Source organism: Podarcis bocagei, assembly GCF_964188305.1.
Source record: "Podarcis bocagei genome assembly, chromosome: 18".
Taxonomy (NCBI): domain Eukaryota; kingdom Metazoa; phylum Chordata; class Lepidosauria; order Squamata; family Lacertidae; genus Podarcis; species Podarcis bocagei.
This window is the reverse complement of record NC_138144.1, coordinates 3919341-4036328: the sequence shown is the minus strand read 5'-3', so window position 1 is coordinate 4036328 and position 116988 is coordinate 3919341. Positions and strand designations below refer to the sequence as shown.

The 116988-nt window shown below is 49.8% G+C and overlaps 3 protein-coding genes and 1 long non-coding RNA gene across 9 annotated transcripts in view; 2 read left to right on the top strand and 2 right to left on the bottom strand.

Moving 5' to 3' along the window:
• Positions 1 to 8261: 8261 nt before the first annotated feature.
• TLE2 (TLE family member 2, transcriptional corepressor) lies at positions 8262 to 53767 on the top strand. 5 transcript variants are annotated; one of them, XM_081177731.1, is made up of 20 exons: positions 8262 to 8897; positions 12225 to 12310; positions 14529 to 14592; positions 16217 to 16261; positions 20044 to 20106; positions 21310 to 21384; positions 23851 to 24046; positions 28356 to 28372; positions 29938 to 30039; positions 31832 to 31876; positions 33879 to 34019; positions 38308 to 38443; positions 39928 to 40088; positions 42594 to 42670; positions 43559 to 43808; positions 45095 to 45342; positions 46433 to 46580; positions 48675 to 48829; positions 51120 to 51196; positions 53098 to 53767. In XM_081177731.1, exons 1-19 carry the CDS (start codon positions 8874 to 8876, stop codon positions 51148 to 51150), a joined length of 2064 nt encoding a protein of 687 aa, XP_081033857.1. In that variant the 5' UTR covers positions 8262 to 8873; the 3' UTR covers positions 51151 to 51196; positions 53098 to 53767. The 5 variants fall into 5 exon arrangements, with proteins under 5 accessions (XP_081033857.1, XP_081033856.1, XP_081033854.1 ...); XM_081177730.1 differs by having other exon boundaries at positions 8264 to 8897; positions 29938 to 30027; positions 48675 to 48825; XM_081177728.1 differs by having other exon boundaries at positions 8264 to 8897; positions 48675 to 48825.
• Positions 53768 to 57076: 3309 nt separating this feature from the next.
• On the bottom strand, positions 57077 to 99066 carry LOC308577492 (transducin-like enhancer protein 1). Of its 2 annotated transcripts, none has more exons than XM_081177717.1 (21): positions 98977 to 99066; positions 97336 to 97442; positions 94828 to 94970; positions 94073 to 94136; positions 93506 to 93550; positions 86342 to 86404; positions 84877 to 84951; positions 78026 to 78221; positions 76379 to 76395; positions 74259 to 74363; positions 72869 to 72919; positions 71629 to 71775; positions 70313 to 70448; positions 69081 to 69262; positions 67093 to 67172; positions 65019 to 65268; positions 63738 to 63985; positions 61497 to 61644; positions 59970 to 60120; positions 59112 to 59188; positions 57077 to 57611 (listed from the first exon to the last, which is right to left on the bottom strand). In XM_081177717.1, the coding sequence occupies exons 2-21, from the start codon at positions 97357 to 97359 to the stop codon at positions 57504 to 57506; spliced, it is 2310 nt and encodes a 769-aa protein (XP_081033843.1). In that variant the 5' UTR covers positions 97360 to 97442; positions 98977 to 99066; the 3' UTR covers positions 57077 to 57503. The 2 variants fall into 2 exon arrangements, with proteins under 2 accessions (XP_081033843.1, XP_081033844.1); XM_081177718.1 differs by having other exon boundaries at positions 84910 to 84951.
• A 10932-nt stretch (positions 99067 to 109998) lies between these two features.
• On the top strand, positions 109999 to 110729 carry LOC308577769. The gene is made up of 2 exons (XR_014003669.1): positions 109999 to 110285; positions 110398 to 110729. It is a non-coding gene; the product is annotated as an uncharacterized lncRNA (long non-coding RNA).
• The window catches only part of PLPP2 (phospholipid phosphatase 2), a 23562-nt gene continuing 17211 nt past the window's right edge, over positions 110638 to 116988 (bottom strand). Inside the window, exons 3-6 of the mRNA XM_081178012.1 lie at positions 116138 to 116415; positions 114552 to 114609; positions 113419 to 113595; positions 110638 to 111011 (exon numbers count right to left, since the gene is read on the bottom strand). Of these exons, the coding sequence (XP_081034138.1) occupies positions 110883 to 111011; positions 113419 to 113595; positions 114552 to 114609; positions 116138 to 116415 (642 nt within the window). The 3' untranslated portion in view covers positions 110638 to 110882. The remainder of the gene's footprint in view (positions 111012 to 113418; positions 113596 to 114551; positions 114610 to 116137; positions 116416 to 116988) is intronic.

Below are 116988 nucleotides of genomic sequence, written 5' to 3'. Positions count from 1 at the left end.
GTTTTTTGCTTACTTGAGAAGGAGGGGGCAGCTTTTTCAGCCCAAGGGGCCGCATTTGGCCCTGGGCAGGCTCTTGGGGGCCGCATGAGGAATATGGCCCCCTCGGAAAGTAATGCAGCCCTGTAAAAAGCTTTTACACCCACCCCTGTTTTAACCGTACCTGGGTAATTTCAAACCTTTAGGCAACAGGTAAGACGCTATAAAGTACCACTAAAACCCCACAAAGCTTTTACAGGTTTAATACATTTTAAAGAAACCTAGCCCTAAGTCCATCTCTTCCCTCTCCTATCGATCTTTCCTCTCCCGTTTTCTGTCCGTCTGGCGAAAACTGAGCCCCATAAGATCTGCAAAATGTGGGGATCCGAATTTCCGGCTGCAAAAACGATGGTTATTACAACCGGTTTATTCATCACTCCTCTAAAGAAGTAAGCTTGCGTATAAGAGATTTAGAATCGATTGAAGTCAGTATTTTGGGCCATGTGTCTGTCTGTCAGGTCATAATATGCAAGATAACAGGCCGTTTTGTTTATAGTGAAATCAGATTTATTAGGGGAGGAAAAGTGAAGCAAAGCAAAAAAACAACAATAACCTGAAACAAATCTATATAAAACAAGACTCATTTATTCTGCAGGGAGCAAAAATATGTTTAACTGTTTCTGAAAGGTGCATTTATATTGGGTACCTGTCGCATTTTGATGGGGTGCTATTTCACGGAACAGGGGCAGCCGGACTGAAATCTCTGCTCCAATTGACTGCAAAACGGGCTTCTGAGATTTTTGGAACTTGCAGGCGATACAGGGATCTGCTGGCTTTGCAAAGGGTAAGGTGTTCTCTCGGGAAACCACATTTGGAGAGAATGCCACCAGGTCCCACATTCCGGTCCCGGGTACAACTAGAAATATTCGAAAGAATTAAACCCCTCGTTTGGGTTTTGCTACGACGGTTCTCGTGGAAATATAAAAGAGTGTCGCTCTGAAAGTTCAGGATTTCAGCAATGGAAAGTCTTTGTGGACTTAGGGAATTGGCTATTTTGTTTGCTTTGTATATGGTCTGATGCAATACCCTGTTGCCACACTTCTGGGCTAGTATTTTTTATTTTATTTTTAACGACCCAGGGTTTTAATTTTGCGCCGCTTTCGTTGCCCAAGAGAGCCCCTCCAGGTGGCAAGGGTGTGGTAACGTCCGGGAAGCAACAACCCAGAAATTGGAACGAGGTGTGGACAGTCCAGTTATAAATCCAGAAGAATTAGTTCGCTTGCTCTCCCTATTCCTGGAAGCCTTTAATGTTCGACGTTTTGTTTTTTAACCTCTTTACATTTTGTTGGGCGCCCCCGTAGCTGGAAAACCCAGCCAGATGGGCGCAGGTCTAAGAAGTAAATTCTTCTTGTTATTTATGGTACGAGGTTGTTCATAACGTTGACATAGGATTTTTATTTCTATTTAGAAGAAACCCGGTCCTCCATCTGTGTAGACCCAACTCCTTGAAAGGGTGAGAATTGAGACTGGCGGATCTTTTGATCTCTACTTGCCGAAGCAAATCCGGTTGAGTCCATCGGACAAGTCTCATCTTCCTCTGTTATTCCAGAGAACAGGACTTGGACAAACTGGGTGGAAATGGAAGGTGCAGTGGGACAGATTTTGGCTAAATTTCAGAAGCACCCTAAGGGGATGAACAGTCAGGGCAGGCCTAGTAGGTGAGGCAGCCCATCTGCCAGGGGTGTCTCAGTCACATCTCGAACTCGTCTCTTTGCCATTTCACGTCGCCCATGGGAGTGCCGTTGAATGGCAGCCAAGGGCCCGGGACTGAAAATGAATTGAAAGGATGAATTTGGTGGTACAGTGGTACCTCGGGTTACATACGCTTCAGGTTACAGTCTCCGCCAGCACAGAAATAGTGCTTCAGGTTAAGAACTTTGCGTCAGGATGAGAACAGAAATCGTGCTCCGGCGGCGTGGCAGCAGCTGAAGGCCCCATTAGCTAAAGTGGTGCTTCAGGTTAAGAACAGTTTCAGGTTAAGTACGGACCTCCGGAACGAATTAAGTACTTAACCTGAGGTACCACTGTGAATTCTGGTGCTGGAGGAGACTCTTGGGAGTCCCACGGACTGCAAGAAGATCAAACCTCTCCATTCGGAAGGAAATCAGCCCTGAGTGCTCATTGGAAGGACAGATCCTGAAGCTGAGGCTCCAAGACTTTGGCCACCTCAGGAGAAGAGAAGACACCCTGGAAAAGACCCTGATGTTGGGGAAGATGGAGGGCACAAGGAGAAGGGGACGGCAGAGGACGAGATGGTGGGACAGTGTTCTCGAAGCTACCAGCATGAGTTTGACCAAACTGCGGGAGGCAGTGGAAGACAGGAGGGCCTGGCGTGCTCTGGTCCAGGGGGTCACGAAGAGGCGGACACGACTAAACGACTAAACAACAAAAAAAGGGTGTCAACGGGGAGTGGGGCCTGTCTGACCTCACCTGGAAGGGATCTTCTACTGAACTCAGCGCGCAAGCAGAGATATGAGGAATCAGCTTAAAGCACTGCACACCAGCGCTTCTTCAACTAGCGTGTGCTTAGGCTGTGGAACTCCCTGCCACAAGGATGTGATGGCCACCAACCTTTAGGAGAAGGAACTGGCAAATTGATGGCCTCTGCCCTTCCTCCATGGCCAGGCAGAGGCCAGGATGCTTCTGAAAACCAGTTGGCAGAAACCGCACTCGGGAGGGCAGCTCTCGCACTCGGGTCCCGCTTGAGGGTTTCTTGCAGACCTCTGGTCGGCTGCCGCGAGAAAAAGAGGAGGCTGGGCTTTTGGGGGCGCTGCAGGTTCTTATCGTGTTCTTATCGGACGGAGCAGCAATTCCACATGGAATAAAACACAGAAGCGCAAGCTGGAACATAGCTGTCAACCGTCCCTTATTTGGCGGGAAAGTCCCTTATCCCAGCGCCGTGTCCCGCTGCTGTCCCTTACTGACAATGTCCCTTAAATTTCCCGGGTTTCAAAGGAAGCAGCTCCTCTCCCTCCCTCCCTGCCGGCCAGGGAGGAGGGAGGCTCCAACTGTGTTGCTTGGCTGCGTTGCTCACCCAATAAGGAGTCTGAGAACGACTGGGGGGTGGAGCTTGCATGCCTTGTGCCAATCAAATCGGCTGCGTTGCCTGGGGACTCGCCTTTGCTCAGCGCTTCCCAGCGGAGAGGTGACGGTGGTTTTCCTTGCTGCATCCCCTTTGCCGGGTTGCTGCGCTGTGGGAACCACCGCTTGAGGCTTCGTTTGGCTGCTGGCTGGGCTTTATGCCTTTGGCTCGGAGGGGCTCAGAAGTTGAACATACCTGTGTTCTGAAAATCCCTTATTTTGGCTGCTGATCCCTTATTTTCGAGGCTGCTGGTCACTTTTTTTCAAATCTATAAGTTGACAGCTATGAGCTGGAAGGGCATTGCAAGCAAATTGACAAGCTCTGTGACCTCTAAAAATGACAGGGCAGTTTGCTCAGACATACAGTAAAAGAAATGTAAGAAACAAGCTCCAAATAGCCTTTGCCCTGCCCTTATACTCCCAATATATTTCTATTTTTACTTAAAAATAATAATAAAAAACATAATTTTTACAGCCCACGTACTCCCAAGCAAACAGGCATAAGGTTGCAAATATAAAACTATATGATTACAACAGGACTGGGGCTTCCTTCAAACGCTGCCTCTACAAAGATAGGCTTGATTTCAAAGGCATTTTTTAAACAAGAAATATTTTGGCGAAACCAAATAAAGGGGAAATGGTGGTTTGTTACCCACCCTTTATGTTACCATCGTTTCCAACCATCCCTCTAATAATAGATAAAGTTATAACTTGTTCCCGTGAAAAAGGTCTGTATTTGCAAAAGAAAATTGAATTTTTTTTTGCAAGTTCTTGCACTGGGAGGCTGAAGAGACTACAACACCCAGAATGCACCGCGGGACAACCCTCCCCAACACACGCACCCCGCCCCTCTCCCAGTCGTTTAAGCATCCTGCCTCGCTCCCTCCTGATTAGTCTCCCCAAACTCTGACGTCAGAGACCCATGTGGGATCCGCCTTCGCTGATTGGCTACCTCGCCTGCCCCGCTGCAGCCAATCAGCGGAAGCCTACAGTAGCAGAAGCTCGGAAAGGCAATTTAAGGTGGAACGGAATTTCTCCTTTCCGCTTATCCGGTGCTATTTTAATAAAAAGTATCTCCTGTTATACTGTGTATATAAATATATATGCTTAAATAAACTCTTTGCAGACGTTGTGTGGGACAACACTGGGGTTTTATTTCTTTATTTTGTGAAATATATACCCCTCTTGATTGCAAAAATAAATAAGGCACTTTACCCGCCCCCCCAAAAAAAGAACAGAAAGATAAAGAAATAAAATCATCACTAAGGAAAATGGACAGCAATAATTTAAGACACCCGGAAAGTTAAAATAGCAATAGTCTGAGTTACTGTATCACGTGGGAATAATAAGAGTCTCTGCCCCTATCTGCTTACAAAGCCGGCTCTTTTTTTTCAACGCGTGAACTTAAAAATATCCCGAAAATATTATTTCCGCTACCAAAGAAGAGCACAAAGCCTTTCTCAGTCCAGTCCAGTGCCTTCGAGGTGCATAGATGCTGCCGTCCAATTGAATGTTCAGGGGAGACAGGAGAAAGTTAGTCTGTGGAACTCTCTCCCACTGGAGGGAGTGGTGATAGCCAACTTGGGGGCTTGGCTTCAGAAGAGGATTAGACAAAATCATGGCGGACTTGTCCTTCGGTGGCCACACACCACAATGGCTCCGTTCTGCTTCCATGGTCAGAGACAGCGATACTTCTGAATTCCTGTGGCTGGAAAATTGCTCTTGAGCTCAGATCCTAGGTTCCACATAAGGGGAATCTAGTCAGCTTCTGTGAGACAAGGCATGCTGAATTAAATAGGCCGTCAGCCCGATCCCAGCAAGTTCTTCCTTCGTTCTTCTGCTCTTAAGTGTTCAAATAAGTTAGCCACGGTGTAAAGGTAAAGGGACCCCTGACCATTAGGTCCAGTCGCGGGCGACTCTGGGGTTGCATCGCTCATCTCGCTTTACTGGCCGAGGGAGCCGGCGTGCAGCTTCCGGGTCATGTGGCCAGCAGAACTAAGCCACTTCTGGTGAACCAGAGCAGCGCACGGAAACGCCGTTTACCTTCCCGCTGGAGTGGTACCTACTTATCAACGTGCACTTTGACGTGCTTTCGAACTGCTAGGTTGGCAGGAGCAGGGACCGAGCAACGGGAGCTTATCCCGTCATTGCAGGGATTTGAACCGCCGACCTTCCGAACAGCAAGTCCTAGGCTCTGTGGTTTAACCCACAGCGCCACCCATCAAATCAATTACAATCTTTTTTTAAAACAACAACAACAGTTCCTAAGGATTTGTATTAACCACAGGGGTCTAAACTTTAGAATCTAAAGTACCGTATTTTTTGCTCTATAAGACTCACTTTTTCCCTCCTAAAAAGTAAGGGGAAATGTGTGTGCGTCTTATGGAGCGAATGCAGGCTGCGCAGCTATCCCAGAAGCCAGAACAGCAAGAGGGATTGCTCCTTTCACTGCGCAGCGATCCCTCTTGCTGTTCTGGCTTCTGAGATTCAGAATATTTTTTTTCTTGTTTTCCTCCTCCAAAAACTAGGTGCATCTTGTGGTCTGGTGTGTCTTATACATCGAAAAATACGGTAAGATGCTCTCGAGTTAGGCTGCCCTCCTCACACAATCTGCTTTCAAAGCGAGCGGCTTCCTCAAAATAACCCTGGGAACTATAGCTTGCCCCCTTCACAGGGCCTGCAAAGCTCAGCACCCCAAGCGAACTACAGTTCCCACAAGCCTTGGTTGTGTGCTTTGAATGAATGGTGTGTAAGGAATAGAACTGTAGATCTGGAAAAGACCACGGAGGCCGGATCTAGCCCAACCAACCCTTGGCAAGGCAGGTATCTTTTACCCATCGTGGAACTCGAACCCACAACCCCAGGACTGAGAGTTTCATGCTCTACCGACTGAGCTATCCCAGCAGTCATCGCTGCTTCTTGTTGTAAGCCAGTTCCTGCAATGAAAGACTGACTAAATCGGATCCCGAAACTGTTCAGAAGTTTCCAGCAGGTGTTTACTCCTGTATTGCAGTACAATTGAGATTTTTCAGGAGGACTCGCAGCTCCGATACAGCGAGCCTTTGTTTAGTCAGCTGGCCTTCAAGAAAGCGCTGTTCCTTTATAAGAAGAGCTTTCAGGATTAGACCAATGACCTGTCTACCTATTACAGGGGTCAGCAAACTTTTTCAGCAGGGGGCCGGTCCACTGTCCCTCAGACCTTGTGGGGGCTGGACTATATTTTGGAAAAAATAGATATGAACGAATTCCTATGCCCCACAAATAACCCAGAGATGCATTTTAAATCAAAGGACATATTCTACTCATGTAAAAACACGCTGATTCCCGGACCATCCGCAAGCCGGATTGAGAAGGCGATTGGGTCACATCCGACCCCCAGACCTTAGTTTGCCTACCATGGTCTATAAGATGCCCCCATGTATAAGACACCCCTGGTGGGAGGGCGTTCCACAGGGAGGGTGCCACCACCGAGAAGGCCCTCTGCCTGGTTCCCTGCAACCTCACTTCTCACAATGAGGGAACCGCCAGAAGGCCCTCGGAGCTGGACCTCTGTGTCCAAGGTGGACTATGGGGGTGGAGATGCTCCTTCAGGCACACAGGTTATATCCAAAGACAAGTGTGAGATGCTGAAGAAGAAGAAGAAATAATAGTGTGGGTACCGGACTTCCCTAAATTCCTGGTTCCAGTAGGTGTTAGAATTTAATCAAGGCTTGGGGAGTTAAACTGGATGCCATACTCCTAAACCCTGTTCAGGAGATCATCTGGGAGATGGGCCATTAGGAGAACAAAGGAAAGGTAATGGGTCATTAAGAAAACCAAGGAGAGGAGTCTGTGCGCTAGATGGAAAATGGGTGGGATGCATCCTCCATCTCTGAGTCAGCTGTTAGAGAACATGTACCATAGTTTAGCATTGAGAGTTGGCTGTGATGCGGCCCAGAGGTTGCAGGCTGTTAAAGGCGGCAAGCTGGAGAGAGAGGGCCGGAGCATGATGGCTGATTCCTGTTTGATCCCGAGGCTCCGGCTGTGAGGGGAAGAGGTTGCAGGCTGTTAAAGGCGGCAAGCTGGAAAGAGAGAGTGCCGCAGCATGACGGCTGAATTCTGTTTCAACCCGAGGCTCAGGCTGTAGGAGAAACTAGTTGCATATATGAGTCGATAAACCACGGATCCTTATGAAGGGCTGCTGTACGTCTGTTAATTTCCCCGATATTTTTTGAGATTTTGCAAAGAAAGCTCAATAACTTTTGTGTCCGGATTCTCCCTTTTTGACACACGGCAACCCTAACTTACTACACACAGTCGCGACCTATTCCCAAAAGGAAACAAAAGGTCTCCTGGAGTCCAGCACTGCTCAGAAATTGGGGAGGTGGGCAAAAATTGTTGTTGTTGTTTAGTCGTTTAGTCGTGTCCGACTCTTCGTGACCCCCTGTCTTCCACTGCCTCCCACAGTGGAAATTCCACTGAAGGCACTCCTGTTCTCCACTGACTCCCACAGTTTGGTCAAACTCATGCTGGTAGCTTCAAGAACACTGTCCCACCATCTCGTCCTCTGTTGTCCCCTTCTCCTTGCGCCCTCCATCTTTCCCAACATCAGGGTCTTTTCCAGGGAGTCTTCTCTTCTCATGAGGTGGCCAAAGTCTTGGAGCCTCAGCTTCAGGATCTGTCCTTCCAGTGAGCACTCAGGGCTGATTTCCTTCAGAATGGAGAGGTTGGATCTTCTTGCAGTCCATGGGACTCTCAAGAGTCTCCTCCAGCACCAGAATCCAAAAGCATCAATTCTTCGGCCATCAGCCTTCTTGATGTTCCAGCTCTCACTTCCATACATCACTACTGGGAAAACCATACGGACCTTTGTCGGCAAGGTGATGTCTCTGCTTTTTAAGATGCTGTCTAAGTTTGTCATTGCTTTTCTCCCAAGAAGAAATTTGCGGTCTTTGAATTTTGCGGGCAAAAATACACAAGAGCAATTCTGGATCGTGCCAGCGGCCTTTTGAGATCTGGCGTCCTGTGGTCACCTGGGAAGCCAACAAACAGCATCCGACCACGAGAACGACACCCTCTCTTCCTGCGGTCCTCAGCTCTAATCACTAGCCGCTACTGCCTCCCTCCCAGAAAGCGTGATAAGCCGCAGCGGTTTGGAAGCTCGCCGTTCTTCAGTTTGGAAGATCCACCTTAAACTTCCCGTTTGAAATATCATCTTCCCCTGGGCTCGCAAGAGGCAGCTCCTTTTGCAGACAGGGACTGCTGCTGAAATCCGGCCAGATTTTCGCCTGACCTTCTGTTTGCGTTCTCCCTCTCCAGCTCCCTTCCCTCCACGCATCCCACCCCGGCCAGCCGGCCCCCCCCCCGACAAAAAAACCCCCCCAAACATCTCCTCTCTTTTCTTTCCACAATTGCACAAAATCTCCTTTTGCTCCCACCCCAGTGAGTCTCCTGACCCCCACATTCCAATGGGGGCGAAATTTCCTCCTCTGCTACTTCCAGCCTTCGCAAAGGAAATGCTGTTTTTTGGCACGGTTTTCTTTTAAGGGATATAATTCTTTTTAATTGATTAAAAGGGAAAAAACAACAACAAGCCTCTACTTAGATCTGTAGCGCTTCGAAACGGGGGAGGGGGGAGTTCTCTCTCTCTCCCCCCCCCCTCTTTTTGCTTTTCGAGTTATTTTCCCCCTGGATAATCTGAAAGAAGAAAGAGGATTCTTTCCTTTCTCCTCGGGTGGGTTTTTGGGTTTTTTTGGAGGGGGGGTTTATCCCCCAGGATGTATCCACAAGGACGGCATGCTGTAAGTAATCAATATTTGGGGTGTTTTTTTTGGGGGGGGGGTGTTTGAAGGAACATGCCAAAATGTCGTGAGAAATCTGGGGAAATAATTCAAAGCAATAGCTTTGGTGAAAGAATCTGGGGTTGTTTTTGTGTGTGTGTGTGTGTGTGTTTTGGAGGGGGTGGAGGAGAAGGGGGTTTAAACTGTGCCAGGATTTTAAACCTTTGCAGGTTAAAAAACAAGTAGACCCTCCCCGTGCAACCCTAGGCATCTTTACTCAGAAGTAAGTCTGTGTTGAAGGGCACTCCTCACTCAGGAAACCTGTGCAGAAACCTTGGTTTAGGAAGGTGAATTATCCCTTGAAATCCTATTGCTTCTCTGATATACTGGATAGCAGAGGCAGTTCCCCACCCATAATTACGGATTAATATTGTGCTTAGAGTGTTGCTGTTGTGTTTTTTTGCACGGTATAATTTTCTCCAACGGGGTCTTCCCCAAAGGAATTAGGGGTGTTTCAATTTGCAGTTTAAAATGCAAAAATAGAGGGGGGAAACTTAGCATTGTTTGGGGGACAGGGTCTGGCGACAAACTGAATGCGAGCCGCTAGCTGCAAGGAGCGGCGACTCACTCAGGGGTGCAACAGGGAACCTCACTTCCAGGTAGACATTCTTGCTGCCTCATTTGCTTCAGCGGGGGATCCTTGATCCGGGCGCGCCTGGCGGATGGTTGTGGCCGAACTAGCTTCTCCCTGCCCGAGGCTGGTTGGCAGGAACGGGGACTCGCCAAGAGAAGCGGCAGGCAGCCTCTCCCGAGGGCAGCTCCTAAGGCCGGGTCTGTGTGTGGGCACAGTTCAGAACAACTCACAGGCGCAGAAATAAGTTGACCTGAAATGAACTTCCTGGGTTTTGTTCTTGTGATTTTTTTAATCTTGTATTTTTATGTTGCGAAAGGCTCCGAGATCTTAATAATAAATAGTGCAGAGTGGAACCCCAGATCTCTCATGTCCTAGCCGGACACTCTAACCACTGCACAACCGCTGCCTCTCTGTCCTAAAGAGAGATGTTTTGGAATCTATCTACATCTCTCTCACACACAAATTGTGAGGTCTTCCTGCCCTACATAACTTTTGGGCACCGTAACTTTTTCAGGCATGGTTTTCCAGCTGCCAAAGGGATAGCACTCTTACCATGCTCAGGGGCTGTTCTTCTCCGCAGGTGTCTCCCTGGGAATGGCTTGAGGGGAAGGCAGCGAAGCTGGTCAGGGTTTCAATACCCAAAGGAGTTTCTGCAGCTCCCCCCCAAAGCCCGCGAACAAGTTGCAGATTTCGGTTGAGCGTTAGGAAAAAGTTATTTGGCAAGGGGGTCCATACCCTAGAGAGGTGGGGTCCCTTCCTCGCTGGAGGAGTTGAAGGAGACTACAAGCTGTCAGGGAACTGCGAGATTTTGGCGTTTCCTCCCTTGACCCGGGCTTGGGGTTGGACTAGATGACCCCAAGTGCCCTCTTCCCACTTTTACGAGCCCGCTGATATTTCAGAAGGGTCTCCGAGGCTTCTTCCTCAAACGTGAGGAAGGAACCAGGGTGGGAGTCGTGGGTCCCCAGCAAATTAATGTGCCGAGGAGGGAGAGAGCAAGATCTGGAAACCAAGCCGGATGAGGAACGGTCGAAGGAGCTAGGGGTACGTTTAGCCTGGAGACTGAGAGGAGATAGAATAAAGGTAAAGGTAAAGGGACCCCTGACCATTAGGTCCAGTCACGGACGACTCTGGGGTTGCCGCGCTCATCTCACTTTACTGGCCGAGGGAGCCGGCGTACAGCTTCCGGGTCATGTGGCCAGCAGGACTAAGCCGCTTCTGGCGAACCAGAGCAGCGCATGGAAACGCCGTTTACCTTCCTGCCGGAGCGGTACCTATTTATCTACTTGCACTTTGAGGTGCTTTTGAACTGCTAGGTTGGCAGGAGCAGGGACTGAGCAACGGGAGCTCACCCCGTTGCGGGGATTCGAACCGCTGACCTTCTGATCGGCAAGTCCTAGGCTCTGTGGCTTAACCCACAGCGCCACCCATGTCCCTTCAAATATCTGAAGCGCTGTCGCCTGGAAGATGGAGCGAGCTTGGTTCCTCTCGCTCCAGAGGGTCAGACCTGAACCACTGGGTTCAAGTTGATAGAAAGGAGATTTCGACTGAACATCAGGAACAACTTTGGGTGGTAAGAGTTGTTCAACTGTGGAACGGACTCTCACAGAAGCTGGTTGATGGTTACTAAGCAGAGGTTCGGTTGCTGTCTGTCAGTGATTCTTTTGCTGAGATTCCTGGGGGTTCGACTTAGATTACGGTTTGCCAAACAGTGGTACTTTGGTTCTCAAACTTAATCCGTTCCGGAAGTCCGTTCCAAAACCAAAGCGTTCCAAAACCAAGGCGTGCTTTCCCATAGAAAGTAATGTGAAATGGATTAATCCGTTCTAGACTTTTGAAAACAACCCCCAAAACAGCAACGTAACATGAATTTTGCTATCGAACGAGACCGTCGATGCATAAAACGAAAGCGATAAACGTGTATTGCAGTCACACAATCAATCTGTCAGTAGCTGAACCGGGTTCCACACAGTCACAAAAACAAAAAGAGGCACAAAAACGCAAAATACCGTATTTTTCGCTCTATAAGATGCACCAGACCACAAGACGCACCTAGTTTTTGGAGGAGGAAAACAAGAAAAAAAATATTCTGAATCTCAGAAGCCAGAACAGCAAGAGGGATCGCTGCGCAGCGAAAGCAGCAATCCCTCTTGCTGTTCTGGCTTCTGGGATAGCTGCGCAGCCTGCATTCGCTCCATAAGACGCACACACATTTCCCCTTACTTTTTAGGAGGGAAAAAGTGAGTCTTCTAGAGCAAACAATACCGGTAAATAGCCAAAACAGACCAACCTCAGCGTAACACTCAAATCGGAAGCGTAATACTCAGAACGGAGCACATTCAGCTTACGGAAAAAGTTCGCAAACTGGAACGCTTACTTCCGGGTTTGCAGTGTTTGGGATCCAAGTTGTTTGAGTACCAAGTCGTTTGAGAACCAAGGTACTGCTGTATCCCCAAAAGTGACAACCCAGAAATCCAGGCCTTTTGCAGATTCAGAAAAAATGGTACTCAAAGGTCATTTTGCTGCCCAAATCCCAGACGTGTCCAGGATAAACCCGGACTTATGGCAGCCCAAGAATAGATGGTCCATGATTCTGTGATTCCAGAGGACATATCTTGTCTATATGCAAGGCGATGGGGATAGTTTCTAACACGGCGTTATTTGATCATTCTTTTCTCCCTGCCTCGTTCCTGCTCTGTTGTTCCTCTCCTGCAAAGTCCGGACAGCCTTTCAAGTTCTCGGTTTTGGAAATCTGCGACCGGATCAAGGAAGAGTTCCAGTTCCTGCAAGCTCAGTATCACAGGTATTTGCAGGGAAGGAAAGGAAAAAAGAGGGATGGCCGCAAACTGTGCCGGCTAAAGTAGAGCTTCAGAGTTCAGGGGCAGTCTACCTCTGAACACAACCTTGCATTTCCGCAGGGCGATTTCGGAGGATCCATTCCTTCCTTCCTTGGACGTTGGACGGCCATCTGTCAGGGATGCTTTGGCTGAGATCCCTGCATTGCAGTGGGGGTTGGACTAGATGATTTTTTTTGGGGGGGGGGTCCCCTTCCACCTCTACAATCCTACGATTCTACATGCTTTGCTTTATTATTTATTGGCCTCCTGTTGTGGGTGGGCTGCGTTAGACCGCCCTTTTACGGATCCAAACGCATCTAGCCTTTTATCATTCTAGTTTTAAATTATTATATTTTTCTTTGGAAATTTTGTTGCAAGTCGCTTTGAGGTTCTGTTCCGTTATAAACAACAACAGTTCACAAGTCCAATTAATCGTCGCTGCCAGTCTATATTGGACTTTTAAAAAATGGCATTATTATTATTATTATTATTATTATTATTATTATTATTATTATTATAAGTTATAACAAGACATATTATCCAAAAATATATCCTTATTCCCCCCCATTTTTCCTCCCTCCCCCCCCACAGAAACCCCCCCACCCCGCCCCCCACCCCTGATTTCCCTCAGTTCCAATCTTTGGTTTCTCCAGTAATGCTGTTTTCTGCATGTTACAAAGTTGTATAGATCCTCAAACTGTTTAGCTGATTATTATCAGTAAAAAAAAAAAGGTGAATGTTTATTCAAAACATGCCAAGGAGTCCAGTTCGCTTTGTTGCGTCTTCAGATACTTTGTAAAGGGTTCCCGTTCATCCTTTAAGTCACAGTTATCCTTGTCCCATAGCTTACATGTCAGTTTTGCCAGTTCGGCATAGTCGATCAATTTTTCTTGCCATGATTCTTTAGTTGGGATTTCTTCAGTCTTCCATCCTTTTTTCCAGGTTTTTTCCAGGTTTTCTTGCTGCCTTGAACTTTGAGGCAGAAAGGCAGCGTTCTGAATCTCCATTTATTTTCTAAACTTACGTCCCGGTTTTCCTCCAGGGATATGTGGTTATTCCACCCGGTTTTACCTCCCAAAGACCCTGTGAAGTAGGTTAGAACTGGTCATCCCAGGACTCACTTTTGACCCAGACATGCCTTTGGGGGGACCGGTTTCTCAATCGTCTAGCCCTGTGAGCTTTGTGGCTGAGTGGGAGGATTTGAACCCAAGTCCCAGCCCAACGCTCTAACCCAGTGGTCCCCAACGTGGGTGCTAGCACCCCCTGGAGGCAGATTACCTGGGGGGCGCTAAGAGGCAGGTTTGTGTGTGTAAATACACAACTTTGTAAATACACCAACTTTGTAAATCTGGTATCGCTGACTCCAGTTCATCCATTTTGCCCAATTAATTAAACCGAATAGTTTTAATTGAACTTTGAATAAATGTGCAATTAATTGCCAGGGCTTTGGATTTCATTGCGTTATTATCTGCCTTCGTGAAAACCGCTGTTCCGGATAACAGGGCACTGGGGGATACCAGGGAACTGGGGGTGAGTTTATGGAAACCAGGGCGATTGGTGGCCTCAAATAAAATTGGGGACCGCTGCTCCAACCACTTGGCTGCGGAGGCGAAGCAGGTGGGGTCTGCAGTAAAATGTTGCAGTCTCCTAGAGCGTGTGTGTCTTCGGAGTTCCGGCTAGCCGCAATCCTTTCCGGGAAACGGAGACATAAGTGTTTTGTTTTTCCTTTTCAAAAGGCACTCAGAATCCCATGACTATAGAGAAAAGCTTGTTGCCGCTGAGATCATGCATATATAATCTCCTGCTCTCGTTTTTTATTTTTCGTCGTTCCACAAGCTCCCTGCCCATGCTGGGGATTAGAGGGACCGCTCTAAATGCAAGAGGCATTTTCTCGTCTCCTCGTGTGTTCCTTTCATTTCTCTCGCCCCTCCGGTCCCCCCCCCCCTATATTTCCCTCCTCTTCTCAGCATCCCTCCACCCTGTCTAAATTTCCCATCTTGACGGAGGGAAATGTCAAAAACATCACTTGGGTCTCATACCCAGTACTGAGAGAGCCACGGTCATTTTGCGTGCGGTCTTTGGTTTTTTTGTGGGGGGGGGGAATTTGGGGGCTGGGGAGCGAAGGCCTCCCCCCCACAAAAAACACAGTGTGGAGGTTGCAAATAACGCTCTCTTTTTCTGCAGCTTGAAGTTGGAATGTGAAAAGCTGGCTAGCGAGAAGACAGAAATGCAGAGGCATTATGTGATGGTAATTGTGGCTGTTTGTTTGTTTATGTGGTTGGCATCTGTCTGTCTCGGAACATTGCAACCCAGAGTGGCTGGGGAAACCCCGCCAGATGGGCGGGTTATAAATAATTTATTATTATTATTATTATTATTATTATTATTATTATTATTATTATTACAGTCATACCTCGGGTTACAGGCGCTTCAAGTTGCATTTTTTTGGGTTACAGACTGCCGAAACCCAGAAGTACCAGAACGGGTTACTTCCAGGTTTCAGCGGTTGCGCATGCGCATAAGCACTAAATCGCGCTTTGCGCATGCGCAGAATCGCAGAATCGCAACTGCGCATGTGCAGGTGCACTGCTGCGAGTTGCGGACACTGCGGGTTGTGAACACGGATCACGTTCGCAACCCGAGCATCCACTGTAGTAGTAGTATTATTATTATTATTATTATTATTATTATTATTATTATTATTATTACAGTCATACCTCGGGTTACAGACGCTTCAGGTTGCATTTTTTCGGGTTATGGACTGCCGAAACCCGGAAGTACCGGAACGGGTTACTTCCAGGTTTCGGCGGTCGCGCATGCGCATAAGCGCTAAATCGCGTTTTGCGCATGCTCAGAAGCGCTGAATCGCAACTGCGCATGTGCAGATGCACTGCTGCAGGTTGCGGACACTGTGGGTTGCGAACGTGCATCCCGCACCGATCACGTTCGCACCCTGAGCATCCACTGTATTATTATTATTATTATTATTATTATTATTATTATTATTATTATTATTACTGTGGCTGCAAACCTGGTTTGGTTAGCTCATATGATTGTATGACAGCAGACCAGACCTAGAGATGCATATAAGGCTTGAATCTGCAGGGATGTGGTATTTACAAAAATTGCCTGTCCTGGGGTTGTTGTTTTTTTAACCCAAGTTTCTAGACTTTGTAAACCCAAATTTCTAGACGCCTCCCTCCCACTTTTGGCTGAACAAGGATAGGCTCTCATCTCTGAACATTGGAAGCTAGAATGAATTATCTATTACATCTCCCTCCTCCTCCCTCATCTTACTTTTCTTTCCTCCCTTCATCTTTCCCTTCCTTCCTTCCTTCCTTCCTTCCTTCCTTCCTTCCTTCCTTCCTCTTTCTTTCTTTCCTCCCTCCCTCCCTCCCTCATCTTTCTTTTCCTCCCTCCCTCCCTCTTTCTTTTCCTTCCTTCCTTCCTTCCTTCCTCCCTCCCTCCCTCCCTCCCTCCCTCCCTCCCTCCCTCCCTCATCTTTCTTTTCCTCCCTCCCTCTTTCTTTTCCTCCCTCCCTCTTTCTTTTCCTCCCTCCCTCCCTCCCTCCCTCATCTTTCTTTTCCTCCCTCCCTCTTTCTTTTCCTCCCTCCCTCTTTCTTTTCCTCCCTCCCTCCCTCCCTCCCTCATCTTTCTTTTCCTCCCTCCCTCTTTCTTTTCCTTCCTTCCTTCCTTCCTTCCTTCCTTCCTTCCTTCCTTCCTTCCTCCCTCCCTCCCTCCCTCCCTCCCTCCCTCCCTCCATCTTTCTTTTCCTTCCTTCCTTCCTTCCTTCCTTCCTTCCTTCCTTCCTTCCTTCCTTCCTTCCTTCCTTCCTCCCTCCCTTCCCGATATTTGTTCTTGATCTGTTTCAGTATTACGAGATGTCTTACGGCTTGAACATCGAGATGCATAAGCAGGTATGCGACTTTCGGGTTCCTCTGGAGGAGGAGATGGGAACTGTACACTCCTCGGGGCAGAGACCTCTGATTTATTTATTTAATGGCGTCACACACAGAGAGACAGATGTTTCAGGCTTCGTTTTCCGACTAGTGGCGAGGACTGAGGGCTTAAGAGGAAACAAGGGAGACGCTGGGTTTCAGAGACCTCCAAATGGGGCTGTCATCATTGATATTTGATATGCATCTTACGGAAAATGACGCGAGGCCACACATTTATTTTCTGGCCTAACAGATTTCTTGCTGGGGGTGTCCCATTGCTTTTCCTTCCACTGTCTGGGTGGTGGTGACCCCGCAAGTGAGGGATTTGTATGCTCAGGAGCACTCTTGCCTATAGCATGCCCTTGCTTATTCCGGAGACGTGGCCCCGGGCATTTTTAAAAAACGTGAATCCAGAGACTGAGCCCTGGATTTAAATTACATCCTTACATCACCTCCAGCTGCCTTGGAATAAAACTCCATTCAGCCCCAGCCAGCACATGGGGTAAATTAAAATCAAATTAAATCAAATTAAAGAGCCCCTCCAGACTGGTGTTGTTGCATTGCAATTTGCAATTATTTTATTTTATTTTATATATTACATTATGTTATGTTATGTTATGTTATGTTATGTTATGTTATGTTATGTTATGTTATGTTATGTTATGTTATGTTATGTTGTTATGTTATGTATTATTATATTATATTATATTATATTATATTATATTATATTATATTATATTATATTATATTATATTATATTATATTATATTACAGTGGTGCCTCGCAAGACGAAAAGAATCCGTTCTGTGATTCTCTTCGTCTAGCAGTTTTTTCGTCTTGCGAAGCAAGTCCATTGACGGATTAGCGGATTAGTGCTATTAGCGCTATTAGTGGCTTTTAGCGGCTTATCTGCTGATCGGATCAGCTGATAAGCGGCTTAGCGGCTTAGAAAAAGGGGGGAGGGGAAAAAACCGCAGGAACTCGCAAGACATTGTCGTCTTGCGAAGCAAGCCCATAGGAAATTCGTTTTGCGAAGCACCTCCAAAATGGAAAACTCTTTCGTCTAGCGAGTTTTCCGTCTTGCGAGACATTCGTCTTGCAGGGCACCACTGTATATTATTATATTATATTATATTGCATTGCATTGCAATTATCTCCCACTTTTTCCACCACATGCTTCAAAATGGTTCTCCCCCTCATTTGATCCTCACAACGACCCTGTAAGGAAGGTTAGGCTGAGGGAAAGCAGAGATCCTCCCAAACGCTTCTTCCAGCCGCGGAGGAAAGCAGGGTGGCGTTTAACCACCGGGAGACCATCGTGGGCGCAAACTATCGTTTACGAGCGATACAAAGAGATGTCTCGGGAGAGGCCAGACGCAGTCTGCCTGACCTAACCACTTTTAGCTTGGGCTCCATGATCACGGCAGATGGTGACAGCAGTCACGAAATTAAAAGATGCCTGCTTCTTGGGAGAAAAGCAATGACAAACCTAGACAGCGTTTTAAAAAACAGAGACATCACCTTGCCGAGAAAGGTCCGTATAGTTCAAGCTATGGTTTCCCCAGTAGTGATGTATGGAAGTGAGAGCTGGACCATCAAGAAGGCTGATTGCCGAAGAACAGATGCTTTTGAATTCTGGTGCTGGAGGAGACTCTTGAGAGTCCCATGGACTGCAAGAAGATCCAACCTCTCCATTCTGAAGGAAATCAGCCCTGAGTGCTCACTGGAAGGACAGATCGTGAAGCTGAGGCTCCAAGACTTTGGCCTCCTCATGAGAAGAGAAGACTCCCTGGAAAAGACCCTGATGTTGGGAAAGATGGAGGGCACAAGGAGAAGGGGACGACAGAGGACGAGATGGTGGGACAGTGTTCTCGAAGCTACCAGCGTGAGTTTGACCAAACTGCAGGAGGCAGTGGAAGACCGGAGTGTCTGGCGTGCTCTGGTCCAGGGGATCACGAAGAGGCAGACACGACTAAACGACACAACAACAACCGCTTTTAGCATGCAGAGATAGCTAACGTTCTTGGTTTCTTTCGAGCAAGGGAAGAGGCGGGGAAGGGAAATATTAAGGCACGGAAATCCTCCAGACCTCTGTTTTCTGCGTGTTGATCCATTCGAAGAAGCCAGAAATCTCTGTCTCTCTCTCTCTCTGGTTTCCCCAGATCTCCCCGCCCCACTTGTAATTTGCTTCCTGTCTCTGGGTTTATCAATCCAGGGCATCATGGGAGGGTTGGGAGCGGCTGCCCGGGAGAACAAGCTTGGCAAGGCGCCCGGGGAAAGTGCCAAGGTTGCCAGCCTTTCTGTGTGTTCGTTTGCTTGTGAGAAGACAGGGAGCCTCGGAGCGAGAGTCACTTGTTTGCTTGTTTCCTGGCCAATACAGTGGTACCTCAGGTTACATACGCTTCAGGTTACATACGCTTCAGGTTGCAGACTCCGTTAACCCAGAAATAGTACCTCGGGTTAAGAACTTTGCTTCAGGATGAGAACAGAAATCGTGCTCCGGCGGCACAGCAGCAGCAGCAGGCCCATTAGCTAAAGTGGTGCTTCAGGTTAAGAACAGTTTCAGGTTAAGAACAGACCTCCAGAACGAATTAAGAACTTAACCCGAGGTACCACAGTATATTTGTTCGCCCTTCTTGGAAATCTAGAGAGAGGTATGTTAGGAGGCAAGCTGTTTTTGCAGCAGCCGCGACTGGCATCCATCAGGGATGCTGGGGCTGGAGAAAACGAGAGGCGGGGCAACATGTTGTTGTTTTTTAATATTCTATTCTTCATTTTTAAACAATGTTCTATACATTTAAATAGGGACACGGGTAGTACTGTGGGTTAAACCACGGAGCCTAGGACTTGCTGATCAGAAGGTCGGCAGTTCGAATCCCCGCGACGGGGTGAGCTCCCGTTGCTCGGTCCCTGCTCCTGCCAACCTAGCAGTTCAAAAGCACGTCAAAGTGCAAGTAGATAAATAGGTATCACTCTGGCAGGAAGGTAAACGACTTTTCCGTGCGCTGCTCTGGTTCGCCAGAAGCGGCTTTGTCCTTCTGGCCACATGACCCAGAAGCTGTACGCCGGCTCCCTCGGCCAATAAAGCGAGATGAGCGCCGGAACCTTCTGATCGGCAAGTCCTAGGCTCTGTGGTTTAACCCACCCGCGCCCCTTATAATCCCCATGTTACACCCCCCCCCAAACTACATCACTCATACATCACGGTTACATCATGAAAGAGGAGGTCTGGTGGCAGTAATCTGAGCATCCTGGACCCTGCCCCATGGTTCCCCTTGCCCTCCACCCATCAAGTGTAACAAAAGAGATATTTACATTTCCCTGTTTCCCAGCCAAGTTCATCACACCCTTTTGTCTTCATCTGGGTTTGTTATTTCTGGAATGGCTACCTGTCTGGCACTCAGGTATCAGGAGGCCAGGGATTATCACTCAGGCAGAGGGGCTGCTGAGGAGCTGAGCTCACATGTCTATATGAATTTCTGAAGTTTTCCCAGTGAGCCGGTACATAGATACATTGATCAGTGAATTCTTACATTTGGTATCGTGCAGCAAAGGCCCTTTGAATAGATAGGAAGAAAGTGCGATGAAGTGTTTTGTGGGGACAAATCACAAAAGTCACAAAAGTGATTGTGCTGGTTTTGGTAGTGGGCTGCATGTGCATGATATCTGCTGGAGGGGCAAACCCCCCCAACCTATACGTAAATTCCTGCAACAGCTTCAACTCTGATGTGACTGAGACCGCCGTCTCTTTCATTTTCCAGGCGGAGATTGTTAAACGGCTCAGCGCTATTTGCGCCCAGATCATCCCCTTCCTGACGCAAGAGGTAAAATAAATTTGTTTGTGTTTCGTACGGAAAGCAGTTAGCATTTCACATGCAACACATTCTGGGCATCGGGGGTCCGCCATGACAAAACCTCAAACTGCCTTCGGCAGACTGAGGAATGGTTCGCCCCCAGGGCCGGATTTAGGTTCAATGCGGCCCTCAGCTACTGAAGGTAATGGGGCCTTTTATATATCCAGCTGTCCTTTGTCAACACAAATTTTCGCTGTTTTTTTTGTGTTCGGTATATGCCATATGGAGGGACACGGGTGGTGCTGTGGGTTAAACCACAGAACCTAGGGCTTGCCGATCAGAAGGTCGGCGGTTCGAATCCCCGCGACGGGGTGAGCTCCCATTGCTCAGTCCCAGCTCCTGCCAACCTAGCAGTTGGAAAGCATGTCAAAGTGCAAGTAGATAAATAGGTACCTCTCCGGCAGGAAGGTAAACGGCGTTTCCGTGCGCTGCTCTGGTTCGCCAGAAGCGGCTTAGTCATGCCGGCCACATGACCCGGAAGCTGTACGCCGGCTCCCTCGGCCAATAAAGCGAGATGAGCCCCAGAGTCGGCCACGACTGGACCTAATGGTCAGGGGTCCCTTTACCTTTACCTATATGCTATATGGTCATTTATGGACCTCATAGGTATCTCAAACCATTTGCCCATGTGGCCATGCAACCAGTCCATGCAGAATGTCGGCACCCTATGCAGTGGTACCTCGGGTTACATACGCTTCAGGTTACATACGCTTCAGGTTACAGACTCCGTTAACCCAGAAATAGTGCTTCAGGTTAAGAACTTTGCTTCAGGATGAGAACAGAAATCGTGCTCTGGCGGCATGGCAGCAGCAGGAGGCCCCATGAGCTAAAGTGGTGCTTCAGGTTAAGAACAGTTTCAGTTTAAGTACGGACCTCCGGAGTGAATTAAGTACTTAACTTGAGGTAACACTGTATATAGAAAGGAGCAAACCAGGGATATTTTAGGGAGCAGGCTAGCAGGCGGGGGCCATGACTTATATCGCAGGAGCCGACACAACACAAAACGTTGCTGTATGTCGGTTTTATTTTATTTGCTTTTTATCTTCTATTTTATATCTTTTATATTTTATATCATATATTTTTGAAATCCAGGTTTTCCCCCTTTAAAATATTATCGAGAGAGGGACAAAGACTTCCCTAAATTTCCTGATGTGTATTTTTTCCTCCTTCCAGCACCAACAGCAGGTGTTGCAAGCTATGGATCGGGCAAAACAGGTGACGATGGGTGAACTGAACAGCATTATTGGGGTGAGTGGCCGGTTCAGGCCAAATGCCGTCTCTTTCCTGTTTGCAATTCATTTGTCTTTGCAAGGAGTTCTCCTTGGAGCAGCTCCTCTCTTGCAAAGCTCTTCTTCCTGCCGGGGCATCTCATCTCTTGCAAAGCTTATCTTGCTGAGGCAGACGAGGCAGAGACTGGGCATTTAGGGATGCTTAGCTACCCGGAAGCTAGACAAAGATCCCAAGAGAGGGAACCGGCACATCCACAATGGGCTAGGAGGGGAGTAGCAGTTTTGTTTCCTTTACAGTGGTGCCTCACAAGACGAAAAGAATCTGTTCTGTGATTCTCTTCGTCTAGTGGTTTTTTCGTCTTGCGAAGCAAGCCCATTGACGGATTAGCGGATTAGCGCTATTAGCGGCTTATCGGATCAGCTGATAAGCGGCTTAGCGCCTTAGAAAAAGGGGGGAGGGGAAAAACCCGCAGGAACTCGCAAGACATTTTCGTCTTGCGAAGCAAGCCCATAGGAGATTCGTTTTGCGAAGCACCTCCAAAACGGAAAACTCTTTCGTCTAGCAAGTTTTTCGTCTTGCGAGGCATTCGTCTTGCGGGGCACCACTGTATTTATTTCATAAAATTCATATATACCACTTGATGGTAGGAGAAATGTTGACAGCAGGAATTTCAAACGTTCGGAAACCAGACTAAAAACAGATTATTATTATTATTATTATTATTATTATTATTATTATTATTAATATATAATTTTTATTAGTTTTTTTAACATATCATTTTCAACAGTAATTAAACATACTTTTACATCTTATTCAAATTTTGGACTTCCATCAATCCTGTCTGAAAATTTTCCAATCTAATCTCTCAGTATGCATTTCTTATCTTCCGTATTACATTTCAGACTCATAACCAATATCTCTTATCTTTTTCTACATTGTAACACTTATATTTCTCCTTACAAAACTTCTTGTAGTCCTACTAGCGTAATTTGTTGATTACAGTTGCTCTTCAAATAATTCATATACTTCTTCCAATCTTCTGTGAATCTCTGGTCCTGCAGGTTTCGAACCCTTTCTGTCATTTTGTCCAATTCTGAATAGTCCATTAATTTCGTCTGCCGTTCTTCTTTGGTTGGAATTTCTTCAGATTATAATAATTTATTATTTATATCCCTCCCGTCCCCAGCCACTCTGGGCAGCTCCCAACAGAACACTAAAAACACAACAAAAGAGCAAACATTACGGCTCTATCCAGTTGCTTGAAACGACAGGAGTGGAAATAATAATAATAGTTTATCATTTATACCCTGCCCATCTGGCTGGGTTTCCCCAGCCACTCTGGGCGGCTCCCAACAGAATATTAAAAACACAATAAAACATCAAGCATTAAAAACTTCCCTAAACAGGGCTGCCTTCAGATGTCTGCTAAAAGTCAGAGAGCTGTTTATCTCTTTGACATCTGATGGGAGGGCGTTCCACAGGGCGGGCGCCACCACCGAGAAGGCCCTCTGCCTGGTTCCCTGCAACCTCCCTTCTCGCAGGGAGGGAACTGCCAGAAGGCCCTCGGAGCTGGACCTCAGTGTCCGGGCAGAACGATGGGGGTGGAGACGCTCCTTCAGGTCTACTGGACCGAGGCCATTTAGGGCTTTCAAGGTCAGCACCAACACTTTGAATTGTGCTCAGAAACGTACTGGGAGCCGATGGAGGTCTTTCAGGGCCGGTGTTATGTGGTCTCGGCGGCCACTCCCAGTCACCAGTCTAGCTGCCACATTCTGGATTAATTTCAGTTTCCGGGTCACCTTCAAAGGCAGCCCCACGGAGAGTGCATTGCAGTAGTCCAAGCGGGAGATAACTAGAGCATGCACCACTCTGGCCAGACAGTCCGCGGGCAGGGAGGGTCTCATCCTGCGTACCAGATGGAGCTGGTAGACAGCCGCCCTGGACACAGAACTGACCTGCGCCTCCATGGACAGCTGTGAGTCCAGAATGACTCCCAGGCTGTGCACCTGGTCCTTCAGGGGCACGGTTACCCCATTCAGGACCAGCGAGTCCTCCACAAAAGGCCCTTCTCGTCGCTGCCGCCTCCAGTGAGAGCTGAATCCAGGAGCGACCCCAAGCTGCAATCCTGTTCCTTCAGAGACAGCGCAACCCAAGCCAGAGTACCATATTTTCCGCTGTATAGGACGCCCCAGACCACAAGACGCACCTAGTTTTTGGAGGAGGAAAAGAAGAAGAAAAATATTCTGAATCTCAGAAGCCAGAACAGCAAGAGGGATCGCTGCGCAGCGAAAGCAGCAATCCCTCTTGCTGTTCTGGCTTCTGGGATAGCTGCGCAGCCTGCATGCGCTCCATAAGACGCACACACATTTCCCCTTACTTTTTAGGAGGGGAAAAGTGAGTCTTCTAGAGCAAAAAATACGGTAGGCACCCGGCCGGTTTCCCAAACCCTTCCCCCTCTTCAGGAGTCTCTCCTTTTGTCTCCAGCAGCAGCAGCTCCAGAACCTCTCCCACCACGCTCCTCCCATCCCACTGACCCCACACCCTTCGGGCCCACAGACCTCCAACTTAGTGGCAGTCAGCACTTCCTCTGGGCTCCTGGCGCTGTCCGGAGTGCTGGCGGCTCAGACGGCGTTGGCGGCAAAGGAGGAGAGGTCGTCTCGCGACTCGGAGAACCACCAAGGTAAGCGGAGAGGGTGCGTGCGTTCGAAGCAAGCTTGGCAGCCACAGGTTGAGCGAAGGTCTTGGATTCGAATTCCCCACTGAAGCCCAGGGGGCGTGGGTTGTGCAGCTCAGGGGCTGTGCACACAGACGGCTGCAGATTTAATAAGAGGAGCCTTTTGCATCGGTCTAACGGGGGACAAATCGAGTCCCGTTCTCACAGGGGCACCTTAAAGGAGCATGGTAATAAAAAGAACTGTGTTTTCGGAAGCTCTGTAACATGAACGCAGCCGGGCAGTGGGAGCTATCGGCCACCGGTCCTGGCAGAATTCGAACCCAAGAGCACTCTCCCCTCCCACAATTGTGTTGTTGTTTAGTTGTTTAGTCGTGTCCGCCTCTTGGTGACCCCCTGGACCAGAGCACGCCAGGCCCTCCTGTCTTCCACTGCCTCCCGCAGTTTGGTCAGACTCATGCTGGTCGCTTCGAGAACACTGTCCCACCATCTCGTCCTCTGTCGTCCCCTTCTTGTTGTGCCCTCCATCTTTCCCAACATCAGGGTCTTTTCCAGGGAGTCTTCTCTTCTCATGAGGTGGCCAAAGTCTTGGAGCCTCAGCTTCAGGATCTGTCCTTCCAGTGAGCACTCAGGGCTGATTTCCTTCAGAATGGAGAGGTTGGATCTTCTTGCAGTCCATGGGACTCTCAAGAGTCTCCTCCAGCACCAGAATTCAAAAGCATCCATTCTTTGGCGATCAGCCTTCTTTATTATCCAGCTCTCACTTCCATACATCACTACTGGGAAAACCATAGCTTGAACTATACGGACCTTTGTTGGCAAGGTGATGTCTCTGCTTTTTAAGATGCTGTCTAGGTTTGTCATTGCTTTTCTCCCAAGAAGCAGGCGTCTTTTAATTTCGTGGCTGCTGTCACCATCTGCAGTGATCATGGAGCCCAAGAAAGTGAAATCTCTCACTGCCTCCATTTCTTCCCCTTCTATTTGCCAGGAGGTGATGGGACCACAATTGTACCCAGGCGCATAACTTGTCTCCAGCTGTGTTACAAGAGAGTGAGGAGAGATTTCCTCTTTTTCGCTCTCTGTACTACGACTGACTTTGCAATATGCCTATCGTTTCTCTTCTCGTTTGCCTTTTTCCTCGTAAGCTAAAAAAATCCCCGAGTGCTGCGACTGCTCCTAACAAGGAAGAAAACCTCCTTTCTCCTCACTGGCGTCTCACATTAAAAAGCATCAGGTCTCCAGATGGAAGAAGCCTCTGCCCCAAAGCGCTTACAATCAAAATGTGCTTTGTCTGATGGGGAAGAGGGATAGGAATATAGGTACTTCTTTCCAGTTGTGGGTGAGAGACCTTTGCAGCGGGGTCTCTTGCACCCAATCCCCCTCTTTCCATGCTGCAGCTGTTTCTTCAGGAGGAAACGACCCAACTAATAATAATAATAACTTTGCTAATTAAGTCTCTCCAACATGGCGGGGAGACTGGCACTATTTTTGACCCGGGGAACAGCTGCGTGGTCCGGTGTGGCTAAACTCTAGCGTGGGCTGTTGAGTTCTAAAATGAGAGGTGCAGCCTGGAAGATTAAGGCTGTGGTCTGGGAGCCTTGCCAAGTTCCCCACAGCTTGCAAATCCCCGATCCGTGCGCTGCTCTGGTTCACCAGAGGCAGCTTAGTCATGCTGGCCACATGACCCGGAAGCTTATACCTTTAAAGGTAAAGGGACCCCTGACCATTAGGTCCTGTTGTGGCCGACTCTGGGGTTGCGGCGCTCATCTCGCTTTACTGGCCGAGGGAGCCAGCGTACAGCTTCCGGGTCACGTGGCCAGCAGGACTAAGCCGCTTCTGGCGAACCAGAGCAGCGCACGGAAACGCCATTTACCTTCCCGCCGGAGTGGTACCTATTTATCTACTTGCACTCTGACGTGCTTTTGAACTGCTAGGTTGGCAGGAGCAGGGACCGAGCAACGGGAGTTGACCCCGTCATTGCGGGGATTCGAAGTCCTAGGCTCTGTAGTTTAACCCATAACGCCACCCACGTACCTCAATACATGCCTAATTTGCATGATTTATGTGGGGGGCGTAATCCTGCTTCTCTATAGCTGCCCCCCCCAAAACATAGATAGAATATAAAATCTCTGTGTTTACAGCTCAGGTAGAAACCAATTTTGGAGAATTGCAGAATTGAAGATGAACCTGTCTAGACTTGTGGAGCAATGGGGGCAAGCGTGTGGAATCTGGAGTCGCCCCAGCTGGCTCTTAGAAATGCGTGTGGTTTTTTTGGGGGGCTCTCTCGCCCCCCCTTTTGTTACAAATTGCTTTGCATGCAGGCTGTGATCAAAGCCAAATGTAGCTTAGGAAAGCTTTTTGGCAGGCTTGCATTGTGGGATTGCATCCAGCACCTCTTAGGACGCCCCCCCCCCCATTTTGGCAAATTTCCTCTCTGTTCTGGGTGGGTGGGAGGGAATAAAGGCCTTCTCTCTCTCTCTCTCTCTCTCTCTCTCTCTCTCTCTCTCTCTCTCTCTCTCCCTCCTCCCTCCATACCGCTGCCTAATACATCTGTGTTGATTTCAAAAGCCGTCTGGGCACCTACGGCGAGGAGTCTCTTCTGCAGGCGACCATGTTATCGATGCTTTTACAATAATAATAATATTTCCCCCCCAAAAAGCTCAATGCGGCTGTGTCTACATGTGCAGAAGGAGAACGGGCCGCCTCGCTTCAGAGTTACAGGTCGGGGAGACCTCTCCCCCCCTTCTGAAAAAGGAGAAAGGGGTGAACGACCTCTCCCTGCAAGTAGACACCTAGCATGTCAGGGATTATAAAGGTTCTAGCCAAGCCCGTTCTCTTTATTTCACCCATGCAAGGCAAAGTGCGGGACTCTCGGGTGTTCCAAAGGGGATTAGACAAATTTGGGGGTGTGGAGTGGGGGGGTGGGGTGGGGGGTCTGTTGATGGCTGCCATCTGGGATGGTTCTGCCTCCGCAATCGGAGGCATCGACGCTTCCAAAATTCATTTGCTGGAAACGGGCAAGAGGGGAGAGTGCAGACGGAAAAAGGCTCTCTGCACACACTGTTGTTGTTGTTTAGTCGTGTCTGACTCTTCGTGACCCCCTGGACCAGAGCATGCCAGGCCCTCCTGTCTTCCACTGCCTCCCGCAGTTTGGTCAGACTCATGCTGGTAGCTTCGAGAACACTGTCCCACCATCTCGTCCTCTGTCATCCCCTTCTCCTTGTGCCCTCCATCTTTCCCAACATCAGGGTCTTTTCCAGGGAGTCTTATATCAACAACCTCAGATATGCAGATGACACAACCTTGATGGCAGAAAGTGAGGAGGAATTAAAGAACCTTTTAATGAGGGTGAAAGAGGAGAGCGCAAAATATGGTCTGAAGCTCAGCATCAAAAAAACGAAGATCATGGCCACTGGTCCCATCACCTCCTGGCAGATAGAAAGGGAAGAAATGGAGGCAGTGAGAGATTTGACTTTCTTGGGCTCCATGATCACTGCAGATGGTGACAGCAGCCACGAAATTAAAAGACGCCTGCTCCTTGGGAGAAAGGCGATGGCAAACCTAGATAACATCTTAAAAAGCAGAGACATCACCTTGCCAGCAAAGGTCCGTATAGTAAAAGCTATGGTTTTCCCAGTAGTGAAGTATGGAAGTGAGAGCTGGACCATCAAGAAGGCTGATCGCCGAAGAATTGATGCTTTTGAATTCTGGTGCTGGAGGAGACTCTTGAGAGTCCCATGGACTGCAAGAAGACCAAACCTCTCCATTCTGAAGGAAATCAGACCTGAGTGCTCACTGGAAGGACAGATCCTGAAGCTGAGGCTCCAAGACTTTGGCCACCTCATGAGAAGAGAAGACTCCCTGGAAAAGACCCTGATGTTGGGAAAGATGGATGGCACAAGAAGAAGGGGACGGCAGAGGACGAGATGGTGGGACAGTGTTCTCTAAGCTACCTCCTTTATTTACATGCATGCTTTAGCTGAGGTTCGTGCATTGCCGGGGGTTGGACTAGATGACCCTAGCGGCGGGGAGGTCCCTTCCAACGTTACGATTCTGGGCCCTGGAGCAGCGCCTCTGTTTTCCCCTTTGGGGGACTGGCGTTGATTCACAACGAAACTCGCATCCGGACACTGTCTTGGATTAACGATAGCCCTTTCCCCCATTTCCCATGATCCTCCCTGGCCCGCAACTCAACGCTCTCGTTATCGCCGCATGGTGATATTTTTGCTTGGAGGGGTGTCTAACTAAATGTCTTTGTTTCTTTGTGTGTCTCCCTCGGTTATCTGAATACCTTCCTGGATGGGCTTGCCTGTTCCAGAACATGCGTCAAGTCGGGTAAGCCTTTCTGCGATAGATACGACTATCTGCTCCCATTTGTACTGATCCGGGTGACTCAAGTGTCATAAAATAATTATATTACTGGTAACCTCAAGGTTAGATTACTGCAATGCGTTCTGCATAGGGCTGCCTCTGAAGACGGTTCGGAAACTTCAGCCAGTGCAGAATTCAGCGGCCGGCTCACTCACTGGGTGGCAAGACAGTTTGAGCATATTGCACTGATCCTGCACTGGCTACCGATTAGTTTCCAGGCCCAGTTCAAAGTGCTGGTTCTGACCTATAAAGCCTTAAATGGCCCCCTCGGTGGTGGCTCCCTCCCTGTGGAATGCCCTCCCATCAGATGTCAAGGAAATAAACAGCTATCTGACTTGTAGAAGACATCTGAAGGCAGCCCTGTTTAGGGAAGTTTTTAATGTTTGATCGTGTTTTTAATATTCTGTTGGGAACCGCAAAGAGTGGCTGGGGAGGCCTGGCCAGATGGGCAGGGTATAAGTAATATTTTTATTATTATTATTATTATTATTATTATTATTATTATTATTATTATTGCACCAGCTGGAGCCTCCGGATCAGGCCCAAGAGCAGCGCCACGGAGTGCAATGCGAGGGAGAAAATACACTAAAATATCACACATTAAAAACTTCCCTGAACAGGGCTGCCTTAAGATGTCTTCTGAATGTCAGGTAGCTGTTTATCACTTTGACATCTGACGGGAGGGCGTTCCACAAGGCGGGTGCCACCACCAAGAAGGCCCTCTGCCTGGTTCCCTGTAGCTTTGCTTCTCGCAATGAGGAAATCGCCAGAAGGCCCTCAGGAGATGGACCTCAGTGTCCGGGCTGAATGATGGGGGTGGAGACGCTCCTTCAGGTATACTGGACCGAGGCCGTTTGAGGCTTTAAAGGTCAACACCAACACTTTGAATTGTGCTCAGAAATGTACTGGGAGCCAATGCAGATCTCTCAGGACCGGTGTTATGTGGTCCCAGCGGCCACTCCCAGTCACCAGTCTAGCTGCTGCATTCTGGATTAGTTGTAGTTTCCGGGTCACCTTCAAAGGTAGCCCCACAGAGAGTGCATTGCAGTAGTCCAAGCGGGAGATAACTAGAGCATGCACCACTCTGGCAAGACAGTCCGTGGGCAGGGAGGGTCTCATCCTGCGTACCAGAGGGAGCTGCCCTGGACACAGAATTGACCTGCGCCTCCATGGACAGCTGTGAGTCCAAAATGACTCCCAGGCTGCACACCTGGTCCTTCAGGGGCACAGTTACCCCATTCAGGACCAGGGAGTCCCCGCCCACCCCCTGTCCCCCAAAAACAGTACTTCTGTCTTGTCAGGATTCAACCTCAATCTGTTAGCCCCCATCCATCCTCCAACCGCCTCCAAGCCCTCACACAGGACCTTCACCGCCTTCACTGGTTCTGATTTAAAAGAGAGGTAGAACTGGGTATCATCCGTGTACTGATGAACACCCAGCCCCCTCCTTCCCCCTCTCGCACCCTACTCTCTCGGAGACCCCCCCCAATGATTTTTTTCATTTCTCTTTCTCTTCCTCCTCCCCAAAGAGCAATTCGGCCTCTCCCCCCGAGAGCCTGCAAGGCGAGGAGCCGCTGGACAGCGCGGGATCAAAGCGCAAGCAGGAGGGCAAGGAGGAGGTGAGGCTCTACGTAAGTGTCGCTTCCGGATCCGGCCCCGGCGACCCCGGGAAAGAGTCGGCATGGCGGCCAGAGCACTGAAGACCCCCGGTTCAGTTCCCCAACCAAGCACGAAACTCGCTGGGTGACCTTGAGCCTACTGACTCGCCTCGCAAGGTTGTTGTGAGGGCTAAAGCATAGCTGTCAACCGTCCCTTATTTGGCGGGACAGTCCCTTATCCCAGCGCCATGTCCCGCTGCTGTCCCTTATTGATGATGTCCCTTAAATTTCCCGGGTTTCAAAGGAAGCAGCTCCTCTCCCTCTCTCCCCGCCGGCCAGGGAGGAGGGAGGCTCCAACTGTGTTGCTTGGCTGCGTTGCTCACCCAATAAGGAGTCTAAGAACGACTGGGGGGTGGAGCTTGCATGCCTTGTGCCGATCAAATCGGCCGCATTGCCTGGGGACTCGCCTTTGCTCAGCGCTTCCCAGCTGAGAGGTGACGATGGTTTTCCTTGCTGCATCCCCTTTGCCGGGTTGCTGTGCTGTGGGAACCACCGCTTGAGGCTTCGTTTGGCTGCTGGCTGGGCTTTCTGCCTTTGGCTCGGAGGGGCTCAGAAGGTGAACATACCTGTGCTGGGGAAATCCCTTATTTTGGCTGCTGATCCTTTATTTTCGAGGCTGCTGGTCCCTTATTTACAAATCTGTAAGTTGACAGCCATGGGCTAAAGGAAACGGGGAGGACTCTGTGTCGATCGCCCCGGATTCGTTAGAGGGGGTGTGCTGGTCCAGGGGGGAGGTTACTGTGGGGTGAAGTCCAGGACCTGAGTTGAGGGTCGGCAGACAGTCCTCCTCAAGCGAAGCGGGGTCCACAGCGAGAAGCCGGGCAAGGACAGGAACTCTGGAGGAACAGGACTGGGTTCTGGCCGAAACAGCTCATCAACGACGTTGCTCCTGCACCCTGGGACCGGGCTGACTGGCCTTTATCTCCTCTGAGGCCAGGGGCGGTCCCGGCCCCCAGGAGACCCGCCTCCCCTGGCCTTAAGGCGAGCACTCCTCCTGGGAGAAACCAGTTCCCTTCGCCTCTCTGCCCTTCGCCTCTGCAGTTCAGGAGAGGCTGAAGGGTTACTGGACCCAGGGGGAGACTCACCTGTAGGCACTGAGTCCTCAACCACCTCCGGAACCAGAGTGGATTCACCTGGTGTCTGCTCCTGAGGACTTCAGAATCAAGGCCCTGCCCCAGTTCAGCCGGCCCTGGATGCGGGGACTCCTGTGCAGGCTGGGATTCCACCGTTTCCCCCTTCTGAATCGGATTCCCAGGCCATCACAGGGGGGCTGGTAGGAAAAGGTGGAACGCGAACTTGTCAGAACTCTCTGAGGCTCGAGGCATGTCTGAAACCGGCTTAGCAGTCGTTCCTTCCCCCTGTGGGGACCCTGGAAACTCTCATTCCTGCCTCCAATGGGGAACCTGGAAACTCTCATTGCTGCCCCCCAGGGACCCTGGAAACTCTCATTCCTGCCTCCAATGGGGACCCTGGAAACTCTCATTCCAGCCCCCTCAGGGACCCTGGGAGCTCTCCTTCCTGCCTCCAATGGGGAACCTGGAAACTCTCATTCCTGCCCCACAGGGAACCTGGAAACACTCATTCTTGCCTTCATGTAGACCAATCACAGTTAATGGCCCTGACTAACTCAGGTGTCTTTGTTTCGGCGGGTCGACTCTTGAATATAACTTACTCCAGGCTTTTTCGGAAGCTGGGTTCGAGAGCTGCACCCGACGAGGTATTGAGACGCATAAGGACCCTGCCCCTTCCCCCCCTTCTCTTGCAGGAAAGCGACGGGGAGAGGAGCGACTACAATTTGGTCGTGGACGAGGTACGTTGGCATCCTGGTTTGCAGAGACGGAGGCAGAATTCAATTATGCAAGACGGCAAACACCGGCAGAGAAAATCTGCATAATTCATGCGGGTCGCGGAGTTTATTTTTCCCTCTCTGTCTCTCCCCCCCCCTTTGCTTTTAGAAAACATATTTATAAAAAATTGAAGCGAGGCAAGACACGGGGCTTGCCCCCCACCTAACACCGAGGTGCGCTTTTTCTCAAAGGTTTTTTGAAATCACTGATGGCACGATCCGAGGGGCGCCTGGGGAAAAAGAAGCCCCCCTCTCCTTAGATTATAAATTTGTCCAATCCCCTTTTCAAGCCGTCCTGGTTGGCGATCTCATCCTTGTCTACTGAGGCAAGGAGTTCCATAGTTTAACTGTGTACAGGATGAAGAGGTCCATGAATTCTAGCGTTGGCAAGGGAATGAGGGAAGCTTTTCCTCCGTCCAAAGCTGAGCTTATTGCCCGTTTATAAGCTGCACTGTAGGGAAGCGGGTGGCGCTGTGAGTTAAATCACAGAGCCTAGGACTTTCAGGAACTCTGTAGCAATTATCCCTAAAAGAAAAGCTTAAACGTTTTCTTCTATTCATTACAAATCATTTCCCAGAAAGCTTTTACAAGGCCACCACATGTGATAAAAAGTACCTTCTTTCTCCTTATGTTTCCAGCGTATATTTGATTTTGATTTGCACATTTTTGCTAACTTGCTAGGTGTCAAATACCATCTGTGCATCATTTCCGAATAGTTTTCTTTCGGTGTATAGCATGCTGTGAATTTCATATCTGCATTCCACACAGCCATTTCCATATTATATCCTAGATCTTATTTGGCAATCCCTCGTAACCGAGTAAGATTGTCTTCCATAAACACGGTTTTAGCAATGAGTCCATAAGCGACTGTGGAGGCCAATTCTGGACCCACACGTCCTTCCACAGTGAGGACATTGGTTTCCGGGCGGGAGTCGATCACAGTGAGGGTTTGCCAAGCATGCCTTCCTCTTCGCACGTTTCTCCCTCTCGTCCTGATTTTGAGTGTCTTCAAAACCCACGACACCTTTGGCAAAGGCTGTTCTCCAACTGGAGCGCTCGCAGACCAGTGTTTCCCAGTTGTCGGTGTTTATACTACATTTTTAAATATTTGCCTTGAGAGAGTCTTTAAACCTCTTTTGTTCTGTATATAAATTTTCTATTAGTTTTTTAACACATCATTTTCAACAGTAATTAAACATATTTATTCCATTTTTTTGACTTCCCTCAATCCTGTCTGAAAAATTTCCAGTCTAATCTCTTAGTATGCATTTCTTATCTTCCCCATTACATTTCAAACTCATAACTCTATCTTTTCCTACTTTGTAACACTTTGTATACTGTATTTCTCCATACAAAACTTTAAAACCTCTTTTGTTGACCACCAGCATTACGCTTTCCATTTTTAAGTTCGGAATAGAGTAGTTGCTTTGGAAGACAATAATCAGGCGTCCGCACAACAAAGTTGATGTTGAAGAATCATCGCTTTGACACTGGTGATCTTTGCTTCTTCCAGTACACTGACATTTGTTCGCCTGTCTTCCCAAGTGATGTGTAAAATGTTCCATCACAGAAACCAACAAATTTAATGAACTACGGAACGAACGAACGAAATAATGGGGACTGGAATCGACCAGTTTTTTTTAAAGCACCGTATTTTTCGCTCCATAAGACGCACCAGACCATAAGACGCACCTAGTTTTTGGAGGAGGAAAACAAGGAAAAAAATATTCTGAATCTCAGAAGCCAGAACAGCAAGAGGGATCGCTGCGCAGTGAAAGCAGCGATCCCTCTTGCTGTTCTGGCTTCTGGGATAGCTGCGCAGCCTGCATTCGCTCCGTAAGACGCACACACATTTCCCCTTACTTTTTAGGAGGGGAAAAGTGTGTCTTATAGAGCGAAAAATACAGTAATTCATTTGAGGACTTTGCCCCTTCCTTCCTGGATTCCTTGCTCTCTTTTCGCGCAGGACCCTGCTTCTGAACATGGCAGCCCACCCTGCGCATCTGCCACGAAGGTCATACCGGGACGGAGAGATCTCCCAGGCAGCCCTGCTTCTCTGCCGTCCAGCAGGAGCGACACCCCCCTCAAAGCGAAAGAGCAGAGCCCGGTAAGCAAAGCGGGGTGCATATCGCCTGCCAAACCCATCTAGCTGGCTGTTGTCTACCCTGGCTGGCAGCCGCGATCCAGGGGTTCAGACATCCAAGGGGTTCTTTCACCTAGGAATGGGCAAAGGGGTCATGACTGTTTCTCATTTCCCACCTGCCAATCTTCTCCATGTTTGCAGAGTTGCAAGTTATCCCCGCACCCAAAGGGACATGGGTGGCGCTGTGGGTTAAACCATAGAGCCTAGGACTTGCCGATCAGAAGGTCGGCGGTTCAAATCCCCGAGACGGAGTGAGCTCCCGTTGCTCGGTCCCAGCTCCTGCCCACCTAGCAGTTTGAAAGCACGTCAAAGTGCAAGTAGATGAATAGGTACCGCTCCAGCGGGAAGGTAAACGGCATTTCCGTGCGCTGCTCTGGTTCGCCAGAAGCGGCTTAGTCATGCTGGCCACATGACCCGGAAGCTGTACGCCGGCTCCCTCGGCCAATAAAGCGAGATGAGCGCCGCAACCCCAGAGTCGGCCACGACTGGACCTAATGGTCAGGGGTCCCTTTACCTTTACCCCCCCCCCAAAAAAAATTCTGATGAAAACCTATCAGCATTTAAATGCGACTTGCTCTGAATACAGTGGTGCCCCGCAAGACGAATGCCTCGCAAGACGAAAAACTCGCTAGACGAAAGGGTTTTGCATTTTTTGAGCTGCTTCGCAAGACAAATTTTCTTATGGGCTTGCTTCGCAAGACGAAAACGTCTTGCAAGTTTGTTTCCTTTTTCTTAACACCGTTAATACAGTTGCGACTTGACTTCGAGGAGCAACTCATAGAACGCGGTGTGGTCGCCTTTTTTGAGGTTTTTGAAGACTTTGGTGATTTTTGAAGCTTTTCCAAAACTTTCCTGATTCCGTGCTTCGCAAGACGAAAAATTCGCTAGACGAAAAAACTCACGGAACGAATTAATTTCGTCTTGCGAGGCACCACTGTATAGGGATTTTCGTGAGTGGTTTTCCCTAATGCACGCATTTCTGCAAAGCAGCTTTGCACTATAATAATAATAATAATAATTTACTTATACAGTGGTACCTCGGGTTACATACGCTTCAGGTTACATACGCTTCAGGTTACAGACTCCGCTAACCCAGAAATAGTACCTTGGGTTAAGAACTTTGCTTCAGGATGAGAACAGAAATCGTGCTCCAGTGGCGCGGCAGCAGCAGGAGGCCCCATTAGCTAAAGCGGTGCTTCAGGTTAAGAACAGTTTCAGGTTAAGAACGGACCTCCGGAACGAATTAAGTACTTAACCCGAGGTACCACTGTACCCTGCCCCTCTGGATGGGTTTCCCAGATGGGCGGGGTATAAGTAATAAATTATTTCTGGGTGTTATCCAGAGATAGACTGCCCCTGATGGTGGGTGTTTCTACTTAAGAAGGAACTCGTTTCTGCAGGAACTTGCTCACTGTGCAATATTCTTTTCGCCATCTCTGACCCCGCAAGCTTTTATTCTGTTCTTCCTGATGCCCCCCGCCCCACAAAAAAAAAAAAACCATCCAAAAGTCGTACCCTTTTTGCAATTTTCAGCCCAGCAGATTCGCCTCCTCGCCGGAGCCGGATGCCTGGGTTCCATTTTGAGATGTGCCTCCTCCTGCTTCCGAGTCGCCCCCCTCCCCTTATTCTCCTCTGGGTGTGTGCGCATGCCTTCAGCCCCCCTCCCCCCAAGCAAGCCCCCTCCTCAAATGCACAGGGGGGGGCCACGTGGCTCGGTTAATTAGTGGCCCACAGGGGAGCTTTGAGATTCCTCAGAGGATTTTAATGTATAATTAATTGCTATTAGCGCCGCCTTGCAGGGAGCGAGGGGCTTGTGGGGGGGACAATTGCAGAGGGGGGGGGAGCTTGGCATACCATCTGGGTTAGACTGGGAGGAGAGCGTCCCAAACAGAGGTCATTGAAGTGGTGATAATTCTTTTCGTGGAGGGGTTTTTTGCCCTCCTATTCCTTCCTTCCTTCCTTCCTTCCTTCCTTCCTTCCTTCCTTCCTTTCTTATTTAGCTTTCTTTCCTTCCTTCCTTTCTTATTTATCTTTCTTTCCTTTCCCTTCCTTCCTTATTTTCTTCCTTCCTTCCTTCCTTCCTTCCTTCCTTCCTTCCTTCCTTCCTTCCTTCCTTTCTCTCCTTCCCTCCTTCCTTCCTCTCCTTCCTCCCGCTCCCTCCTTTCCTTCCCTTCCTTCCTTCCTTCCTTCCTTCCTTCCTTCCTTCCTTCCTTCCTTCCTTATTTTCTTTCTTTCCTTCCTTCCTTCCTTCCTTATTTTCTTTCTTTCCTTCCTTCCTTCCTTCCTTCCTTCCTTCCTTCCTTCCTTCCTTCCTTCCTTCCTTCCTTCCTTCCTTTCCCTCCTTCCTTCCTTCCTTCCTTCCTTTCCTTCCTTCCTTCCTTATTTTCTTTCTTTCCTTCCTTCCTTCCTTTCCCTCCTTCCTTCCTTATTTTCCTTCCTTCCTTCCTTCCTTCCTTCCTTCCTTCCTTCCTTCCTTCCTTCCTTATTTTCCTTCCTTCCTTCCTTCCTTCCTTCCTTCCTTCCTTCCTTTCTTCCTTTCCCTCCTTCCTTCCTTCCTTCCTTCCTTCCTTCCTTTCTGGCAGGCTGCATTTCTGCCTCTCTCCCTCCTTTTCTTACGGGGGTGTGTGTGTGTGTGTGTGTGTGTTTAAAACACACAGTGCGACCGAGGGAGAGAGAGAGAAAAGCAAATCCTATTGATCTCCCCGCAACCTGCCAAGATCTCTGGATTGAAACATCAGGGCAGGAGGAGGACAGCGGCTGGAAGGCAGGAAGACGGCATTGATCCGTCTGTCAAATCCTCAAGGCTTCATTTGGCAGCCCGCAACCCCTCCCTCCCTAACTCCCCAGACAGGCTGGAGGGCAGACTCTCCCCCCCAAATGCACACTGGGTGAGTGGCTGAGCTCAATCGGATTAGCACGGTCTCTGCTCCCTGAATAACGACAGCCCTGCTGTGCGGCGAAGAGGCTTTTCCTACCTCCCCACCACCACCAAAAAAGCAGAAGGCGAAACAGACAGAAAGACCAGTTGCGATTCTTCCACATACCTATCTTGGCTACCCACTCATCCCTGATTCCCTGAAAATTTTATTTTATTTTATTTTATTTTATTTTATTTTATTTTATTTTATTTTATTTTATTTTATTTTATTGTGGTACCTCGGGTTAAGTACTTAATTCGTTCTGGAGGTCTGTTCTTAACCTGAAACTGTTCTTAACCTGAAGCACCACTTTAGCTAATGCGGCCTCCCGCCGGAGCACAATTTCTGTTCTCATCCTGAGGCAAAGTTCTTAACCCGAGGTGCTATTTCTGGGTTAGCGGAGTCTGTAACCTGAAGCGTATGTAAGCCGAGGTACCACTGTATGTAAATTTTTATTAGTTTTTTTAACATATCATTTCCAACAATAATTAAACATACTTTTACATCAATCACCTATGAAAACTTTCCAGTCTGATCGTTTAATATACATTTCTTACTTTCACTCTTCCATTTAAATCTCATAACTAATATCTCTCATCTTCCTCTACTTTGCAATGTTTTGTATATTTCTCCCTACGAAAATATGAGCCGGTACTTTAGAACAAGTTTGTGACGTGTATTTTATTTTCATTTTTATGAAGATCACCCACTCTGAGACCCCACAGCTAATTCTCTCCTGACCTCGCTGGCCTAAGTAGGACAAATTCACCCAGCTAGCCCTGGGGGTTATCTAACTGATTTTTGAATTTTATTGTTATTCATGTTTTTATACTGTATTTTATGCTGCTTTTATAATTAAGTGTTTTAAAGTGTTTTAAATTTGTGGTTAGCCGCCAGGAGCCAGGTTTTTGAACTGGGAAGGGCAGGGTATAATAATAATAATAATAATAATAATAATAATAATAATAATAATAATAATAATAATAATAATTTATTTATACCCCGCCCATCTGGCTGGGTTTCCCCAGCTACTCTGGGCGGCTTCCAACAAAACACTAAAATACAATAACCTATTAAACATTAAAAGCTTCCCTAAACAAGCCTGCCTTCAGATGTCTTCTAAAAGTTTGCTAGTTATTTTTCTCTTTGACATCTGGTGGGAGGGCGTTCCACAGGGCGGGCGCCACCACCAAGAAGGCCCTCTGCCTGGTTCCCTGTAACTTGGCTTCTTGTAGCTTTATTATTATTATTATCATTATTATTATTATTATGTGTCTCGGGGGTTGGAGCCTTGTTCCTTAAAACGGACACCCCTTTTTCCTTCCCCCCCACAGAATGACGACAACCCTGCCCCATGCAAATCCGCCAGCCTGTCTCCGCCCCACGATTCCTTGACCCCCGGCCTTGGTCCCAGCTGCGCCCCTCAACTCCAACAGGTCTCCTCTAAGCCATCCACCACAGATGCCATCAGTAAGTCGTTTGTGCAAATCTTCTTTTTTTTTTAATTATACTTTATTGAAAATTTCCAATAGAGTGAAAAAAAGGTGTAGAGAAATCTCCCAGGTCCTGTTCTGACCATAGCTGTCAACCGTCCCTTATTTGGCGGGAAAGTCCCTTATCCCAGCGCCGTGTCCCGCTGCTGTCCCTTATTGATGATGTCCCTTAAATTTCCCGGGTTTCAAAGGAAGCAGCTCCTCTCCCTCTCTCCCCGCCGGCCAGGGAGGAGGGAGTCTCCAGCTGTGTTGCTTGGCTGCGTTGCTCACCCAATAAGGAGTCAAAGAATGACTGGGGGTGGAGCTTGCATGCCTTGTGCCAATCAAATCAGCCGCGTTGCCTGGGGACTCGCCTTTGCTCAGCGCTTCCCAGCGGAGAGGTGACAGTGGTTTTCCTTGCTGCATCCCCTTTGCCGGGTTGCTGTGCTGTGGGAACCGCCACTTGAGGCTTCGTTTGGCTGCTGGCTGGGCTTTCTGCCTTTGGCTCGGAGGGGCTCAGAAGTCGAACATACCTGTGCTCTGAAAATCCCTTATTTTGGCTGCTGATCCCTTATTTTCGAGGCTGCTGGTCCCTTATTTTCAAATCTGTAAGTTGACAGCTATGGGTCTGACACTCTAACCGGTGTGCTACTGTCGATGTTTTAAGCGATGCCCTTTCTGGCAGAAACGCAGAGAGTTGTTTGGTTTGGAATACAGTGGTACCTTGGTTGTCAAACGCTGAAAACCCGGAAGTAACTGTTCCAGTTTTCAAACGTTTTTCAGAAGCCGGACGTCTGATGTGGCCGTTGTTTCCAGGGTGCCAGCACCAATCAGAAGCTGCACCTTGGTTTTCGAACATTTCGGAAGTCAAACGGACTTCTGGAATATATTAAGTTTGGCACTTTTGTTTTTGCTATTTTGCGTTTTTGTTTCTGAGGCTTTTTCGGTTAATTTGTTTTTTGTGACTGCGTGGAGCCCAGTCTAGCTGATTGATTGTGCGACTGCGGAATTGGATAAAAGCCCCCCCTCCAAACAATCACAGCAAGTAAGAAAAAATAATATTCTAATTTCCATCATCTACAATACAATATTTATTTTATAGTACAGCACATTGATTATTGCTTTCATCTTATGGATCAATGGTCTCGTTAGAGAGTAAAATTCATGTATTAGGCGTTGTTTTTAAAAGTCTGGAACGGATTATTCCGTTGTGCATTCCTTTCTATGGGAAAGCGCGCCTTGGTTTTGGGACGCTTTGGTTTTGGAACAGACTTCCGGAACGGATTACGTTTGAGAACCAAGGTACCACTGTAGCTTGGAAACAGTTTGTGTTAATTTTGCAGCCGCATTTATATTTGTATTCACACGGATCGGCTTCTCCTTTGCGAGTTTGCCTGTTTTGCATATAAATAAAATAGCAGCATAATGTAATCTATTCGGCTTTATGGAGTCTCATCCCCCCCATTTTTCTTTTCTTCCTAGCCCTCCGGAGCCCCCTGAGTATGGCCAGTTCATATGCTTCGTCCTTCGGACTAATGCCCCAAGCCACACTCAACGGTGACCTCACCGCTCCGCGATCGTATGTCAGCATACACCTCTCTCCGCAAATTAGTGGGACGGTTCTGTACGGACGTTCCCCCATGGTAAGCTGAGAGGCTGTTTTTACCCCCCGCAAGTAAATATATGGGACGCGGGTGGCGCTGTGGGTTAAACCACAGAGCCTACGGCTTAGAATCATAGAGTGGGAAGTGACCCCAAGGGCCATCGAGTCCAACCCCCTGCCAAGCAGGAAACACCATCAGAGCACTCCTGACATATGGTTGTCAAGCCTCTGCTTAAAGACCTCCAAAAAAGGAGACTCCACCACACTCCTTGGCAGCAAATTCCACTGTCGAACAGCTCTTACTGTCAGGAAGTTCTTCCTAATGTTTAGGTGGAATCTTCCTTCTTGTAGCTTGGATCCATTGCTCCGTGTCCGCTTCTCTGGAGCAGCAGAAAACAACCTTTCTCCCTCCTCTATGTGACCTCCTTTTATATATTTGAACATGGCTATCATATCACCCCTTAACCTCCTCTTCTCCAGGCTAAACATGCCCAGCTCCCTTAGCCGTTCCTCATAAGGCATCGTTTCCAGGCCTTTGACCATTTTGGTTGCCCTCCTCTGGACACGTTCCAGTTTGTCAGTGTCCTTCTTGAACTGATCAGCTTGCCGATCAGAAGGTCGGCGGTTCGAATCCCCGCCACCCACATCCCTAATATACTTCTTCTTAATTGTATTTCAGTTCAACAATTACTTTGATGAAATACATATTTTGTTATGTGCAAATGGCTTTAGATACCTGTTAGGTCCATAAATGACCATGTAGCGTATATTCAACACAAAAAACAGTGACAAATTGTTGACAAAGGACAGCTGGACATAGAAAGGGCCCCATTACCTTCAATAGCTTAGGGCCTCATCAAATCTAAATCCGGCACTGGGTTGGACTAGATCAGGGCTCTTTTCAGCCAGAACTCAGTTCTGGCGCCTCTCAGGTGGGCGCCATTGTGCCATTGAGCCTCTTGGGCTTGCCGATTGGAAGGTCGGTGGTTCGAATCCCCGCGACGGGGTGAGCTCCCATTGCTCCATCCCTGCTCCTGCCAACCTAGCAGTTCGAAAGCACGTCAGAAGTGCAAGTAGAGAAATAGGTACCGCTCCGGCGGGAAGGTAAACGGCGTTTCTGTGCACTCTGGTTTCCGTCACTGTGTCCCGTTGCACCAGAAGCGGTTTAGTCCTGCTGGGCACATGACCCAGAAAGCCGTCTGCGGACAAATGCCGGCTCCCTCAGCCTGAAAGCGAGATGAGCGCCGCAACCCCAGAGTCGCCTTGGATTGGACTTAACCTTCACCTTTATTTTAAGAAAACGAGGGAGATACCACTGGTCACACAAGTTTACCACTGGTCTAGATCAGGGGTCAGCAAACTTTTTCAGCAGGGGGCCGGTCCACTATCCGTCAGATGTTGTGGGGGGCCAGACTATATTTTTTTTTTGGGGGGGGAAATAATGAACGAATTCCTATGCCCCACAAATAACCCAGAGATGCATTTTAAATAAAAGCACACATGTAAAAACATGCTGACCATCTGCAGGCTGGATTTAGAAGGTGATTGGGCTGGATCCGGCCCCCGGCCATTAGTTTGCCTACCCATGGGCTAGTCAGGGGTCAGTGGCCTTTTTCAGCTGGGGGCCGGTCCACTGTCCCTCAGACCTTGTGGGGGGCCGGACTATATTTTGAAAAAAGGAATGAGCGGATTCCTATGCCCCACAAATAACCCAGAGATGCATTTTAAATCAAAGGGCACGTTCTACTCATGTAAAAACACGCTGATTCCCGGACCGTCCGCGGGCTGGATTTAGAAGGCGATTGGGCCGGATCCCGCCCCCGAGCCTTAGTTTGCCTACCCATGGTCTAGATGAATGCTCAGGTGAGCATGTGTGACCATTCGTGTAAAAAATCCAGCAATGGAAAAATTTCTGTGGTGCTCCCTTCTTTTAATGTACATGCTTATTATCTGAGAACATGGAGTTGTTATGCACCCAATTTTTGAGCTGGAGACCCGCATTGTGAACTTCAGCAAAAGAGCAAATTCGAAAAGGGCATTTTGATCCACTGATTATTCTGGTAGGTTTACACTAAAATGCACACAGGACAATTCCCCCCCCCCTTATTTTTTTTGAAAAAGCAAGAGTCTGGTCCTCATGGTCCGAACAAAGTCTGATCAAAACAGGAATATCATCCCTCCACAAAATTTAATATTCTGATGGTTTGTTTGTTTCTAAACAAAAGCCTCAAAGCGGTTTACAAAAAAACGATAAGAAAAATCAACGGCGATAATTTAGGGTTAAAACGAGAGGTGAGAAGCGGATTGAAGCTTGTGCCGGCTCCCTAAACTTGTGTGACCAAGAATTCGAGCCAGCGTCAGAAAGAGTGCAGTGAGGAAAACCTCTCAAGTGGCAGGGAGTTCCATAGGGCAGACGCTGCTTTCTGCTGTTCTTTAGCTGCAGATGCCAAGGGCTGAGCCCGAGTTTGTGTGCCAAGCGGGTGCTCTAACCACTCAGCAACAGCCTCTCCCTGTTGACAGCGCCTCTTCTTGATTCCGCCCGCAGGTAGCCTTTGAATCTCACCCCCACTTACGAGCTTCGACCGCTTCGGCTTCCCTGTCTTCCGTTCCGGGTGGCAAACCGTAAGTAACTGGCCGCCTGTGGCCCTATGGGGAGAGGGCGCTTCATCGGGGCTGGAATTGAGCGATCTGAGCCTCGAAAGCAAAGGAACGATGACAGTAAACTGTGTCTAAAAGTCTCCCCCTTTTGCATTCCCGTGTCTGAGCCTCTGAAGCTAACAGACGCGACAATAATAGACTGAGAATTTCCACCTGCTTTTTCATCCTCCTGCTTTCCTTGAAAGATTATTGGGCAAACTGTTTAGCTGTAAATAAATAAAGATTATTCGAAAGGCAAACTGTTTAGCTGTAAATAAATAAATGGTGGTTCACAACAGCCCTGAGAAGTACCATATTTTTCGCTCTATGAGGCACACTTTTCCCCCTCCAAAAATTAAGGGGAACTGTGTGTGCGTCCTATGGAGCGAATACAGGTTCCTTGACTTCACCGATAGCAACGCGAAGCCTCCGCAACGCAGAGGGAGCACTCCCTCTGCGCTCCGGAGGCTTCGCGTTGCTTTCGCTGGAGCCTGGAGAGCGAGAGAGCGCATTGCAGTAGTCCAAGCGAGAGATAACCAGAGATAACCCCTTGTGTGGACAGTTCTGTGTTTGGGTTTTTCTGGGGGTGGCAGAGAGGCCTGGAACAGAGTTTACGGGAAAAGAGCTTGGCTGGCACGGCAGGAGAGGCCTACACCGCAACAGCGTTTTGCAAGGTCTCCCTTGTTTGGTGCAGAACTTTCCCTTAAGTCGTGCTGTTATTTAGTTCAGTGGCGGCAAAGATTTTAGGGGAATGGCATTTCACGGCACCTTCCTAGGCCCCTGGAGGGGGGCCTCACCCCACAGGGAATGGCGGTCCGGGGTCTTTTGGCCATTCCGTTCCCACCCAAAGCCTTCTCCTCGCTTCCCCCGCAGAGCGTACTCCTTCCATGTCAGCTCTGACGGGCAGATGCAGCCGGTGCCCTTCCCGCCCGACGCCCTCATCGGCTCGGGCATTCCTCGCCACGCCCGCCAGCTCCACACCCTGACGCACGGGGAGGTGGTCTGCGCTGTCACCATCAGCAATTCCACGCAGCACGTCTACACGGGGGGCAAAGGCTGCGTGAAGGTGTGGGACGTGGCCCAGCCGGGCGCAAAGACCCCCGTGGCGCAGCTGGACTGCCTGGTACGTACGAGGACAGGGGTGTGTGTGGGCGCGTTGGTTTTCGTGACTTGGTTTCCCCGGCGCACCCCTAGAGTCTCCCAGGACTTGGGTGCCCTCGTGGTCCTTGCAAGATGGTTTCCTGCTGCAGCTGCCGTTTTTATTGCTTCCTGTCTTTTAAAAGAAACTCCGCCTGCTAAAATAAGAAACAGTTTATAACATTTAAGGAATCATTAATATCCATGCCAAACTAAAAATAAAAAAAATCGCATCATATCTGGGTACAAAAAATGTTTTCAGCAGGAGGTTGCGAAGATGAGGCTTGGAAGTGCATGAGTGAAGCTTGCGGAGATGTTTTAATAATAATAATAATAATAATAATAATAATAATAATAATAATAATAATAATAATAATAAATTTCTTTTATACCCTGCCCATCTGGCCAGGCTTCCCAAGCCACTCTGGGCGGCTTCCGACAGAATATTAAAAATACAATAAAACATCAAGCATTAAAACTTCCCTAAACAGGGCTGAGGGCCTTCTACAAGTCAGATAGCTGTTTATTTCCTTGACATCTGGTGGGAGGGCGTTCCACAGGGCAGGCGCCACCACCAAGAAGGCCCTCTGCCTGGTTCCTGCAGTGAGGGAATCGCAGAAGGCCTTCGGAGCTGGACCTCAGTGTCCGGGTAAACCAATGGGAGTGGAGATGCTCCTTCAGGTTTACTGGGCCATTTAGGGCTTTCAAGGTCAGCACCAACACTTTGAATTGTGCTCGGAAATGTCCTGGGAGCCAATGTAGGTCTTTCAGGACTGGTGTTATGTGATCTTGGCAGCCGCTCCCAGTCCCCAGTCAAGCTGCCGCATTCTGGATTAGTTGCAGTTTCCGGGTCACCTTCAAAGGTAGCCCCATGTAGAGCGCATGACAGTAGTCCAAGCAGGAGATAACCAGAGCATGCAACACTCTGGCCAGACAGTCCGCGGGCAGGTAGGGTCTCATCCTGCGTACCAGATGGAGTTGGTAGACAGCTGCCCTGGACACAGAATTGACCTGCGCCTCCATGGACAGCTGTGAGTCCAAGATGACTCCCAGGCTGCGCACCTGGTCCTTTAGGGGCACAGTGACCCCATTCAGGACCAGGGAGTCCTCCACACCTGCCTGCCCCCTGTCCCCCCAAAACAGTACCTCTGTCTTATCAGGATTCAACCTCAATCTGTTAGCCGCCGTCCATCCTCCAATGAAAGATCTTCGTGGTTGGGACGTGGCGTCCTGCTTCCGTGTCATTCTCTTGCCTCTTGTCTTCCTGCCCAGAACCGGGACAACTACATCCGGTCGTGCAAGCTCCTCCCAGATGGGCGGAGTCTGATTGTGGGCGGGGAGGCCAGCACCCTGTCCATCTGGGACCTGGCGGCGCCGACTCCCCGGATCAAGGCGGAGCTGACGTCCTCTGCCCCGGCCTGCTACGCCCTCGCCATCAGTCCCGATGCCAAGGTCTGCTTTTCCTGCTGCAGCGATGGCAACATCGTGGTCTGGGACCTGCAGAACCAGACTATGGTCAGGTGAGATTTATTGGCGAACGACATTTGATGCACGGTCATCCACGGAACGCCCTTCCACCCTCATCACCCGGATAAACGGCGCACACTTGGAGAAACCCTGCAATCATTATTCTACAGTGGTACCTTGGTTCTCAGACTTAATCCGTTCCGAAAGTCCGTTCCAAAACCAAAGCGTTCCAAAACCAAGGCACGCTTTCCCATAGGAAGTAATGCAGAACGGATCAATCCGTTCCAGACTTTTAAAAACAGCAATTTAATGTGAATTTTACTATCGAACGAGACCACTGATCCATAGAATGAAAGCAATAAACAATGTACTGCAGTCACACAGTCAGTCGATCAGTAGCTGAACAGGGTTCCACACAGTCACAAAAACAAAAGAGCCGCAAAAACGCAAAATAAATGGCAAAAACAGGCAGACCTCAGCGTAACGCTCAAATCGGAAGTATAACATTCAAAACGGACCATGTTCGACTTCTGAAAAAAGTTTGCAAACTAGAACACTTCCTTCCGGGTTTGCAGTGTTTGGGATCCAAGATGTTTGAGTATCAAGGTGTTTGAGAACCAAGGTACCACTGTATCTGTTTATTTCACGAGATTTATATGTCGTTTCAGAGGAGTTGGCCCCTATGTGCCTCTTGGTTGTAGGGTGGGTGGGTGGGGAAATCCTCAAAGCAGTTTGCAATATATAAACGTTAGAATCATCAAGTCAAATCCGCAGGCAACCCCTGGAGATCTCTGAGAATGGCCTTCCTTCCTTCCTTCTCCCTTCCTTTCCTTTCCTTTCAGAAAATAGCACACTGTGCTTTGAAGGCCCAAAGTTCAGCTGTCTATTGGGGCTTCCAAGGGTGTGCAAGACCCAGCCCATTCTTCTGTGATGACCCATAAGTCAGAACTGCTTCATTTGCCAGTCTGGGGTTCTGAGTGCTTTCAGAAAATAGCACCTGGTGCTTTGAAGGCCCAGAGTTCAGCTATCTATTGGGCCTTCAAAGCCCCAGCGCTGTGCGAGACCCAGCGGACCGCTTATTCCAACGTGTCTAACCTGTCATTCCCGGGATATAGGGTGACTCCCTTCTCCCTTCCTTTCCAGGCAGTTCCAAGGCCACACGGATGGCGCAAGTTGCATCGACATCTCCAATTACGGCACCAAGCTTTGGACCGGGGGCCTGGACAACACCGTGCGGTGCTGGGACCTACGGGAAGGGCGCCAGCTACAGCAGCATGACTTCAGCTCTCAGGTCAGCCTTGGAAGGGAGGGCGGGGAGTCGGCTGGGTGTGCGACATGCACAACGCACTCGTTTAAAATCACCCCTTTGCTTGGCACATTCCGGAAGTGGTTCAATGGAAGATGTTTCTTTCCTGGCTCGCAGCGCTCAACGAGGCTGTCGAGAATGGTTTCCCTCGTCTGCAATAGAGCCTCCAGTCTAAGGAGCACTGTACCTGATTCTGTGTTGGAAGTTGGAAGGGACCCCCGGGGTCAATTTTGTCCAGCCCCCTGCAATGCAGGAATCTAAACTAGATCAGAAACACAACCTTCCGCTTTTGGGTGGCGGGGCGTGGGGAGCTCAGCCGACTGAAATCAGTGGCGTAGCGTGGGTTGTCAGCACCCGGGGCAAGGCAAGTAATTTGCGCCCCCTAACCCGTGGATTTGCACCCCCTAACCCTAACCCCCAGATGTTGCGCCCGGTGCGGCCAGCCCCCCCTGCACCCCCCACGCTACGCCACTGACTGAAATGACTGGGGCAGGTGATTCGGGGTGTGCAATATGGGATTCAGGGACTCAGCGCCGCAAAGATCCGCAGTGAACATTGCTTGAGGTGGCTGCTTTTTTAAAAACCTTTTATTATTTTTATATTTCATTTGTTATATATATATTTGTTCAATTATCAAGCCGGTATCCCATCCTTCTTCTTCTTAAAATCATTTTAATTTGATTTTGCAAATAAATAAATGTATAACAACCCAAATGCATATCCATATATAGAAATTTCTCTGAATCGTGAGGCTTCCCCCCATCCCCTCCACGGGTCCTATTGACAACATTTACAGCTGATGCAGGTGGCGCTGTGGGTTAAACCACAGAGCCTAGGACTTGCCGATCAGAAGGTCGGCGGTTCGAATCCCCGCAATGGGTGAGCTCCCGTTGCTCGGTCCCTGCTCCTGCCAACCTAGCAGTTCGAAAGCACACCAGTGCAAGTAGATAAATAGGTACCGCTCTGGCGGGAAGGTAAACGGTGTTTCCGTGCGCTGCTCTGATTCGCCAGAAGCGGCTCAGTCCTGCAGGCCACATGGCCCGGAAGTTGTACGCCGGCTCCCTCGGCCAATAAAGCGAGATGAGCGCCGCAACCCCAGAGTCGGTCACGACTGGACCTAGTGGTCAGGGGTCCCCTTTAACTTTACCTATCATTCCATAATCTACATTTTGCATCCATCCATATTATCCATAGTATTTCTTACATTACAAGTGAGATTAAAACGCTGGTAATGTTTTCATCTGCTTACAGTGGTCTCCTAAATAAGTTGTAAACCCCACCCCCACCCCATTATTTTAAAAAGTTTTTGTCCTCTTGGTTCTTGAGCTTTCCGGCCAGATTTTCCGGTCAGATTTTCCGGCCAGATTTTCCGGCCAGATTTTCCGGAGCGCCCCTGGGCAGTTGGCCGGGCGTTCTCGCTCCTGGCTCAATTTGAGTTGTGTGTGTGTGTGTCTCCACCGGTTCCCCCAATTGATGTACCGGGTGTCCCCAGTTTCCCCCCCCCCAGCAGTGGTGGAGCAGCCGCAGTTACAGCAGCCCGGAGCCAATCTGGTAGCGCAGTTGCTCGCTGCCCTGGTGCCCGCCATTTTGTGTCGCCGGAAGTCCCCATACAGTGGTACCTCAGGTTAAGAACTTAATTCGTTCCGGAGGTCCGCTCTTAACCTGAAACTGTTCTTAACCTGAAGCACCACTTTAGCTAATGGGGCCTCCCGCTGCCGCCGCACGATTTCTGTTCTCATCCTGAAGCAAAGTTCTTAACCCGAGGTACTATTTCTGGCTTAGCGGAGTCTGTAACCTGAAGCGTATGCAACCTGAAGTAGATGTAACCCGAGGTACCATGGTGTGATGTGTCTTGTGCCGTTGAACCAACCACACAACATTCATTCCCTACGAATAAATCTACAACACTTAAAATATAAGTCCGGGAACATTAAATGAAATCCAGGGACATTCCGGGGACGGATTTTGTCCAGGGACTTGTTTGTGAATCCGGGGACGTCTGGTAACCATAATCAAAACATCATTTTCACCACATTTTCTTTGCGTGCACTGACCTGACTCTGACACTTTCACCTGCAGATTTTCTCCCTGGGCTACTGCCCCACGGGCGAGTGGCTGGCGGTTGGGATGGAGAGCAGCCATGTCGAAATTCTTCACGTCACCAAGTCGGAGAAGTACCAGCTCCACTTGCATGAGAGCTGCGTCCTCTCTCTCAAGTTTGCGTCCTGTGGTAGGTGTGTGAGCTGTCTCCCTGCCCTAAGGCTTCCAGCTTAGCTTAAGCCCTCTGCTGTGGCGGTCTGGGGTTTCGGGGAGTCGGGAAACACCCCCTCCGATTTCTGCCATTTCCACCGGCCTGCACCTCCACCCAGCTAGCACGAAAAAGGGAGCTTTTCTGCCACCGCTGGGAATTGTAGCGCCGTGAGGAGTCAGCTACAATTCCCAGGGTTCTTTATATGCAAACTGCTAAAGATGAGGTAGGGATGTGCGTGGCGCTGTGGGTTAAACCACAGAGCCTAGGACTTGCCGATCAAAAGGTCGGCGGTTCGAATCCCCGCAGTGGGTGAGCTCCCGTTGCTCAGTCCCTGCTCCTGCCAACCCAGCAGTTCGAAAGCACGTCAAAGTGCAAGTAGATAAATAGGTACCGCTCCGGCGGGAAGGGAAACGGCGTTTCCGTGCGCTGCTCTGGTTCGCCAGAAGCGGCTTAGTCCTGCTGGCCACATGACCCGGAAGCTGTACACTGGCTCCCTCGGCCAATAAAGCGAGATGAGCGCCGCAACCCCAGAGTCGGCCACAACTGGACCTAATGGTCAGGGGTCCTTTTACCTTTACTAAAGATGAGTTAAAATGAAAATCAGATGGGGGGACTTGGGGAAGCCCACCTAACAAAGTTTAGAAAAAATAAGGATAAGACAAGAATTTGTGTTGTTTGTTTGTTTCTGTTTGGGTTGTTTGGTTGTGTTATAAAATAAATTTTAAAAAAATTGGGGAAAAATACAATTCCCAGGTTTCAGGGGGGGGGGCGCTTTAAATTTTCTTAAATCGCCCACAGGCAAGAGCCATTGCTGTGCCCATTTGAACCCCTGGAAGTGCCCACCGCCGCCATGTGCCCACCCCCACCCCCGAAGAAAATGTGGTGCCACAGACCATACATTCAAAGAATCTTAAGTGTCAGAAGGGGTCCAAGGGTCATCTAGTCCAACCCCCTGCAATGCATGACTCTCGTCCCCCATCCAGTTTTGAAACCATAGCAGACCCTGCTTAGCTTTGCAAGTGCGCCAGCAGTTTTATTGCTGTGAAAAGACCCTCTTGGGCAGGCTTCCTCCACCTCGGCCCTCCAGATGTTTTGAGACTACAATTCCCAGCATGCCTGACCACTAGTCCTGTTAGCTAGGGATCATGGGAGTTGTAGGGCAAAAACATCTGGCGGGCAGAGGAAGCCAGAAATTGACGGTACTCTCTGCACCAACGCCACCACCTTGGCCTGAATATCTTGCCCTTTTTCTTGAGGAGGGATAAACTCTATGGGCAAGGATAGCAAAGTAGAGCCTCCTAGCCCAGGAGCAGTCTACCTGCAAATCCCAACTGCTGGGGACTAGCAGCTGGCTTCCAGGGTTGGGTTGTTGTTTTTCCCCAATTTTTTAAATTGATTTTCAAAAATTGAAAACAAACAAACAAACATACATCCTGTTTAAATCTTGGTCACATTATTAAGTGACTTCCTCAAACCCCCTTGGTTGAATTTCATTATATATCATTTTAACCGTTTCCCAAAATCGATTTTCTCAAAAAATTAACCTGATCGCTTAACATCTTTCATTCTTTCTAATTTAAACCTCTTAAATCTTATCCTTACATATTTGAATCTTAAGCCCTATCTATTATTTGCAAGCTTTCCCAATTAAGTTATCTTAACATAGTTAGCTAAACAGTCTTTAAATTTCATCCATTCTATGAATGCTAGAATGATGTTGGCTTAGAAATTAAGTGGATTACAGTTGTAAGGGCTAAATTAAAAGAAAAGAAAGATTAAAAATTAGATAAAATTAAGAGTGAGGATTTGCTGAACAAAAATTTGAAATTGGAACGCAGAAAGGGGAAGTATGAGGAGGTCGAAGAAGTAAGTTATAAGAAAATAAGGGTTTGAAATTATACTTGTTTCTTTTTTCTGTTTGTGTTTGTATGTATTGTTGTGTCTGTTTGTATAATTTGTGAAACTTTAATAAATATTATAAAAAATAAAATTAAAAAAAATCATCCATTCTTCCTGATACTCCTCCTCCTCCACCTGGTCGCGGACTCTTCCGGTTAGGTCGGCCGAAAAATCCATCATCTTCATCTGCCATCCGGGGTCGTTTTGTTGACCAACCATTTCCTCTTCAAGAAAGTAGAGCTCGCCAGCCCAGGAGCAGTCTACCTGCAAATCCCAGCAGCAAAGTTTCAGGGTTAGCTTCCTTTTTAAGAGGAAGGAAGACCCCTTCTGCGCTGCGAACACGCCAATGTCTCCCCTTTTCTGTCTCCCTACAGGAAAATGGTTTATCAGCACAGGGAAAGATAATCTCCTCAATGCCTGGCGAACGCCTTACGGTGCAAGCATATTCCAGGTATAGTGGGGGCTTGAGCTATCCATGGGGTTCAGGGTGTGGGGTATAGCTGTCAACCGTCCCTTATTTGGCGGGAAACTCCCTTATCCCAGCGTCGTGTCCCGCTGCTGTCCCTTATTGACCCTTAAATTTCCCGGTTTTCAAAGGAAGCAGCTCCTCTCCCTCCCTCCCTGCCAACCAGGGAGGAGGGAGGCTCCAGCTGTGTTGCTTGGCTGCGTTGCTCACCCAATAAAGAGTCTAAGAACGACTGGGGGGTGGAGCTTGCATGCCTTGTGCCAATCAAATCGGCAGCGTTGCCTGGGGACTCGCCTTTGCTCAGCGCTTCCCAGCGGAGAGGTGACGGTGGTTTTCCTTGCTGCATCCCCTTTGCCGGGTTGCTGCGCTGGGGGAACCACCGCTTGAGGCTTCGTTTGGCTGCTGGCTGGGCTTTCTGCCTTTGGCTCGGAGGGGCTCAGAAGTTGAACATACCTGTGCTTGGAAAATCCCTTATTTTGGCTGCTGACCCCTTATTTTCCAGGCTGCTGGCCCCTTATTTTCAAATCTGTAAGTTGATAGCTATGGTGTGGGGAGATCCTGATTTCTATATTACATTTATACCCCAACTGCCTTCTCTTGTTTTATCCTCATAACAACCCTTTGGGGTAGGCTAGTCCGAGAGGCGGCCTCAAGTGAGCTTCGATGCTCAAGGTGGGATTCGAACCCAGGACCTCTCAGAGAGTCCCTTAACACGGCGGGGGTGGGGGGCGCTCCCTCTCAACCCCACCAACCACATCCTTGAGCGGTTTGCTCACACGCGGAAGGGAGTTTTCCATGCTTTTTTTAAAAAAAGTCTGAGTTTCTACAAGCTTGTTTGACCTATGTCCAGGGCCGGATATAGGTCTGATGAGGCCCTCAGCTACTGAAGGTAATGGGGCCCTTTCTATCTCCAGTTGTCTTTTGCCAACAACAAATTGTCGCTGTTTTTTTGTGTTGAATACAGTGGTACCTCAGGTTGAGCACTTAATTCGTTCCGGAGGTCCGTTCTTAACCTGAAACTGTTCTTAACCTGAAGCACCATTTTAGCTAATGGGGCCTCCCGCTGCCGCCGGAGCACGATTTCTGTTCTCATCCTGAAGCAAAGTTCTTAACCTGAAGCACTATTTCTGGGTTAGCAGAGTCTGTAACCTGAAGCATATGTAACCCGAGGTACCACTGTATATGGTCATTTATGGACCTCATAGGTATCTCAAGCCATTTGCCCATGTTGCCGTGCTACCAGTCCATGCAGAATGTAGGCACCCTATATATAGAAAGGAGCAAATCAGTGATAATTTAGGGAGCAGACGAGGCCCATAACTTACATCATAGGAGCCTACACAACACAAAACACTGTTGCTGTCTGTAGGTTTTATTTTATTTGTCTTTTATCTCATATTTTGGAAATGTACATCCAGTGGTTTTTTCCCCGTTTAATTTTTTTGGGGACCCCCAATAGAGTGAGGCTTTAAGCTATAGCTTGTTTAGCTTATACAGTGGTACCTCGGGTTACATACGCTTCAGGTTACAGACTCCGCTAACCTAGAAATATTACCTCGGGTTAAGAACTTTGCTTCAGGATGAGAACAGAAATCGTGCTCCGGCGGCGCAGCAGCAGCAGGAGGCCCCATTAGCTAAAGTGGTGCATCAGGTTAAGAACAGTTTCAGGTTAAGAATGGATCTCTGGAACGAATTAAGTACTTAACCCGAGGTACCACTGTGTAGCTTATACGTAAATCCGGCACTGGTAAGGTCTGTCTGTAGGAGGCACAAGGCTGCCCCCTGTTGGAAACGCAACGCCGGGTCAAAAACGGCCCAATCGAGGCAGGCCGCTCGCGTTTCCGAACCGCAAAATTAAGAATTCTCCCTTTCCTTTCCTTCGGCAGTCCAAAGAGTCGTCTTCGGTACTGAGCTGCGATATCTCGGCCAACGACAAATTCATCGTGACGGGATCGGGAGACAAGAAGGCCACCGTTTATGAACTGGTGTACTGAGAAGGAAGGAAGGAAGGAAGGAAGGAAGGAAGGAAGGAAGGAAGGAAGGAAGGAAGGAAGGAAGGAAGGAAGGAAGGGGCTTGGCTGTCCTTGTAATTTTCTTTTGGGGGGGGACTCCCTCCCCCAGCCGGAGCCTCTAGCTCCCACCTCCCTCTGACAGCCATGAACTTGATGGACGGAGACTTGGCCAGGAAATCCTATCCGGCGATTTTCCCTTTTGACGTCGCTTGCCGCCTCATGAGGGCTAGGAACCTCCCTTTTTTAAACTGAAAGCAGCGGCGAACGTTTTCAGGAAGCTGCGCTGGAATCAGGGGTCCCCAAGCAGTTTTGCTCACCTAGAGGGGTCTCCCTGCCACCCCCCCCCATGAACAAAGGAGATTCTCCCCTTCCCCACACTTTGATTGACAAGCAAGAGAGACCAACCGCTGCCCTTCTCTACGTCTCCTGCCAGCCCCTTCTGACCACACGGACGTTTGAAAGCACCGCCGACTTTCCCCTCTGCTGTGTGCTAAAGAAATCGGCCGTCTTAAATCGCCCCCTAATTAAACGTGTTGGAAAACGGCGGCTGGATCTGTGGGTCCACGTGGGGTGGGTAAGGGGGAGAAGCAATCACAGAATGGATTATCAGTGTCGGGGGGACCCCCAGAGCTCATCCAGCTCCACTCCTTGCACACCGCTAAATAAATCCCCGACACAATCGGCTGCGGAAGCAGAAGCCATCGTTCATTAACTGGAAGGGCTGGCTCAAAAGTCGCAGAAAGCATAGCTGTCAACTGTCCCTTATTTGGCGGGAAAGTCCCTTATCCCAGCGCCGTGTCCCGCTGCTGTCCCTTATTGATGATGTCCCTTAAATTTCCCGGGTTTCAAAGGAAGCAGCTCCTCTCCCTCCCTCCCTGCCGGCCAGGGAGGAGGGAGGCTCCAGCTGTGTTGCTTGGCTGTGTTGCTCACCCAATAAGGAGCCTAAGAATGACTGGGGGGTGGAGTTTGCATGCCTTGTGCCGATCAAATCGGCCCCGTCGCCTGGGGACTCGCCTTTGCTCAGCGCTTCCCAGCGGAGAGGTGACGGTGGTTTCCCTTGCTGCGTCCCCTTTGCCGGGTTGCTGCGCTGTGGGAACCACCGCTTGAGGCTTCGTTTGGCTGCTGGCTGGGCTTTCTGCCTTTGGCTCAGAGGGGCTCAGAAGTCGAACATACCTGTGCTGGGAAAATCCCTTATTTTGGCTGCTGATTCCTTATTTTCGAGGCTGCTGGTCCCTTATGTTCAAATCTAAGTTGACAGCTATGGCAGAGAGATGGAGAAGTTTTGGGGTCTAGGAAAGTGAGGGGTCCCGTTTGGCCTGCGGCGCCCTTTTCCCGAAACCCCACCCAGTTCCTTCAAACTTCACCAGAGTTTCTGCGCTACGGTTCCCAGAATCCCCTGTGAGAAAGGACTGACTAACCCCTTCGAGTATCGCAGCACCCTGAGCAAAGTACATGTCCCAGGGATCTTTTGGATGGGGGGAGGGCTGGCTGTTCAATATAAAATAGGAAAAAACACAAGTAAAGGGCCTTCTCCCCCCATAAAAACTTGCTGTAGGTAAGGAGGGGGGAACAGGCATTGAACAGCTCACCTGGGTCAGCCGACCAGTCCTTGCTCTGCTGTTGAATTGCAGTGTGACGACATCATTGCATTTCCATTTATATAGGCAGATAATGAGGTTTTTTGAGTTTGTCTCCACCATCCAATTTGTTTATTCAATGATGACAATTAAGTATCAGTGGAATTTTCTGGTTTTGTGCACACCTGAGGGATCTCCCCCTCCTTCTCAATCTCTATATAAAAGCTCCCCCCCTTACTAATAGGCTAGAAAAGAAACAGGAGCAATTGTAAAATCTCAGCACACAATTCCTACAAAATTGTACAGTTGGGACCCCAAGAGTCATCTAGACGAACCCCACTGCCATGCAGATTTTTTTTTAAAAAAATGTGGTTTGCTTTGTGCAGTTTTCTGGGTTTGGGAAAATCTGAGGGGTGAAAAGGAGGTGGGAGGGAGGGAAAATATATGCCTCCATTCTGCACTGGGCAGTTATGAGCCCAGGCAAAAAAAGAAACATTCAAGTGTTGGGGAAGTAGCAGGTCTACAAAGAGAAGTATCGCACTGAATAATCTGCAACCCTGTGTGGAGTGGTTTGGAGCCCCATTTTCCCCCAAATTTATTGGGTTGTCCCCGTAGTCATACCTCAGGTTACAGACACTTCAGATTGCGGTTTTTTTTGGGTTACGGACTGCCAAAACCCGGAAGTACTGGAACAGGTTACTTCCAGGTTTCGGCGTTCGTGCATGCGCAGAAGCACTAAATCGTGCTTTGCACATGCGCAGAAGCGCTGAATTGCAACCTGCATGTACGCAGATGTGCCGCTGCGGGTTGCGAATGTGCATCCCGCACGGATCACGTTCGCAACCCTAGCGTCCACTGTATCGTGTAAGCCTGAATTTACAAAGCGAAGCATCAAGATTGGTGGTGTTTGAGAGTAACGCTATGCGAATTTGTGGAAATTATACAGGGACAGAAATGGCTGCGGGCACAGTGAACTCTGGCGTGGGCAAGCCCTTTGTCGACTGTCCTTCGGGGTTTCGAGCGGACGCCTTTCCCTTCCCTACGTGGAATGTCGGAGATTTGAATCCGAGTCCTTCCACGTGCTCTCTGGCACAGACCACGAGAGCTGGGACCACAAGGGACGTGGGTGGCACTGTGGGTTAAACCACAGAATCTAGGACTTGCCGATCAGAAGGTCAGCAGTTCGAATCCCCGCAATGACGGGGTGAGCTCCCGTTGCTCGGTCCCTGCTCCTGCCAACCTAGCAGTTCGAAAGCACGTCAAAGTGCAAGTAGATAAATAGGTACCACTCCAGAGGGAAGGTAAACGGTGTTTCCGTGCGCTGCTCTGGTTCGCCAGAAGCGGCTTTGTCCTGCTGGCCACATGACCCGGAAGCTGTACGCCGGCTCCCTCGGCCAGTAAAGCGAGATGAGCGCCGCAACCCCAGAGTCGGCCACGACAGGACCTAATGGTCAGGGGTCCCTTTACCTTTACCTTACCTTCCACGTGCTCTCTGGCACAGACCACGAGAGCCGAGTCCACAAGGTGCCTCGACCGATTTGGGCAATCTCGCCTTGAAGGGGAATGCAGTAAAATCCATTCTCATGTCCACAGGGTGCTAGAAGCACTCATCCGTAGGGGTGGGGGGGAAGTAGAGGGCCGGAGGGCCGCAAATCTCTCTTGTCTGGCCCTTGGGGGCTGTTCCCCAGGCCAAACGCCCCAGCCATGTTCCTTGAATGTCTTTGCCCGTCTGGAAAAGAAGCTTGAACCACAATATACCGTATTTTTCGCTCTATAAGACGCACCAGACCACAAGATGCACCTAGTTTTTGGAGGAGGAAAAGAAGAAAAAAAAATTCTGAATCTCAGAAGCCAGAACAGCAAGAGGGATCGCTGCGCAGCGAAAGCAGCAATCCCTCTTGCTGTTCTGGCTTCTGGGATAGCTGCGCAGCCTGCATTCGCTCCATAAGACGCACACACATTGCCCCTTACTTTTTAGGAGGGGGAAAGTGAGTCTTCTAGAGCAAAAAATACGGTATGTTCTCTTGCTTGCGTGGGAAGATGGCATTTCTTGACAGCGCAGAGAATTCTGATATTAAAGGTAAGTCGCAACCCATCGTTTGGAAAACTACCTTCAGACCTGTCCTACTCTCCCTGGAAGCTCCCCAAGGAAGGAAGGAAGGAGACAGAAAAGACGAAAGAAAGACAGAGAGAGAGAGAGAGGAGGAGGACAAGTAAGAAAGAGACGACAGACAGGCAGAGAGAAAATCTCCCAAACAAAAGGAACAGAGGCCGAGTTGTGCCACAAAACAACCCATCCCGTTTTTATTTTAAAGATTCTAAAAAAAAAGAAGGATCAAAACACACAAGAAACAGTTCCGAGTTGTTTAAGATTTGAACACACAATTAAGGAGAGAGAGAGTTGCGGGGGAAAGAGGCAACCCTACTCCCTCTTGACCCCACCGGAAAAAAATAAAAATAAAAAAATCAGATTGGGGAGAATTAAAAGCAGCAGCAGTCCTATTTCTGAAATCCTCTTTCCCCTTTCCCAAACGCAGGCACAAACAGAAACCCTCATCCACGAAAGGAACGTGCTTAGCAGGAGAAAGGAGGTCCAACTTTGCTCTCCAGGCTAAGCTTAAGTGTATTCTTTGGCTGGGGGGTGGGGAAACACTGTGGGGGTCATCCGCCCCTTTCTCTTTCAGCGAGGAGGCCGGCTTGTCCTCAATATATCACTTCGTAGACGGACGCCTTCTTGTCTCCGGAACCGGTGACGATGAACTGGTCGTCGGTGGAAACGTCGCAGCTGAGGACCGACGAAGATTCCTTGGACTGAAAGTGTGGGGTTTTTTTTAAAAAAAAAAGGAGGGGAAGAGAAAGGGTTAATAATAATAATAATAATAATAATAATAATAATAATAATAATAATAATAATTTTATTATTTATACCCTGCCTATCTGGCTGGGCTTCCCCAGCCACTCTGGGCGGCTTCCAAAAAAATATTAAAATACTGTAATACATCAAACATTAAAAGCTTCCCTAAACAGGGCTGCCTTCAGACGTCTTCTACAAGTTTGGTAGTTGTTGTTCTCTTTGACATCTGACGGGAGGGCGTTCCACAGGGCGGGCGCCACCACCGAGAAGGCCCTCTGCCTGGTTCCCTGTAACTTGGCTTCTCACAGTGAGGGAACCGCCAGAAGGCCCTCGGAGCTGGACCTCAGTGTCCGGGCAGAACGATGGAGGTGGAGACGCTCCTTCAGGGATACTGGACCGAGGCCATTTAGGGCTTTCAAGGTCAGCACCAGCACTTTGAATTGTGCTCGGAAACGTCCTGGGAGCCAGTGTAGGTCTTTCAAGACCGGTGTTATATGGTCTCGGCGGCTGCTCCCAGTCACCAGTCTGGCTGCTGGTGTTGAAAGGAGGCCAGGTTTGGTTTTCACGAGAGCAGGAGGTCACCGTTCTCGCCCCGAACCTCAGGAAACAAAACTTTAAAACTAAAACCCTCCAATAAATGCTAGGGAAAAAATGGAAGCAAAAAAGTTGGAAGGAACCCAAAGGTCATCCATCCCAACCCCTCTGCAATGCAGGAATCTCAGCTAAAGCATCGACTGAACTTCTGCCTAATAGCCTCCAAGGAAGGAGAGAGTCCATCCCCCGATGGAGTCTGTTTCCCCCCCCGGTGAAAATTTATTCCTAATGTTTAGTTGGAACCATCACTGGAAGCCCTGGGTTCGAGTCCTGCCCTCTGAAGCAGAAGAAAACAAATTTTCTCCATCCGCCCCGCAACAGCCCTGGAGATGTTTGAAGGCGGCTCTCATTATCTCCTCTATCTCCCAGGCTAAACATACCTAGCTCCTTCAACCGTTCCTCATCAGGGTCAGTTTCTGGACCCTTGACCATCTAGAACAGGGGTCAGCAAACTTTTTTGGCAGGGGGCCGGTCCACTGTCCCTTAGACCTTGTGGGGGGCCGGGTTATATTTTGAAGGAAAAAATGAACGGATTCCTATGCCCCACAAATAACCCAGAGACGCATTTTAAATCAAAGGACACATTCTACTCATGCAAAAACACGCTGATTCCCGGACCGTCCGTGGGCCGGATTGAGAAGGCGATTGGGCCGGATCCGGCCCCCGGGCCTTAGTTTGCCTACCCCTGTCTAGAAAAATCAACAACTCTCCAGACAACTTATTTGATTGGAGAAAGGGATGTGCGTTCGGAAGCTAGACGAATTACCACCAATTCTTACGGATAAATGAATTGTTGGTCCACAGCCACTCTGCATAGGTCTCCTCTCTCACCCATCAGCGGCCTGACCCTGGCTCTCTCTTACCTGGAATATGCTGGCCCCGTAGGGTGTCCTCCAGGCATTCAATAAGTTGTCCTTCCCGGTGCTTACGAACCATTTCCCTGTAAAGGGGGGAGAAACAGGCTGTTTGCCGCCTCTCAATAAAGAGAATAATCTCATCCGACCATAGCTGTCAACTTACAGATTTGAAAATAAGGGACCAGCAGCCTCGAAAATAAGGGATCAGCAGCCAAAATAAGGGATTCTCCAAGCATGGGTATGTTCAACTTCTGAGCCCCTCCGAGCCAAAGGCAGAAAGCCCAGCCAGCAGCCAAACGGAGCCTCAAGCGGTGGTTCCCACAGTGCAGCAAACCGGCAAAGGGGACGCAGCAAGGAAAACCACCATCACCTCTCCGCTGGGAAGCGCTGAGCAAAGGCGATTTGATTGGCACAAGGCATGCAAGCTCCACCCCCCCCATCGTTCTTAGACTCCTTATTGGGTGAGCAACGCAGCCAAGCAACACAGCTGGAGCCTCCCTCCTCCCTGGCCGGCAGGGAGGGAGGGAGAGGAGCTGCTTCCTTTGAAACCCGGGAAATTGAAGGGACATCATCAATAAGGGACAGCAGCGGGACACGGCGCTGGGATAAGGGACTGTCCCGCCAAATAAGGGACGGTTGACAGCTATGGCTGGAAAGGGCTCTATCCTGCAGAAGCACCCGTTGGTCTGTCTACTCTTTACCTCCTCCCCCGATTTAAAAGCTGCAGTTGGCAATTTGAGCTGTTCATAGTACAAAATATGTCTCTTGTGTGGTTTTATTGCCTGAACTGCACCAAGACCCTGTGATGAAGGGCAGTACATAAATCAACAATAATAATAATTTTAGCAGAAACTCCAGGCTTACCGCAGGAGGCGAACTTGAGGGAGAGGACGCAGCTCTCGTGGAGGTGGAGTTGGTACTTTTCGGGCTTCGAGACGTGAAGGATTTCGACGTGGCTACTTTCCATCCCGACCGCCAACCACTCCCCTGTGGGGCAGTAACCCAGGGAAAATATCTGGAAGGGCAAGAGTGGGGGGGATAGACGGGAGACAGTGGCGGCTGAGCCATTAGGGAGAATGGAGCAGTGCAAAACCTACCGTATTTTTCGCTCTATTGGACGCACCGGACCATAGAAGGGGGAGAATAGGAAAAAAAATAAATCTTGTTCTCCCCCTCAAAAACAAGGTGCGTTCAAGAGCAGGCCGGGGAACAGTGGCTGCTTTCCCCCACCGCCAGCCTCAAAGATCCCTGAAGCCTTTGGAGCGCAGCTTTGCACAGCCATCCCGAAGCTGGAACAGCGAGACGGAGGGCTGCGCAGCGCCCCGTCTCGCTGTTCCAGCTTCGGGGACAGCAGGCTGATATCCGCAAGCCTGTGGAGCCTGGCGGGAACTCCAGGCTTCAGCGAAAGCCTGCCTTCGCTCCCTAGGACGCACACACTTCCCCCCCTTCATTTTTGGAGGGGGAAAAGTGCGTCCTATAGAGCGAAAAATACGGTACTTCCAGCCTGACTTCTCACTTCAACCTGTCAGGAAGTGGCTCTGCCTGCCATTGGCTTTAGCGCCACCTACTGGTCAGCTCCCTACCTCCCACCCAATTGGGCCTTCAGTGAGCACTGATGGGGTCAGCGGGAAGAGAACTGAGAGCAGGGCATGCGCCAGGGTTGTGGCCGAGCGGTGGCCACAGTCCCGTGGGTTTCGCAAGCCTCTCCCTTAATTTCAGCCCCCACCAAGTTTCTAGTACTCATTTCTAGTTGCAATGCGGATGGAGGCGATATGGTGTAATTATTTCGGTTGCCGAAAACAGTGATTTCTCTCACACATGCACCCAAGTTTCTAATCCTCATTATTATTGACCTGCTGAAATCTCCGAGAAACCAGAGGGCGAGTGGATGGAAAGAAGATTGCCAGGAATTTGGGGATGGATTTTTTTGGGGGGAGACTGTAGCGCCCCTCTCTGCGCCTCACATTTCTGAATTCTTGTTTTTAAGATAAAGAAAACACGGCAGAAAAATCCCCCGGGGATTTAGACCTTCCCATGCCAAAAAGTATTGGGTTATTTTTATTTTGAAAACAAGAAAAAGAGGCTTTTAAAAAAATAAATAAATGATGGGATATGTATAAAGTTATGCCAGTGCCAATAGAAGAAAGCTTTTTCTCGCTTGTTCATAAATTTAGAAATTCGTAAGAGATTCAGGGAAGTCCTTGTTCACACAAGGACTCGTTAACATATGGAACTCACCGCCACAAGAAAGCGATAGACACTAACACAGATGTCTTTTTCAAGAGGGTTCTGGGAGATTGCGTCTATCATTGGCTGCCCAGAGGTCACGCCCACTTCAACCAGGTGAGTCTCCTCCCCCTTCTGCCCCCTCCTTTGCCCCCCTCCCCATGCCTGTGAGGTGAAGTCGTGCTGTTGAAGCTGGCGCCCTTCTCGGAGGTCCCAGCACCGCACGGTGTTGTCCAGGCCTCCCGTCCAAAGCTTGGTGCCGTCATTCGAGATGTCAATGCAACTGGCGCCGTCCGTGTGACCCTGGAACTGCCTGGAAAGGAAGAGATAAAAGGAGAGTCACCCAATATTCCAGGAATGACAGATTAGACACGTTGGAATAAGCGATCCGCTGGGTCTCGCACAGTGCTGGTGCTTTGAAGCCCCAGTAGACAGCTGAACTTCGGGCCTTCAAAGCACCAGGTGCTATTTTCTGTTGGTTTTTTAAAAATAATATTTATTATTTTTCCAAAAACTTAAACACTAAAAAGACAATGCAATACAATACATTCAACTAACAAAACAAAACAAAAACAATAAAATAAATCAAACCATTTCATTATCCCATTTTCATTCACTTATTTCCACGACCTCCTCACACCTCCCTTTTTGTATTCCACTTCTATTAATTAATTCAGCAATTCCTTTCCATCTTCCTCTGTTTTCTATCCTATAATTATCTAAACTCATTCTAACCTTATATATTCCTTTAATGCTCTATTAATCTATCTGTACTTAATTCCTTATAACATTTCTACTAAAGCCATATAACTTCATTCCAACATTTTTCTAACATTCATTAATTTTACAGTATTTCTGTAGATAGTCTTTAATTTTTTTCCAATCTTCTTCCACCGACTCTTCTCCCTGGTCTCGGATTCTGCCAGTCATTTCCGCCAGTTCCATTTTCTGAAAGCACTCAGAACCATAGCTGTCTACTTTTCCCTTATCTTGCAAGGAATCCTATTTGGAATGAGGGAATTTCCCTTAGAAAAAGGGAAACGTTGACAGATATGCTCAGATCCCCTGACTGGCAAATGAGGGTGAAAGAGGAGAGCGCAAAATATGGTCTGAAGCTCAATATCAAAAAAACTAAATCGTGGCCACTGGTCCCATCACCTTCTGGCAAATAGAAGGGGAAGAAATGGAGGCAGTGAGAGATTTTAATTTCTTGGGCTCCATGATCACTGCAGATGGTGACAGCAGCCATGAAATTAAAAGACGCCTGCTTCTTGGGAGAAAAGCAATGACAAAGCTAGACAGCATCTTAAAAAGCAGAGACATCTCCTTGCCGACAAAGGTCCGTATAGTTAAAGCTATGGTTTTCCCAGTAGTGATGTATGGAAGTGAGAGCTGGACCATCAAGAAGGCTGATCGCCGAAGAATGGATGCTTTTGAATTCTGGTGCTGGAGGAGACTCTTGAGAGTCCCATGGACTGCAAGAAGATCAAACCTCTCCATTCGGAAGGAAATCAGCCCTGAGAGCTCACTGGAAGGACAGATCGTGAAGCTGAGGCTCCAAGACTTTGGCCACCTCATGAGAAGAGAAGACTCCCTGGAAAAGACCCTGATGCTGGGGAAGATGGAGGGCACAAGGAGAAGGGGACGACAGAGGACGAGGTGGTGGGACAGTGTTCTCAAAGCTGCTAACATGAGTTTGACCAAACTGCGGGAGGCGGTGGAAGACAGGAGTGCCTGGCGTGCTCTGGTCCAGGGGGTCACGAAGAGGCGGACACGACTAAACGACTAAACAACAATACTTAGGGGTCATCACAGAAGGGTGACATTTTTGCTGGCAAAAAGGCCTTTTTTCTGAAACCGGTGTCCCACTAAAGCAGTAATTTCCAAAGTTGGTTGTTTAGTGTCCGGATAGAACGATGGGGGTGGAGACGCTCCTTCAGGTATACTGGGCCATTTAGGGCTTTCAAGGTCAGCACCAACACTTTGAATTGTGCTCCAAAATGTACTGGGAGCCAATATAGGTCTTTCAAGACCGGTGCTATGTGGTCTCCCAGTCCCCAGTCTACCTGTCACATTCTGGATTAGTTGCAGTTTCCGGGTCACCTTCCAAGGCAGCCCCACGTAGAGCGCATTGCAGTAGTCCAAGCGGGAGATAACCAGAGCATGCACCACTCTGGCCAGACAGTCCATGGGCAGATAGGGTCTCAACCTGCGTACCAGATGGAGCTGGTAAACAGCTGCCCTGGACACAGAACTGACCTGCGCCTCCATGGACAGCTGTAAGTCCAAAATGACTCCCAGGCTGCGCACCTGGTCCTTCAGGGGCACAGTTACCCCATTCAGGACCAGGGAGTCCTCCACACCTGCCCATCTCCTGGAGACAGACTGCCAGCAGGTAACACTCACCTAACAAGGGTCTGGTTCTGGAGGTCCCAGACCACGATGTTGCCATCGCTGCAGCAGGAAAAGCAGACCTTGGCATCGGGACTGATGGCCAGGGCGTAGCAGGCTGGGGCAGAGGACGTCAGCTCCGCCTTGATCCGGGGAGTCGGCGCCGCCAGGTCCCATATGGAGAGGGTGCTGGCCTCCCCGCCCACGATCAAACTTCTGCTGTCGGGGAGGAGCTTGCACGACCGGATGTAGTTTTCTCGGTTCTGTGGCAAGGGAGGAAGAGGTTTAAGGAAGCGTCTGGCGCTGTTTGGAATGGCCAAAACGATCAGCGCTCACCCCTGAAAATCGCGAATACAGTTGTACCTCGGAAGTCAAACGGAATCCGTTCCAGAAGTCCGTTCGACTTCCAAAACGTTCGGAAACCAAAGTGCGGCTTCTGATTGGCTGCAGGAAGCTCCAATCGGAAGCCCCGTCAGACGTTCGGGTTCCAAAGAACGTTCGCAAACCAGAACAGGTTTGTGGAGTTCGGGAGCCGAAAGGTTCGACTTGCAAGGCGTTCGGGATTTGACTGTAGAGGGAATGGCGATATTCCCAGTTTCTTTCATAAGCGATAGAAATAGCTCACACAGCACAGAAATATCCCACACGTCTGAATCGTAGACCAACCGAAGAGGCAAAAGGTTTATTAAGTCACACTTGGAAAATAAAATTGCAGGTGGAGTGATCCTGCTCAGGGCTGGAGCCTGCCAGCCACAACCTTTGTCGGAGACTCCATTCCATGTCCTCTCCCCCCCCACCTGACCCCACTCCAGACACTCCCCCTTCCAGCCTTTAAGCAGCTTAAGGCTTACTCTAGGTTAGAATATAAAATTGCAAATGGAGTGATCCTGCTCAGGGCTCCAGCCTGCCAGCCACACCCTCATCAGAGACTCCATTCCATGTCCTCTTTCCCTGACCTGACCCCAAACAGAAAATCATAATTCTAGGCCCATCCCTCATTAACTGATTAATTTTTAGCGGGTTGACCCTTTGGGTTTTCTCCCCTCTTACACATGGAAAGTGCCATTTTTAGTGAGAAATGATTGGCACTCACCCCCCTGAAGATCGGTGCTAGAAGGAATGATGGTGATATATTTCTTTTAAAAGACAGGAAGCAATAAAAACGGCAGCCGCAGTACAAAACCATCTTGCAAGGACCACGAATGCACCCAAGTCCTGGGAGACGCTAGGCATGCGCCAGGGAAACCGAGTCACGCAAACCAACGCGCCCACACACACCCCTGTCCTCGTACGTACCAGGCAGTCCAGCTGCGCCACGGGGGTCTTTGCGCCCGGCTGGGCCACGTCCCACACCTTCACGCAGCCTTTCCCCCCCGTGTAGACGTGCTGCGTGGAATTGCTGATGGTGACGGCGCAGACCACCTCCCCGTGCGTCAGGGTGTGGAGCTGGCGGGCGTGGCGAGGAATGCCCGAGCCGATGAGGGCGTCGGGCGGGAAGGGCACCGGCTGCATCTGCCCGTCGGAGCTGACGTGGAAGGAGTACGCTCTGCGGGGGAAGCGGGGAGAAGGCTTTGGGTGGGAACGGAATGGCCAAAAGACCCCGGACCGCCATTCCCTGTGGGGTGAGGCCCCCCTCCAGGGGGATAGGAAGGTGCCGTGAAATGCCATTCCCCTAAAATCTTTGCTGCCATTGAACTAAATAACAGCACGACTTAAGGGAAAGTTCTGCAGCAAACAAGGGAGACCTTGCAAAACGCTGTTGTGGCGTAGGCCTCTCCTGCCCTGCCGGCCAAGCCCTTTTCCCGTAAACTCCATTCCAGGCCTCTCTGCCACGCCCAGAAAAACCCAAACACAGAACTGTCCACACAAGAGGAAGCTGCAAATAACAATGTTTGGGTCTGGAGCACTGTGTTCTCTTCTCAAAACTCTCCATGCCATTGTTCGCAAGATATTTGGGGACCGCTACGCTCCATCACTTGGCGGTGATGGGAGCCACAATCTGCAAATCATCAGGCGAGAAGACAAGAGGGTTCGAGTTTGCCCATGGGCCAGGAAAGTCACAGGGCGACCTTAAGCCAGTCCCTCTCCCTCTCTCCCTAACCTACTTCGCAGGACTGTTGTGAACCACCATTTATTTATTTAAGGCTAATCAGGTTACATTTCAAAGCCAGCAGTGCCCAATGATCTTCTGAAGAAAGCAGAAGGATGAAAAAGCAGATGGAAATTCTCAATCTATTATTGTCTATTATCTACCTCTCTACCTCTCTTTCAAATTGGAACCAGTGAAGGCGGTGAAGGTCCTGTGTGAGTGTCTGGAGGCGGTTGGAGGATGGATGGCGGCTAACAGATTGAGGTTGAATCCTGGCAAGACAGAAGGACTGTTTTGGGGGGACAGGAGGCAGGCGAGTGTGGGGGACTCCCTGGTCCTGAATGGGGTGACTGTGCCCCTGAAGGACCAGGTGCGCAGCCTGGGAGTCATTTTGGACTCACAGCTGTCCATGGAGGTGCAGGTTAATTCTGTCTACCAGGGCGGCTGTCTACCAGCTCCCTCTGGTATACAGGATGAGACCCTCCCTGCCCCCAGACTGTCTCGCCAGAGTGGCGCATGCTCTGGTTATCTCCTGCTTGGACTACTGCAATGCGCTCTACGTGGGGCTACCTTTGAAGGTGACCCAGAAACTACAAGTAATCCAGAATGCGGCAGCTAGACTGGGGACTGGGAGCGGCCGCCAAGACCACATAACACCAGTCTTGAAAGACCTACACCAGCTCCCAGTACATTTCCGAGCGCAATTCAAAGTGTTGGGGCTGACCTTGAAAGCCCTAAATGGCCTCGGTCCAGTATACCTGAAGGAGCGGCTCCACCCCCATCGTTCAGCCCGGACACTGAGGTCCAGCGCCGAGGGCCTTCTGGTGGTTCCCTTATTGCGAGAAGCCAAGTTATAGAGAACCAGGCAGAGGGCCTTCTCGGTGGTGGCACCCGCCCTGCGGAAAGCCCTCCCACCAGATGTGAAAGAGAAAAATAACTACCAGACTTTTAGAAAACATCTAAAGGCAGCCCTGTTTAGGGAAGCTTTTCATGTTTAAATAGGTTATTGTATTTTAGTGTTTGTTGGAAGCTGCCCAGAGTGGCTGGGGAAACCCAGCCAGATGGGCGGGGTATAAATAATAAATTATTATTATTACTATTATTATTTTTATTATCTGTTAGCTTCAGAGGCTCAGACACGGGAACACAAAGGGGGAGATTTTTAGACACCGTTTATTGCCATCGTTGCTTTGCTTTCGAGGCTCGGCTGTGGAACGCCACCCTCCTCAATCCCCAAATCTGGCCCTTGCTGCGCGCACAGACCCCCACGCCATCACTTACGGCTTTGCTGAAGCCACACCTGTCTGCATCCCTGTCGACAATCCCGGGACCCGCAGGTGAGAGTGAGGGTCGTAGGCGACCTGGTCAGACCAGAGGAGAGGATTTGCTTTGGTTAACAGGAAGCAATGTGAGTTTCACAAAGCCAGCCGGCACTGACTCAAAGTGGGAGCAAACTCTTTATTGGCAAAAAGGCAGACTTGGCGGAGCGTCATGGCCTAATGGGCGGAGCAGCTCATCTCTGGCTGCAACCAAAATGGTCAAAGGCCTGGAAACGATGCCTTATGAGGAACGGCTAAGGGAGCTGGGCATGTTTAGCCTGGAGAAGAGGAGGTTAAGGGGTGATATGATAGCCATGTTGAAATATATCAAAGGATGTCACATAGAGGAGGGAGAAAGGTTGTTTTCTGCTGCTCCAGAGAAGCGGACACGGAGCAATGGATCCAAACTACAAGAAAGAAGATTCCACCTAAACATTAGGAAGAACTTCCTGACAGTAAGAGCTGTTTGACAGTGGAATTTGCTGCCAAGGAGTGTGGTGGAGTCTCCTCCTTTGGAGGTCTTTAAGCAGAGGCTTGACAACCATATGTCAGGAGTGCTCTGATGGTGTTTCCTGCTTGGCAGGGGGTTGGACTCGATGGCCCTTGGGGTCTCTTCCAACTCTAGGATTCTATGATTTCTCCATGGAAACCAGTCGGGAGGACGGGAAGCGCCCATCTCCACATAGTTCCCTCCTTTCCAGGGTTTTTGCCAAGCAATTTGAGACTGTGCGTGCGTCAATCAACCTCTCCTATACTCTTTTTATGCCTCTCCTGGTTCTGCGAGAGCAGCGGGGAAGGGAGTTCGTTGCAGTGACGGTTAAAAGATCCAGATAATTTGAAGCAAAGACCCAGCAGCGCAGGATTCCTGCCCTGCAGGCATAAAGGTAAAGGGACCCCTGACCGTTAGGTCCAGTCGTGGCCGACTCTGGGGTTGCGGCACTCATCTCGCTTTATTGGCCGAGGGAGCCGGCGTACAGCTTCCGGGTCATGTGGCCAGCAGGACTAAGCCGCTTCTGGCACACCAGAGCAGCGCACGGAAATGCCGTTTACCTTCCCACTGGAGTGGTACCTATTTATCTACTTGCACTTGACGTGCTTTAGAACTGCTAGGTCGGCAGGAGCAGGGACCAAGCAACGGGAGCTCACCCCGTTGCGGGGATTTGAACCGCCGACGTTCTGATCGGCAAGTCCTAGGCTCTGTGGTTTAACCCACAGCGCCACCTGCGTCCCTTGCAGACATAGAACTCTACAATTCTATGATAAGCTACAAAACCAGATTGGAACACAGGCCAATATTCTACATACCTGCTATGCGCTTGAAGATGCGGGGAAATGTTTTCAGCTGGTGCCGAAATAAGCAGAGAGTGTCAAAGCGCCACCACGCCAAGAGATCAGTTTCTTACAAATGCAGGATAACCAAAAAGGCATCTTCCCAGGAAGAGATGGCTATTTCCCACTTCTCAATAAATAAATCATTTGCTGCTACTTCAATCCACCCTCGATTTCACAACCATGAAGACCAGACACTTTTCAGCTTTAGGTGGAAGGTTTTAATTCAGTGGCAGAGTGGCCAGTCTTCAGCTGGTCCCGGGTGCAACTCCCTGGCATCTCTGGGTTCAGCTAAGCCTGGCACCTGAAAGGCTGGATAGCTGCTGCCAGCCAGTGTATGCAGCACTGGTCTAGGTGGGCTTCAACTCGGGTCGGACTTAGCTTTCGTTCAGAAACTTGAGGACTGGAACATTACATTTTGCTTTGAGGAAGCGCGATGGCTCATTGGCAGTCTCAATCCACAGCATCTATAGGCTGGGCCGAGAACGTTCCCCCTGCCTGAAATGCTGGAAAGATGCTGCCAACCTGTGTAGGCAGCACTGGTCTAGATGGAGCAATGGTTGGCTCAGCATAGCGCAGCCCTCTCTCATTTCCCAAAGCCCCAATGGCTCAAATACTCACCAGAGGGGAGCGCCCGTAGCTGGCGGCCCCCACGACCGCTGCCCCATTGAGCTGGGGGGTTACCAGGTGCAGCCCCGCATAAGGCCCCGCGCTCGCCATGTCGCCGTTGACGGACGCGTGAGCCACATTGAAGGCGGCTTGGTAGGAGCTCTGGACCGTGAGTGGATTTCGCAGGCTCAGGGCTGAAGTGGAAGAAAAGGATCAAGGAATAGATGAGAGATAAAGCTAAAGGGATGGGACGCGGGTGGCACTGTGGGTTAAACCAGAGAGCCTAGGACTTGCCGATCAGAAGGTCGGCGGTTCAAATCTCCGCGACGGGGTGAGCTCCCGTTGCTCGGTCCCTGCTCCTGCCAACCTAGCAGTTCGAAAGCACGTCAAAGTGCAAGTAGATCAATAGGTACCACTGCGGCGGGAAGGGAAACGGCGTTTCCGTGCGCTGCTCTGGTGTGCCAGAAGCGGCTTAGTCATGCTGGCCACATGACCCAGAAGCCGTATGCTGTAAAGGGACCCCTGACCGCTAGGTCCAGTCGCGGTCAACCTTGGGGTTGCGGCACTCATCTTGCTTTATTGGCCGAGGGAGCCGGCATACAGCTTTCAGGTCATGTGGCCAGCAGGACTAAGCCACTTCTGGCGAACCAGAGCAGCCCACGGAAACGCCGTTTACCTTCCCGCCAGAGCGGTACCTATTGATCTACTTGCACTTTGACGTGCTTTCGAACTGCTAGGTTGGCAGGAGCCGGGACCGAGCAACGGGAGCTCACCCCGTCGCGGGGATTAGAACTGCTGACCTTCTGATCGGCAAGTCCTAGGCTCTGTGGTTTAACCCACAGCACCACCCGCGTCCCACAATGGATTATTAGGATATAATAATAAGCACTCCATTAAACATGGCGAGCAGTTTAGCAAGCTGTTCTTGTGAAGCTCTTTTGCTGCTCTGTGAAGCACACAGAGTCTCTGCAAACTTCACAGTGCCTCCGCCTGCATTAAAAAGTTCACCTGGGCTCCCTGCCCTGCTTGCTTTCTCTCTCTCCTGCCTGCTGCTCGTCACACTGGAGTTGGGTAGCCCCCTACTGGCGGCCGCAGGAACTGCAGCGTGACGACAGCCTTACAACCTTATTTCTATAGCAAGAAAAAGCCAAAAGGACTTGAAGGCCAGTTTGACAGCAGTTCACACACCTCCCCACTCTGCCCCGCCCAAATCACAGACCCGCTTCCAATCTCCCCCAAATTACCGAGAGATTCCACCGTCTGCTTTGTGACCCCTGGACGGAGCTGTGGCGTACTACTGCTGGAGGATCCCGGCGCCGTCCCTTCACCTTGGGAAGTCGGGGTGCTGGACTTCAAACCGGGGGTGCCCGCTTTCTCTACCTGGAAGGTATTACTGCTTTAATTTCATTTATTTACACCTCTGCCCCCATCCCTTTCTCAGAGAAGCTCGGGGAGAGCGGACAAAGTCCTTCCCACTCTTAAAAGAAAAAACCACGACGACAACTGAGGTCTAGCTCGGGGTGTGTGTGTCTTCTGGTGGTTGTGTCTCTGCGAGACGTGAGGCATAGCTGTCAACTTAAAGATTTGAAAATAAGGGACCAGCAGCCTCGAAAATAAGGGATCAGCAGCCAAAATAAGGGATTTTAGTCAACCAGCAGCCAAACGAAGCCTCAAGCGGTGGTTCCCGCAGCGCAGCAACCCGGCAAAGGGGATGCAGCAACGAAAACCACTGTCACCTCTCCGCTGGGAAGCGCTGAGCAAAGGGGAGTCCCCAGGCAACGCGGCCGATTTGATCGGCACAAAGCATGCAAGCTACACCCCCCAGTCGTTCTTAGACTCCTTATTGGGTGAGCAACGCAGCCAAGCAACACAGCTGGAGCCTCCCTCCTCCCTGGCTGGCAGGGAGGGAGGGAGGGAGAGGAGCTGCTTCCTTTGAAACCCGGGAAATTTAAGGGGCATCATCAATAAGGGACAGCAGCGGGACACAGCGCTGGGATAAGGGAGTTTCCCGCCAAATAAGGGACAGTTGACAGCTATGACGTGAGGTGGCAGGGCCTTCTTGGTAGTGGCACCCTCCCATCAGATGTCAAGGAAATAAACAATGGCGCAGGCTTTTAGAAGACACCTGAAGGCAGCCTTGTACAGGGAAGTTTTTAAGCTTTACTGTGGCTTCGTAATTTGATGGAAGCAAATTTATTATATTATAAATATAACATAATCATTAGCTGGAGGCACCAAACATGGTAAGCTCCGAACATCTGAAAGACCGCCTGTTCCGACCAGGTCTGCTGGACGCTTACGGTGTTTTCAAGGTTCAAGGTGTCACTATCAGTGTGTAAAGCTCTTCGCAACTCGGGACCAGTTTACCTGCGAGGTTGTTTTCCTACTCTAAGCGGTATATATATGTACAAAATCCATCAAACAAAGCCATGACTTTCGTGGAAACAGGACGAGAACGAGCTGCTCTGTGCCTCAATTGTCGGGGCTCCCCCCCAAAAAAAATGCTCCCTGGATCCCCTGGACGCAGGAAGGCGTAGATCCCACGAAATTACGCACGTACCGTGACCACCTCCTTGGTGATCCGGGGTGGGGAGGAGCTACAAGATGTGGGACTGAGCTGCATGGACTCTTTCCTCTGCAGGGAGATTTTATCGACACCGTTTTCCCGGGAGGAGAAGGAATTGACGCTGTGGGGCGAGGAGGGATCCTGGTACGGGGAAAACAGAAACAGACACACAGAAAGAGAGAGAGACAGACAGACAGGTATCAGAGGTCCTTTCCAACTACGGCATTTTTTGCTCTATAAGACTTACTTTTTCCCTCCTAAAAAGTAAGGGGAAATGTGTGTGCGTCTTATGGAGCGAATGCAGGCTGCGCAGCTATCCCAGAAGCCAGAACAGCAAGAGGGATTGCTGCTTTCGCTGCGCAGCGATCCCTCTTGCTGTTCTGGCTTCTGAGATTCAGAATATTTTTTTTCTTGTTTTCCTCCTCCAAAAACTAGGCGCGTCTTGTGGTCTGGTGCGTCTTATAGAGCGAAAAATAGGGTAAATAGTTCCTGTTCAGATATCTGCTTTCTGGAAACCTCAAACAAAATTCTCAACAGCCAATATTGGGGCACCGAACGAGCAAAACAGGCTTTGGTTTGTGAAGCGGGACTAACCCCCTTCTAGTTTAATTTGAATTCAGCCTGATCTTTTATTTACTTTCTCTTCCCTTTTATGAAGATCACCCGCTCTGAGACCCCACAGCTAATTCTACCCAGGCCTCCTCGCTGGCCCAAGGCGGACCAATTCAGCCAGCTAGCACTGGGGATCATCTGATTGATTTTCAGTTTTTATTGTTATTCACGTTTTTATACTGTACTTTACGCTGCTTTTATAATTAAGTGTTTTAAGTAAAGGCAAAGGGACCCCTGACCATTAGGTCCAGTCATGGCCGACTCTGGAGTTGCGGCGTTCATCTCGCTTTATTGGCCGAGGGAGCCGGCGTACAGCTTCCGGGTCCTGTGGCCAGCAGGACTAAGCCACTTCTGGCGAAGCAGAGCAACGCACGGAAATGCTGTTTACCTACCCGCCAGAGTGGTACCTATTTATCTACTTGCACTTTGACGTGCTTTCGAACTGCTAGGTGGGCAGGAGCAGGGACCGAGCAACGGGAGCTCACCCCGTCATTGCAGGGATTCGAACCGCCGACCTTCCGATCGGCAAGTCCTAGGCTCTGTGGTTTAACCCACAGACCATAGCCTACTGTCATTAACTTGGAAATATCTATACGCCCGCCACAAGTTCTATTATACGCACGCAAAGCTCGTCAACCACCAAATTTTCTTCGCTCTTGTCTCCATCGCTGCCCTGTAAAGAAAAGAGGGGAAACGAAAGCTATGAGAGGCTCCCCCAATACCAGCTCTGTGAATTCCTTAAACTAAATACTTTCAATAAATGTGCAATTACAGCGGCACCTTAGTTCCCAAACGCCTTGGTTCTCAGACGTCGAAAACCTGGAAGTCTTCTGGTTTCCGAACGTTTTTCGGAAGCCGAACGTCCGATGCGGGAGTCGGCTATTGTTTCCGGGGCGCCTGCACCAATCAGAAGCTGTGCCTTGGTTTTCGAACATTTCGGAAGTCAAATGGACTTCCGGAACGGATTAAGTTTGGCGCTTTTGTTTTTGCTATTTATTTTGCGTTTTGGGGGCTTTTTCGGTTTATTTGTTTTCGTGGCTGTGTGTAACCCCGTTCAGCTACTGATTGATTGATTGATTGATTGATTGTGTGTCTGTGGAAATGGATAAAAGCCCCCCAATCCAAACAATGACTATCATCAGTGCAGGTAAGAAAAAAAATGATTTTAACTTTTATCATCTACAATACTGTCTTATTTATTTTATAGTACAGTGGTACCTCGCAAGACGAATGCCTCACAAGACGAAAAATGCGCAAGACGAAAGAGTTTTCCGTTTTTTGAGTCGTTCCGCAAGACGAATTTCCCTATGGGCTTGCTTCGCAAGATGAAACGTCTTGCGAGTTCTTGCGAGTTTGTTTCCTTTTTCTTAAAGCCGCTAAGCCGTTAATAGCCGCTAAGCCGCTAATAGCCGTGCTTCGCAAGACGAAAAAACCGCAAGACGAAGAGACTCACGGAACGGATTAATTTCGTCTTGCGAGGCACCACTGTACAGTGGTACCTCGGGTTACATACGCTTCAGGTTACACACTCCGCTAACCCAGAAATCGTGCTTCAGGTTAAGAACTTTGCTTCAGGATAAGAAGAGAAATTGGGCTCTGGCGGCGCGGCAGCAGCAGGAGGCCCCATTAGCTAAAGTGGTGCTTCAGATTAAGAACAGTTTCAGGTTGAGAACGGACCTCCGGAACGAATTAAGTACTCAACCTGAGGTACCACTGTACAGCACATGGATTATTGCTTTCATTTTAGGGATCAATGGTCTTGTTGGATAGTAAAATTCATGTTAAATTGCTGATTTAGGAGTTGTTTTAAAAGTCTGGGACGGATTGATCCATTTTGCATTACTTCCTATGGGAAAGCGCGCCTTGGTTTTGGAATGCTTTGGTTTTGGAACGGACTTCCGGAACGGATTAAGTTTGAGAACCAAGGTACCACTGCAATTGTCACTGTTATGCAAACTGCGGTGTGCGCCTAGTTTCCCATTCCCCAAGCCCCCAAGCCCAGCCCGCCGTACGTAGTCTGTGGCGTATTCCTTCTCCTCCGTTTTCCTCTTTTTGCTGCTGTTCAGATACTCCGAAATGGCTCGCATTCGCTCCCCGTTGGACAGCGCTAAGGAACTCTGGGGAAGGAGGAAAGTGTCTGTTTCAATATTTCAGTCGCCACACCTGCCCTCCCCATGAAAAGCCCTCCCATTAGACGTCAAGGAAATAAGCATCTATCCGATTTTTAGAAAACAACTGAGTTCACCCAGCAGTGAGTTCCATAGTTCAACCGCCTTTTTCTGTCCTGATATTTTGGCAGTAGCACCCGCCTCCCCCATATATATATATATACACACACACACACACACACACACACACACCGTATTTTCCGCCCTATAGGGCGCACCGGCCCATAGGACGCACCTAGTTTACAGGGGGGGGAATCAAGGGAAAAAATATGATTCCCCCCACCCGCAGCTCTGGGAGCAGCGGACAGGCTACACGCAGCCTGTGCGCTACTCCAAGACCTTCTCCCTGCTTTTGCGGGAGGTGGCGGAATTCCCCCACCGCGCGCGACTCCTGCGGGCTTTCCGACCAGGAGGGAGAAGGGACTGAAACGTCGTGCACCTTCCCGCTGCCCCCCGATCCTCTGGGGCTGGAGATCGGGGGAAGCACTGCTTTCCCCCACCACCAGCCTCAAAGAGCGGACTCTCCAGGCTTCAGCAAAAGCAACGCGAAGCCTCCGGAGCGCAGAGGGAGCGCTCCCTCTGCGCTTTGGAGGCTTCGCGTTGCTATCGCTGAAGCCAAGGAGCCTGCATTCACCCATAGGACGCACACACATTTCCCCTTCATTTTTTGGAGGGGGAAAAGTGCGTCCTTTAGGGCGAAAAATACGGTGTGTGTGTGTGTATACACACACACACACACACACACACTGGAAACGGAGATTACAAGGGGTAAAAAAAAAAAATATGGATGTACCGTGCCATATTAGAAGCAAAAAAAACCTTATTTTGATGAATTGGAAGAGCCGCAGAGATCCTATTGAGCACATGGATTGACAATATGGACAGACTAGTTGCCTACGAACGGATTGCATATCGATGCAAATTAAGAATGGATAAATACAAAGAAATCTGGAAGGAATACTTAAGCGATAAGGCAGGAAGTAGGGGGAGGAGAGGTTGGGAGATATTGTCGTTATAGGTATAGAGCAGTACTCAAATCTGAATTGTTAAACTGTATTATTAGTGGTACAGTGGTGCCTCGCAAGACGAAATTAATCCGTTCCGTGAGTCTCTTCGTCTAGCGGTATTTTCGTCTTGCGAAGCAACCCTATTAGCGGCTTAGCGCTATTAGCGGTTTAGCAGATTAGCGGCTATTAAAGGCTTAGCAGCTTAGCGGCTAAAAGTCTATTAGCGGTTTAGCGGCATAGAAAAAGGGGGGGAGCGGGGGGAAATCGGAATACTCGCAAGACGTTTTCGTCTTGCGAAGCAAGCCCATAGGGAAAATCGTCTTGCGAAGCAGCTCAAAAACGGAAAACCCTTTCGTCTAGCGGGTTTCCTTCTTGCGAGGCATTCGTCTTGCGGGGCACCACTGTATTGTGGTTTTTGTTGTGTGTGTTTTTTGTGGTTGGTGTCTGTATTGAAAAAATGATTAAATAAATTTATATATATATATACACACACACACATATATGCATATACACACACACACATATATATGCATATATATATATACACACACACACACATATATAATACACACACACACACACGTGTACACACACACATATATATATATACCAACAAAAGGGGTTTGTCACATGCTCAATGCCCCCCTCCCGGGGAAAAAACAAGGACACACACACACACACACACACACACCATTTTCAAAAGCGCAAATTGGCTGCCTCCCAAACCCTTTACAGCAAATGTTTTGTTCAATGGGCTTTTCCCACTCATTCTTCTCCATCTCCCCCCCAGCTCCAAACACATACAGAGCTTTAAAATTATTCATCTGTTTAGAAGTGATTTCTCGAGCAAAGGGGGGGGGGGGAGGAAAGGGGCGTCCGTACGGCTAAACAATTGGGGGGGGGAGCGAAGGATTGAAGAATGGAAGGGAAGGGGTGAGAGGGAAAAAAGATACTTACGGGACCCGGGTCTCTCTCTGTCACCATGGCAACGCGGATCAGCAACAGGGAAAAGGGGGAGAGAGAGAGAGAGAGAGATTTCAGTATCTCAAAAAAAGCCACAATGCACACACGAAACTAACAGCAGAATTGATATTTGTGAGCAAAATGTTAAAATAATATTATCTATCATCTATCTATCTATCTATCTCTATCTATCTATCATCTATCTATCTATCTATCTATCTATCTATCTATCTATCTATCATCTATCATCTCTCTCTCTCTATCATCTATTTATCTATATCTATATCTATATCTATATCTATATCTATATCTATATCTATATCTATATCTATCTATCTATATCTATATCTATATCTATATCTATATATCTATATCTATATCTATATCTATATCTATATCTATCTATCATCTATCTATCTCTATATCTATCTATCTATGTATCAGTATCCCTGTTTTTAAGTGGCTAACAGGAATTTTTTGGGGTGTTTGTGTGTGTGTTATTGAACAGCACATTTCTCCCTTCCATGAAATAAACAACAACAAAAGTTAGGTAACTTGTCGTCGTTGTCGTCGCCTAAAGATGAGCAGCCGCTGACCCCAGGAGACCAGCTGGTTTGCAAAAAGCAGGTTGCTCCCCTAGGCTGTGAACCGACTAAGCCCAGGGAACTAGAGGCCAGTTACTTACTTCTGACTTAACGAACATGAGCCGGTCTGAAGTTATCGGCGAGGCTGTTATCTATGCAACCTTTATTTTAGTATACACCGTATTCTTTGCTGTATAAGACTCACCTTTTCCCTCCTAAAAGGGGAAATGTGTGTGCGTCTTATGGAGCGAATGCAGGCTGCGCAGCTATCCCAGAAGCCAGAACAGCAAGAGGGATCGCTGCTTTCACTGCACACTTTTTAGGAGGGGAAAAGTGAGTCTTATAAAGCAAAAAATACGGTAATTGTTGAACTGAAATACAGTGGTGCCTCGCAAGACGAAAAGAATCCGTTCTGTGATTCTCTTCGGCTAGCGGTTTTTTTGCGAAGCAAGCCCATTGACGGATTAGCGCTATTAACGGCTTTTAGCGGCTTATCAGCTTATCAGATCAGCTGATAAGCGGCTTAGCGGCTTAGAAAAGGGGGGGAGGAAAAAAACCCCGCAGGAACTCGCAAGACATTTTCGTCTTGCGAAGCAAGCCCATAGGAGATTCGTTTTGCGAAGCACCTCCAAAACGGAAAACTCTTCCGTCTAGCGAGTTTTCCGTCTTGCGAGGCATTCGTCTTGCGGGGCACCACTGTACAATTAAGAAGAAGTATATTAACAGTGAAATACTATTAAGAAGTATATTTTGGGGGGGGGGCCAAGAGAGTGGGGCCCTAAGCTATAGCTTGCTTAGCTTATACGTATATCTGGCACTGTATAAATCGTTGATCGGAGGTTACACACACACAGAAAGTGAAAACGCACTTAATTTTAAATCTTTATAAAAAGGTAAAGGGACCCCTGACCATTAGGTCCAGTCGTGGCTTGGTTATATATATTTTCTTTTTTTCTGTTGTATTTCCTTTTGTTGTAAATATGCACCGGTATGTTTTCTAATTTGTACTTAATAAAAATTATTTTTTTAAAAAAGAGGAAAGGTTAGACTTTGGTACCTCTGTGATCCGTGTCGAGAAGGCCTCGGTCATCCTTGGCGAGGAGATGGGCTTGGGCGCCCAGCACTCCGGACAACGCCAGCAAGCCGGACGCACTGCCCAGGGTGGCCAGACTGGCCGGCTGCATTCCGGACGGGTGAGGGGTCAGTGGGATGGGAGGCGCATGGTGCGAGAGGTGTTGAGCTTGTAGTTGATGCTGCGAGGAGACAGAAGGGGGTTTATAGAAGGGGGGGGGGAACCAAATGTGGAATCACAGGACCATAGCTGTCAACTTACAGATTTGAAAATAAGGGACCAGCAGCCTCGAAAATAAGGGATCAGCAGCCAAAATAAGAGATTTTCCAAGCACAGGTATGTTCAACTTCTGAGCCCCTCCAAGCCAAAGGCAGAAAGCCCAGCGAGCAGCCAAACGAAGCCTCAAGCGGTGGTTCCCACAGCGCAGCAACCCGGCAAAGGGGACGCAGCAAGGAAAACCACCGTCACCTCTCCGCTGGGAAGCGCTGAGCAAAGGCGAGTCCCCAGGCAACGCGGCCGATTTGATCGGCACAAGGCATGCAAGCTCCACCCCCCAGTCGTTCTCAGACTCCTTATTGGGTGAGCGACGCAGCCAAGCAACACAGTTGGAGCCTCCCTCCTCCCTGGCCGGCAGGGAGGGAGGGTGAGGAGCTGCTTCCTTTGAAACCCGGGAAATTTAAGGGACATCGTCAATAAGGGACCAGCAGCCAAAATAAGGGATTTTCAGGGCACAGGTATGTTCAGCTTCTGAGCCCCTCCAAGCTAAAGGCAGAAAGCCCAGCCAGCAGCCAAACGAAGCCTCAAGCGGTGGTTCCCACAGCGCAGCAACCCGGCAAAGGGGACGCAGCAAGGAAAACCACCGTCACCTATCCGCTGGGAAGCGCTGAGCAAAGGCGATTTGATCGGCACAAGGCATGCAAGCTCCACCCCCCAGTCGTTCTTAGACTCCTTATTGGGTGAGCAACGCAGCCAAGCAACACGGTTGGAGCCTCCCTCCTCCCTGGCCGGCAGGGAGGGAGGGAGGGAGGGAGAGGAGCTGCTTCCTTTGAAACCCGGGAAATTTAAGGGACATCATCAATAAGGGACAGCAGCGGGACACGGCGCTGGGATAAGGGACTGTCCCGCCAAATAAGGGACGCTTGACAGCTATGCACAGGACTGGGGAGCTGGAAGGGACCCCAGCGGTCATCTAGACCAGCCCCCTGCAATGAAGGCATCTCAGCGAAAGCATCCATGAGAGACGGCCGTCCAACCTCTGCTTAGAAACCTCCAAGGAAGGAGAGTTCACCACTTCTAGTGGGAGTCTGTTCCGCCGTCATAACAACTCTTAATTTCAGAAAGTTCTTCCTGATGTTTTTTCAGAATCTCTTTTCTGACAACCAGCTCGCCAAGAGACAGTTTCCTGGCCTCATGCCGAGGCCGCGAGCTTCGTGGTTGAGTGGGGATTCGAACCCTGGGTCTCCCAGGTCAAATCCGGCGCTCTAACCACTAAGCCACACTGCCTCCCAGGAGGAGGGGCTGTGCAAAGGAGAGATTGCTCATCTCCTTCGCTCCTTAACTCCCTTCCTGTCAGAAAAAACCATGCGTGCTCCAGAAACTGGGTCAGCCTTCGCTTCCTCAAGCCTTTTAAATTAAATATGGCCCGTTCGTTCTGCTACAAAGGAAGGAAAACACTTTTTTTAAACAAAAAGGAACCAATAGGAGCGGCTGCCTCACAGGTTAACCACGTTACCGCAAACCAATTCCCCGCTCGGGATTTCTGCAGCCGCCACTCGGAGCTGTTTCCATTCTCTCACTGTCTTACAACGCACCGAAGAAAAATTATAATGTTTTTATTATTTGTGCCCTGCCTGGGTTGCCCCAGCCACTCAAACAGAAACCCCCCTTTTTTTTAAAAAAAAAACCTCTTTTCCATGATTTTATTTTAAGAATAACTCTGGTACACTCTGAATATTAAGCAGAGAGGGACGCTGTCCAGTCTGTGTGCTTTGCCTTCGCACTGTGCGATAGCAGTGTTTTCCTCTACCCTCCCTGTTCCTTTTTCCTTGCATGTCGTAGGCACGGGTTGTTTGTTTTATGAAATAGTAAGTCTGCGGGTAGATACTGTCTTGTTCCGATTGTGTGAAAGCCGCTCTGGGAGATTTTCCTGGCCGGAGAGCGGGGAGCAAACAATCCAAATAATACAGAGCGTAAAATCGAGCTCAGCCCTTATCAACTGTTTCCATTTAGAAGAAGGAGAAGTAAGAAAAATGGAGTCAAGTGTGTAGTCCTCAAGATAAAACAGCCCACAGACTCCACTACCAAGACTATGCGGTCTTGCGTCAACTCAACTTCCACTGCCCTGGGACACATAAAGGGGTCATCAGAGGCCTTATATCTGTGGGGAGGGGATTGGAATGGAGTGTCTTGGGAAAGGGCTTGGCTGGCCCTTTTCCAGGCCTGGAAACGGTGCCTGGGGAAAGGGCATGGCTGGCTGGAACCCTGAAAAGGGAGTGCTTTGGAAAGGGCACTGCTGGCTGGCACCCGGGAAATGGTGTTTGGGGAAAGGGTATGGCTGGCTGGCACCCGGGAAATGGAGTGCTTTGGAAAGGGCACGGCTGGCTGGCACCCTGGAAATGGTACTTGAGGAAAGGGTACGGCTGGCTGGCACCCTGGAAATGGAGTGCTTTCAAAAGGGCATGGCTGGCTGGCACCCTGAAAATGGTGCTTGGGGAAAGGGTATGGCTGGCTGGCACCCTGAAAATGGTGCTTGGGGAAAGGGTATGGTTGGCTGGCACCCTGAAAATGGTGCTTGGGGAAAGAGCATGGCTGGCTGGCACCCTGAAAATGGTGCTTGGGGAAAGAGCATGGCTGGCTGGCACCCTGAAAATGGTGTGCTTTGGAAAGGGCATGGCTGGCTGGCACCCTGAAAATGGAGTGCTTTGGAAAGGGAACAGCTGGCTAGAACCCTGAAAATGATGTTTGGGGAAAGGGTATGGCTGGCTGGAACCCTGAAAATGGTGTTTGGGGAAAGGGATGGCTGGCTGGCACTCGGAACGCGCGAAAACCTCCCGCTGCCAAGTCCTTCTCGGCAGACACAAACCTGCCATCCTTTCCTAGAGCTCGCCGGCTCCAGTTCCAGTCTTTCCGCCGCTGTGCGTTATCACGTGCCCTTTCCCCCCCCCCATTCCAGACGTCCCACTCAGGACTCCCCAGCCTTTTGCGCTAAATCCAATTACCCACAGCCATTATCATTACCGCGTCCCTCCGGTTAGAGCCTTTTCTAATCCGCTCATTAACCGCGGCGATGGAGCAATCTGCCGTCCCTGCCAACACACCTTTAAAAGGGCTCCCCTTTCTCCCTCCCTCTCTGTAAGATTCAGGATGGCGTCCGTGCTGAGCTTTCGTGAGCGAGAAACACAAGAGGACCCGGGAGAAATCAGATTCGGTTTGCATTTAAAGGCGAGCCTAGGAAACCTAGGAAATTGCACACTGAAAGGGCAGAAGCACCTCTCAAAATCTGCACCACCCCCAAATTCTGCATTGCTTGTTCGAGCAACCAAATCTTCTACACACACACACACAGCACGCTTTAGGAGGGCGCGTTAAAACACATTTACACACGCACACCTATGTGAAATTAACGTGCAAATCAAGCGTCACGTTATGAAAACTCCTGAGGGTTTTTTGGCTGCTTTTTAGGAGTTGCGGTTGGGTTTTCGTTTTACAATCCAGAAGTATATGCTTGTTAACAAATAAATTTTGCTCTGGAAAACTGTAGACAAAGCAGAACTAGATACCTAAAAGTGTTCAGCGGTGGTGTGTGTGTTTATATATTTCTTTACACAGTGGAAAACCTTGGTTTCCGAGCGTCTCGGAAGCCGAACATTTTGGTTTCCGAACGCCGGAAACCCGGAAGTACCGGTAATTGCTTTGGTTTTCGAACGCTTTTCGGAAGTCGAACGGTTTTCGTTGCGTGTTTTTTCTCTCTCCAATTTCCCCCAATGACTTTGCCCTTTGCGCCTCGGTTGTCGAACGTTTCAGAAGTCGAACGGTCTTCCGGCACAGATTGCGTTTGACAGCCGAGGTACCACTGTATTGACATAATTCGTAATATATCTGAAAGGCCGTTAAGTAAAGGTAAAGGGACCCCTGACCATTAATTAGGTCCAGTCGTGGCCGACTCTGGCATTGCGGCGCTCATCTCGCTTTATTGGCCGAGGGAGCCGGCATACAGCTTCCGGGTCATGTGGCCAGCAGGACTAAGCCGCTTCTGGTAAACCAGAGCAGCGCACGGAAACGCCGTTTACCTTCCCGCTAGAGTGGTACCTATTTATCTACTTGCACTTTGACGTGTTTTACAACTGCTAGGTCGGCAGGAGCAGGGACCGAGCAACGGGAGATCACCCCGTCATTGCGGGGATTCGAACCACTGACCTTCTGATCGGCAAGTCCTAGGCTCTGTGGTTTAACCCACAGCGCCACCCGTTAGAAGGATGATAATAAAGACCTGTTGGACAGCCGCCTTAGGAGGCGATGCTGGAGGTATTGAAAGCAGAAGTTGGACAACTGTTTCCAAGGGATATTGCGCTTGCATAGAGCAGAGGTGTTTTGTGTGGGTGGGTGTCTGTGTGTTAAACATTCCAACCTGAAAAATATTTGGCCACGGGTCTCAGGTTGGCCATCGATTTGCCCAGCGCGATGGAGAAGAAAAAAGGGGGGTTTCGACTGGGGAGAAAACCTTTCAGAGCATAAATAGAGAGAGCCTGTCGACGTCATCGCGAAACTTTCTATAGCAGTGATACCCCGTGCGTCTGCTTCCAGGTTAAGAGAACGATGGTATGGCTAGCGTCAAGGTGACTCGTTCTCCTGGAGAGCAGAAAGGGGGGGCAGGTTTCTTAAATCGGGAGGAGCCCTCCCCCCCCCCCAGCTACAAATCTCACCAGTCCTCTTAAGAACCATAAAAACTCCAGGGCAGCAGCGACTTGGATCAGACCGTCTGGCGCAGCGTCCTTTTCAGCAAGACCCAAACGGAAGACCACTTCGTGCCCCCCCTCCAGAAAATGGTTTCTGGAAGCCTTCCCGGCTACAACCGCAAAAGCCCCCTGCTTGGCGAATTTGCCTAATCCTTTTTTGAAGCCATCCCAAGTTGGCAGCCTTCGCTGCCTTGTGGCGCAGCGAGTTCCCACGGTCTAACTTTCCAGCCAAAGGAAGAAGGGGCGTTATTTTCTCTGCCCTGAATCACCCAGCGGTCAGTTCCCTCGGTCCTAGATTTTCTCTAGCCGGTCGTTTTCGGTGGGGGTGCCTGGAATGACGGTCAGGGGAGCCGCGGGAAACACTGGCCTCTGTCCCTCTTTCCTTCCTCTGACGCCTCTGTCTCCCAAAGCCTTGCACAGCTGTTTGTTGCAGCAGCCCTGGCTGCAAGCTCCCCGTGCGAATGGCGCCTCAGGGGCTGGCCAGGGGGTGCTGGGCACCAGGAACTGAGATGGCCTCGGAGTAAGCAAGCAAACGGGCGGGGAGCCCGGTACGCCAGCCCTTGCTGCTGGGAACGGGCAGGCAAGTCCCAGGCCCCTATGGGGCAGTTTGAGGAGGCACCTCTCTTTGGGGCAGCTCAGAGACCAGGGGGGGCGCAGTGACTGCCCAGAGGACTCCCCAGGAGAGGGGAGAAGAGGGGAGGCTGGGGAAACGCTCCAGAAGGGAGGGTGTTCGAAAAGGAGTGAGGGGCTGCCATCTCTGCGGTCATAACTGGGCTCCTGAGCCTCCCACGGGTGCCGCAGAAATAACATACATTGCTACCTCGGGTTAAGCACTTAATTCGTTCCAGAGGTCCGTTCTTAACCTGAAACTGTTCTTAACCTGAAGCACCACTTTAGCTAATGGGGCCTCCCGCTGCTGCTGCGCCGCCGGAGCACGATTTCTGTTCTCATCCGGAAGCAAAGTTCTTAACCTGAAGCACTATGTCTGGGTTAGCAGAGTCTGTAACCTGAAGCGTATGTAACCTGAGGTACCACTGTAGTTGGTAGAGGGAGCCGTGGACTTGGAAAGGTTGAAAACCCCTGCTCTATCCCCCATGCATAATTTTTATAAACTACTGCAATGCGCTCTCTGTGGGGCTACCTTTGAAAGTCACCTGGAAACTACAACTAATCCAAAATGCGGCAGCTAGACTGGTGACTGGGAGCGGCCGCCGAGACCACATAACACCGGTCTTGAAAGACCTGCATTGGCTCCCAGTACGTTTCGGAGCACAATTCAAATTGTTGGTGTTGACCTTTAAAGCCCTAAACGGCCTCGGTCCAGTATACCTGAAGGAGCGTCTCCACCCCCATTGTCCAGCCCGGAAACTGAGGTCCAGCACCGAGGGCCTTCTGGCGGTTCCCTCATTGCGAGAAGCAAAGCTACAGGGAACCAGGCAGAGGGCCTTCTCGGTGGTGGCACCCGCCCTGTGGAACGCCCTCCCACCAGATGTCAAAGAGATAAACAACTACCTGACATTCAGAAGACATCTGAAGGCAGCCCTGTTTTTAATGTGTGACATCTTAAGTGTATTTTTGGTCTCTGTGGAAGCCGCCCAGAGTGGCTGGGGAAACCCAGCCAGATGGACGGGGTACAAATAATAAATTATTATTATTATTATAAACTAGAAAGCTCCCCAACGCTGCAGAGGGAGTGTTCATTTCCTGAACCATTTTTCCCCCATTTCGAGGTGAGGGATAAGGATGGGATTTATAGTTCAGCGGCACCCAGAAGCTCAAAGCCACGCAACCCCATAGTTAAAGGGTTTGGGGTGGGGTGGGGAGGAGAGGATGGCTTCGGGCTCCCCCAAGAGCGTGGGAGGGAAGGGGGGGTCCACATACCCCGATTGAAACATTCACTTCTTCCATAGTCACCTGCTTGGCTCGTTCGACCGCTTGCACCACTTGTTGTTGATGCTGGAGGGGAAAAGGGAGAGGAAGGATAATTTAACGAGCGAATCAGAAAATAAAAAAGGTCGGGGGTCCATCAAGGCTGGGGGGCAGGTGTGGGGGACTCCCCGGTTCTGAATGGGTTAACTGTGCCCCTGAAGGACCAGGTGCGCAGCCTGGGGGTCATTTTGGACTCACAGCTGTCCATGGAGGCGCAGGTCAATTCTGTGTCCAGGGCAGCTCCATCTGGTACGCAGGATGAGACCCTCCCTGCCTGCGCACTGTCTGGCCAGTGTGGTGCATGCTCTGGTTATCTCCCGCTTGGACTACTGCAACGCACTCTCCGTGGCGCTACTTTGAAGGTGACCCGGAAACTACAACTAATCCAGAATGCGGCAGCTAGACTGGGGACTGGGAGTGGCCGCCGGGACTACATAACACTGGTTCTGAGAGATCTGCATTGGCTCCCAGTACGTTTCGGAGCACAATTCAAAGTATTGGTGCTGACCTTGAAAGCCCTAAACGGCCCAGTAGACCTGAAGGAGAGTCTCCACCCCCATCCTTCTGCCCGGACACCAGGGTCCATCTCCCGAGGGTCTTCTGGCGGTTCCCTCCCTGCGAGAAGCGAGGTTGCAGGGAACCAGGCAGAGGGCCTTCTCGGTGGTGGCACCCTCCCTGAGGAACGCCCTTCCACCAGATGCCAAAGAAGTAAACAACTACCTGACTTTTAGAAGACATCTGAAGACCCTCCCTGCCCGCAGACTGTCTCACCAGAGTGGTGCATGCTCTGGTTATCTCCCGCTTGGACTACTGCAATGCACTCTCCGTGGGGCTACCTTTGAAGGGGACCCGGAAACTGCAATTAATCCAGAATGCAGCAGCTAGACTGGGGACTGGGAGCAGCCACCAAGACCACATAACACTGGTCCTGAAAGACCTACGTTGGCTCCCAGGATGTTTCCGAGCACAATTCAAAGTGTTGGTGCTGAGTGGGATGGAATGGAGTGCCTTCTGGAAGGGCATGGCCGGCGGGCATCCAGAGCCAAAGTACCCCATTGTTGTAAACTTCCGGTGAGTGTCTCACTTGCAACCGTCTACACATCCTGCCACTAATAATATCAGGCCCTCACATCTACAGGACGCTGAGCATCTGTTGTAGGGGAAGGAAAACTGGGAAGAGGGAATGGAGTCGATTGCAAAAGGGCATGGCTGGCATCCCGAGCCAAGAGCACAGCGTGCGGCAAAGTTCAGTTTGAAGGCTTCGCTTGTAGCAACAGCTACACTAATAAATGCTCTGGCTAGCTGCCCCCTTGCATCTGTTGTAGAGGAAGAAAGATTGGGAAGAAGGAATGGAGTCGATTGCGAAAGGGCATGGCGGGCATATTTAGAAGAGCATGTGTGAAGACGAGACACTCACCTCCTGGGACAAAAACGGGATGAGCTGAGCACAGATGACGTTGAGTCGCTTGGCAATCTCCGTCTGCAAAGGCAAGGAGGAGAGACAAGAGAGGAAAAGGAAGATGGCAGGCTTAGACAGAAAACAGAGCTGGGCATCGATGCTTCTCAGCTGGAGGCAAACAGTTAAATCGGGGGCCGTATAAATCCTCTTAACGGCTTGGGATCAGCTGAAACCTTCTCCCCCCATAAATTCCCATTTGGCCACTTCGATCTGTGGCAGTTTAACACCTGCTCTGAATTTGCAAGTGCCTTTGGAACTCCCTGCCACTTGACGACAAGCAGGCACCATTCTCTTTTGTGGCCCCTGCTAAAAACATTATTTCCTGAGACAAGCCTCCCCAGAGACTCAGTTTTAATCTGTTCAACTGTTACCTTTTTTTAAACCCTTAAATTATTGCAGGTAATTTTCCCTGGTGGATAATTTTATTGTTTTCTCCATTGTTTATTTTTCGAGTGTTTTCTTTGTGGAGTATAAAAGGTAAAGGGACCCCTGACCGTTAAGTCCAGTTGCGGACGACTCTGGGGTTGCGACGCTCATCTCGCTCTATAGGCCGAGGGAGCTGGCGTTTGTCCGAAGACAGCTTCTGGGTCATGTGGCCAGCAGGACTAAACCGCTTCTGGCAAACCAGAGCAGCGCATGGAAACGCCATTTACCTTCCCGCTGGAGCGGTACCTAGTTATCTACTTGCACTTTGACGTGCTTTCGAAATGCTAGGTTGGCAGGAGGAGGGACCGAGCAATGGGAGTTCACCCTGTCACAGGGATTCGAACCGCCAACCTTCTGATCGGCAAGTCCTAGGCTCTGTGGTTTAACCGACAGCGCCACCCGCGTCCCTTTTGTGGAGTATACACTTAGATAAATAAAAGAGCAACCAGCCTTGCTTCTCCCCGTTTTCCTCGCACAACCACTAGGCGCCACTACTTTCCTGCCTGTGGCAGTGGCACCTTCATTCAGAGTAGGGACGAGGAGCCTCATGTGGCCGGCCCCCTGATGCTTTCAACTGGCCCTCATGATCACCCCTAGTCCGGCTGCGCTGTTGTTGTTTAGTCATGCCCGCCTCTTCGTGACCCCCTGAACCAGAGCACGCCAGGCACTCCTGTCTTCCACTGCCTCCCGCAGTTTGGTCAGACTCATGCTGGTAGCTTCGAGAACACTGTCCCACCATCTCGTCCTCTGTCGTCCCCTTCTCCTTGTGCCCTCCATCTTTCCCAACATCAGGGTCTTTTCCAGGGAGTCTTCTCTTCTCCTGAGATGGCCAAAGTCTTGGAGCCTCAGCTTCAGGATCTGTCCTTCCAGTGAGCACTCAGGCCTGATTTCCTTCCGAATGGAGAGGTTTGATCTTCTTGCAGTCCATGGGACTCTCAAGAGTCTCCTCCAGCACCAGAATTCAAAAGAATCCATTCTTCAGCCATCAGCCTTCTTTATGGTCCAGCTCTCACTTCCATACATCACTACTGGGAAAACCAGAGCTTTAACTATACGGACCTTTGTCTGCAAGGTGGTGTCTTTGCTGTGGTCCGGCTGCAGCCTCCTATAAATGCAACCCAAAACCCAAAAGCTTAGAAGTCTCCCGTTTCTACGCCGCTTCGCGGGAAACGAAAACCTCACGGCAGAGAGACCAGATGCTTGATCGCACATCCGCCAAACACAGGGAGGGGGAAACCGAGGCAGAAATAGAGGAATCGAGGCACCGCCAGCAGGTACTTTCTGGGAAAGATTTAATTCTCTCCCGGGGCTGGCAGTAATGGATTCTCCCTCCTTAATGCACCGATGGGCAGGATTAGCTCCTGGGGGAAGAGCCAGCCTCCAATTCACTCGCGCTCGTTAATGTTCAATTTAGTGGCACTTTAACGCTCGAGGTATGAAAAACGATCAGGCCCGACTCGGCAGGCTTTCCCCCCTCCCCGCCCCTGTTTCTCCGCAGCCCCCATAGCTTCCTCTCCCAGAGACCTCTCCCCTTTCCTGCGGGGAAAATATATATATTTATTGACAGCCTGCTTCTGCACGCAGAAATCGCTCTCCCGCCTTCGCCCGAAAGGCAAGAGCGATTAAGCAGAGTTTGGCTTCTTTGCAAAACCACGAGAACGTGTTTCATTACACGCCCCCCTCAAATAAATAATAAATAAATAATAATAATAATAATAATAATTACGTAAAGGTAAAGGGACCAATAAGTCCAGTCACGGCCGACTCTGGGGTTGCGGCGCTGATCTCGCTTTACTGGCCGAGGGAGCCGGCGTACAGCTTCCGGGTCATGTGGCCAGGAGGACTAAGCCGCTTCTGGCGAACCAGAGCAGCGCATGGAAACGCCGTTTAACTTCCCACCGGAGTGGTACCTATTTATCTACTTGCACTTTGCCATGCTTTTGAACTGCCAGGTTGGCAGGAGCAGGGACCGAGTAACGGGAGCTCACCCCGTCATTGCGGGGATTCGAACCGCCAACCTTCTGATCGGCAAGTCCTAGGCTCTATGGTTTAACCCACAGCGCCACCTGCGTCCCAATAAATAAATAAATACTTAGGCTACGGGTAAAATTCATCTGCAGACCAGAAACTGGGATTTGGGCTGCGTTTGTGTGAAGCCACAGCGGAGCGTTGCATTGGCAAGTACTGATGTCCACAGTAGGAAGGGAAAATGGCGGCCTTTTTGGGTAAAAGTCATGTCTGAATATAGCCCCTGCTGCCGCCGGATTAAAAGATAATAATATTGGAGATGTCTGGGCACAAACTCAGGAGTTTCAGTGTACAAAACCAGGTTGTGTTCCCCCATGGAACTATCTGACCACACTGAGCGGGGCTTGTTTGGAATTTGAACCCAGAACCTCAGACTTCCTAAGTAGCAACAACAATTTATTATTTAAACCCTGCCCATCTGGCTGGGTTTCCCCAGCCACCCTGGGTGGCTCCCAACAGAATATTAAAAACACAATAAAACATCAAACATTAAAAGCTTCCCTAAACAGGGCTGCCTTCAGATGTCTTCTAAAAGTCAGATAGTTGTTTGTTTCCTTGACATCTGATGGGAGGGCGTTCCACAGGGAGGGCACCACCACCGAGAAGGCCCTCTGCTTGGTTCCCTGTAACCTCACTTCTCGCAGGGAGGGAACCGTCAGAAGGCCCTCGGAGCTGGACCTCAGTGTCCAGGCTGGACGATGGGGGTGGAGACGCTCCTTCAGGGATACTGGGCCATTTAGGGCTTTCAAGGTCAGCACCAACACTTTGAATTGGAGTTTCCGGGTGGGAGTTGATCACAGTGTGGATTTGCAAGCGTGCCTTCCTCTTAGCACGTTTCTCCCTTGTGTCCTGAGTTCAAGTGTCTTCAAAGCCCATGACACCTTTGGTAAAGTGTTTCCCAGTTGTCAGTGTTTATACTACATTTTTTTAGATTTGCCTTGAGAAAGTCTTTGAACCTCTTTTGTTGACCACCAGCATTACGCTTTCCATTTTTAAGTTGGGAACAGAGTAGTTGCTTTGGAAGATGATAATCAGGCATCCGCACAACATGGCCAGTCCAACGAAGTGGATGTTGAAGAATCATTGCTTTGACACAGGTGATCTTTGCTTCTTCCAGTACACTGACATTAGTTCGCCTGTCTTCCCAAGGGAATGTGTAAACATTTTCAGAGACACCGTTGATGGAATCTTTCGAGGAGTTGGAGGTGGCGTTTATAAGTGGTCCACGTTTCACAAGCGCGCAGTAAGGTCGGTCCCTGCTCCTGCCAACCTAGCAGTTCAGAAGCACGTCAAAGTGCAAGTAGATAAACAGGTACCGCTCCTGCGGGAAGGTAAACGGCATTTCCGTGCGCTGCTCTGGTCCGCCAGAAGCGGCTTAGTCATGCTGGTCACAGGACCCGGAAGTTGTACGCCGGCTCCCTCGGCCAGTAAAGCGAGATGAGCGCCGCAACCCCAGAGTCGGCCACGACTGTACCTAATGGTCTGGGGTCCCTTTACCTTTTAACTGCTCCTAAATGGGATGCGGGTAGTGCTGTGGTCTAAACCACAGAGCCTAGGACTTGCCGATCAGAGGGTTGGCGGTTCAAATCTCCGCGTTGCTCTGTCCCTGCTCCTGCCAACCTAGCAGTTCGAAAGCACATCAAAGTGCACGTAGATAAACAGGTACCGCTCCAGCGGGAAGGTAAACGGCGTTTCCGTGCGCTGCTCTGGTTCGCCAGAAGCGGCTTAGTCATGCTGGCCACACGACCCAGAAGCTGTACTCCGGCTCCCTCGGCCAATAAAGCGAGATGAGCGCCGCAACCGCAGAGTCGGCCACGACCGGACCTAATGGTCAGGGGTCCCTTTACCTTTACCTTAGGATGTATGTATGCTTGTTTAAAAAAAAATTTGGAAAATTAATTTTAAAAAATTGAGGGGGGGAAAGAAGTTTGTGGGTTGGAGGTGAGCAAGAAGGATCCGTCGGCACGGCCAAGGCGATAACTCCAAAAGCAGCCGTCCCCACAAAAGCCCAGCTCCTATTTGTCACGCAGGGGCTGTCAAGAGCCCAGAGTTACGAGCCCTTGTTAAAAGGTGAGGGTTTGGGGGGAGAGCGAGAAGGAGGGGGGAACCCCCCCCCCCAAGGAGCGCACACAGGCTGTTGGCAGCCGGCCGGCGGCACCTGAAGTCAGCTGTAAATCTTGCCAGAGGAAATGAACAAGGGGGGGCGGCAACGGTTGTGGGGTGTGGAGAGCGCTGGCAGCAGGAGAATTCCAAAAGGGAGCGAAATTAAAAAGACGAAGCGTTGTGGGGAGACAACGAGTCGGAAAAAAGACTAGATGGAGGGTTCTGCCAAATGGTCCTGAGCCATGCATAGGCTTCTGCCCAGATCGGACGGGGGGGTCTTTCTACACACACACACACACACACACACACACACACTGGGCAGGCACCAGGTGCCAGGGCACAGCAAGGTGGTTTAAGAGCATGGGTAGGCAAACTAAGGCCCGCGGGGCCGGATCTTGCCCAATCGCCTTCCAAATCCGGCCCCCGGACGGTCCGGGAATCAGCGTGTTTTTACACGAGCAGAATGTGTCCTTTTATTTAAAATGCATCTGTGGGTTATTTGTGGGGCCTGCCTGGTGTTTTCACATGAGTAATAACAATAATAATAATTTTTATTTATACCCCGCCCTCCCCAGCCAAGGCCGGGCTCACAAGCAGTAATAAAAACAAGTTGAATGAATACAACTTAAAAACAAAATTAAAATACAACATTAAAATATTGAAAACATTAAAATATGTGCTTTTATTTAAAATGCATCTCTGGGTTATTTGTGGGGCCTGCCTAATGTTTTCACACGAGTAGAATTTGCCCTTTAATTTAAAATGCATCTCAGGGTTATTCGTGGGGCATAGGAATTCGTTCATTTTCTTCCCTTTCCAAAATATAGTCCGCCCCCCCACAAGGTCTGAGGGACAGTGGACCGGCCCCCTGCTGAAAAAGTTTGCTGACCCGTTTGAGAGTATCAGGGAGACAGGGAGCAGGGTTCGAATCCTAACCCACTCGGTCCCCCATAGCTGTCAACGTTTCCCTTTTTTAAACGGAAATTCCCTTATTCAGAATAGGATTCCTCGCAAGAAAAGGGGAAAGTTGACAGCTACGGCTCGGTCCCTTGTGAGCATAGCTGTCAAGCGTCCCTTATTTGGCGGGACAGTCCCTTATCCCAGCGCCGTATCCGCTGCTGTTTCTTATTGATGATGTCCCTTCAATTTCCCGGGTTTCAAAGGAAGCAGCTCCTCTCCCTCCCTCCCTGCCGGCCAGGGAGGAGGGAGGCTCCAACTGTGTTGCTTGGCTGCGTTGCTCACCCAATAAGGAGTCTAAGAACGACTGGGGGGTGGAGCTTGCATGCCTTGTGCCAATCAAATCGGCCGCCTTGCCTGGGGACTCGCCTTTGCTCAGCGCTTCCCAGCGGAGAGGTGACGGTGGTTTCCCTTGCTGCATCCCCTTTGCCGGGTTGCTGCGCTGTGGGAACCACCGCTTGAGGCTTCGTTTGGCTGCTGGCTGGGCTTTCTGCCTTTGGCTCGGAGGGGCTCAGAAGTTGAACATACCTGTGCTCTGAAAATCCCTTATTTTGGCTGCTGATCCCTTATTTTCGAGGCTGCTGGTCCCTTACTTTCAAATCTGTAAGTTGACAGCTATGCTTGTGAATAGCCTTACCGGGCCAATGGCTGACTCTCTCTCAGGCTGACTCTACATGGCAGGGCTGTTTTTTAGATGAAATTGAAAGGGGGAAGAGGTGTGGACATCACCTGGGGATCCTTGTAGGTGGGCCACATATGCAACACATTAATGCCTCTGGGAAAGGTCGGAAGAGGAGCGTTGAAAGGCAATTGCTGCCTCTGAACAGCGTAGTGAGAACGCAGCCATTGTTTGTAGCCTCCTCCTCCCAGAATTTGCCCAAGCTTGCTTTGTAGCTGTTCGAGGCCATGAAAGCACAACAAAGAGGTAGCCAGTCTTAACCTCTCTCGGGAAGCAATGCTGCAATCTGGGGGCAGCCACAGAAAAGGCCCTGCTCTCTCGCACAACACTCGCCACGCTTCTACGGTTGGCAGGGCCAAGAAAACTGTAAACAGCTTTAAAACGCGAGCAGGGGTGGATTTAAAACGAGCAGCCAAATAATAATTTGAACGGAGTGGAAAAGGACAAATAATAAATAGATTTAAATCAGATATGTGGCGATATTGGGCATAAGCAGATAGGCGAAGGGGAAGGGGTTTGATGTTCCTATTTGGTAACTTTAACCGGATACGTAAATTTGTTTGGAAAATGAGAAATAAAATAAGGCCGGGCGCCATTATACTGTCCGATTCCTGGGAAAACACGGGCGTACGGCAGCCCTAGTAGGCCCCACAGCCCCTCCTTGGATATTGATTATTATCGATTACCATCGTTCGTTACATTTGTACATCCCACTTCAAGTGTCCTCAAGGTTGTGGGGCTCGGAAGCAGACGTCAAAAATTGCTATTCTCAGCAAGGCTCACTTGTCGTCTAAATTGGAAGATCTTTGGGGCAGAGACCCTGCATGATTTTGCTTCCCCCTACACACGGAGGGGCCTTATCCGATCAGAGCCAAACACATACATAGACAAACACATCTATAAATAAACGCATCTATACATAAACGTACCTGTTTGTGCATTTCAATGTTCAAACCATAGGACATTTCGTAGTACTGCAAAACAAAGATTTTTATTTTATCTTTCTTAAGAAAGAGAAAAGATCCTGTACATATAAGAGTGCGGTAAGTCACGGCTTAAAGGTAAAGGTAAAGGGACCCTTGACCATTAGGTCCAATCGTGACTGACTCTGGGGTTGCGGCGCTCATCTCGCTTTACTGGCCGAGGGAGCCGGCGTACAGCTTCCGGGTCATGTGGCCAGCCTGACTAAGCCGCCTCTGGCGAACCAGAGCAGCGCATGGAAACGCTGTTTACCTTCCCGCCAGAGTGGTACCTATTTATCTACTTGCACTTTGACGTGCTTTCGAACTGCTAGGTTGGCAGGAGCAGGGACCGAGCAACGGGAGCTCACCCCGTCACGGGGATTCGAACCGCCGACCTTCTGATCGGCAAGTCCTAGGCTCTGTGGTTTAACCCACAGCGCCACCCGCATCACGGTTTAGGGACCCTCTTTACACCATCATCCAACCCTTCGCCCCCCCCAAAAAAACCCACATTTGCCCCAGTATGGCACTTACCATGACATAATGCCGCTGGATTTCTGTTTTTTCCGTGGCGAGTTTCTCACATTCCAGTTTCAAGCTGCAAAGAGAAGGGAACGGACATGGGAAGATCAAAAATTACTGATCTGGTTATACCAGGGGTCGACAGCCTAAGGTCCATGGGCTGGAAGCGGCCACGGAAGCTGTTTAACTGGCCCACAAACCACCCCCAAACTGAGCCGCCTGCTCGGCGAGTCCCCACACGCTGCGCTAAACCGGCGCAACACAGCGCGAGGACTCTCATCCGCGGCACCGGAAATCGTGTCTGTGCATGCCAAGATGCCGGAAATTGTGTCTGCGCATGTCCGCGGTGGCGGAAATCGCTTCTGCGCGTGCCCAGACGCCGGAAATCGCGTCAGTGCCTGTCCGCGGTGCCGGAAATCGCTTCTGCACATGCTCAGATGCCGGAAATCGCTCCTGCGCATGCCCAGACGCCGGAAATCGCTTCTGCACATGCCCAGATGACAGAAATCGCGTCTGCGCATGCCCAGATGACAGAAAACGCGTCTGCACATGCCCAGATGATGGAAATCATGTCTGCGCATGTCCGCAGTGCCGGAAATCACTTCTGCGCAGGTGCAATTTTCAGCGTCTGGGCATGCGCAACTCTGCGCTGGTCCGGCCCACGAAGGATCCGCCCCCTTGCCGACCCCTGGGTTATACTATTAGAAATACATAGACAGGTCATTATGAACCCCACCCAGCCCAAAAAAAGAACCTGACCGTTTTACCTGTGGTACTGGTTTTGCAAGAACTGGAATTCCTCCTTGATGCGGTCCAAAATCTCCGGGTAAGTCAGCTTCAGGGACTGGGGGGCCGCCGAGACGACGCTGGTCGCGGCGGCAGTGACCACGGGCGCTGTCTGCATGTGACCCTGGGAGACAGGTAGCGAAAAGGCCAATCACCACCAACTTCAGACCGTAAGGAAACAGGAGCTCGCCGGGTCTTCGGAGAGCTCACAGTCCCAGGTTGTCAAAAAAGGTGATTTATGTATGCCGCTACTGCGCCCCCGTGTTTCGTTAGCCAAAAAAATGTAAAACGAGCGAAAGGAGAATGGCAACTTCAGTTGACGGAATATGCACAACTCGCAGACTTAACATATAGAAGAAGAGAACAATAATATATGTTTAGAGAAGACGGGATAATATTTATTTAATATATGGGAGGGGGAATAATTGTGTACAGCTGAAAATGCCGGCAGCCTTAAGATAAATTCAACAGTGTAAATAAGTTTTGATGGATGCAGTGATGGAATACTTGAATGGTATAAAAAGGTAAAGGGACCCCTGACCATTAGGTCCAGTCGCGGACGACTCTGGGGTTGCAATGCTCATCTCGCATTATTGGCCGAGGGAGCCGGCGTACAGCTTCCGGGTCATGTGGCCAGCATGACTAAGCCGCTTCTGGCGAACCAGAGCAGCGCACGGAAACGCCGTTTACCTTCCCGCTGGAGCGGTACCTATTTATCTACTTGCACTTTGACGTGCTTCTGAACTGCTAGGTTGGCAGGAGCAGGGACCGAGCAACGGGAGCTCACCCCGTCGCAGGGATTTGAACCGCCAACCTTCTGATCGGCAAGTCCTAGGCTTCGTGGTTTAACCCACAGCGCCACCCGCGTCCCTTACTTGAATGGTATAGTTTTTGCAAAATATGCAGGGGTTTATGGTATGCAAAACGAACCATGGCAAGAGAAGAAGGGAAGTCATTGATATCGTTAAGGATGTGAAATGAGTATTTTAAAAGGCAAAGGCTCACCTTTGGGGGCCAAAATCACGTTGCGAAAATTTAGGTGCGTGTTATAGATTCAATGGCGCATTTACATTCGCCAGCAAACATTTTTTTTCTTTTCGAGGTTCTGAAAGTTGGGGTGCGCTTTAGACTCGATGGCAAATTAGAGAAGCTTTTAATATTTGATGCATTACTGTATTTTAATATTTTGTTGGAAGCCGCCCAGAGTGGCTGGGGAAGCCCAGCCAGATGGGCGGGGTATAAATAATAAATAATAAATTATTATTATTATTATTATTATTATTATTATTATTAGACCCAAGTAAATACAGTTGTACCTTGGTTCTCGAACAGAATCCATTCGACTCCTGGAACCATTCAAAAACCAAGGCACGGCTTCCAATTGGCTGCAGCCAATCGGAAGCCGCGCCGGGCATTCGGCTTCTGAAAATCGTTCGAAAACCGGAACACTCACTTCCAGGTTTCGATTGCTTGGGAACCGATTTGTTCGGGAGCCAAGGCATTTGAGTTCCAAGGTACGACTGTACGGTAGTCCCAGGTAACGTTTTGTTGCGTGATAACCTAGCCCATGGGTAGGCAAACTAAGGCCTGGGGGCCGGATCCAGCCCAATCGCCTCAGTGTGTTTTTACATGAGTAGAATGTGTGCTTTTATTTAAAATGCATCTCTGGGTTATTTGTGGGGCATAGGAACTGGTTCATTTTTAAAATTCAAAATATAGTCCGGCCCCCCACAAGGTCTGAGGGACAGCGGACCGGCCCCCTGATGAAAAAGTTTGCTGACCCCTGACCTACAGCTAAAAATCACAGCAACCTGGGAACTAGCTCTACAGGGAATGACAGAATGGGAGGGGGCAGAAACTTTGGGATGTGGCCCCCGCCAGATTTAACTCCCCTTGGAAGACGGCCCTCTTTACTTACAGGGAGACGGCTGATCGCTTGATTAATATAAACCATTCCGAGGTTTTATTGCAAACAATTAAGGAAACATGCTGTTTGCAGCTTCAAGCAGTTTCGTTTATAGACCAAAGTATTTCTAAACCAACAACTCCTTTATATATTTATATATATGTAACGATATGGATATTGATATCAATATAAACAGCAGCGTGCAAGAAAATAAAATTAAAAAATCATAAAACATAGAAGCAGTGACCGACACTTTTTTATCTGGGGTGGGAGGGGGCGCGGCAGAAATATATATTTCGCTCTATTGTTTTATTACCGAAAAAAATTGAATATCCCTGGTTTGTTCAAAAGCAGGGGAGAGGACTGTCCAGAAAAAGGCCTTTACAAAACCTCTCCTCACCACACACAAACAAAACAAAAAAAACAGTTAACTGCCCAAGTTTTCAGCATGTGAAATTTGTGGGTGGATAGCATTTTGAAAGGCGAAAATCAGTTCAAAACGGACTATGTTTAAGACGGTTCTTTCCAAAGAATTGGGAAACAGACATTTTCCACGGGACCTTTAAATCGGGGATAAACTCACCGGTGGCCGGTTTTGAGGGAACATCCTTCGAGCCAAACCATAGGAATGTTGTTTCTGCAATTTCGCTCGCGATCCTGTTTCTCTGCTACGAACCAAACCCTGGTCACCTGTAGAGAAGCAAATTTTGAACCGGGAACCGATGGGCCGCACCTGATCAAGCCTTACTCAAGAGTAAAAAAGGTAAAGGGACCCCTGACCATTAGGTCCAGTCGTGGCCGACTCTGGGGTTGCGGCGCTCATCTCGCTTTACTGGCCGAGGGAGCCGGCGTACAGCTTCTGGGTCATGTGGCCAGCAGGACTAAGCCACTTCTGGCGAACCAGAGCAGCGCATGGAAATGCCGTTTACCTTCCCGCCGGAGTGGTACCTACTTATCTACTTGCACTGGTGTGCTTTCGAACTGCTAGGTTGGCAGGAGAAGGGACTGAGCTCACCCCGTCGCGGGGATTCGAACTGCTGACCTTCTGATCGCTGTGTGGTTTAACCCACAGCGCCACCCGCGGCCCAGATATATACACCCCCAATAGCCACCCAGATTTGCACGTTTGCTGTGTTTTTTATTCCCAATAAGTCTTTTCCGAATGGAGGCAGGAATATGCAGAATTCTGTCCCTTACGGGGAATCGAACCCACAACCTTGGCGTTTATCAGCACCGAGCTCTAACCGACTGAGCAGTCTTTCCTTGCGGTTCACGTGCTAAATGACTCTTGGGGGGGGGGGGCTTTTCCCACTCAAAAATAGGATCAGATCTCCAAGCAGGGAAAATGCCCTTTTTGACACTTGCTTCCCTCTAACAGCGTGGGGATAGGAATGCACTTTGCACATGCTCAAGGGCAAGCAATGGGAATGCACTTTGCGCATGCTCAAGGGCAAGCAATGGGAATGCACTTTGCACATGCTCAAGGGCAGCCTCTTAATTCCTTCGGCTTGGGAGGGGGCAGCAAGGAAGGAAGGAGGTTAAGCAAAAGTTTAAAACCCTGGGTAGCGGTTGGGAGTGGCTGGTTTTTTTGGGGGGGTGGCTTCCAAGAAAAAAATGAGCGCCCCCCCCCTGCAACTAGGTGGTCCTCACCCCTAGGGAAATACAGGTGAGTTGGCAGGTGTGGGGGCAGAGAAGAGGGGGAAATCAAATAGACGCAAATGGGTATTTTTTTTGGGGGGGGAGGCAGAAACCAGCATAAAGCCCTAGGAAAGGACAATTAGACCACAACTAGGGAAAAAAACTTCTTCCCCCCCTCAACAAACGCCCCCCAATGCTCTGCTTAAAGTAACCCCCCCATCAAGTTCTCCCCACCTCACCAAATGCCCGTTTTGCGTCTCTCTCTTTTTTAACTCCCCAAGAAACTCTCATTACCCCCCCCCCCAAAAAAAAAAGAAGAATAGATCCCATTTCCTCCTCTGGCGGCTTGCAGCCCTCCCTCTCACCGCGCCCCCCACCCCGGCCAAAAAAAAAATCCACCCCCCCCCCGCCCTCATTTATAACCTCCCAGGCCGAACAAAAGGGTCTCCTTCTTTTTCTAGCAGGTAGGAAGAGAGAGGGGGGGGGGGAAATCAGATATCAGGAAAAAGCCCCTCCTGCCTCCTTCCTCTCGGCTAACGCCCCCCCCAGCAAACCTCAGCGCCCCCCCCCCGATAAAAGCACTCACCAAACCACTGGAAGCCAGGATCGGGCCCCCCAGGAGCCTAGGGAGGTGGGTGGGTGGGACGCAGGCCCGTTGCCTTGAATGGGTGTGAGAACCCCCCTCTCTCTCTTCCTCTCTCTCTCTTCCTCCCCCCCCCACCCCGCCACCCCCCACACAGCAGCCTCGCGGGGGGAGGGCGATCAATGAACGAGCGCCAAGCTCCACGTGGGGTCTGGCTGCTTCTCTTTCGCTACAGTCCGGCGCGCCGCAGCCAATCGGGAGGGGGGAAAGCGCTCGGTCCCCACGTGGGGGTGGGGAGAAAGGGCTTGCGATTGGTCCGAGGCGGCCGCCCGTAGAAAATGTGTCAATCTGGAAGGACGCGGCGGAGCCAAGAGGCGGGGGAGGAGGGGGGAGTGTGGAGAGAGAAAGAGGTTTTTTTTTAACCCTTTCGGAGGACTCGGAGCGACGGGAGAGGAGAAAATTGGATTAACCCGTAAATGGCTGGAGGGGGGAAAAGGTGGAAATGGGTTTAACCCTTCAAAGGGCCAGAGGAGGAGGAGAGGGAGATTTTTTCCCCTTAAGGGGTAACAGGGGAGAATGAGTTTTAACCCTTTAAAGGGCCAGAGGAAGAAGAGAGGGAGATTTTTTCCCCTTAAGGGGTAACAGGGGGGAATGAGTTTTAACCCTTTAAAGGGCCAGAGGAGGAGGAGAGGGAGATTTTTTCCCCTTAAGGGGTAACAGGGGAGAATGAGTTTTAACCCTTTAAAGGGCCAGAGGGTGAATGAGTTTTAACCCTTAAAAGGGCCAAAGGGTGTCGCTTAACCCTTAAAGGGCCAGTGAGGGAGAATGAGTTTTAACCCTTTAAAGGGCCAGAGGAGGAAGAGAGGGAGATTTTTCCCCCTTAAGGGGTAACAGGGGAGAATGAGTTTTAACCCATTAAAGGGCCAAAGGGTGTCGCTTAACCCTTAAAGGGCTGGCGAGGGAGAATGAGTTTTAACCCTTTAAAGGGGCAGAGGGGGTCGCTTAACCCAGTGTTTCCCAACCGGTGTTCCGCGGCACACTAGTGTGCCGTGAGACATCGGCTGGTGTGCCGTGGGAGGAAGGCGGGCGAGTCGGGCGGTGAGAGGCGGCGGCGGCGGCGAGGATCCGCGTCGAGCCGGGGGCGGCTCCGCGGTGGTGGTGCCGAGCGGCGGGGCAGCGCGCTCAAAAGGGAGGATCGCGAGACAGCGGAGGAGGAGGAGGCCGGCATGTCCGGGCAGCAGCAGCAACAACAGCAGTAGCAACTCCCGCCGCCGCCCCCTCCTCCGCCCGCTATCGCCGCCACCACCACAACAGCCGCCGCCGCCTCAGCTGCCCTCGCTCTGCTGCCTCCTCCCACCCCGGCAAGGGGGAGGGAAAAAACTTTCGCTTTTGTGCGTCCCTCCCGGCGTGACGCTGCGCGCTGACGTCACGGGGCGGGGCTTTAATGGTGGTGTGCCGCGAGATTTTTTTCCGGCTAACAGGTGTGCCGTTGCCCAAAAACGTTTGGGAAACACTGGCTTAACCCTTAAAGGGCCAGTGAGGGAGGAGTTTTAACCCTTCAAGGGGCCAGAGGAGGAGGAGAGGGATATTTTTTCCCCTTAAGGGGTAACAGGGGAGAATGAGTTTTAACCCTTTAAAGGGCCAAAGGGTGTTGCTTAACCCTCAAAGGGCTAGTGAGGGAGAATGAGTTTTAACCCTTAAAAGGGCCAAAGGGTGTCGCTTAACCCTTAAAGGGCCAGTGAGGGAGAATGAGTTTTAACCCTTCAAGGGGCCAGAGGAGGAGGAGAGGGACTTTTTTTCCCTTAAGGGGTAACAGGGGAGAATGAGTTTTAACCCTTTAAAGGGGCAGAGGGTGTCGCTTAACCCCTAAAGGGCTAGTGAGGGAGAAGGAGTTTTAACCCTTAAAAGGGCCAAAGGGTGTCGCTTAACCCTTAAAGGGCTGGCGTAGGAGAATGAGTTTTAACCCTTAAAAGGGCCAGAGGGTGTCGCTTAACCCTTAAAGGGCTAGTGAGGGAGAATGAGTTTTAACCCTTAAAAGGGCCAAAGGGTGTCGCTTAACCCTTAAAGGTCTGGAGCAGGAGAAGAGGGGAGAATTGGTTTAACCCTTTAAAGCTTGGACAGAAAGGGGGGGAATTGGTTACACACAATTGCGTTACCCTTTAAAAACTTGGTGTTGTGTTGCTTAATCCTCAAACGACCTGGAAGGAGGCGGGAGAAAATTAACCCTTAAAAGGGTCGGAGAAGACAGGAGGAGAGGGGTCACTTAACCGTACAGGGCCCGGAGGGGGGGGAATTAGTTAAACTATTATTATTATCATTATTATTATTATTATTATTATTATTATTATTATTGCCTGAGGAGAAGAGGGTGTTGTTTAACCCTTGAAGGCCTGGAGGGGGTGGGTTGATTTTCATGCATTTGCAAACTGGGTTAACCCTTGACAGGACAAGAGCGGTACAATTAGTTAAAAAAAAACACCCACCCACCAAGCATTAAGAAAATTCAGAAGGAATTTGGATTAAAGTCTGAACTGGGGGGGGGGTGGATTAACCCTTACAGCTCTGGAGCGCTGGCAGAATGGTAATGGACTTAGTCCTTTAAAATCTTGCAGTGCTAAGGGGAGGGGGATATCAGTGGGGGGTGTGGGAAATTGGTTGAACCTTCAAAGGTCTGGATGGGGGGGGGGATAATCCTTAAAAGGTCTGGAGAGCTGGGAGAGGAGAGATTAACCTTAACCGTTAAAGGACTGGGAGGGAGGGAAAAGGCTAACCCTCAAAAGGATTACAGCTCTGAAGAAGGGGGGAACGATGTGAAGTGAAGGGAGAGCGAGGGGAGGTTGTGATTAGGCACCTTCTCCCCTCCCCGTAAAAGCTATGGTTTTCCCAGTAGTCATAGAATCATAGAATCATAGAGTTGGAAGAGACCACAAGGGCCATCGAGTCCAACCCCCTGCCAAGCAGGAAACACCATCAGAGCACTCCTGACATATGGTTGTCAAGCCTCTGCTTAAAGACCTCCAAAGTAGGAGACTCCACCACACTCCTTGGCAGCAAATTCCACTGTCGAACAGCTCTTACTGTCAGGAAGGTCTTCCTAATGTTTAGGTGGTATCTTCTTTCTTGTAGTTTGGATCCATTGCTCCGTGTCCGCTTCTCTGGAGCAGCAGAAAACAACCTTTCTCCCTCCTCTATGTGACCTCCTTTTATATATTTGAACATGGCTATCATATCACCCCTTAACCTCCTCTTCTCCAGGCTAAACATGCCCAGCTCCCTTAGCCGTTCCTCATAAGGCATCGTTTCCAGGCCTTTGACCATTTTGGTTGCCCTCCTCTGGACACGTTCCAGTTTGTCAGTGTCCTTCTTGAACTGTGGTGCCCAGAACTGGACACAGTACTCCAGGTGAGGTCTGACCAGAGCAGAATACAGTGGCACTATTACTTCCCTTGATCTAGATGCTATACTCCTATTGATGCAGCCCAGAATTGCATTGGCTTTTTTAGCTGCCGCGTCACACTGTTGGCTCATGTCAAGTTTGTGGTCAACCAAGACTCCTAGATCCTTTTCACATGTACTGCTCTCAAGCCAGGTGTCACCCATCTTGTATTTGTGCCTCTCAAGAAGAAGAGGAAGAAGAAGAGGAAGAGGAAGAAGAAGAGGAAGAAAAGGAAGAAGAGAAAGAAGAGGAAGAGGAAGAAGGGGGAAGAGGAGGAGGAAGAAGAAGAGCTACGAGAGAGTGAGAGTGAGAGAGAGTGTATGTGTATGTATATGTGTGTGTGAATAGATATATATAGAGAGAGTATATATATAGAATAGATATATATTCCTGCACGGTTTTCTCCCCTGCAATCATACCCTCCTCCGTTCGACAGCATCCTCCCCACCTCTCTGAGAACAGATGTAGGTCACTTCTTGTGTTGTTGTGGGGGTTTTTTTGCATTTGCTCAAAACAGCAGCCCGCCCCCCAAACTCCCAACCCTCTTCCCACCCTCTTTAGAAGTCAGCTATGGCCTCTGTTGCACTTGACTCCCACTGGGAAATGTGCAGGCTCTCTGCACGCCAGCACCCGCCCCCCCCCCAAGCACCCAGGGATAAGCAAAATCTGTCTAGCCTCTCCCCCCTCACCCGGCCGCCCTCCCTGCCATGTGTCAGAACCAATCTTTTCAAATCTGCTTCCATGAGCATGGATGAGTTTTGGTGTGAGCTGGATTAAAAAGGGTGTGTGTGTGTGGATTAAAATTAAAACGGAGGTCTTGTCATTTAAATGGGAAATCTGGGAGGGGGGCGAGGCAAGGCAGTTCCATGTCTGGCCTAGGTTTTAAACCTGCCAACCGAGAAGGTTTGACGAGAAATCGAAGGGATTTGATTACCGACTCTCTCTGCCATCTCCCGCTTTTGCAAACCCTGGAAATGAAAAGATAGAGACATCTCTCTGGTCTTGCAAATCCCAGTGCTGGGTGACTTCCTTACAGAACTGGAAGGGTTTTCTTTTTGGCAGGGGGGCAACCCAGGGCTTGCAAAAGTAGAAAACTGGGGTTTAAAAAAAAGGAATTTGATGGGAGGCGAAGGACTCCCTGCCCCCCCCCAAAAAAGAACAATGAGCATGTTTGATGTGCATAAATGGATGGGTGGCGGCTAACAGATTGAGGTTGAATCCTGACAAGACAGAAGTACTGTTTTGGGGGGACAGGGGGTGGGTGGGTGTGGGGGACTCCCTGGTCCTGAATGGGGTAACTGTGCCCCTGAAGGACCAGGTGCGCAGCCTGGGAGTCATTCTAGACTCACAGCTGTCCATGGAGGCATTCTGAAGGAAATCAGCCCTGAGTGCTCACTGGAAGGACAGATCCTGAAGCTGAGGCTCCAAGACTTTGGCCACCTCATGAGAAGAGAAGACTCCCTGGAAAAGACCCCGGTTGGGAAAGATGGAGGGCACAAGGAGAAGGGGACGACAGAGGACGAGGTGGTGGGACAGTGTTCTCAAAGAGACCAGCATGAGTTTGACCATACTGCGGGAGGCAGTGGAAGACAGGAGTGCCTGGCGTGCTCTGGCCCAGGGGGTCACAAAGAGTCAGACACGACTAAACGACTAAACAACAACAACAACATGTGTAAGAAATGAAGGTGCCCCTCAAAATGCGTGATATACTGGGAAGTTGCTGCAAGGGCTGCTTTTGCTGCAGTGGTCTTTGGCTTCTTGCAAAGGGCTAGACTATAGGTAGATAAGAGACCATTTGATAAAACGAGAAGCACCAAATACCTCAGTCCCCTTTTAGTTTCAAATGAGGCCTGGTGGCTTTCAGGTTTGAGTGTGTGGTAAAATCTATAATTTTGCCCATGTTTGGATAAGTGACTCCACCAATGAGGACACACCCCGTTCTGTATTATTTTCAGGGACGCGGACTTAGAAAAAATATTGGGGGGGCCCGGGAAAGCTCATGAATAATAAATAAGCTCATGAATATGCAAATAAAGTGGCTCCGGCCCTAAATAGGGCAAGCCACGCCCCCCCAGCCAGCCGATTGGCTGGCTGGGAGGTGTGGCCAGTCGGGATTCCCCTGTTCTCGCGGGATTTCCAGCCGGGGCTCTCCGATTAGGGCGCGCGGCTGGCTGGCTGGCGAAGGAGGAGGCGGGGGACGGCGGCGGCGCTCTGCTGGAAGGGCGCCCGCCTGAGATTATTGGGGGGGCTGAGCCCCCCCAAAAATTTTTTTGAGGGGGCTCGAGCCCCCTCAAGCCCCATGGAGTCGGCGCCTATGATTATTTTATATAATCGTTTTATTTGAAGCATATCGTTCAAATAAACGACAGGAGGGCCTGGCGTGCTCTGGTCCAGGGGGTCACAAAGAGGCACGACTAAACAATGCTGTCGTCACGCAGCTCCCATTGGAGGATTTGTAGTGTTGCATTGCAATCGTGGATGAAGAAAATAAATGGGGAGAGAAAGTAAACTGGGCATGGGATGGGGAGGGGAAGCTCTGGAGGTTGGGGGGTGGGGAAATGCCTGAGTGGGGGATTTGAACCCAGATCTTGGTCGAGCAATATAACCACTATGCCACACTGGAGTGAAAGACAAGCACCTGCTTCTGTCAAGTACAGTGGTACCTCGGGTTACATACGCTTCAGGTTACATACGCTTCAGGTTACAGACTCCGCTAACCCGGAAATAGTGGTTCAGGTTAAGAACTTTGCTTCAGGATGAGAACAGAAATCGTGCTCCGGCAGTGCGGCAGCAGCAGGAGGCCCCATTAGCTAAAGTGGTGCTTCAGGTTAAGAACAGTTTCAGGTTAAGAACAGACCTCCGGAACGAATTAAATACTTAACCTGAGGTACCACTGTACAAGCAAAAAACCCTGAAAGTTGCCCTCTTGAACTTGCAGAGCGACCAAACAGAGGATTTTCAATTTAAGGGACATGAATGCTGGCTGCAGTGAGAACATCTTTGGCTAAGATGTGGAATATGCCACAGGACTTAAACCTCAGAAAACTCTGGCCGTTGGCAGAAAAAATAACCCAGAAATTGTTCCTTTCTAAGGGTAAGGGACGCGGGTGGCGCTGTGGGTTAAACCACAGAGCCTAGGACTTGCTGATCAGAAGGTTGGCGGTTCGAATCCCCGCAATGACGGGGTGAGCTCCCGTTCCTCGGTCCCTGCTCCTGCCAACCTAGCAGTTCGAAAGCACGTCAAAGTGCAAGTAGATAAATAGGTACCGCTCCAGCGGGAAGGTAAACGGCATTTCCGTGCGCTGCTCTGGTTCGCCAGAAGCGGCTTAGTCCTGCTGGCCACACGACCCGGAAGCTGTGCGCCGGCTCCCTCGGCCAGTAAAGCGAGATGAGCGCCGCAACCCCAGAGTCGGCCACGACTGGACTAATGGTCAGGGGTCCCTTTACCTTTTAAGGGTAAGGAAGACCTGGGATATTTCTGCATGTCATTCTTTCCGTGTGCATTCCAGATATGCACAAAATTCTCTTTCCCCCAGCAAACAGCAAAAATCTAATTAACACATGCATTTTGCTGGTTTTATTTTGTCTGCTGGGTTGTAGTGTTTTTTTGTTTTTATTTTGGAAAACGCAACCTCCGTCTCGCTGCCACGTTCCTTGCAATTTGGACGGTGCTTTTTCCGGTTTGCGCTTTTGATTTTACAGTTATAATGTAATCTTTTTTTTTCTTTTTTTTTTAAAGCAAAACAAAAAAAAACCCAGCAACCCTGGAATCTGGGAGATTTTGGCTTCCCAGCCCGGCTGCAGATAGAAATGCCGTTTTACCTGGCCAGATCCTGGCAGGAAGTCCCATTGCACCTGGTGGGCCTTACTCCCGAGTAGACGCCTACAGGGCTGCCTTGGCAAGGCACTTCTTTGATTAGAAATTTGGGCAAGGCTGCTTTTTGTGGATGTGATGCTGCCTGTGACAATTTCTGGAGACAGATGCGACCCGGGACTTCCTTGACCCAACCTTGCCTGCCACCTGACAGGTTCCTGGTTAAGGGACAGGGCTCCAGGGATGACCATCTAAATAGGAGCAGGCATCCTTCATTTGAATCTTAAGGAGCAAAAGGCAGCAGGAATTTTCTCTAGGTAGATAAAAATTTTCCCCCATCTGTCTTCCCTTATGGAGCTATTTTAGTAGTGGTCACACTGCCCACTACTGTCCTTGTTGGGAATAGCAGGTGGTTCCTTGGGCTGTGTTCATATACAGTGGCACCTCGGGTTACAGATGCTTCAGGTTACAGACTCCGCTAACCCAGAAATAGTGCTTCAGCTTAAGAACTTTGCTTCAGGATGAGAACAGAAATAGTGCGGTGGCAGCGGGAGGCCCCATTAGCTAAAGTGGTGCTTCAGGTTAGGAACAGTTTCAGGTTAAGAACGGGCCTCCGGAAAGAATTAAGTTCTTAACCCAAGGTACAGTGGTACCTTGGTTTTCAAACTTAATCCGTTCCGGAAGTCCGTTCCAAAACCAAAGCGTTCTAAAACCGAGGCACGCTTTCCCATAGGAAGCAATGCAAAACGGATTGATCCGTTCCAGGCTTTTAAAAACAACCCCTAAAACAGCAATTGAACATGAATTTCACTATCGAACGAGACCATCATTCCATAAAATGAAAGCAATAAACACTGTACTGCAGTCACACAACCAATCAATCGGTAGCTGAACTGGGTTCCACACAGCCACAAAAACAAAACGAAAAAGGGCCGCCAAAACAGAAACGCAAAATAAATAGCAAAGACAGACAGACCTCAGTGTAACACTCAAAGCGGAGCATGTTCGGCTTTTATAAAAAGTTCGCAAACTGGAACACTTACTTCCGGGTTTCCAGTGCTTGGGTTCCAAAGCGTTTGAGAACCAAGGTACCACTGTATTTGGGCATTTTCAACACACCATAGGTCTACTAAAAAGGGATAAAGGTAAAGGGACCCCTGACCGTTAGGTCCAGTCGTGGCCGACTCTGGGGTTGCGGCGCTCATCTCGCTTTACCGGCCGAGGGAGCCGGCGTACAGCTTCCGGGTCATGTGGCCAGCAGGACTAAGCCGCTTCTGGCGAACCAGAGCAGCGCACGGAAACGCCGTTTACCTTCCCGCCGGAGCGGTACCTATTTATCTACTTGCACTTTGACGTGCCTTTGAACTGCTAGGTTGGCAGGAGCAGGGACCGAGCAACGGGAGCTCACCCCGTCATTGCAGGGATTCAAACCGCCAACCTTCTGATCGGCAAGTCCTAGGCTCTGTGGTTTAACCCACAGCGCCACCCGCGTCCCCCCCCAAGGGATATTTTGTTGTTATTATTACCTCGCAGGGTTGTCACGGGCGATAAATTGGGGTGGGGGAGAGAAAATCGTGTGCTCCACCTCCTCAAAGTAAAACGTACGTTTGGAAACACAATACTATATAACATTATATAAATAGTGTACGAGGCATATTTCAGTCTGAGGGCCATATTTCCTCCCAGACAGCCTTCCGGGGGCCGAATCCCATTGTGTGGGTGGGGCTTGTGGCAAAAGTGGGCGGAGCAATAGATGCAAATTTTAACCCCTGCCAATCAGGTGACATTCCAGCCATGGGAAAGTCACAGGGACACAGCCACCTCCATCCTTTTACCCAGGCAAGCGAGAAGGGAAGGACCCAGGGCAGACAATCAGACAAGGTGGGTGTGGCCTGTGGGAGAGGGCGTGGCCTATGGGAGAGGGTGTGGCTTGGGGGAAGTCCCACGGGCCACACAGATAGGCTTAGGCAGCTGCCACTCTGCATCCGGGACTTGCCACCCCTGGCTTTGGGAGAAAGTTGGTGACACTTAGGGCCAACTTGGGTGGTGCTGTGCGTTAAACCACAGAGCCTAGGACTTGCCGATCAGAAGGTCGGTGGTTCGAATCCCCGCGACGGGGTGAGCTCCCATTGCTCGGTCCCAGCTCCTGCCAACCTAGCAGTTCGAAAGCACGTCAAAGTGCAAGTAGATAAATAGGTACCTCTCCGGCAGGAAGGTAAACAGCGTTTCCGTGCAGTACTCTGGTTCGCCAGAAGCGGCTCAGTCCTGCTGGCCACATGACCCAGAAGCTGTATGCCGGCTCCCTCGGCCAGTAAAGCGAGATGAGCGCCGCAACCCCAGAGTTGGCCACGACTGTACCTAATGGTCAGGGGTCCCTTTACATTTTGAGAACTTGCCTTACAGGGGGGTTTCGAGCCCCATCCAACTCAAAAGCTCGTTTCAGCCAGACTTGCCAGATCCCTTATCTGACGGTCTCGAGTGTCGGCACCAACGCCAGGGGTTTAAAATCCCCGCTGCCTGAAACCCACAGGAATCCCCATTCCAGTGCCATTATCCGCCGCTCTTTAGGAAGAAGTCATGACCAAAACATCTCCGTTAATGGAGCGGTTGTTATAAAGCCATCGAGGGGAAATAATACACGGGTTTTCCCTCGGAATCAGCCATTCCTTAAGGGTGACGTGGATCTTTTTTTTAAAAAAAATGGGAGAATTTGGAAAGAGATGTTGAAGAAGAAACGAGAGGCTCTGGGACAGAGGCGACTGCTCACAAATATTCCACATTTGGTAGTGTTTTGACTGTTCCTTTCGCTGCCGATTGTGTTTGTATACAGTGGTACCTCGGGTTACATACGCTTCAGGTTACAGACTCCGCTAACCCAGGAATAGTGCTTGAGGTTAAGAACTTTGCTTCAGGATGAGAACAGAAATCGTGCTCCGGCGGCGCGGCAGCAGCAGGAGGCCCCATTAGCTAAAGTGGTGCTTCAGGTTAAGAACAGTTTCAGGTTAAGTACGGACCTCCGGAACGAATTAAGTACTTAACCCGAGGTACCACTGTACATGTGTATTTTTGTGTGTGTGTGTACACATGAGGATAGCCAAATCTGTGCATTTCAGATTCAGATTCTTGATTCCTTCCAGTCACCCCATTGAGATTTTTGTGTGTGTGCTTTTTTTAAAGTTAGTAACGTGGGTGGCGCTGTGGTTAAACCACAGAGCCTAGGACTTGCCGATCAGAAGGTCAGCGGTTCGAATCCCCATGACGGGGTGAGCTCCCATTGCTCTGTCCCAGCTCCTGCCAACCTAGCAGTTCAAAAGCACGCTGGCGCAAGTAGATAGTCGCCTTTGACTGGACTTAACCCTTCAGGGGTCCTTTGCCTTTGCCTTGCCTACAATTCTGCGATCTAGGGTGGGCGGAAGAAGCCAAAAACAAACTCAGCTAGGCAGAAAATTATTCCTGAGCTTGCTGGAATTGCTGTTTTGCGTGGCCATTTCCTAGCCTGTCGAGGGACGCGGGTGGCGCTGTGGGTTAAACCACAGAGCCTAGGACTTGCTGATCAGAAGGTCGGCGGTTCGAATCCCCGCGACGACGGGGTGAGCTCCCATTGCTAGATCCCTGCTCCTGCCCACCCAAGCAGACACAACTAAACAACAACAGCTCAGGATTTCTGCAAGATTTTTCTCTGCTTTATTGAATTCTCCTCTTATTTCATCAGCACAAAACCAGGGCTTGGAATTTGCCGTTTGGCCAAGCCGTCACGGGCCGAAGAGGTCCAACTTGTTTGCTGAAGACCCCATGGCTGCCTCTCAACCTGCTTGCATGCCAGCCCACCAACCTTTTGCCCCCCCAGATAATGGGCCCCGATCCGGTTACTCAGAAACTCTGTGCCAAAAACTCCATGTGTGCAGGTAGTGCAGAGGAGAGCCTTAAGGGAATGGTGTGGGGTTTTTTGCCAGCGTGGACCCTATCGCTCTTTTCTGCCGGTGTGTTTGGGTTGCCAACTTACCAGGAGGGAGAGAATTTAAGCACCCTTCTGGCGCCTGCGCTTTTGAAACGGCTGCTCAGGTCTGCCTTTTGCATAGCATGGAGAACCAATCAACCCCCCGGGATGTTTGGGTTGCCAACTTACCAGGGGGGAGAGAATTCTGGCGCCTGTGCTTTTTAAACGACTGCTCAGGTCTGCTGTCAAACTTTTGCATAGCATGGGAAACCACCCCCACCCCACCCCCAGCTAAAGATCTATAGGCCAGTCTCCTGTTAACGGCAGAAGAGCGTGGACAATTTGTAGGGTGGACGGTGGCAACCTCAATGCAACAACGATCCCAGGATTCCTGCGATAACAGAACTCAAAAAGGCAACTTCTGCAAGAAGTTAAAGAGTCCGTTTCCTGCCTCTCCCAGATTCTTTTTTTTTGGGGGGGGGGGCACGCAGCAATCTTAGAGGTGCAAAATACATCGTGCAGTTATAACGGGCATCGCTGCCTCCGAGCAAACGATAAAAAATAAAAATGGACCGAGGGGGAAATGTCCAGCCAATGATCTCCATCGCCGCGCAAGTTCAAAAGCAAAAGGCTTTTCGGAAAGGAGGAAGGCAATTTCGGACAAGCGGGGGAAGCGAGTCTTTCTGCCCCCCGGAAAAAGAGACACGACTTCAGGCAAAAGTTCAGGCCGCGTCCTCGTAGGTGTAATGGTTCCGATCCGGCTCGCTGAGGGGGACGTTGGGCTTGTGAGTGGGGTCTTCAGCACATAGGGACGGGGGACGGTGCTTGAAGAAGTCAGAGACGTAGCGGACCTAGAGAGGCAGGAAATTAATAATAATAATAATAATAATAATAATAATAATAATAATAATAATAATTTATTTGTACCCCGCCCATCTGGCTGGGTTTCCCCAGCCACTCTGGTTGGCCTCCACAGAGACCAAAAATACACTAAAATGTCACACATTAAAAACTTCCCTGAACAGGGCTGCCTTAAGATGTCTTCTGAATGTCAGGTAGTTGTTTATCTCTTTGACATCTGATGGGAAGGCGTTCCACAGGGTGGGCGCCACCACCGAGAAGGCCCTCTGCCTGGTTCCCTGTAGCTTTGCTTCTCGCAATGAGGGAACCGCCAGAAGGCCCTCGGCGATGGACCTCAGCGTCCGGGCAGAATGATGGGGGTGGAGACGCTCCTTCAGGGATACTGGGCCGTTTAGGGCTTTCAAGGTCAGCACCGACACTTTGAATTGTGCTCGGAAATGTCCTGGGAGCCAATGTAGGTCTTTCAAGACTGGTGTTATGTGGTCTCGGCGGCCGCTCCCAGTCACCAGTCTAGCTGCCACGTTCTGGATTAGTTGTAGTTTCCGGGTCACTTTCAAAGGTAGCCCCACGTAGAATGCATTGCAGTAGTTCAAGCGGGAGATAACTAGAGCGTGCACCACTATGGCCAGACAGTCTGCGGGTAGGTAGGGTCTCATCCTGCGTACCAGATGGAGCTGATAAACAGCTGCCCTGGATACAGAATTGACCTGTGCCTCCATGGCCGCTGTGAGTCCAGAATGACTCCCAGGCTGCACACCTGGTCCTTCAGGGGCACAGTCACCCCATTCAGGACCAGGGAGTCCTCCACACCAGCCCGCCCCCTGTCCCCCAAAACAGTCCTTCTGTTTTGTCAGGATTCAACCTCAATTAAGCGCTGCATTTGCAGGATAAATCCCAGCACCGGCCCTCCCAGCTGGCAGAGCTAGGCGGCTGCCTCGGGCAGCAAATATTGAGGGGGTCAAAAGTGAAAAGGGACTGGAAGGAGGCAGTGAAACCCCTGGGGGAATCCGTCCCAGCCCCGGGCAGAGGGCGCATTCAGACGCAGGGAATATTCCCTCGGAGATTACAATACTGGTTGTCAGCATAGGACCCCGGTGCTCAGGGGTCTGCAATGGTTGCTGATCTGCAACCGGGCTGAGCTCAAGGTGTTACTATATAAAACACACACACACACACACACACAACTTGGGACCCGTTTACCTGCGAGATCGCCTTGCCCCGCGGGAACCCACTTAAATCGCTCTGTCTGGTGTAATTGGCCCTGCTTAAATGGGACGCAGGTGGCGCTGTGGGTTAAACCACAGAGCCTAGGACTTGCCGATCAGAAGGTCGGCGGTTCGAATCCCCGCGACGACGGAGTGAGCTCCCGTTTCTCGGTCCCTGCTCCTGCCAACCTAGCAGTTTGAAAGCACGTTGAAGTGCAAGTAGATAAATAGGTACCACTCCGGCAGGTTCCGTGCGCTGCTCTGGTTCGCTTGAAGCGGTTTAGTCATACTGGCCACATTGGAAGCTGTACGCCGGCTCCCGCGACCAGTAAAGCGAGATGAGCTCTGCAACCCCAGAGTCGGCCACGACTGGACCTAATGGTCAGGGGTCCCTTTACCTCTAAACGTGCCGCCATACCCCCTGTTCCGTGTTTGTAAGAACTTGACTTTGCAACTCCCTGCCTATAGACATCAAGCAGCTGGTTGCCTTTGCTGGACTTGTTCCGGCACCTGCTAATATAAACTGTCCCTGACTCTGACGATGTTTAGAAAGCAGAGGCCATTTTAATCCATTTCAGTATTTTTGCATGTTTCCTCATTTTACCTTTAAACAACTTTGAGGTTTTCTGAGTGTGTGTGTTTTGTTCTGTTTTGTTTTGTTTTGTTTTTACAATCAAACAATATACAGTGGTACCTCAGGTTACATACGCTTCAGGTTACATACGCTTCAGGTTACAGACTCCGCTAACCCAGAAATAGGGCTTCAGGTTAAGAACTTTGCTTCAGGATGAGAACAGAAATCGTGCTCCGGTGGCGCGGCAGCAGCAGGAGGCCCCATTAGCTAAAGCGGTGCTTCAGGTTAAGAACAGTTTCAGGTTAAGTACGGACCTCCGGAACGAATTAAGGACTTAACCCGAGGTACCACTGTATATATTTTATGAAATGAAGACCACGAACAGTGACATCACGGAATGTTCGCAGGCATTCCAGCCAATCGGAAGCAGGAACAGAACCGCAAGGGGACTAATTTAGGAGCTGTGTGTTAGGGAGAGAGTGGGCAAAGGCAGGACGGCACCCAGCCGGGATTCGAACTCGGTTCTATGCACCCCCAGCCTGGCAGGGCCCTGGGGGGGGGCCCCAGATGGACTATGCCCCCTTCCCACCTCAGCCCCGCCCCCCGACAGAGACTTACAATGAGGATAGCGATCAGCATTCCTTGAAGGAGCCCCAACAATACGTCACTCCAGTGATGTTTATAGTCCGAGACCCGGGTGTAACCCACGAAGATGGCAAAGGAGATGAGGAAGAACTGGATGGTAGGGCGAACCAGACGTGCCCATCGACCAACGAGGCGTGCTTGGACATAGAGCTGGAAAGAAAGAGAGAGAGGAGGGAGTGGCTGCGGAGCAGATTTCTGACCTGCAGAAAGGCTCGCCTGCCTCTCTTCTTGAAAGACCTCCATTGGCTCCCAGTACGTTTCCGAGCACAATTCAAAGTGTTGGTGTTGACCTTTAAAGCCCTAAACAGCCCAGTATACCTGAAGGAGCGTCTCCACCCCCATCGTTCTGCCCGGACGCTGAGGTCCAGCGCCAAGGGCCTTCTGGCGGTTCCCTCATTGCGAGAAGCAAAGCTACAGGGAACCAGGCAGAGGGCCTTCTCGGTGGTGGCACCCGCCCTGTGGAACGCCCTCCCACCAGATGTCAAAGGGGGAAAAAACTGCCAAACTTTTAGAAGACATCTGAAGGCCGCCCTGTTTAGGGAAACTTTTAATGTTTAATAGGTTACTGTATTTTAGTGTTTTGTTGGAAGCCGCCCTGAGTGGCTGGGGAAACCCAGCCAGATGGGCGGGGTATAAATAATAAATTGTTATTATATCATTATGCCCGGACACAGAGGTCCAGCTTCAAGGCCTTCTGGTGGTTCACTCGTTGCGAGAAAAAAAGCTACAGGGAACCAGGCAGAGGGCCTTCTCGGTGGTGGCGCCCGCACTGTGGAACGCCCTCCCATTAGATGTCAAGGAAATAAACAGCTATCTGACTTTTAGAAGACATCTGAAGGCAGCCCTGTTGAGGGAAGTTTTTAATGGTTGATATTCTATCTCTTTATTATTATTATTATTCTGTTGGGAGCTGCCCAGGGTGGCTGGGGAAACCTAGCCAGATGGGCGGGGTATAAATAATAAATTATGAGGATGATGTCTCAACCCAAACTCCCCTGTTTCATATGGAGATGGTAAGGATCGAACCCAGAACCTTCTGGGTTCAAAGCAAGCCTTCTGCCACCGAGCAAAGTTTCCAAAAGTCGGGAAACAAACGGCACACTTACTGCTAGGAACATCATGCAGTACATTCCAAATGAGGAGTGTCCGGAATAGAAAGATAACCTAGGAGGAAAAAAAGAGAGAGATTACAAATAATAATTAAAAAATAAACACATCTTCGGGTTCAAAAAGTCCTTGGCAGGCAACTGTTCTTGGGATGGATCTACACACAGGAAAATCCCCACTATAAATAAGTCAGAAATCAAATCATCATAACAAACGTCGGGGGAAAATCACTATGTAAAATCGCACAGAAAAGTTTTCTGCTCTATTGCGCCATCTGGGGGTGCACGTTTGTAACACATTAAAAACGCAGATTTTTTTACTAATGTAGCGAAGTCGTTGGAGTGAAGGGGTCTGGTGCTGCCTGGTGGAAGGGATCCCGAGGGTCATTTAGTCTGACCCGCTGCAACGCTGGGTTCTTTCGAACCCGCAACCCTAAGATTAAGCGGCTCAGGCTACACTATGTTGTTCAAATGCTCTTTAGGAAGTGTGAGATGGAAGCATCCAAAATAAATAGAAACTGTTAACTTCTATTGCGAAGATCATGGCCACTGGGCCCATCACCTCCTGGCAAATAGAAGGGGAAAAAATGGAGGCAGTGAGAGATTTTACTTTCTTGGGCTCCATGATCAGTGCAGATGGTGACAGCAGCCACGAAATTAAAAGACGCCTGCTTCTTGGGAGAAAAGCAGTGACAAACCTGGACAGCATCTTAAAAAGTAGAGACATCACCTTGCCAACAAAGGTCCGTATAATAAAAGCTATGGTTTTCCCAGTAGTGATGTATGGAAGTGAGAGCTGGACCATAAAGAAGGCTGATCGCCGAAGAATGGATGCTTTTGGATTCTGGTGCTGGAGGAGACTCTTGAGAGTCCCATGGACTGCAAGAAGATCAAACCTCTCCATTCTGAAGGAAATCAGCCCTGAGTGCTCAATGGAAGGACAGATCCTGAAGCTGAGGCTCCAAGACTTTGGCCACCTCATGAGAAGAGAAGACTCCCTGGAAAAGACCCTGATGTTGGGAAAGATGGAGGGTGCAAGGAGAAGGGGACGACAGAGGACGAGATGGTGGGACAGTGTTCTCAAAGCTACCAGCATGAGTTTGACCAAACTGTGGGAGGCAGTGGAAGACAGGAGTGCCTGGCGTGCTCTGGTCCATGGGGTCACCAAGAGGCGGACACAGCTTCAGGATCTGTCCTTCCACTCAGGGCTGATTTCCTTCAGAATGGAGAGGTTTGATCTTCTTGCAGTCCATGGGACTCTCAAGAGTCTCCTCCAGCACCAGAATTCAAAAGCATCCATTCTTCGGCAATCAGCCTTCTTTATGGTCCAGCTCTCACTTCCATACATCACTACTGGGAAAACCAGAGCTTTGACTATACGGACCTTTGTTGGCAAGGTGATGTCTCTGCTTTTTAAGATGCGGTCTAGGTTGGTTGGTGTTGGTGTTCTGAAATCTCAATAAAAAGCATTTTTTTAAAAAAAGAAACTGTTAACTTGACCGCTCCACTCAGCCTGGCATTGCCCGCTCTGGAGCAGCTGCCAAGATATCGAGTCCGTCTGCCCAGCGTACCCCTTCCAGCCTTACCTGGATTCAGTGATGTCTTTGACATTGCCCTGGCAGATGTCTTCCAGCTGGACATAAACCGAACAGTTGACTTTCGACCAATCGGGATTGCAGACCGCCAGGAAGTTGGGCCGCAGTCGCCCAATCATGTACTTCGCCAGGTCTGTCAGCGATTGGCTGATGGCGCCGCCAAACAAGAAGGTCCCCACCACCTTGTATAGGGCGGCCAGGTAATTGTTGAACTTGGAGCGAGAGTACAGGCGCTCAGTGTAGACGAGGTATGCCTCACCGGCAGAAATCTACAAACGGATATATATATAGGAATCATAAAAGTGTAGAGTTGGGACACTGAGGGAAATCTAGTTCAACCCCCTGCAATGCAGTTATCTTTTTACCCCAAGCGGGACTCGAACTCGCAGCCCCGAGATTAAGCCTCATGCTCTACCAACTGAGCTATTGAGAGAGAGAGGTTGATTAATGGATCTAAATTAGTCATGTGCCTTCATTTCAATGGGATTAATGGACCCAGGGTACAGCTTCCGGCGTACAGCTTCCGGGTCATGTGGCCAGCATGACTAAGCCGCTTCTGGCGAACCAGAGCAGGGCACGGAAACACCGTTTACCTTCTCGCAGGAGTGGTACTTATTTATCTCCTTGCACTGTGACGTGCTTTCGAACTGCTAGGTTGGCAGGAGCAGGGACTGAGCAACGGGAGCTCACCCCGTCAAGGGGATTCGAACCGCCGACCTTCTGATCGGCAAGTCCTAGGCTCTGTGGTTTAACCCACAGCGCCACCTGTGTCCCATGTATGTGACTGTAAAACTTTGATTTGAAAACCAGACTGTCTCACCAGAGTGGTGCATGCTCTGGTT

What these genes read in the sequence shown, in the direction of transcription:
- TLE2 (XM_081177728.1), top strand. Translation starts at nt 8,874, where the DNA reads ATGTATCCACAAGGACGGCATGCT. An exon ending in TGCAGAGGCATTATGTGATG is followed by an intron (nt 14,593 to 16,216) that starts GTAATTGTGGCT and finishes GATCTGTTTCAG; the next exon opens with TATTACGAGATGTCTTACGG. An exon ending in ATCCACCACAGATGCCATCA is followed by an intron (nt 38,444 to 39,927) that starts GTAAGTCGTTTG and finishes TTTTCTTCCTAG; the next exon opens with CCCTCCGGAGCCCCCTGAGT.
- LOC308577492 (XM_081177717.1), bottom strand. Translation starts at nt 97,359, where the DNA reads ATGTTCCCTCAAAACCGGCCACCG. An exon ending in TGGCGCAGCTGGACTGCCTG is followed by an intron (nt 63,986 to 65,018) that starts GTACGTACGAGG and finishes CCCTTGCCACAG; the next exon opens with AACCGAGAAAACTACATCCG. An exon ending in ACGGGGCCAGCATATTCCAG is followed by an intron (nt 57,612 to 59,111) that starts GTAAGAGAGAGC and finishes CCACACTTTCAG; the next exon opens with TCCAAGGAATCTTCGTCGGT.